This window comes from Periophthalmus magnuspinnatus, chromosome 9 (assembly GCF_009829125.3).
Source record: "Periophthalmus magnuspinnatus isolate fPerMag1 chromosome 9, fPerMag1.2.pri, whole genome shotgun sequence".
Classification (NCBI taxonomy): Eukaryota; Metazoa; Chordata; class Actinopteri; order Gobiiformes; family Gobiidae; genus Periophthalmus; species Periophthalmus magnuspinnatus.
The window spans coordinates 7,797,505-7,919,400 of record NC_047134.1 but is presented as its reverse complement, the minus strand read 5'-3'; the positions used below and the strand labels follow the sequence as shown (position 1 = coordinate 7,919,400).

General features: G+C 42.7%; 4 protein-coding genes across 5 annotated transcripts; 1 reads left to right on the top strand and 3 right to left on the bottom strand.

The window, feature by feature from the left end:
* Positions 1-1,067: 1,067 nt before the first annotated feature.
* Positions 1,068-7,875, bottom strand: spaw (southpaw). Its single transcript, XM_055224039.1, has 5 exons — positions 7,725-7,875; positions 5,669-5,827; positions 3,321-3,878; positions 2,320-2,549; positions 1,068-1,220 (listed from the first exon to the last, which is right to left on the bottom strand). Exons 1-5 carry the CDS (start codon positions 7,873-7,875, stop codon positions 1,068-1,070), a joined length of 1,251 nt encoding a protein of 416 aa, XP_055080014.1.
* A 1,694-nt stretch (positions 7,876-9,569) lies between these two features.
* LOC117376035 (deoxycytidine kinase 2-like) lies at positions 9,570-22,155 on the bottom strand. Of its 2 annotated transcripts, XM_055224466.1 has the most exons (8): positions 22,040-22,155; positions 21,732-21,880; positions 20,907-21,016; positions 15,424-15,614; positions 13,265-13,412; positions 12,814-12,929; positions 11,476-11,575; positions 9,576-9,828 (listed from the first exon to the last, which is right to left on the bottom strand). In XM_055224466.1, the coding sequence occupies exons 2-8, from the start codon at positions 21,808-21,810 to the stop codon at positions 9,784-9,786; spliced, it is 789 nt and encodes a 262-aa protein (XP_055080441.1). In that variant the 5' UTR covers positions 21,811-21,880; positions 22,040-22,155; the 3' UTR covers positions 9,576-9,783. The 2 variants fall into 2 exon arrangements, with proteins under 2 accessions (XP_033828332.1, XP_055080441.1); XM_033972441.2 differs by having other exon boundaries at positions 9,570-9,828; positions 21,732-22,155.
* Positions 22,156-22,858: 703 nt separating this feature from the next.
* tcn2 (transcobalamin II) lies at positions 22,859-71,863 on the bottom strand. Its single transcript, XM_055224465.1, has 10 exons — positions 71,860-71,863; positions 38,771-38,834; positions 37,733-37,919; positions 28,054-28,223; positions 25,844-26,002; positions 25,063-25,235; positions 24,644-24,818; positions 23,680-23,863; positions 23,493-23,611; positions 22,859-22,998 (listed from the first exon to the last, which is right to left on the bottom strand). The coding sequence occupies exons 2-10, from the start codon at positions 38,826-38,828 to the stop codon at positions 22,937-22,939; spliced, it is 1,287 nt and encodes a 428-aa protein (XP_055080440.1). The 5' UTR covers positions 38,829-38,834; positions 71,860-71,863; the 3' UTR covers positions 22,859-22,936.
* On the top strand, positions 39,394-52,538 carry ccdc117 (coiled-coil domain containing 117). Its single transcript, XM_033973009.2, is given in 7 exon segments — positions 39,394-39,600; positions 40,772-40,935; positions 42,060-42,107; positions 43,619-43,684; positions 43,686-43,850; positions 46,834-46,977; positions 52,022-52,538. Coding segments are annotated over 6 exon segments (810 nt in total). The 5' UTR covers positions 39,394-39,600; positions 40,772-40,792; the 3' UTR covers positions 52,266-52,538.
* Positions 71,864-121,896: the final 50,033 nt, after the last annotated feature.

Below are 121,896 nucleotides of genomic sequence, written 5' to 3'. Positions count from 1 at the left end.
GACTGTAGAGCTGCTAACAGTCCCAAAACTGAGTTGAGAGTGGCAGTTTCACCTCTGTCCTGTGCTCTATGAAGCATATGCTGAAACTATAAGCATATTGTGGTTTTGCAGTGAATGACCTTGATCCTTTGTAGGCTGCCTGATCTCAGCTTCTTGTCTGGTCTTGGATGTGGTGGTCTAAGAGGTTATGTTTACGACAGACTATTAGAAAAGGTGCACTTAAGGTTTGGGTTGGCTTCACAGTTTCTGTGCACGTTCTCTGTCTGGTTTCAGCTTATGAAAGTACTGATGATGATCTTGCTTCACTCTGGTTTTAGGTTAGATCAGACTAGAATATAGAATATATTGTGAGTAATATATTTTACAGTACTCTTACTTGAGTTATTCTTCCCAGTGTGAGTAGATCTAAAAGTGACAAAAACTTTGTCGACAATATGAAATGATTTGAACATTTGTGTTTACACCGCTCATTCAGATATGATTTAGTTATTCAAATTTTTGTGTCTGTCCTTCGATATGGCCAGAAGCTGTGGCTGTAGTGCATACTGACAAGACACTTGACGCACATGAGTGTGGTGTGTGTGTGAGCGGCTATCCTCACTTGCAAATTTAGCAGAAATGAATATACCCAATTTACTAACTGCACACACTTCTGATATGTGAATTTGTTGCAGTTCTTTCGATGTGCATTAGTTCATTATAATACAGACAAATACAATAACAGAAAATCCTTCAATAAAAAGTGTTTAATAAATTCTCAATATTGTATGTACAAAATAAACAACAAAATCATAAATAGGTAAAATATAAATCTCAGAAAGTACTATATAGAGGTTAGAAAGTACTGTCAGTAGTGAATGTGCATTATGTCAGCGGTAACCCACAGCGACTGTTAAGATGGTCAGTGACATCCACACACCTCGACCATCATGTCCTCATGATGCCGTGGTGCCAGGTCGTCACTGTCGTATCCATGGCAATCGTAAACATGGTCAGTGACAGCTGTGCTTCTCGACCACCATGTCCACGTGATGTTGCTGTTGTACCCATGACAATCGTAAACTTGATCAGTAACATCCACACTCCTCGACCACCATGTCTTCATGATGGTGCAGTGCCAGGTCGTCGCTGTCATAGTAAAGCATGGAGAGGGGAGAGAGACGAGTGGGCACACAGGAGGGGCAGCTCACTCGGCCAGGCTGATGGTGGTGCAACAGGCTCTGGAGAAAACAAAAGAAGATAATTAACTACTATGTTGACATCTGCTTTTATCCAAGTCCGCTAATAGTTAGAATAAATGTATTTCAAGGTATTTTTGACGGATACGTTTAATTCAATATTGTGGAATATTCCATGCAAAGCAACATGTTGGAGATCACCCAGTAGAAAAGTTATATGGTGCACCTTTAAATATAAAGTGCTGTCTGTCTGTTTATGCCATATTAACTTGACTTCATAATTCAGAAAGTTTTATTTCATAAAGTCACATACTAGAGGAATGGTGGTTAAACCAGGGGTGGGTAATTATTTTTTCTTGAGGTCAATCTTCATTTCGAAGTATGTGGTGGAGATTTGGACCAACACAATCAATAGTGTAACAGATGCTCATAAGCAAATAGCTGTAAAATATAACCTACTATAATCTATTACCAGGCGATGATGAGCAATATAAAAACACCTTGCAAGATTTCAGGTTAAAACAGGCCGAAGGCCCTGTCGCATCCGGGTGGTAGGACTTCTCTAAACTACAAAACATGTCTATTAAATTGCTTGGAATAGAGGTCTTGAGTGTTCACACCCTAGACCCCTCCCTCCTCCTCGCCTGGCCAATTTTTCTTGTTTTGTCTGATTTTTCCTGTTTGTTTTTGTGTGTAGGCAGCACGGTGGCTGAGTGGCAACACTCATGCCTCACAGCAAGAAGGTTTGGTTCGATCCCCGGGTTGCCCAGGCCTTTCTGTGTGGAGTTTTGTATGTCTGGATGGGTTTCCTCCGGGTACTCCGTTTTCCCCCATCAACCAAAACATGAACGCCCTTCGAGACAACTGTTGTTGTGATTTTGGGCGTTACAAAAATAAAATGAATTGAAAAATGAATTGAAAAGGTGCCAGATGCCAAAGTTGAAATATCGGAATTTTTGGTGAAATTCGCTGTGCATCAGCGTGTTTCTGCCATCAAATGCAAAAATGTCCAACTAGAAGTAGACACGGTTTTAATGCCATGGTCTGAATGCAGCTCAAATATTTATTTTTCAAATGCCTGAATAAAGCATAACAGCAGCATATAATATGTATAAGTACTTACAGTAGTGGAGCCCCTTACCTGCATGTAGGCGTGATTAGTCGGGCTAAAGGAATCATCCAGGGGGGTAGGACACTCCCCCTCACAGCGGTAGGCATTGTAACGTTTGGGATACACAATCCAAGCATCCCAGCCAATCAGGTCAAAGTCCACCCACATGTCCACGCGCCTGCACAGGGGCCGGGGCTCGCTCTCCTCTGGGGCCCCTACGGAGATGGCCCTGTCTGATGTCCTCAGCCTCTCTTTTACAGCTGAACACAACAAGACAGTGACAAGCTAAGGAAGTCTGAATCATTTTGTCCTCTTTTATCTGCCAATTGTTTCAACAATTTGAACAACTATTGTTGTTTAAACCACATTTATTACCACTACAGAAAATATGACTTTTCAAGTCACACCAGTGCCTGGAATAAACCAAATCCAAACCCTGTCTACACAAAGACAGCAAACATCTCCTAATACGGACTAAAGTACAGAATTGTTGAACTTGACATATATTTAAACGCAATCTACATTTAAAAAAAAAAATAAACTTGTGTAAATTACTAAAAAGGTAAAATGGAAAAAAAAGTTCACATACTATTCATGGGTTTCAGCCTCCTCCTAGATGCAACATTTTGATGACTTTTTTCCCATTCAAAAGATATATTTTGTTTTAAATTGTTAATCTCTATGGCAATGGTCCTAGATTCTCATCATTCTGAAATCCATGGATAGATAGGATATTTGACTTTAAAATTCTATTCTAAATTTAGACTGGGTAGGATTGTTATGACAACTTTAGTGTTTAAATTCCTCTAAACTATTTTCTTAATATAAGGTATTGTTTAAGTTATGAAATAGCATATTTCTGCACTTCTGTGTTTCATTTTACAGTACACTCCTATTGGTGTGAACCTAAACCTTTACATTTACAGGCAAATTTCTGATGAATAGCAAACATATCTTTATGAGAATTACCCCTTAAAATATCTATAGTATAATAGTAAATATATTAGTCATAAAAAGGTGAGCACTCATACTGTGATCTAGCCGGTTTCTCTTGTGCCTCCTGCCTCCCGGTCTCTCTGTCCTGGATCTCCCCACGTACTTGGAGTTCTGCACAGTCTGAATCAGGCTGTAGGTTGGCTGCCCCACTGACGGGATGCTCTGTCTGGAGAAGATTACCATGGTAACACGGTTTGTGGTCACATAGGACACCTTTCTCTGCCCAGGTTCACCGAGCACCAGCCTGCCCCCTGCGGCTCCACTCCCCTCTTCATAGTCTTCTGAGCTCTCCCAGGCCAGTGCTCCACCACGCCATTCCTGTAAGAAGCCCGACACATTGAACACTTTCCAGGAGGATGAGCTGTGGGCTGGAGCAGTGTCAAATGTCCCTAACATAATGCGTTGCTCTCTGCAGGAGGGTGAATGTTGAGAGCAGGAGGGTGTTCTGGAGTGGTACAGGTCGACAGTAGCCCTTGCAGAGGCGGAGAAGGCAGGGAGGCGCACGCGGAGCTCGGCTGACTGCATGTGCTCATTAGAGGATACAGAGGACAGGTCAAAGGTCATGGTCCAGCGGGCTCCGGCCTGATGGCAGACTGAGAGGAGGAGCAGAGGGTAAAGTGACGAGAGAACAAGAATGTCCACTGAATACAATGAAGATATTTGTAAAGCAAAAATGCCTTCTTATTGGATATCTGCACCAATACCGTAAAATATATGTAATAATAATAATCATCATAATATTATAATATTGGGCATACTGATGTAATAAGACAATTTATTGGCCATACCTGGCTGAACTTTTATTTATACAAAGCTGTTCTGTAGTTACTTGAAGTATAAATAACAGCTACATTTGGATCAGTTTTAATAAATACTATTTTCAGTCTCTGCACTGGTATTAGTTGATGTTGGGTATTGGCAGATACTTAAAGCTATACTATCTAAATCTATGTTGGAAATGAAAAAGCTAGATCTCTACAAATGGGAAAAAAAAAAATATATTAACATCTTAATAAAGCCTGAAGTGTAGAAATTATAAAATGTAACCAATGGTCAGATATTTAAAGCTATTTGTAGAATGCCCATAGGAAAACATGATTTTAATGTAATTTACAGGGCCTGTACCCAAATTTGTTCCCATGTAGGGTCAGAGAAGTCCTTATGGTTGGCCTGGGCAAATGTGTGCTGTGTGGAGTGGGAGGTGTGGACACAGGATGTGGATTGGCCCTTCCACCAGCAGCACAGGCGTCTGAGGGCCAATATATGGCCCCTCCACAACATAAAACACTGCAGGCCCTTTAAAGTCCAATCAGCATCTGACACTGGCTCTTATGAACAGGGCCCCTGATAGCAACACATACACAGCCAATCCGCACGGCTGCATTTCAACATACTAATGCACTTTTAGATATTTCACTATTGCAGGACATTAAATTTGTATCTTGGGCCAAAATATATTCCTGCGTTGTTTTTTTGGGTTTTTTTTGGGTTTTTTTTGTTTGTTTTTTTCCATCGTTCAAATTGTGAATAACAAAACTAAACTCAAAATTACTCCATTAGTAGATCGTTTTGTCTTTAGAATATATTAAAGGAAAGCACTCTAATCAAATCAAAATCATAGGACAGAACAAAGTTGAATCCATTATGAGCATTTGAGCTTTGAACATGACTTTGGGTTGACATTGGTCTAAAATGTCAATGCCAACAAAGCAATATGTAGAATTTACAATAAATCATTCTGGGTATTATCAAAATCCTCCAATAAGAAGAAACTACACTTGAGTCACTTTTAGGTCATTGGACAAAAAAAGATTACATTTTCACATGATAAATACATTTTATACAGCATTAGACCACATGAATTCACTTATTTTCATTTATAGTTTCAAAAATGCTGCAATGTATAATTCTGATATAATCATTCTGTATAGGGCTGCAATAGTAATCACAATCAAATCAAAATCTCAATTTGGATGGACGCAATTATCAAATCTGCAATCTACAAAGACTACAGCTTTTTTCCACAAACAACAAAATCTCCTCTTATTCTGCATAAAAGATGTTAACGATGTTTAAGTTTAGATCTGTACAAATATGTTCTGAAATGGGATTCTTGTATTAGTTTGTCAGTTCATATTCCAGACTTTTTGTCAGTTTTTCTGGATGCATTTAAAAAGATAATTTTGAACAGAATCACAATATTAAAACATGAATTGCAAATTTAATTGCAATGCTTATTAAAAAGATTGTAATTAGGTATTTTTTCAAATTTGTTCAGCCTTACTGTATACATAATGTTATATTTATTACCCCAAAAAATATGTTTTCAATTACAAGTACTTGTTAGTCATACATACTTGCAGAATACAACATTGACACTCACCTTTAGCTGTTAAACTGAGCACAGAGTTGGAGTTTGGTGCAGTCATCTCCAGCCGAGGGTCAGTAAAGAGGGATGAATCGGAAATTTTAAAGGCCCGGTAAAGCTGCATCATGTACAGCGGGTATTTGAACGTCTCATTCCTCTGACCACTCCCAAGCCCTGAGCACAGACTCAAAAGAACTACCAACATGGCAGAATATTCCATAGCTGCTGGTTTAAAGCGGTGTGTGTGTGTGTGTGCTTGCTCCAGAGGCTCAGAGCAGACTGACATAGAGAGGGCAGTGCAGGCAGGCTTTATAATGGCCAGCTGTTGACCTCCTAACCCCTGCCCTGTGATCTGTGGAGCAGACAGGAGCAGACAGGGGCAAAGTCATTGTCCCAGCCAGAGCTCACTACACATGGGACACTACAGCAGACATACCTGTAACCGCCTAGTCTCTCTCCACCCCAAATCCGATCAACAAAATAGGCTGCTGGCAGAAACTCAGAATAAGACTTAGATTTAATATGTAAATGAGCTTTGGAAAGAATGAACCCTGTAATGTTGATGATTCAGGCAAGCTGCTTATTTAGGACTGGACTAAACCAGATTTAAAATGGAACCGGAATATACCTAAACCTTGTTGACATTTCAGATATTTGTTTTATCTATTTTTCAAACAGAATTTAAACATGAGGGTGGATAGGCTGGCCTTTAGCAATAAGATGTGAGACATAAGACAGCAGCACTGGCGTGGTCCAGAATTTTTACTTCTTTTTTCAATCATTTGCACCAAAGTGCAAATGCATTGTGCAATGGAAGTTTGAGGAGCAGTGTCTCCTCCAACAGCAGTTGGTCTCAGGCACCTTTTATACTGTTCCACTAACTGTATAATCCATCCATTTTCTTCCGCTTATCCGGGGCCGGGTCACGGGGGCAGCAGTCTAAGCAGGGACTCTCAGACTTCCCTCACCGCAGACACGTCCTCAGCTCCTCCGGTGGGACCCCAAGGCGTTCCCAGGCCAGCCGAGAGACATAGTCCCTCCAGCGTGTCCTGGGTCTTCCCCGGGGCCTCCTCCCGGAGGGACATGCTCAGAACACCTCCCTAGGGAGGCGTCCAGGAGGCATCCTGAGCAGATGCCCGAGCCACCTCAACTGGTTCCTCTCGATGTGTAGGAACAGCGGCTCTACTCTGAGCTCCTCCCGTGTGACAGAGCTTCTCACTCTATCCCTAAGGGTGCGCCCGGCCACCCTACGGAGGAAACCCATTTCAGCCGCTTGTATCCGTGACCTTGTCGTTTCGGTCATTACCCAGAGCTCATGACCATAGGTGAGGGTAGGAACGTAGATTGACAGGTAAATCGAGAGCTTTGCCTTTCGACTCAGCTCCTTCTTTACCACAACGGGCCGATACAGCGACCGCATCACTGCAGAAGCTACACCGATCCGCCTGTCAATCTCACGCTCCATCGTTCCCTCACTCATGAACAAGACCCCGAGATAAACTCCTTGAACTCCTCCACTTGAGGCAGAGACTCACCACCCACCCGGAGAGGGCAAACAACCTTTTTCCGGTCGAGAACCATGGCCTCGGATTTGGAGGAGCTGATTCTCATCCCAGCCGCTTCACACTCGACTGCAAACCATCCAGTGCCTGCTGCAGGTCCTGGCTCAATGAAGCCATCAGGACAATATTATCTGCAAACAGTAGAGATGAAATCCTGTGGTTCCCATGAGTATAATGAACAGAACCGATGACAAAGGGCAGCCCTAGCGGAGTCCAACATGCACCGGGAACAGGTCTGACTTACTGCCGGCAATGCGAATACAGCTCCTGCTCTGGTCATACAGGGACCGGACAGCCCTTAGCAAAGAGCCCCGGACCCCATACTCCCAGAGCACCCCCCAAAAGACACAACAAGATTTGATGTACTCAGGACGGATCTCGTCCACCCGTGGAGCCTTGCTACTGAGGAGCTCGCCAACCACCTCATTGACTTTAGCTAGGGTGATGGACAGCCCCACGTCATTCCTTCGGGCTGGGCCTGGCCGGGCCCTGTGGGGAAAGGCACTCACTGCCGAGCACCCACACCAGGCCTGGCTCCAGGGTGGAGCCCGGTAATGCCAGTCCGGGTGACGTAACTGGCCTTGTTGGTTTCCTCTTCATGTAGGGCATCTGAACCGCTCTTAGGCCCGTCAGGCCCGTCTCCCAGGACCTGTTTGCCATGGGTGACCCTACCAGGGGCATGAAACCCCTGACAACATAACTCCCAGGATCATTCGGGTGCTCAAACCCCTCCACCACATTAAGGTGGCACAAATTTTATAAAAAAACAAAACAAATAACTGGATAAAATTTGTGTTATTTAAAAGAGGTGTTTAAAAATAACACTGGCTCTTTAAAACTTAAAAAAACAAATAAACCCATAAACTATTTATTTATTTAGTAGGACATGTATATTTACATTAAGCACAATGGCAGAGATGCTTGTACCAGATTCTAGCTTTACAGCTAGTTTACATCTGTAGTCCTCAGGGGAGGGGTCAACATTAAAATTACATATACATAATACCATTTAAAATGCAAACCTGTACATGTAGCAACTTAATCCAATTAAAATCCATACCCATATAATCGTATTCACACTCCCCCTTCTGTATCTAATAGTAAGCAGAACACAGCTAGTAAGACATACTTACATTCACATCATACAATCTACGGTTTATGCTCTTTGCTAAATGTGCATACATGTTTGGTTTTCTAATAACCATGCTTTCACCTTTGTGGTGAAGGCTGTGAGGCTGTTTAAGCTCAGTATCTCGGATGGGAGCTTATTCCATTGTTTAACAGCCCTATATGAGAAGGAGGATTGGGCAAAGGCGGTTTTACATTTAGGGATATTACACTGTCCTCTTGTGTTACCTCGGGTTGCTTTTAAAGCTGTATCTTTCGACCGCTGGATGAATTTTAAATCTAATTAACATAACACAAATATATACATAAACCCTAAAAACCAACACCGGAGGCAAGTTAAACATTTTTAAAATGCGAACACTGCAAATTACACCACACACACACTTAAAAACATTCTTAAAGTACTGCACTATAATATTGCACATATTCAATTTAATTCATTATTAGTTGTTAACTTTAAATTTGTCTTCTTTTCCCTCCACTATACATTGCTTCAATTAAAGTGCCACTGTGCCTCCACATCTAAAATTGGGTAAAAGGACAGACAAGTTAAACAAACATTTTAAAATCCTGTGTGCAATTTTTATTTTATTTTTATTTGTTAAAGTGCAAATAATGTTCTAAGTGCTGTGTCCTATTAAAGTGCAAAGTTTAAAGTGCATATAGTGAAGGGTGTAAAGTGGTGTTACTTTTGTAACAAATTGGCTATTTGTTACAAAGAGGGTATTACAGTTCTATGGGGTATTCATTGTTAAAGTATACCATAACCTGTACCGCTCCCCTTGCTATTACAACACAATCACCATGCTTGCCACTAACGATACTACCACATGTAACATATTTTTTGTATCCTGCTCCTTTATGTCACCCATGCTCCCACATGGCCATTTCTCATAGACTTGTGGGCTGAGCATTGCGTAGAATCTTACAGCTAACCACAGGGTTCAAACAGGGCCTGGGAGAAAGCTCTAGATTACTCAAACATTCATGGATGACATTGAACACCTCTTCAGGCATGTTTTTGATGAGGGAATAACATTATGCCATGGTACAAAGCTCCAATAGGTCGATTTTGCATAATACCCTTTCAGTAAATAATGTAAACTTATTGCAAACAGGTATATGACAGAAATATGTTGCAGATATTACTTTTTTAAAACTTTAAAAAAGAGGAAGCCATTTTGTAAAAAAAAATCTAAATTTATTTTTTAAAGGAATGTATCAAACTGCATAATTTACAAATGTAACTTGGTCTAACAGTGAGGTCAGTATTGATGGGTCTTCAGAGTACAGCTTTCACTGAACATTCAGTAAAGCATCTAAATAAATGTGTAGCATGTCACATGTGCATACACCAAGTAAAAGCAGTAACGTGTCAGACAGGTGTACAGTCTGAGGAGGAGCTTATTATACTTGTTCGGTATCTTCATCAGCTGTGTACTATGTGCTTGCCCCATCTTCTAAAGAGCTGAAGAACTCCTTCACCTGGACAAAGAAACACATCAAAATAATATTACAAAAAACACAAAATTGTTCTAATCATTTCAAGAGGAACCAAAACTTTAAAAAGTAACAGTACTGTTACACTGTTCAAGATATTATCCAAGTAGGAGTAAAAGGGTGCTGCTAGAAAAGTACTCTGAAAAGTATAATTCTTTTAAAAAGTTACTCAAGTAAATGTAACTGAGCAACTTCTGGCAATAATAGATTACTTAAAATTAGCTATGTAAAAATTTGAGATGTTTTGACTTGTTTAGCTAATGTACCTAGTTCATATATTTTCAAAAAATATGATAACTTTGTTCTACATTGAAAAACATCCAACCAGCCCAGAAATGTCTTATCAAATACATAAAATTATTTGGTCATTCTGTATATGTGTCATTAACTTGACATTGTCATTCATAAAGTTAGATTTCATAAAGCTGGAGTGAATACTAGAGCAGGGGTCACCAACACTGTGCCCGCGGGCACCATGTAGCCCTCAAGCCCCACGTGAGTCGCCCGCAGACCGGTTCTAAAAATAGCACAACTCACTAATGAGCTGCATCTAAAATTTAATTTTATTCTGTTGCTATTTTTATTTTTATTTTTTATCACCCTTGTGTGAATAGATTTAAAAATGACAATATCTTAAACATATGTTCATTATACGTGAAGTTTAGATAAGTTAAGGTGAACTTTGATCTATTCACTTCAAAGGTCAGTATTGCACGTGACAAAAAAAGAAACCTAAAAGAAACCTGCGCCTATCTCATCTGCGGAGCGACTGTGGTGACGGCAAAGCGGCACAATGTGGAGGGACACTTCACTACGTCTCACAAAGCTCCACACTAACTACCCACGGGGACGCACACTATGGGCAGAACAAGCCCAGAGATAAACGCAGCTTTTGGTAAACAACAGGCTTTCTTCACGACACCGGAGAAAAAGTCATGCAACGCAACCGAGATTTATTTAAAAATATGTACGCTTATTTTTCTTTAATATTACATAGTTGATACCTTTATGAAACATGGTGCAATGTATATTATTCATGTTTTGTTAAAAATGTTTGTCAAAGGATAGCGAAAATGGGACACTTTTCCTATGAGATGTAGTGATGTAAATGTCATCTGGAAATTTAACAATCACTAAGATTAGTAAAGTTAAAGTGCTGAATACTGATATCCATTTCCCTCCTTGCTCATTGTTGATAATTATTTTGAGAAATCATTAATGTGATCAGTGTCTTGCAATGTGATGAGTGTGTTCACATAGATATACACATTTATCATTATTAGTAATGTATAACTAAAGGCAAACTGAGAAAATGTGTTATTTCAGAAGAGCGTCTCAAACTGGTAGCCCTTCGTATGACTCAGTGCCCATAAAGTATCTCTCAGGTTAAAAAAGGTTGGTGACCCCTGTACTAGAGGAATAGTAAACTATTGGACAATATCAATGAAAGTCCAAAAATGTCACTGTGATTTGGTCACGGGGTCAATAACAGTGAATAATCGTAAACAGTTGTCAAATAGTGATGTTTCTTCTCACATGTCCACTAGACACTGATATTGTGACAACCCTAATTAAAGGTTAATTTAACCGCAGATGTGTCTTTGCAATTTTTGTGCTCCCATGGAGATGTACCTTAGAGATGTAGTCCTGTTGAACCTGCAGGTCAGTCTTGAACTCCACGCTGGCATCCAGCAACAGCACAGGGGCCCTGCGCAGAGGCTCAAAATGGACCCTGCAAACACGCACACAGACAAGGCAGAAGGACTGGCTATATCTCAGAGTGTTCAGGCTCCACTTAAAAATGAATTTTAAGCTTTCATTTAAAACTCACTCGAGAGTGCTGTCCCTGGCTCTTTTCCTGCTCTGTGCAGTACATACATGTGAATGAAGTCTACCAGTCAAAAGTTTGGACACACTTTTTCATTTATGTTTCTTCTTTATTTCCATGATTATTTACACTGTAGATTCTCACTTAAGGCATCAGAACTATGAACACATATGGACACATATGGAATGTAGCAAAACAAAAAAAGACAAGGCACAATTGTAAAGTGAAACCTATTTCAGATGACTTCATTAAGAAACTCGAGAAAAAGGCCAATGGTTTGCAGTGCTGTTGACAAAGCAAATTGTGGACACAAATTATCTAAGACTCCACACAATATCAAAAAATATATTAAGCTGAGCTATTTAACCTTTTTCCTTTACCATGTAATTCTATACATCTTGCACCATATATTTTAATGTCTTCCATATCTACCTAAATGTAGAAAGTAGTACTTAAAGAAAAAAAAAATTAGAGGGTGTGTCCAAAGTGGTGTGGCGATGAGTAGTGTATGAATTTTTCATTTGAACAGAAGAGGAGTGAGTCTGTCCTCTGGCTTTTTTTTTTTTTTTTTAACACATTTATATAATGCTTCATAACTTTGAATAACACTTTCATTAACATGTTTCTGAAGATTATTTAATGTTTAACATGTTTCTGAAGATTATTTAATGTTTTCTGTATAATTTGAGCTCTGCAATATTTGAGTGAAAGAGAATAAACTTACAGAATACATTGATAGTACATAATTGAGGGGGCAGGGGCTTCTACATGTATGTATGCGGAATGTTCAACAGTAACCATGGTGACACAATGCACACATTAGCAAACACTGCCAAAAAAGATTTTAAGAAAAAATACAAAATGGATTTAAAACACAATATGTTCATGAGCTTTTTAGGTGTTTGATTTTGAACAAAAAAGGTGAGAGGGACTAACAAAATCAGATCACCTGTTGCAGTTTTAATGAAGTCTGTGCTTTATGATCAGATTGTGTAAAACGCTCAAATTAATATCTAACTTGAGTAACAGAGCTTCAGACAGAGCAGAGCCTTCAGTTAGCATCACATCTCCCCCCAGGGATGCTGATGACATCAACTGCAAAGAATCAATAATAGCTAGGTATATAAAAGAAAGCTGCTTACTCTGTGCTCTTATCCAGCAGCCACCTCTCGTGCTGAGCGTGCAGTTTGTCCAGATAGTCTTGCTGTACAGCCTGCTCCTCTGGCCTGGCCCGGATCTTTAGACGCTCCATACACGTCTGAAACACACAAAATCATAAGGTTTGTTGATGTTGTTGTAATAATATAGGATTTACATCACTGACCTGATAACTAGTACTTAATGCCATGACACCAACCTAAAAATGTAGTGCATCAACTTTGTGCATCATGTTTCTTTTCCTTCCAATTACATTAACTGTAAAATTATAAATCAGATGTTACGTCCAGACAGCTTGAGTAGTGCTTTCCCCAATAATTTTTTTATGGGAGACATTTCCTTGAACGACTTGAGAAATATATTTTTAAAGTAACTTTTCTTGGCCCCACATATGCCCAAGCCTATCCATGAAACTGTATTGCCTATGGTTCAGACCTGTGGAGGGGCTTGTAGGTAGATGATGCCCTCTAGCGCCACCCTGTTGCCAAACTCCTGCACCAGCAGGGTGTGCCAGTCCTGGTAGATGGTCCATTCAGTGGAGTTGATAGAGCCCAGCTCAAAGGAGTTCAGAGCAAAAATGTACCTGCAAAATAGCCATGGGAATTCAAAAAGAACATCCCCTCCCATCCCTCTTCCTCTCTTCATTTTCTATAAGGGTTGAAAGATTTGGGAAACATATCTTATTTTTCTGACAAGCACTGTGATTGCAAATAATAAAGATAATAATAATAACAATGATAATAATAATAACAATAACAACAATAACAACAACAATAATAATAATAATAATAATAATAATAAGATTCTATTCAAATTTCAAACAAATATGCAATCACATTTCAAAACATGGTCGTACAAATCTAAACTATAGGGTTAGCAGTTTTTAGGCAGAATAAAACAGGAGATTTTGTTGATTGTGGAGGAAATTATGGTACTTTAAAAATGATAAATAGATATCATTAGGCCCGAGCCCATACAGGGCATAGGTCAGCGTCAACATTGAGTCAATGGTCGAATCAGTTGTAAAACTTTTTGGCCTAAAGCTACTCATTATGAACGAAACTAAATTGGCGCGATAGCGCCCCCTACAGAACATCTAATATATTTGTATGGAGGGCTGAAAATTTAGTTTTCCCAAATGTTATCAAATTTGACACAAAATCCATTGGGTCATCCCAATCAATAAAGTCAATCAGACCCATGTGTGTTTTTGCACCGTGTTGCCATGGCGATGCGCCAAAGTGCCAATGTTATCCTAATGGGAAACCTCCCAATTTTTCCTATTCATAGGAAAAATATTAGTTTCATGGAATAATGTGAAATTTGGCACCATGACCCTTCATGTCATCCTGATCAAAAAAGTCAGTCAGACCCATGTCATATTTTTCACTGTGTTGCCATGGCGATGCCCAAAAGAGCCCATGTTATCCTAATGGGAAAATTTCCAAATATTCGTACATTTCAAAGTCTTATAACGACTTATTCGCTACATTGAGGAATGTGAAATTTGGCACAGTGATTCTTCAGGTCGACCCCGTCATAAAAGTCCCAGGGGGCCAAGTTTGTATTTTGCACGGTGTTGCCATGGCGATGCCTGGAAAACCCATGTTTTTGCATTTTGTGCATCAGCATTTCCAATGTGTTTTGACTTGTTTGGTGCAGTCCAAAACCACAATAAAAAAGGGACAAGAGGCGCGTCAGCGCCACCCACAGGGAGCGCCGGGTCGGTTGAGTGCGAAGCACGGCCCGCGAGGGCCGTTCAATGCCGCTTGCGGCTTTAATTATTATCATTATTATTATTTAGAACCATAAGAGATGAGAGCAATATTCATAAATTATATAACAGACAACATCCTTGAATCTTTTGTTTAATAGCATGATTATGCAAAATAGACATCAACCATGTTATAATGGTGTTCCCTCATCACTAGCTTACTCAGAGTTGTATTTTGATTCATTCATGCAATCCTGTATTGTAGTGCATTTCTATCTACACCTTTTTCCATCCCAGTTCTGTATTTCACTATTAACAAAAAATATTACTCTAAAATGTCACCATTAAAAACAATTAAAATACATACATGAAAATACACTGCTTGTTGCAGTGATATGTCACTATGAAGAAGAGGAAGGGTTTCTCAGTTCTGTAGTTTTGAACAGGAAGTCAATGGTTTCTATTACTAAGTTGTTTATTATCAACATTGTGTTTTACAATGAACAAAACAAAAAAGAGCTACGTAGCTTATAGTTCAATACTACATCTTACTGTGCAGTAACTCCTAACTGTAAGGAGGGTTCGCATAGGGCCCTGCATAGAGATCCAGATTTCTCAGACATGCATGGATGACATCTAAAATTTCTTCAGGTACATTTGTGATGAGAAAACAACATTAAAACATGGTAGAAAGCCCTTACCTTAAACATTACTGTGTTCTGAGACTGCCTGGTAACTTTCTATAGTGCCACTTCATCCCATTAGGTAGGTTTAAAAAAGTTTCCAAAAAGGCATACTTTAAACAATGGGATAAATATTTCACCGTTGTAAACCACAGCCTCTGGAACATTGGCCTATCATCTGATGCACACTTTGGTACCTGTCACTGTAGATGGACCTCTCGTACAGCTGTACAGTACTTCCCTGTGTCTGGAGGAAGCGAGGGTTTGGGGGCTGCAGCTGTGTCCTCATGCGGCTCATGCACGAGTGGGTCTGGAATGTGTAGGACCAGCGCTGGGGGTTTGCATACATCATCTGCAGCAGGTTATTCACGGTACACTCAGAGCCCCTCTGCACAAAGAGGAGTAGAACACACTGACTACACCAGGGGTCGGGAACCTATGGCTCGCAAGCCAGACATGGCTCTTTTGATGACTGCATCAGCTCTCAGATAAATCTTAGCTTACATTTGTTAGCACAATAAGTAATGAATAAATTATACATAAATACAGAAGTAATCAAATCAAGTAATTCTCAAAAATAAACAATACTACGGTAAGAAAACCATTTGGCTGTCTTTATGCGCTGCCTCAACTAACACGTTCTCACAGCACGTGCTGTTTTCCCCTCATGCGCGCTATCGCTCTTAAAGTGACGTAACATATTTACATAAAACTTCAATAATGACAAGATATTTTCCAAAATCAACATTAATGCAATAAAACAAGTGTAGCTTATACATATAAATCAAAAATTAACATAAAACATCATTTATAAACATTAAAATATGAACACTCTGAATTTGCATGCATTACCAAACGTAAACCAAAACTTGGCTCCCACAGATGTTATTAAAAAAAATATTAACAATACATTCAGAGACTTCTTATACTCTAAAATTGTTGGTCTTGTTTAAAAATTCACACATTTAGTTGTATTCAGAGTTAAAAAATATTGTATGGCTCTCACGGAAATACATTTTAAAATATGTGACTTTTTTGGCTCTCTCGGATAAAAAGGTTCCCGACCCCTGGACTACACTAATGTGGAGAGATGAACACTTTGGTTTGGAATATGCTCAAGCTGGTCTAGCTGCTTTGACCAGTTTTCTCTCGCTACTTAATTTGTAATTTAGAAATGTACATTAAGTAATAGTGTTGTCACATTACTACAATTTCAAACTTAATTTTGATACTAAGGAATAGACTTGATACTCAATACTGATTCCAGTATCATGATAATTAAAAATACTCTTTATTTAGACAATGGAATGTGTTTTTCAGCATTAAATAATAGTCTAATCCAGGATGGTTCCATAGTCGTTTTAGTCTATATGGTCTTATACTTGTGCTGCTACAGCTCAAAGTCATTCTAAAGCGATTCAGAAAAGGTTCATTTCTGTCCTGTGAAAGTGACTTTTTTAGTATCGATACCTGCTAATGAGTATCTAGTTTGAGTACTAATTTTAGTATTGATTCATATCTGATTTCCGATACTTTTGACAACCTGATTAGGTTGGGGCACTATTGACAAAAATCTTTATTTACCGTAAATGATCCCAGTTATGTTATTAAGAGCATATGTCAACCTCTCAGTACTAAAACATACTCAAAAATGTCTTGGTTGAGGTTCTGTTCAACTTCAACATTGGACAACATTGGACATAAAGTTAAAGAAGAAATATTACTTCGTATTACTTCTCTGCTGTTTGCAGATGACGTTGTCCTGATGGCTTCTTCGAGCCAGGACCTGCAGCAGGCACTGGGGAGGTTTGCAGCCGAGTGTGAAGCGGCTGGGATGAGAATCAGCTACTCCAAATCCGAGGCCATGGTTCTCGACCGGAAAAAGGTGGTTTGCCCTCTCCGGGTCGGTGGTGAGTCTCTGCCTCAAGTGGAGGAGTTCAAGTATTTTTTATTTATTTAACCTTTATTTAACCAGGAAGAAGACTCATTGAGATTAAAAATCTCTTTTCCAAGAGCGTCCTGGCCAAGAGGCCACAGTTTTAGGTACAAAAAAACCATAAACATATACACACAATTTAAAAACACAGATCGGTCAAAATGCTTCAACAGGTTCAATTAAAACAATTACACACTAATGATTCTATACCCCTATTATTTAAGATATGTTTAAAAGAATCTAAGGAGACCAGCTCCTTTAATTTCAAGTCATTTTGTAATAGGTTCCAGGCCCAAGGAGCAGAAAACTGAAAAGCCTTTTTCTCAAACTCAGACCTAACCCTGGGAACAGACAATAAAAACAGATCCTGTGAGCGAAGGCTGTATGCACCAGCATCTCTCTGAACTATGTGCCTTTGCACGTACGAAGGAAGCTGACCAAGAATACATTTGTATATAAGTAGATACAAGTGTTTGAGTCTCCGAGTGAGTGTATAGCACACAGTGGTGCGTAAGCGCTTTGAGGCCAGTGATGGACCTCAGAGCTCCGTGGTAAGCTGAGTCCACAGCTCGCAGGCTCTGAGCTGAAGTGTTCATGTAGACCACATCACCATAGTCCAACACTGACATGAAAGTGACAGCCACAAGCCTTTTTCTGGCCTCAAAAGAAAGACAAGCCCGAATTCGAAAGAAAAATCCTAATTTCAGTCTCAGTTTCTTTGTTATTTGTTGTATGTGAAACGAGAATGAGAGTGAACTGTCGATACATATACCTAGATACTTATATCTGTCTACCAACTCAATTGGAGTACTTTCAGATGTGCAAATTTGAGGGAGATTTGGAGTAAGTGTTTTAGAAGTTGTGAAAAGCATAAACTTAGTTTTGTCTGAATTTACGGTGAGTTTTAGACTTAGGAGAGTGTTCTGAATGGTGTTAAAAGTGATCTGAAGTTGTTGAAGAGCTTGTAGTGGAGTGTATGATGTGCTATACATTACTGTGTCATCTGCATAGAAATGAAAATTTACGTTTCTAGTATTTTGACTTATATTGTTAATATATAGAATAAAGAGTAGTGGACCCAAAACAGATCCTTGTGGCACACCCTGTGTATATTGTGTATATCGGGTCTTGTTCACGAGTGAGGGAAGAATGGAGCGTGAGATTGACAGGCGGATCGGTGCAGCGTCTGCAGTGATGCGGTCGCTGTATCGGTCCGTTGTGGTAAAGAAGGAACTGAGCCCAAAGGCAAAACTCTCGATTTACCGGTCAATCTACGTTCCTACGCTCACCTATGGTCATGAGCTCTGGGTAATGACCGAAAGGACAAAGTCGCGGATACAAGCGGCTGAAATGGGTTTCCTCCGCAGGGTGGCCGGGAGGCCCCGGGGAAGACCCAGGACACGCTGGAGGGACTATGTCTCTCGGCTGGCCTGGGAACGCCTTGGGGTCCCACCGGAGGAGCTGGAGGACGTGTCCGGGGTGAGGGAAGTCTGGGAGTCCCTGCTTAGACTGCTGCCCCCGCGACCCGGCCCCGGATAAGCGGAAGAAAATGGATGGATGGGTGGATGGACTTACTTTTCCCCATGTTTTAGTTTTACTTACTTGCATGTCCAACTGAATCCCCAGTGCCTCATAAATAAATATAATGATTCTTCAGTGGAGGAAATAGCATATCAGACAGAGCAGCTAAATTATCTTACCGTAAATTTCGGACTACAGAGCGCACCTGAATATAAGCCGCACCAGCTAAATTTGAAGAGAAAATCTATTTTGTACATATATAAGCCGCACCTGAATATAAGCCGCAGGTTTTCATATTGTAACATGAGATATTTACACAGAAAGACGGTGCACCTACACGCTTTTTTTTTTAAACTGTGCCTGAAAATTGGCACCAACACGACATCAACACGGGATGAACACACCTGCAGGTTTAGAAAATAAAGCTGCACCAACACGGAAAATCTGCTTTTATTTTCTCTGAAAACTTTTGTCGTCTTTTTACATTGACCAAGTTGGATTCATTGATGTCGAGCTTACGTGCAGTGGCTCTATTTCAGGGGTCGGCAACCCGCGGCTCCGGAGCCGCATGCGCCTCTTTCAGCCTTATACTGCGGCTCTGTGTGGCTGAAGTGTATTTTATTTGTGTTAGCTCTTTTTTGTTGTAGTTTAAATTGGAAGATTATTATGATCTTAAAATAAAATTATATTTTCTTATTTTTTGTTGCTCAAAATAAGCGTCACACTCGCGGAACAATGTTCAAAACAAACACCGCTCACGTCTCACGTCACACAGACACAGACACAGCTCACAGTCCTGCGTAAAGAGCACTGATTTTCAGACGCTGTGCGCACAGGGGTCAGGAGCAACTTTCGCCCGTCCCTAATGACACACTAATAAGCTCGTCCGTAGATGTATCATGAAAATCCTGCTGGAAATCGCCACAGAAATCTATTTGATGTAGTGATAAGTTTATTATCTGCTCTTGTCTCCACGATGACGTTTCACATATAACACATCAGACACGACGCACAAAAGTAGAGCCACAAGCAAGTGAAAATGAGCCAAAACAAAACTCTTTGGAGAGCTTTTAACAAAGGGGAAAAGGACAACTGAGGAGCCAGAAGAGGAGACTACGACCTCCAAGAAAAAGAAAGCTAAATTTAACAGACAAAGCCTACTTAAAATCTGGGTTTGTCGCTGCAAGTGACTCTCACGCACAGTCCGCTCTGCGTAACATGCGGGAAAAGCAAATGAGGCAATGAAACCTTCAAAGCTGCTTTGGCACATGGAGAATAAGCACCTGGGATTAAACGATACGCTTTTAGAGTTTTTTTGTTGTTGTTTTTTTAAAGAAACTACGGAGCAGAGTAGACATAATCACATAATCAGCGCGATGCATGATGCAGCGGTTTGGTGAGTTGTATTTTTTTAATGCACTTAAGTTGTTTTTGCCATATTTATCTGCCACGTGTAGAAGGCTTGTCCGTGAAAATAAAACCTACATTATTCCGTTATATTATTATTATACACAGTGTTATCTTCATTTTAGATGTCAAAAAGTATTTGCGGCTCCCAGTGTTTTATTTTACGTGGAAAGTTGGTCCAAATGGCTCTTTGCGTGTTACAGGTTGCCGACCCCTGCTCTATTTCCTTCTTTATCTTAAAAACTGCATCATATCCATTTCATGATGCGCAAAATGATCGTTCAAAATCAAAACTAGTGAATTCTTCAGAGCAGAATCTTTCCCCACGTCTGTCTCACTTTTACGTTTACAGCTAGAGAGCGTTATCCAGTAAAAATTCCATAAATAAGCCGCACTGCTGTATAGGCCGCAGGGTTCAAAGCGTGGAAAAAAAGTAGCGGCTTATAATCCGAAATTTACGGTATATGATTTCTGGACATTGCATCTCCACAAACCTGACTCTTCGTTGGCCTGGAGGGACTCCTCCTGCCTGTTTCCATGGAAATGGCATAAAACGTACGTGTTTTGATGGAGAATGTTCTGATGTATGGTTTTAACTTTCTATTCCCATGGAACTATGCAGTTGACTTTCCTCATTCAAAAAGTTATATACTATCACTTTAAGATTATTTAAATGACATGTAAACCACACATTGAGGGGCTGTGCTCAGAAAAAAAATTACATGATTTTTCCTATTACAAGACATTTTAACAAAAACTGTAGCCAGAGACCCTAATCCTAAACCCAGTAGGGGCTTCTTAGAAGAATACACTTACCCCAGAAGCTCCACTCTGGATGTTCTGCCATTTAGCAACTGGCTCTGGCACCACCTCCCAGTCTGGACAGGCTGACTGCAGCAGGCGGGCAAAGGTGGACTTCCCAACAGCTGGACATTCATAAAAACAACAACACTTCATTACTTGTACCATTTAGTATCCTACTGTTACCCATATTGTTACCCATATTATGTTATAATTATTTATGGTGGGTACTAGTATGGGTTTGGGTGAAGGGCATGAAATGATTGAGATTTTAGAGTTATATAGAGTTATATAGTTAACACATATTGAAAAGTAAAAAAATAATAACAATAACAACATTCAAATAGAAGTAAGATCCATAAGGGAACGTTTTTTAATAATTAAAAGGTGGATACACAGTAAGTACTGCCGACTGATTTAAGTTTCAATCCTGGACTTGATGTGATAAGAAACAAACCATACAATGTGCAAATTCATAGGAATAAGAATTAAAAGAATATTCTAAGGCCATGTTTCTCAAACTGTGGCATGCAAGTTCCTTCAGGTGGCACTTGGATAGCTCTTCAGTTTGTGGATTTGTCTAAATTAGAGTTCATTTTTACTATGTAAAACACGCGCGCGCGCGCGCGCACACACACACACACACACACACACCCACACACACACCCCCACACACACCCACCCACCCCCCACACACACACTATGTATATATAACTTATAATATATAATGGGGGTAGAAGTATGTGGACTGTATAAGACAGCTGAATAGCCAATACCACCCCCCTACGTACCTGCATACGTACATTACAAATACAGAAGCCACAGTGACATGCCTCTTACCGATGTTGCCCTCTATAGACACTCTCTTGACGCGGGCTCTCCCCTTCTCACTGGCGAATGTCCCACTCGCACACGCCATGGTCCAGCTGTGGGGCTTGGGATTGTTTCGGGTCGTGTAGCGAAGTAGCGCAGCCGCATTCCCTCCAAGCCTGACAAGCGGCACGAAATTCGGGGGGTAGTTTAGTTTTAAGGCGCTATTCCTCCACATACCCCGGGTTTGATTGACTGGAGACTGGATGGTGGTGGCACGGCTAGGCTAACGAAGCTCAAACCGGTGTGGTGGTAATTTTATGAGTATAAAAGCTCACCTCACTCTTGGAAAAACTGTAAAGTATATTTAATTTGACACTAAATGACACATAGCAATTTGTAAACATGAGGAGCATGGCGAGGCTGGTATAGCGGAAGAGCGCTGGCTAGTGCTTCCGGTGCTGTGTCAGAATTTCATAATAACAGCCCTATTACGTTATTTTGTACAATAAATATCACTATATGATAAGCAATTTGTAGATTATCTTTATTTAATTTCCCTAATAATCACATTCACTTTCAAGTAGAAATACAAAGTAGTTGTTCAAGATTTACATTACTCAAATATGCCAAAAATAAGTAGGCTATTTGGGGAACCTACTACTTAACTGTAACTGCTGGGACATAACATCTGATTTATAATTTGAAGTTAATGCATTTTTTTTTTTTTTTTTCAGTCACCATGCCAGTTCCTTTCTCAAAATGGCAGAAAGAGTAGTGAACCAAGAATTTACCTGTTTAGAGGAACAGGCAATATATTATTGGTAAAATACCAATATGGGTGATCTTGCTTGCCCCAGTTTTTTTTATGCATAAATACTGGTGGGACCCATTTACCCCTGTATTACCCCCTCTGTCATGTTTTTTTCCATGTTAAAAAACTACCAAGTAGTACTTGGTAGTTTTTTAACATGGTAAATCTAACCGTGCGTAATAGCACATACAATAAACATATGTTTTGATTACATTTTTAATAAGTTTCATTAATTAAAATACATTTGCTTAAAAATAAATGTTGCACTTTCATTTAAAACATCATTTCCCTTTTGTCAAGTGTAAAAAAAAGTTTACAAAATCCTAAATCACATGTACATGCTTCTCTGGATCATGAGTGGGTAAAAGACAGCTGAAGCGTATGTGTTCCCTGTAGTCTTTGGTCCACAGCAAAACTGTGTTCAGTAGCTAGTGTTCTTAATGACAATGTTCTGAGGCATCTCAATCTTGTAATCCCTGATACCTAAAAGACAGAAGGCTGGGGTTAGTTGTAGAAATTAGTTCAACTTGAAACGAGATTATGCTTCTTTTTTAATGTAAAACACAATATTGGCCTAAATGTCTTAAAAACAGAAATAGGCCCACTGACTTCCTGTTTAAAATTGTAGAACTGATCCTTAATTGAAAAAAAAATAAAAATATATATGAGGAGATAATATATATGAGATATATCTATGAGGAGATAAGTAGTAGCAAAAAAAAAAAAAAAAAATTCTGGTCATCAAAGTTTCATTTGCACGACAATACAGGATTACTCAAATATGCATGAATCTATCGAAATTAATCTCCTGAATAAGTTTATGATCTGAGTTCAAAGCCATAAATTGATTTAGCATGTCTCCTTTAAAGATTCAGATAAACTGTATTGGGCCTCGTGTGTCTGACTAATGTGAAGTTAAAATAAAGGTGCACAGATATCTGTACTAGCAGTTTGTATGTACAAGAACTCCTACTGACCCTGTGTTAGCACGGAGTTCTCTGCTGACAGCTGCCAGTATCTGCGGTCACTCTGCCTTGCCTGTTCTCCATTCACTACACTGAGGAAGGGCCCCCACAGACTGGACTCTTTCTCAAACCTGCAGCAACATCACGCACACTTTAGCAAACAGAACTTCTATCAGCTGAATTCTACTGTTGAACTCACGTGAATCCAGCTGTGCTGTCGGTGGCCAGCAGCTCCAGTACCTGCAGCAGAGAGCTCCCCTGAGGCACGTTCACACTGTAGAGGCTCTTTGTCCCTTCTGAGGTGTGTACTGTCACCGACACAAAGACTTTGGGCTGGACCGGGGCCTCTACCACAGGCTCAGGGGGCTCCAGGACCAGGCTGTCTGCTCTCACACACACACACACACCCACGCACGCACGCACACCCACACACCCACATACACACACACACACACACACACACACACACACACACAGAGTTATGTTATGAGAGGATAAGCAGAGGGGTTAATACAGGGGTCCCGCTGTGATCCTTCAAAGCGCCAACTCACTTGGGTAATACTGGTCAGTGTGAGAGCAAGTACTAAATATGCATGTATGTTTTTGGATGATGGCAGTGTATCATAAAATCCACACCCAAAGCACTTTAAAATGCATTATTCAATCACTTTACACTCTGTGGTGGTGCAGCTACCTTTAGCCACAGCTCCTGGGGCAGACTGATGGAAGCAAGGCTGCCAATCTGTGCCATCGGCCTGTCTAACCACCACCAACACTCACACAGACACCATAGTTATAAAAAGCAAGGTGGGTGAAATGTCTTGTCAAAGAGCACAACAGTATGTACTGCAAGTGGTTTAAGGTGGTTTCTTGATTGTTTATTAAGGTAAACCCTTTGGTCTCAGTTGCCAGAGAGACTTTTGATAATACAATATAACAACCATTAGTAGTTGTCACATTCCTAATGCTCCCCCAGAGAGATTACGTGACAGTCCTGTGATGGTCTTCATAAAAAGCTTCGACCCTTCCAGGGCTCCAAATATTACATCATATATGACTCACTTCTCATTAGTGTACATATCATCCAATACAATATAAAAGGTAGGACTACATTTACAGGTTTTCTGAATATTAGAAGAGAATTTGTGGTGTGTGGTGTTTACCATCCTCAGCAAGACACTGCTTGGTCCTGGTGGAGATGTAGGAGCGCAGCTGCAGAGCAGGCAGGACCTGGGACAGGGCCATGGGGTTGTGGTACAGGCCGTTTCGGGCGTCTCTCCTCATGGCCTCCAGAGGCATGGAGCACTCAAACACCTGCTGACCCATTGCCAGTAAGGCCTGAGAAAGCAACTCAGTCAGTAATGTATAATAAACACAATATTATAACAACTGTTAGTAGAGAAGTGGACAATAGATAAAATTATCGATAATGCGAATGTGGTTGCCAACATATCTTCTACCTATCGTTGTCGGGGGGAAAAAAAACAACAACTAAGAAATTACATTTAAAATACATAAAAAAATTCTGTGTCACTGCATTCCAAATAAAAGAGTAACATTGCCACTATGTGATGAGGCTAACCTGGACTGCCAAGCCGGTGCTGTACTCATTGCCAATGTGGCCGTCGGGTCTGCGTGCTGCTAACAGCTTGTTCTGGATCTTGGTGAGGGCCGTGTTCAGCTCAATGGCCCTCAGGACGTGAGCCCTGGAGTCTTTGACACACTGAAGGGCCATCCCCGCCATGGCATATGAGTCTGAGGGACACAGGGGTGGGTCAGGACCTACTGTTTGTACTCCCAACTCAATGTATGCGCTCCTATAGATGTGGAGTCAATTTAAGGCTAAGCTATGCCCCAGGTAAGCACCTAAAAGGTAGCACTTTATTAAAGAAACACTATATAACTTTACTGGTCCTGGATCTGACACCTGCTTGCCTTCATGGAGATGTCATGGCTTTGCCTGGAATGTTCCACAATATAGTAAACTTATCTTTTTTGTATTTTTTCAATGTTGTGTTTTTACATGTTGCTTAAAAATACGTTGAAAAACAAATATTCTTACTGAAGTAGGGTCATCTCAGACCTGATCTATAAGTTGGCCTGGTGATATCACCTACTTGCCTCCATAGAAATTGATACATGTAATGCCATACTGTGGAACATTATAGGCAAACCATGAAGCAATAATATCTTCACTGAGAAATGTTCCATGGAGCACCTTAAATCTAATCAGACGAGATGAACAGGACTGAGGGTTGAACTTGTACATGTTTCCTGAATGCACAGAAGCTCTGCTGTACTCCCCTTGCAAATGTATTCACTGTGATTGAGATGTTTGAGAGAGTCCGCTCACTGAAACTCACCCACACACTCAGCCTCTCCATGCTTGAGGTGGTCCTGCTCCACAGCCTTCAGGAGCTTATGGAGGACATGGTGCTCCACCCTCACCCCGCCCACACATAGGCTCATCACACCCAGGGAGTACTGGTAGTAATTTGTGGAGGGACGGCTGTGCTGGCTCACTGTGGAAACACACTACAAAATTATCAGTGAAAAAAGTTTAAAGTAAGGAGCTAAAATGAATTGCCTGGAATACGTTTTGGAATAAGTTCACACATTTCAAATTTAGCCAAAAGTATTAATATTTGAGAGGAGTTTCAATTATGAACTGCCAAACTAATACAACATGTTTGTAAACTACAGGGTTAGCACAAAAAGGATTACTGAAACATGTATAAAGAAAACAGGATTCTGAGGATATGATGAGGAAACATTCGTCCAAAGATCAAAAGAGCCTATTTATCATTATGTGGGATACTTAAACTGCGCCCTCTGCTGGAAATAGTGGTGCTTTTAATACTTGTACTGATTTTTTTTAATGGTGTACAACTGGCATTCTGTTTTCTACTGATAGGGTACGATTTAAAAATACAAAGAAATCCCTATTCAAATTTTTGTCATCTTTTTTTTCTTTATAATTGTGGGGAAGCTGGCCCAAAGTGATCAAAATAGGAGGCAGACTCAAAAGAAGTCCCATTAGACAATATTTATTGTCCGTGTAGTGGTACTCCGTGAACCCAAAAATAATACATATTTCCAAAAATTGACAGTGCTCAACGAAAACTTAAAAAAACTAAGAAAGAAGGCCACAAGTACCCTGGCTACTCTGATGTTCCCCATCTGTCTAATTACCCCGGCTAAAATACTCTCCTGTACCAGAAGCTCCTCCCCCGATATACTCCATCTCTTCTCCAGGGGCAGCAGGTGTAACATGAGCAGTATTTTCCATATAAAACCATCTCTCGGGGCCCAAGTCCCTTTACTAAAAGTGTTTAACAAAATAAACTATAAACACTTATATCATTGAAACAAAAATACACAAGACATTAACGCAAAGAAATAAACAAACTTAAACCAGTTTTACCCTCCACATGGTCCGGCCCACGACCCCTCTCAAGCCTATAAAATGGCTGACATAAGGCACGCCCCCTCTTCGTTTGGACCATGTGGAGATGCAGGTAAGAGAAATTACTGTATTGAACTGAATAACTAAATAAAATATATATTTACTAACTAGTGTGTGGTGATTTAACTGATTGAAAACTAAACTAAACAAACCCGGGATATTTCTATTTAGTTTAGTATTGAAAAGTTATTGAAAATAAACAGAAATGTGCACAAACCAAATTATAATACTATTAAAAGGGACAAAGGCCCACTTTGTCACAATAATAATAATAATTAAAAAAAGACAATGAAATCTACATCCATATAGAATTGACAGATAACTCTTACCACAGTCATAAATGAATAAACACAAAAAGTGCTGTGACAGAAGGAGTGGTACAACCCATCTTTAGGAGTGTGTTAACCTGCAGTGAATGTATGAGAACATGCTCTGAGGTTCTGAGGCTCTTAGGGTAGGTGGGTACTGGGTCATTCACTCATACACTAGTCTGCGATTTTATAGTTTAAAAAAACAAAAATGGTACTAGCCTATAGTCTCAACTGAATCTGTGTTGCCAGTTCTTAACCTCCAGATAGAGGACACGTACAAGTTTTTTCTCATTCTCAGCATATGTACATGTGCCATGTCTCATGTGAAAAGCTCAAAATCTAAAATCGGATTTGCCTTGAACCTTGAACCAAAACACCAAATTATAAACAACTTGGCCATCATGTCCAATGTTTTTGTAACTAAGAATAAATCAGCATTACACTTGTTATCAGTAAAAGCTGTAGTTGATTTGAACATCGCATCTGGAGACAGAGTTAGGTTTAAAATTCAAAATCTTGTATTCAGTTTTAACATACTTTCCTAAGAATCCATCTTGTGTATGCTCCCAGTAATGTCTTTCAAATCAACTCAAGAATTGGAAAGATTGGACCAATCTCAAACACTTTCAGTGAGAGAGATCCCAGATTGATCATAAGCAGAACTCCACTCTGAGGGGTGCACACATGCATCTAGCTATTGCCCTGTTCATCTTTATGAGCAATCCAACAATTAGGCTTTGTGAGTTGCTAATGGCTGCTATTCAGATCTAATGATGTTTTCAGGTGTTGAGGGTACCTGTAATATCGTCCTTCTCTCTCTGCAAGGCGCTCTTGAGCTGGTTGAGCAGAGTATCTGTGTGACCTTTTACTGTGAAGGTGATGGTGCTCAGGTCATAGCAGGATGATCTGAGTGCTAAAGCGTACAAAGCCAGGAGACCAAGGGAGGAGGGGGGCTGGGATAGAGAGCTGAGGTACACACAGAAGACAAATGCATTTACATACAAATACATATACATTTAATAAGACAATGCCAATTATTACTAACTGTTAGGCTGGGTTTCACTTGACATCGCAACATTTTATAAACCCACAGTCTTAGTTAGTGTTAGCCAGCATGCCTTTAACTCTTTGTCATTGTTTTATTACTGCAAAAGTCAGCTGGTATTGCTATATGGAATTTTGATTTCTTCTGAAACATTAGACCTTAGATTAGGTTATGAAATCCTAATTCCATTACTCTTACATGAGTAAAAATTTTGGATAATAATAATAATTAAAACTGCAAGCAGTGATAAAGGCCCTTGCCACCCCTTGCGACCACGGGGTACACGCTACAGTGAACATCCTGCGTTTCGTTCTCGCTTACATCACCCCTCCCCCCAAAATCAGCGACTGAGTAATACTACTCCATTCATTCCAATGAGAGCATTTATGACATTGTCACGCCTGTACGGTTGGAAATAGAGGTATTTTTCATCCTTGTTGACCAAAACCCATGTATGTCAATGAGAAATGTCAGACGATGCCATGGCAACACCTTTAAAAATAGAGGTATGGTGTCATTGACTTTTTTGTTCAGTATTGGAATAGGGATGTCCATGCAAAATTTCAAATGTTTGTGATTGTTTGAGCTACGGGCCATTTAAAACTTCAAAAAACATATTTTTTCTTTGCAGGCTGGCCACACCCACATTTTATAACTTCCATAAATTCCAAAAGAGTTCCCTATAATCCCACATGGGTCTAGTAAATTGTGACCATTTTGCAAGTTTCTTGAATGAAAATCCACGACATAAAAAATCCAAATGTGAGAGTTAAAATTTGGAAAAAATGGGGTTCCGCCCACAATGTCCGACTTCCTGTAGGGTTTAGGGTGGGGTCATAATATAATTTTTTCACTTGTCTTGACATGTTCTATGTTTGTACCAAATTTCATTTGTCTACGATGAAAAAGGTCTCTCATTGCCGTAATGTATTTCAAATTTTGAGGTGGCGCTATTGAGTCATTTTGATACGTTAATTTTTTTTCCACATGAAAATACAACTTGTTTTGCCAATCTTGAATTTTAGGCCATAGTTTGATGAGTGTAGCACATCTATTTAGTCTAAAACAAAGTGCAGCACTCTGAACCCCATTCATTTCAATGACACATTTATTATGTTACCACGGTAACATAGTTGAAAATAGAGGTATGTTCTCGTTGGCTTTTTTGTTCCGTATGATGAGAGGAATATGTGTACCAAATTTCAATGGTCTATGACAAAGTAATAATTTTTCATCCCAGTTATCCAAAACCCATGTATTTCAATGGGAAATGTCAGACGTTGCCATGGCAACACCTTTGAAAATAGAGGTATGGTGTCATTGACTTTTTTGTTCAGTATAGCAATAGGGATGTCCATGCCAAATTTCAAATGTTTATGTCGAAGTAATTTTTTTGGTCCAATTCAAAAGTTCAAGGGGGCGCTGTGGAGCAATTTATTGTCTGACCTGTGTAAATTGTATATCTATGTGTTCAGATCAACAGTTTTAATAAAAAAGTATATTCATGCCGGAATGTAGGACACTAACTGTTTGAGTTACATGCAATTAAAAACTTTACAAAATGGCTTTTTTCTTTGCAGGCTGGCCACACCCACATTTTATAATTTAGAAAATTCCAAAAGAGTTTTGTATAATCCCACATGGGTGTAGTTCATTTTGACCAATTTTCATGTATCTGGAATGAAAATTCGAGGCGTAAAAAATTAAAAGGTGAGAGGTGAAATATTGGAAAAATGGGGTTCCGCCCACAATGGCCGACTTCCTGTAGGGTTTAGGGTGGGGTCATAATATAATTTTTTTCTTGTCTTGACATGTTCTATGTTTGTACCAAATTTCATTTGTCTACGATGAAAAAGGTCTCTCATTGCCGTAATGTATTTCAAATTTTGAGGTGGCGCTATTGAGTCATTTTGATACGTTAATTTTTTTCCACATGAAAATACAACTTGTTTTGCCAATCTTGAATTTTAGGCCATAGTTCGATGAGTGTAGCGCATCTATTTAGTCTACAACAAAGTGCAGTACTCTGAACCCCATTCATTTCAATGACACATTTATTATGTTACCACGGTAACATAGTTGAAAATAGAAGTATGTTCTCGTTGGCTTTTTTGTTCCGTATGATGAGAGGAATATGTGTACCAAATTTCAATGGTCTATGACAAAGTAATAATTTTTCATCCCAGTTATCCAAAACCCATGTATTTCAATGAGAAATGTCAGACGTTGCCATGGCAACACCTTTGAAAATAGAGGTATGGTGTCATTGACTTTTTTGTTCAGTATAGCAATAGGGATGTCCATGCCAAATTTCAAATGTTTGTGACAAAGTAATTTTTTTGTGTACCATTTAAAATTTCAAGGGGGCGCTGTGGAGCAATGTAATATTTGACATATGTAAATTGCATATCTATGAACTCAAAATAAGATTTTAAACAAAACATATATTAATGCCGGGAATTAGGACACTGCATGTTTTAGTTACGGGCCATTTAATACTTCAAAAAAATCTTTTTTCTTTGAAGGCTGGCCACACCCACATTTTATAACTTTCAAAAATTTAGGAGAGTGACCTATAATCCCACATGAGTCTAATTTATTTTGAACAATTCACAAGTTTCTTGAATGAAAATCCAATGTGCAAAAAATTCAAATGTGAGAGGTAAAATTTTGAAAAAATGGGGTTCCGCCCACAATGGCCGACTTCCTGTAGGGTTTAGGGTGGGGTCATAATATAATTTTTTACTTGTCTTGACATGTTTTATGTTTGTACCAAATTTCATTTTTCTACGATGAAAAGGGTCTGTCATTGCCGCAATGTATTTCAAATTTTGAGGTGGCGCTATTGAGTCATTTTGATACGTTAATTTTTTTGAACATCAAAATACAACATTTCTTGCCAATCTTGAATTTTAGGCCATAGTTTGATGAGTGTAGAGCATCTATTTAGTCTATAACAAAGTGCAGTACTCTGAACCCCATTCATTTCAATGACACATTTATTATGTTACCACGGTAACATAGTTGCAAATAGAGGTATGTTGTCATTGGCTTTTTTGTTCAGTTTGCCAAGCCAATTGTCCATGTCAAATTTCAAATGTTTACGTCAAAGTAATTTTTGTGGTACAATTAAAAAGTTCAAGGGGGCGCTGTGGAGCAAAAAAAATTCTGACATATGCAAATTGTATATCATTTCGTGCAGATCAAGATTTTAAACAAAATGTATATTAATGCCGGGAAATAGGACACTGCATCTGTGAGTTATGCACACTTTAACACTTCAAAATATTGCTTTTTAATTTGAAGGCTGGCCACACCCACATTTTATGATGTAGAAAAATCCAAGAGAGTTCCCTATAATCCCACATGAGTCTAGTTCATTTTCACCAATTTGCAAGTTTTTTTGAATGAAAATTCACGGCGCAAAAAATCCAAATGTGAGAGGTAAAATTTTGAAAAAATGGGGTTCCGCCCAAAATGGCCGACTTCCTGTAGGGTTTAGGGTGGGGTCATAATATAATTTTTTACTTGTCTTGACATGTTCTATGTTTGTACCAAATTTCATTTGTCTACGATGAAAAAGGTCTCTCATTGCCGCAATGTATTTCAAATTTTGAGGTGGCGGTATTGAGTCATTTTGATACGTTAATTTTTTTGAACATCAAAATAAAAACTTTTTTGCTAATCTTGAATTTTAGGCCATAGTTTGATGAGTGTAGAGCATCTATTTAGTCTACAACAAAGTCCAGTACTCTGAACCCCATTCATTTCAATGACACATTTATTATGTTACCACGGTAACATAGTTGCAAATAGAGGTATGTTCTCATTGGCTTTTTTTATCTGTATGATGAGAGGAATATGTGTACCAAATTTCAATGGTCTATGACAAAGTAATAATTTTTCATCCCAGTTATCCAAAACCCATGTATCTCAATGAGAAAAGTCAGACGTTGCCATGGCAACACCTTTGAAATTAGAGATATGTTCTTATTGTTTTTTTTTGTTCAGTTTGCCAAGCCAAATGTCCATGCCCAATTTCAAATGTTTACGTCAAAGTAATTTTTTTGGTACAATTCAAAAGTTCAAGGGGGCGCTGTGGAGCAAAAAAAATTCTGACATATGTAAATTGTATATAATTTCGTGTAGATCAAGATTTTAAACAAAATGTATATTAATGCCGGGAAATAGGACACTGCATGTGTGAGTTATGCACACTTTAACACTTCAAAATATTGCTTTTTTTTTGCAGGCTAGCCACACCCACATTTTATGATATAGAAAAATCCAAGACAGTTCCCTATAATCCCACATGGGTCTAGTTCATTTTCACCAATTTGCAAGTTTCTTGAATGAAAATCCAAGGCGCAAAAAATCCAAATGTGAGAGGTAAAATTTTGAAAAAATGGGGTTCCGCCCACAATGGCCGACTTCCTGTAGGGTTTAGGGTGTGGTCATAATATAATTTTTTACTTGTCTTGACATGTTCTATGTTTGTACCAATTTTCATTTGTCTACGATGAAAAAGGTCTCTCATTGACGTAATGCATTTTGATTTTTGAGGTGGCGCTATTGAGTCATTTTGAAAGAATAATTTTTTTGAACATCAAAATAATAAATTTTTCGCCAAACTTGAATTTTGGGTCCAATAAAATTGACTTTTCGTTAACGTTCAGGGGGTCAAAAGTGGCTTCAATCCGGCCACCAAAATAATAATAATAATAATGGAAACGCATTTTCCACCCATTATTTTTCTCCTAAACTGTAAAAGCTACAGTCATGTGACTTTCTCACATTGTGCCCCATCACAAATAAGGCCCCCGTGATTTTTTTCACACATCCACATCAAAGCGTTTGTCTTCTACGAATATTTGAAAATTAAATTTGAAGAGGGCGCTAGAGAGCCATTTTGTGAGAGAGTGCCTTGATTTGCATATCATTGCGTTCAGCTCACAAATGTGCATAAACGCTGTATTAGCGTTTTCCCAACAAAAAATGTGTGAAAGACAAATATTTTATTGAAATATTGCAAAAATTGCGATTTTGTTGAAAATTCACCCTGACCACACCCAAAGTCATAATCAAAATGTAATTGTTAATCTTTAATCACACATGGGTTTAGTTGGATTTGGCCAAATTTGAAGTGTTTGTGATGAAAACTGTGCGAGAAAATGTCCTGAATGCGAGGGTGTGCACTTTTGTCGTTCCCGGGTTTGATCCAATATGGCCGACTTCCTGTACATTTTAGGGCGGGGCCATAATATCATTTTTGTCATGTCCCGACATGTACTATTTTTTAATGTGAGTTTCAGATTTTTATGTTGACTTTTGTCCGAGTCGGGCTCCCATTGGTCCCATGAAAATCAAAGTTTGAGGTGGCGCTACCGAGTCGTCTTTCGTTATTTTTTCTCGGGGTCTTTTGTGACAATTAGAGCTCGTCGAGTTCTAATTTTTGACACCACTCACTGCCATGTCGGGGCGTGTTTACTACTTGATTTTTGCCATTTTCCATGCTCCGGACGCGGTTTTAATGAGTCCCTCGCCGGGACGGAGTCCCAGGCTCGGGCCTAATAATGGAAACGCATTTTCCACCCATTATTTTTCTCCTAAACCATAACAGCTACAGTCATGTGACTTTCTCACATCGTGCCCCATCACAAATAAAGCCCCTGTGAATTTTTTCACACGTCCACGACAAATCGATTGTCTTTTATGAATTTATGAAAATGAAATTTGAAGAGGGCGCTAGAGAGCCATTTTGTGAGAGAGTGCCTTGATTTGCATATCATTGCGTTCAGCTCACAAATGTGCATAAACGCTGTATTAGCACTTTCCCAACAAAAAATGTGTGAAAGAGAAATATTTATTTGAAATATTCCAAAATTTGCGATTTTGTTGAAAATTCACCCTGACCACACCCAAAGTCATAATCAAAATGTAATTGATAATCTTTAATCACACATGGGTTTAGTGGGATTTGGCCATATTTGAAGTGTTTGTGATTAAAACTGTGCAAGGTGATGCCCTGAATGTGAGAGTGTAAACTTTTGTCGTTCCAGGGTTTGATCCAATATGGCAGACTTCCTGTAGATTTTAGGGTGGGGCCATAATATCATTTTTGTCATGTCCCGACATGTACTATTTTTTGATGTGAGTTTCGGATTTTTACGTCGACTTTTTTCCGAGTCGGGCTCCCATTGGCCCCACGAAAATCAAAGTTTGAGGTGGCGCTACCGAGTCGTCTTTCGTTATTTTTTCTCGGGGTCTTTTGTGACAATTAGAGATCGTCGAGTTCTAAATTTTGACACCACTCACTGCCAGGTCGGGGCGTGTTTACTACTTGATTTTTGCCATTTTCCATGCTCCGGACGTGGTTTTAATGAGTCCCTCGCCGGGACGGAGTCCCAGGCTCAGGCCTAATAATACATTTTCTTCCGCTTATCCGGGACCGGGTCGTGGGGGCAGCAGTCTAAGCGGGGACTCCCTGATTTCCCTCACCCCAGACACGTCCTGCAGCTCCTCCCGGGGACCCAAGGCTTTCCCAGGCCAGCCGAGAGACATAGTCCCTCCAGCGTGTCCTGGGTCTTCTTCGGGGCTTCCTCCCGGTGGGACATGCCCAGAACACCTCCCTAGAGGAAGAGGCATCCTGAACAGATGCCGGGGCCACATCAACTGGTTCCTCTCGACGTGTAGGAGCAGCGGCTCTACTCCGAGCTCTTCCCATGTGACTGCTTGTATCAGTGATCTCGTCCATTCAGTCATTACCCAGATCTCATGACCACAGGTGAGAGTGGAATGTAGATTGACCGGTAAATGGAGAGCTTTGCCTTCCAGTTCAGCTCCTTCTTTACCACAGTGGACCAATACAGCTGCTGCATCACTACACCAATCCGCCTGTCAATCTCACGCTCCGTCCTTCCCTCACTCGTGAACAAGACCCCGAGATACTTGAACTTCAATCAATCAATCAATCAAACTTTCACTCAAGCGTTCCGCCCGCACTGTAATCGGTGTTGGTGAAGCACTGCCTCCCCCTCCTGAGACGTTGGACGGAATCTCTTTGAGGCCGTCCAATAGTCCTCCTCCATGGCCTGCCCAAACTCTTCCCAAACCCGAGTTTTATCCTCTGCGACTGCACAGGCCACGGCACGCTTGGCCCGCTGGTACTCGTCAGCTGATTCAGGAGTCCCACGAGCCAACAAGGCTAGATAGGACTCCTCCTTCAGCCTGAGGGCATCCCTTACTTCCGGTGTTCAACACCGGCTTCAGGGGTTGCCGCCGCGACAAGCACCGCAGACCTTATGACCACAACTACGAGCAGCCGCTCGACAATAGGTCGGAGATCAGATAACACAACAACAAAGTCGATCATCAACCTCCGACCTAGGGTGTCCTGGTGCCACGTGCACTGACGGGACAACCTTGTGCTCGAACATGGTGTTTGTTATGGACAAACTGTGACTAGCACAGAAGTCCAATAACAAAACACCGCTCAGGTTCAGATCAGGGAGGCCATTCTTCCAATCATGCCCCTCCAGGTGTCACTGTCATTACCCACATGGGCATTGAAGTCCCCCAGGAGAACAACGGAGTCCCCGGTTGGTGTACTAACTAGTACCCCTCCCAGGGACTCCAATAAGGCCAGGTACTCTGCACAGCTGTTTGGGCCGTAGGCCGACACAACAGTGAGAGACCTGTCCCCGACCCAGAGGCGCAGGGACGCTACCCTCTCGTTCACCGGGGTGAACTCCAACACGCGTCAGCTGAGCTGTGGGGCAATGAGCAAGCCCGGCTATATCTAGCCAGTAATGCTCAACCTCCCTAACAAGCTCAGGCTCCTTCCCCCCCAGTGAGGTAACATACCATGTCCCCAGAGCCAGTCTTCATGTCCGGAGATCTGGTCGTCGAGGCCCCTGCCTTCAACTGCCGCCTAGATCACACTCGCCCCTCACAGCTCCTCATGCAGGTGGTGGGTCCACAGGAGGATGGCCCCACCTCGCTGCTCGTTAACGAGCATCCACCCCAGGCCTGGCTCCAGGGTGGGGCCTCGGTAACGCCAATCCGGGAGACGTAACAGGCCTTGTTCTTACACTCCTGACCCCCATCCTTGAACCGCCACCTTAACGTGGTGGAGGGGTTTGAGCACTCAAATGATCCTGGGAGCTATGTTGTCGGAGGCTTTGTGCCCCTGGTAGGGTCTCCTATGGCAAACAGGTCCTGGGGGACGGGTCAGACTAAGAGTGGTTCAGAAGCCCCCCATGACGAGTGTAAGATAATAACATTATATAATAATAATAATAATAATAATAATAATAATAATAATAATAATAATAATAATAATAATAATAATAATAATAATAATAATAATAATAATAATAATAATAATAATAATAATAATAAAGTAGAAGTACATAGTAGTGGTCTAAGAAATTACTCAAGTAAGAGTAAAAAAGCATTTGGAAAAAACACTGTAAGAGTAACTTAAAGAGTAATAGTCAGGACAGCATCTGATTTATAATTTTAAATTAATGTAATTGGAAGGACTCATTAAATAATGCACAAAATGTGGTATTTTCAAAGGACAGGCACAAAAAGGAGACAAACAAAATCATATCTGAAGGAGTGGAGCAAGAAACACAAATATTCAAATCATTTCATATTGTTAGCATAAAGTTTTTGTCCCTTGTACACAGTGGGAAGAAGAACCAAAACTTTTACTCAAGTAAGAGCACTGTTACTTCAATACAAAAATCTTACTCACATAGGAGTAAAAGTATATTGCTAGAAAAGTACTCTGAAAATACTATTTCTTATTACCCATTACCCACCTGTGATGATTAATACTGAAAAACTACCACCTGCCATCCTACACTGCCTGGCCAAAAAAAAAGCGCATGTACTCTAATATTTTTGTTGGATTGCGTTTAGCTTTTATTACAGCACGCATTCGCTGTATGATTGTTTTAAGCTTGTGACAAGCTTCTGCAATTTCACAAGATTTATTTCCATCCAGTGTTCACCAAGATTTTGCATTGATGATGGTAGAGTCTGACTGCTGTGTAAGGCCTTTTCCAGCACATCCCAAAGATTCTCAATGGGGTTGATGTCTCATGCTCCCTGAAGCACTCTTTCACAATTTGAGCCCGATGAATCCTGACATTGTCATTTTGGAATATGCCTGTGCCATCAGGGAAGAAAAAATCCATTGATGGAATAACCTGGTCATTCAGTATATTCAGGTAGCCAGTTGACCTCATTCTTTGAGCACATAATGTTGCTGAACCTAGACCAGACCACCTGCAGCAACACCAACCTATTTGCTTAGTTAAATACAGGTGGTGACTTTTTTTTTTGGCCAGGCAGTGTATGTGAGAGAGGGACATATTCTCATTCTGGAGCGTGTAGCCCGCAAACGGGCATGACCACTGACCTCTGGATGTGAGCGTGCAGCAGACTGGTGAGACGGTGTAGGTGGGTGCTCTCTTGGGCCTGATTGTGCAGGTCCGACAGACGCAGGGCCAGGTGCACACTGGGGTTAGGCAGCCCCTCCTGAGTCTCCACTGAGCGCAGCAGAGCCTTATTCAGGGCCACCAGCAGCTCACTGTTCACCTGGGAGTCTACAGCAAAGAGAGTATAGTTTTTAGTTCACGTGTCAGAAATGCCACGTTCAGCGAGAAAGTTAAGTAACCTGAGCAGAGTTCAAAGTGCAAAGCAATCTGATGAGGAGAGTTTAGAATTCAATGTATACCCCAATGGCCTCATAAATGAGTCACCTCCACAGGCCTATTACAGTCATGTTACATAGTGCTTTAAGCTGCGTTCACACTTTCACACACACTACATCAAAACTGGACTAAACCCTGAGCTAAATCTGGACTCAACCTCGACAAAACCAGGACAAGAACCAGACCAAACAAAGTCAGCAATAATTTGCGCAAAAATATATTGTATATTACACAGTAATGTAACTTTCAGGAGGTTCATAAATTTACATGTTAGTTTGGGAAATCGCTTGATAATACTACCACTATCATGCCATTCGTGTCTTGTGGTAAAAGACAAACATGCAGTATTCAAGAGGAGGAGGTCACTGAGGTATTTCTGAAATATTCTGTGCTTTTTAAACATGAAAAATTTTCAGACTACTCAGACAGAATATCACATGTAATTTACTAGAGCTTAGGCCAAATTGATTACACAATCATCAAGATCCCCAAAAGAAATTGCTAAATAATAAATTCTACAGACACACAGTAATAAGAGTTGTATTACTTCTGTTAAAAGAAAAAAAAAAATACTACAGATGAAGCTTTAGTTACAAGATCAAATTATTTTAGACACTTTGCCAAAACATGCTATACATTTAAATAAATGGAAAGTCTGTGAACCCATGTGATCGGGTAACTATTTTGTCAATATTTGGCCATAAATCTTGTTTTTAATCAAAGAAAAGGCTTAGGTCACTTACTGCATGTCTCTTCACAGACCACAGCTGCCAGCACTGAGAGGATGAGCAAAGGAACCATTCTGGAAGCGATTCGGTATAACAATATATTATAGACCAGTTTTATTCCGAGTAATTTTAGTGAAAACTATACAGCTATCACAAACATCAGCACAGTAACACCAACAAAATAAACCAAGTATGTGAAAAGTGCTGCAGAACTAGGCGATATCCCTACCTGTTCACTGCTGAGTGCTCAGAGCGGAGTAAGGACACTATGCTCTCTTACGGTCACATGACACCTGTTATTTGAGATAACAAAGCTCCAAAAATGCCCAACTGTGGCTTTAAACGGCACAAGGGCACGTGATATTGTGAACAGGAAAAAAGTGTAGTCCCTTGCGGATTTCAAACGATTCTAATATAAAATAAATCAAATAAATTTTCAGTTATACTAGGCATTTTTTTTTTAGTTTTGGCTTTTAAATATTTCTATTGTGCCTAAAAGGGCGTAAAAATTAGAGATTTGCTTTAAATCCTTTGCTTTTGTATGACAAGAAATACATTACCCATGATGCAATCCGTCTACGTTGACTACGCACTTTCTAGAAGCTTGCGGAGTGTTTTGGCGTTGCGGGAAAGCCGAGCCGAGGCTAAGAGCTCCAGCGACCACGCATATGGGCTCATTTCCCGGCCTCTCTGTTTACCACCGGACAGCAACGGACCTGGGCTATTTTACTTAAACTTATAACGCTTTTGTGCACGAAAGGATCATATTTAAAACTGGCTAAACGTGCAGGGCTAGTCACTAAACATTACAGAAGACATCATCGACAGACAAGACAGCTGCACAGGTCTGGAGTTAAAGATCCACTATTTATAACTTTAATAATCTTGTCACTTATTGTTTATTATAATCAGAATGTTAGTAATAATATAACGCTATTTGTCAGGGATAAAGGAGCTTGCGTACTTTTATAGATAGAAACTTAAAATGGGGTAATTGCAAGGGCCTCCTCTGGATTATGTCAGTTTATTATTATACTGTATATTATACTGTTTTGCAGATCATTGGTTAAAACATTACAAATTTATAGCTGACACGCCCACCTTTTTAAACTTAATTTTGGACTATAAATTCAACAGGCAATATTTGAGGAAATTAGCTTACCAAGTTGAGGTTAACTTTGTTTTCTTCCCTGAAATGTGTTTCACGTGCTAAGTGCAAATATTAAAGGTGCACTGTGTAATTTTATTAGTGAAATGTCTGAAACTGGTTGTATCCAGATATTTAAAGCTTTGTTTCATAGTACATTAAACTTGTCTATCTCTCAATCGACGAGCAAATGGCACCAGCAGTCACAGCTCAGATCTGTGTACAGGATGCATGTTTTTCAACGTGTTTTTGAACAATAAAAACATCTGTAGTAGTTGCAAGATCGAATTTAATGTCTTGCAGTGGAACAGTTCTGGCTTGTTGTTTTTTTTGTTTTTTTTTTTGTTGTTTTTTTTTAGAAATTAGAAATTTATCGTGAAAAGGGTAGGGAATAAGCATTTGTGGGACGTTTTGTATAATCGTGATAATCGCTAACAAAAATAATGGCCATTATATCACCAGAATGTGCAGAAAAAAAGCACTTATTCATGATGATTTCATCTAGATTGTTGTTGTTTTTACGTGTAACAAAGTACAATCCTATAACAGTTTAAATATTAGACTTATTCTTAATACTAAAATTATAATTATCCATAAATGTTGTAAACTATCAGCAAAGTTAATAATCTCAATTATTTTGGCCTTGATAATCATGACATCAAATTTCAATATTGTCCCATGCCTAATCTCTACAAACATGTAACCCCCCATCAGAAAAGTTACATAGTGTCCCTTTACGACCCTGAGTAAGCTAAACAATTGATGCATGTCTGCATGCTGCCTATTGACCATTACACTGATCTTGAAGTATCTTTTCATTTACATTTTTAAAGTCCTTTGTCTTAGCCTTGTCTTATACTGTGTTGCAGACTGTAGTAGGCTGGTCTAGCATGCATCACCCAGCCTCTGTGTTTCAGCTGGGTCTGCTGCCCTCCATGTACCCCTTCTGTGTCCCCAGCAGCCCCCCTGAGTTCACCCTGGGAGCTCCAGTCACAGCCCCACGCCTGCACAAGCCAGCACACTTCTCCAACAGGTAAGATCCACAGCTTTTCATTTAGCTTCAATAAGCTTTCATTAGAATTTCATGATGTTGTAATTTCAGATTGAGGGCAGGGGCCTACAGAGCTCAACAGTCTCGCTCACAATTTTATATTTAATACAGATGAAATTAATATTGCTAAAATACTGATTTCTGTTGTAATATAGTGAGTCCTTGGGTTTAGTAGAAGTTTAGTAGTAGTAGAATGATCAGGATCAACTAGTGAATTAACCTTTTGGATATCTCAAGACAAAGTACTGTGTAATCAATAGGGAAAACTGCCTCCCATCCACAAGTATTTCATCATCACATACTAGAATCTTAAAACCACCAATTTAACTCTATGGGAGAATCACTGTTTTTGAAAGAAATAGCCAAACTTAAAATCCACTAATCTTAAACCTTATGAGATTAATGCTGCAAGTTTGAGGAGCCAATCCCAAACAAATGTTGATGTCTTAGAGGTGTACTGTGTAACATTTCTGGTGGAGGGATGTACTTTTGTCTACGGAGATGGGGTTTTTTGCATTTAATGTTCCACAGAATGGCATTAATGTTATTTGGCAGGTGATGCCATAAGGCAAAGTTACATGTCAAATTTGTGGAGAGACTTGTGTATCAGTGATTTTTATTTTATTTATTTTTTAGCAATTAAACCACCTGTAATTGAATACTTACAGGGTAGATATCTTTAATGATATACTGTGGGACATTCCAGAAAAAAAAAAACATCTCCATTGAGACAGACCCTCGACCAGAAAAGTTACATAGTGCACCTTTTGAAGTTCTTTCAACTGACAATAAGATTTTGGGTTGAATAATGGCACCACTCTCTGAAGCTGTTGTGAAAAATAATTTCACTTTTGTTTTTTTAAACTGACAGTGAAGAGGTTGAACTTTGTGCCAGTTTTTGTTTCATGTGGCTAGGCCCAGTAATTACAAAGATATAAACTATAAACCAGGTCACCAAATCTGTAATCTGACAACAAATTCCACCATAGAATTCATAATCTCAGACATAAAATTACATGCCTCTTTATAAATTATCTATATTGTTAATTTTTAGCCTTACTATTGACCTGCGCTTGGGGTGTAATGTCTTTTCCTCCCTCCTGCAGCTGGGAGACCAGGTGTCTCAGAAAGCACAGACGGAGAAGCGACAATGAGTAAGTGAAAAGTCACATTGTAATATTGTTTATCTTGTCTATTTGGTCATGTTAACAGACATATTAAAAATCAATTTACATGAAATTTTAATAATCTGACAACTCCAGAAATCCAATAATCTGATATGAGTAATCCAGTCGTTCACACCTGTGCAGGTTTTGACAAAAATCATGCAAAAAGGGCAAACTAATATGGCAAAGACAAAAATGAAAGAACACTCTAAAAGGCCTATATTATGTTATTTTGTGATTCATGTTTTGATGTTTCCTCATCACAAGCATACCTGGAGTTGTGTTTTGTTTCATTCACACATGTTTACACACAAATCCTGTTTATTTAGACTGAGTTCATCTCTCAAACGGAAAACACTCTATTCCACCTTGTGATATCATGTGGTAATACAGGAAGTGCTCCATTGTGTTTTTAAACTCCATACACCTTCACTAGAACCATTTGGATAATGTCAGCTCTGGAATTGCCAATCGCTACTGAACAAATGGTAAAAGATAGCTGTTAAATGGAAAACTACCACTACATGACATCACAAGGTGTGACAGACCATTTTGATCTTTGGAGATGTAGACAGACTAATAATCCACGCCTTTAAGATTGAAAGAATTATTTTAAAATGCATTGTTCTTTGTTCCAAATACAACAGTTAATCTAAAAATCTACCAGGTGTCACCAGGTGATATTGATGATCAGATTTCACTTGTGCATGTAAACCAAATAATTGGTTATCAGATTATTGTAGTTACTAGGGCTGCATGATATGAGAAAAAGAAGCAATATTCAATAACTGTTTTGCATTGTGATAGTGATATTGTTGTGACATTTTAACATACTTTTTGGCACAGTAAGTTCAGTTACATTAACAAAAATGTACCGGTACATGCCCTCATTTACCTTTCAAACTGGGACCAACCCAGTTCTAATGTAGGACTTAAACAGGAAAATCATGAATGCAATCTGCCTTTTTGTCCACTTTACTTGACATAAACAGGGCACTTTTGTAAAATGGAGAGATTTGTGTTGCAATATATATTTTTTCTTGATATATCAATTGCATCAGCCAATATTGCGATATAGATTCTGTTGTCTAACACATTGCATTCCCACTAGTATGTGACCAGCTTTTATCTATTAGGTTTTAGTGTTGTCACGATACTAAAATTTCAAACTATTTCAATACTATGGAATAGACTTGATATTCAATACAGATTCTGATGCCACTATGATAATAATAAACACTCTTTATTTAGACAATAGAACGTCATTTTCTACATTAAATCGTAGTACCATGTGGTCTTATATCTGTTCTGATACAGCTCAGGATCATTCTAAAGCTATTGAGGAAAGGTTTATTTCTGTCCTGTGAATGTGACTTTTTTAGTATCAATACTTGTTCAAATGAATATCTGAATGTCAATGCTCATGATTATTCAGACCAGTATCAATAAACCATTTTATCTCAACCTCCCTAATCTCAAATCTTCTTGTGCGTGTTCAGGGTGTGCACTGCCAAACGCAGGCGCCTCATGGAGATAGAGGGGGTGCTGCGCTCCTCATCCATCATTGCCGTGGGTCATGGGGAACAGCAGCTCCTCTGTTACTCCCTCGAGTGGCTCCGCTCTTCCCTGTCCCACTCCTCACACATCCCTCGCCCAGCCTGCACTAGGCCCTCACAGTTCCTGCATGGAGATGGAGGCTGCTCAGAGGAGACTGCAGGAGATAGAGGACCGGTATGTATAGTTTAGTTTGGATTTGTCTTGAGGATTGTTGATGGGAGATTAGATATATATATGAGAGAGAGAGAGAGAGAGAGAGAGAGAGAGAGAGAGAGAGAGAGAGAGAGAGAGAGAGAGAGAGAGAGAGAGAGAGAGAGAGAGAGAGAGAGAGAGAGAGAGAGAGAGAGAGAGAGAGAGAGAGAGAGAGAGAGAGAGAGAGAGAGAGAGAGAGAGAGAGAGAGAGAGAGAGAGAGAGAGAGAGAGAGAGAGAGAGAGAGAGAGAGAGAGAGAGAGAGAGAGAGAGAGAGAGAGAGAGAGAGAGAGAGAGAGAGAGAGAGAGTGAGAGAGTGAGAGAGTGAGAGAGTGAGAGAGTGAGAGAGTGAGAGAGTGAGTGAGTGAGTGAGTGAGTGAGTGAGTGAGTGTGTGAGTGTGTGAGTGAGTGAGTGTGTGAGTGTGACTGACCTGCTGACCATCCCACGTGAGCCATCCTCCAGTTTGACCCAAAGGCGGCAGGCTGGAAATGACCACGAGGCAAGCCCCGCACCCGATGGCTTGACGTCATTGTGGGCGACCTCCAACAACTTGGAGTCACCATAGAGGACGCAGAGCAGCTGGCCCTAGACAGCCAGCGTTGGAAAAAACTGGTTCACCTGGTCGGCTCAACGCATGGGGACGGGATGCCCCCCTCCCCTTTGCTGGAGCATTAGAAGAAGAACATAGATATATATATATATATAGATATATTATTATTATTATTATACCATCTGCTATACCACATGCAGTGGTATAGCAGATGGTGTTGTCTGCTCCAGGCCTGGGCAGGGTGCACTCACTGGCTGTGGTTACATGCACACTCAAATTCTGATTAATGTCAGCTCTTTGGAGCAGTAAAATCATCAGATTTCTTTCTGATCATAATCTCCCTGAATACTCACAACACATTTTGTGGTCATTTAAATACCGTATTTTCCAGACTATACATCTCTCTGGAGGATAAGTCGCACCAGAGAAAAAAATGCATAATAATGAAGAAAAAAACATAAGTCGCACTTATAATAATAACAATAAAAAAGAGAACAACAGGCTGAAAGCAGTACAGCACGCTGACGTAACACATAGAGAACGAAGTGAATATGTGTCTGGTATGTTAACGTAAGATATTAACAGTTAATCAGATAACTAAGCTAAAGTAACATGCCGGCTTGTCCACAAACACAAGAGACATGAGATTTCTTTTCACTGATGTTTACTGTGGTCTTACTTCTTCATCACACTTCACACTGTAGAACTAGCAAACACATAAAATATAACATAAGCTCTGGCTCATATTACATATACATACCAAATTGCATATATGAAATGTATTAAAGAAAAAGAATCAAATACATTTTCTTACAGATATTACAAACACACCAGCACCATCTATTGGTCAAACAAGGGAACTGTAAGATGTTTAATCAACCATTACATAACATGTATTTATTCAGCTGCATGAAGCATAGACAACAAACTGAATACATGTCTGGTATGTTAACGTAAGATATTAACAGTTAATCAGATAACTAAAGCTTTAAAAAACAAGCTAAAAAGTTTACTCTCAGTCTCACTCCAAATCACTAAATCCATAGAATTGTTCATCCTCGGTATCGCTTCTGCACTCCGTCAACTCAGGAAGTAGATGAAGTGCTGCTCCCACATCTGCGTGGCTGTGTTACTGGTACACAAGCCTAGAGGGCCCTCGCATTAGTCACATCTGAGTTTAAGTTGCACCCCCAGCCAAAATATGAAAAAAAAGTGCGACCTATAGTCCGGAAAATACGGTAATCTTAAAGCAGGGGGTATTTTACTTCTATGAGATATTAATTGCTAACACATAACATATTTAGATCACCGTATGACCTTATTGATTTGAAAATGCAATATTTGCTGAATATAATGTTTTAACATGTTTAATTGGTTTAATTTGTATTTTTGACACTCAATTTTTGAGTCTCCCCGCCCTTTACTCTCCACACTCTCTTCCTTCAGAGCGCTATCACATTACAATTTTACAATTGGCGTGCATTCTGCTAATGAAACTACTGCACATCACATCAGGTTTGTGAAATTGTAGTGCATTGTTTTTGTTTTGGAAAACTTCGCTGTACAAACGTTGGTGATTTAGGTTTGTGGGCTGAGATTTAGACAGGCTCATCTTGCTAACCGTAAGGAGCGATCGCTAGATTACTCAAACATACATGGATGGCATTTAAAACCTCTTCAGGCATGTTTTTGATGAGTGAACAACTTTATAACATGGTAGAGCTCAAACAATACATTTTGCATAATACTCATTTTTTAAATGTTCACAAATCAGATAATAATCAGATTATGGTGTGCATGTGAACAAGGCCTCTGTAGGCCACTATTGGAGGATAGACCAAATCAGAAAAGTAATAAAAACTGGGGTACCTGGATTTTTTTGTAAATGAGTCTTTTCCCTAAAAGTGTACATTGCAAAAGCAGCACTTTGTGATAAAATGAGGCCACTGCTTACTGTCTGCAGCTAATGAAGTATTTTTGTTTCTCATCTACTTGGACCTAAGCAGAGAAATCAGCGTTTTCATTGTCTGTTCTTCAGTGGTCCTCTCTGGTTTCACTTTGTTTTCTGAAAAAATTAGAGGAGGTTTGGTGGTCATTTGGACACTGTTGCAATCAAGATGTTTCAGCCCCTATCCAGAAGACATTTTCAATTTGATGGTAATGCCTTGTGGCACTAGGATCTGAAAATTCCAATTACAAATTCCAATGCATGTGGGTATTAATGATGTGCTAAGGGGCCAGACAGATTTAAATACTTTCGTCCTTCTACAGTGTGAAAATCGGGTACCCCAGCCAAATGTCATTTGCTGATTTTCTAAGGTGTAAATACCAGTGAGATGAGAGGATGTGGTACGCTATGTGCCATTTCCCCTGCTCAGTCCTGCTCAGACTTGGTCCACATGAGTGTGTGTTTCAGAATCACACTGGAGGACGACTCGGACTCGGAGCTGGAGGTAGAGGTCTGCCCCCGAAGGCCAGTGCTGGTACTGTCGGACAGTCTGAAGAAGGGTCTGCAGAGGGGACTGACCGACATCCTGCCCCACACTGTGGCTCAGTCTATGTATGTGCTCATGCCTCACCACTCACTCTGCTACAGTGAACTCACCGGGGAACAGGAATACATACACCAATATTAGTAGTAGTGTTTCATATATAAGGGTGTGTGTAGTTTAGCCTTTTTTAGTTCAGAAGTATTTCAGTCACCTTGGTAATCAATTTTAAAATATCTTTCTTTGGATTTGGTCCACAAATGTCACTATGTGAATTCCTTGAATAAGCGGTAGGGTTTAGATGACTCATCAACATTTGAGCTGACATAGACACAGACAGTTTGGGGCCAGCTTTTTTTTCATGTCGATAGGTCCAGTAATTAGAGATATTAAAGTTGCATTATGTAACTTTTCAGGAAGAGGGTCAGCCACCTGTTTATGGAGGTGTAATCATTTCTCTGGAATGGTCCACAGTATGGCGTTAAACTTGTCTATCTTGCATGTATTCATATATTGAGGTATTTATTGCTTATATGCCTAAAAAAAAGTAAGCCTTCTTATTGTGAGCACTGATGTGTCTCCACAGATCTAACCTTAAACTTGACCTAGAGGGCAAGTCAGTGTCTCTAGTCAGTGACTCACACGAGAGCTCTATTGTATCTGTACAATTTTGAGGAAAATCACAAAAAACAAGCAGTAAACACTAATGTATAGACAAGTAAGTGGTATCTAAAATTAGAATGAGCTCTAATTTTGAGTGAAGGCCCGAAAAAAAAAAGAAAGAAAGATGGCTCAATAGTGCCGCCTCAAAAATGTATTTACATTTCACCAATGGGAGCCTGGCTGAGAAAAATGGCATTGTAGGTAAATGAAACGTATCATTGACCTATTTTTGATGCTATTATGGCCCCACCCTAAATCCTACAGGAAGCCTGCCATATTGGATCAAACAAATTTCATTGACAAAATCACTCATCCTAATCTTTTGACATCTCCAACAGTTTTCATAAAAAACACTACAAACTTGACTAAAAGACACAAAACCCATGTGCAATAAAAGATTATCAATTCACTTTTAAATGGGTGTCATCATGGTAATTTTTCAACAAAATGTCAGTTTTTGGAAAAATTAGACAAATTCTATCTTTCATAAACATTGTCGAATTTGAATGGGCACAATGACATGGAATTTGGATCTTATCTTTTAATATGACTCAAGTGACCCCTTCAAATTTTATTTAAAATAATGTATAAAGCAAGGGTCACCAACCCTGTGCCCGCGGGCACCACGTGAGTCGCCCGCAGACCGGTTCTAAAAATAGCACAACTCGCTAATGAGCTGCATCTAAAATTTAATTTTATTCTGTTGCTATTTTTTTTATCACCCTTGCGTTTATATAGATTTAAAAATGACAATATCTTAAACATATGTTCATTATATGTGAAGTTTAGATAAGTTAAGGTGAACTTTGACCTACTCACTTCAAAGTTCAGTATTGTGCGCGTGACAAAACCAGTGCTCCGCTCGCGAGCGCTGTGAGGATGCGCTGAATGCAGTTTCTTACTCCAAAACATGGTCGAAAATAAAGAGATCACTTTCACGATTTACGACTGTGAAAGATGCCTCTCATCTGCGGAGCGACTGTGGTGACGGCAAAGCGGCACAATGTGGAGGGACACTTCACTACGTCTCACAAAACTCCACACTAACTACCCACGGGGAGAACAAGCCCAGAGCTAAACGCAGCTTTGGGTAAACAACAGGCTTTTTTCACAACACCGGTGAAAAAGTCACACAACGCAACCAAGATTTATTTTAAAATATGTACGCTTATTTTTCTTTAACATTACATAATTGATAACTTTATGAAACATGGTGCAATGTATATTATTTATGTTTTGTTAAAAAGGTTTGTCAATGGATAGTGAAAATGGGACACTTTTCCTATGAGATGTAGTGATGTAAGTGTCATCTGGAAATTTAACAATCACTAAGATTAGTAAAGTTAAAGTGCTGAATACTGATATCTGTTTCCCTCCTTGCTCATTGTTGATAATTATTTTGAGAAATCATTAATGTGATCAGTGTCTTGCAACATGGTCTGTGTGTTCACATAGATGATTATCATTTATCATTATTAATAATGTATAACTAAAGGCAAACTGAGAAAATTTGTTATTTCAGAAGAGCGTCTCAAACTGGTAGCCCTTCGTATGACTCAGTGCCCATAAAGTAGCTCTCAGGTTAAAAAAGGTTGGTGACCCCTGGTATAAAGGGTGCAGGGTGGGCTGAAAATGATTGTTGTATTCCAGTGAAATTGGGCATACACATTGTTTACCTGGCCCTGAGCAAAAAAGTCTATGGAGACCACACCCTATTTCTACATGAAGGTGGCCATTTTGAATAAATATGTACATGGAGATGTCCAAAATCTAGACCTCATACTTTAATGAACTATGGTTTTTATCTGACTCCAAATTGAGGCAGCAACATCAGGGCAGATCTGGGATCAAAAGTTGTTAAAAGAATTTGTATAAATCTCAGGGTGTGGTCATGTCGAGCTCTTAATGAAGCTGCCATTTTGAAAGTTTAAAAAAATCTTTCATACTTTCCAAACATTTCCAGATTCAAACTGCCCAATGTAGTGTTTGTGTATTTTAATGACCTGCACATAAAGATATGCAACTTAAACTTGCTTTAAATATAGCTCTCCAATGCTCCCCTGCAAAGTTGTGGTTCAGAATATTTTTGTTTGTGAAATTTGGTACGCACAGCCTTTATGTGACCCTGAGCAAAAAGTCTATGGGGACCACACCCTAACACTGATGTGAAGGCAGACATTTTGAATCTAATTACAAAGATGTCCAAAATCTAGCACACATACAGTGAGACAAATAAGTATTTGAACACCCTGTGATTTTGCAAGTTCTCCCGCTTAGAAATCATGGAGGGGTCTGAATTTTTCATCTTAGGTGCATGTCCACTGTGAGAGACATAATCTAAAAAACAAATCTGGAAATCAGTGTATGATTTTTTTTAATAATTTATTTGTATGTTACTACTGCAAATAAGTATTTGAACACCTGTCTATCAGCTAGAATTCTGACCCTCAAAGACCTGTTAGTCCACCTTTAAAAAGTCCACCTCCACTCCACTTATTTTCCTAAATTAGAAACACCTGTTTGAGGTCATTAGCTTCATAAAGATACCTGTCCACCCCATACAATCAGTAAGACTCCAACTACTAGCATGGTCAAGACCAAAGAACTGTCAAAATGCACAAGAGACAAAATTGTAGAGGCTGGAAAGGGCTACGGGGCAATTGCCAAGCTGCCAAGCAGCTTGGTGAAAAAAGATCCACTGTTGGAGCAATTATTAGAGAATGGAAGAAGCTAAACATGACTGTCAGTCTCCCTCGGACTGGGGCTCCATGCAAGATCTGGGGGTCATGGGGGTCTCAATGATCCTACGAAAGGTGAGGAATCAACCCAGAACTACACAGGAGGAGCTGGTCAATGACCTGAAAAGAGCTGGGACCACCGTTTCCAAGGTTGCCGTTAGTAATACACTAGTAGTTTAAAATCATGCATTGCACGGAAGGTTCCCCTGCTTAAACCAGCACATGTCCAGGCCCGTCTTAATTTTGCCAATGACCATTTGAAAGAGCCAGAGGAGTCATGGGAGAAAGTCATGTGGTCAAATGAGACAAAAATATGACTTTTTAATTCCACTCACTGTGTTTGGAAGAAGAGGAATGATGAGTACCATCCAAAGAACACTATCCCTACTGTGAAGCATGGAGGTCATGCTTTGGGGGTGTTTTTCTGCACATGGGACAGGATGACAGCACTGTATTAAGGAGAGGATGACCGGGGCCATGTATTGTGAGATTTTGGGGAACAACCTCCTTCCATCAGTTAGAGCATTGAAGATGGGTCGTGGGTGGGTATTTCAACATGACAATGACCTGAAGCACACAGCCAGGATAACCCAGGAGTGGCTCCGTAAGAAGCATATCAAGGTTCTGGAGTGGTCTAGCCGGTCCCCAGACCTAAACCCAATAGAAAATCTTTGGAGGGAGCTCAAACGCCATGTTTCTCAGTGACAGCCCAGAAACCTGACTGATTTAGAGAAGATCTGTGTGGAGGAGTGGGCCAAAATCCCTCCTGCAGTGTGTGCAAACCTGGTGAAAAACTACAGGAAACGTTTGACCTCTGTAATTGCAAACAAAGGCTACTGTACCAAATATTAACATTGATTTTCTGAGGAGTTCAAATACTTATTTGCAGCAGTAACATACAAATAAATTATTTAAAAAATCATACAATGTGATTTCCAGATTATTTCTTTAGGTTGTGTCTCTCATAGTGGACATGCACCTAAGATGAAATTTTCAGACCCCTCCATGATTTCAAAGTGGGAGAACTTGCAAAATCACAGGGTGTTCAAATACTTATTTGCCTCACTGTATCTTGGATAAAAGTTGCTGAAAGAATTTACATACGTCTCAGGATGTGGCCATGATGAACTCTTAACAAAGCAGCAATTTTAAAAGCATAAAAATTCCTGTAACGTTTGCAAACTTCATCAGATTCAGACAAACAATGCATTCTGAGCATCCTAATTTTACACTGCAATGAGCGCTTTTCACAACTTTCAGAGACTAGAGACAAGAGTTTTGCTGCTATGGTAATGCTAACAAACATTGGCACACTAACAGTGCACTTCCTGATTCTCATAGGATAAAACACTGTATAATTGGATGCAGACAGCATATACGCAATACATCTGTACTGGAGCTTAACAAATTTGGCTCAGCTAGAGATGAGTTTGTTTTTTTGGGTTTTTTTTCATCACCACTATGTCTGTGTAATCCCTCAGTCATCTAGGTATGATGCATAGTGAAAAGAAAAATTCAGTCTGCACCATACCAGAATTGAAGAAGCAGCTTGGATGAGCAGCTAATTCTCTGCACTCAAATTCAATCTTTCAACTGGGCAAAAAAAAAAAAAAAAAATTTTATTTTGTCACTACTAGTTTTCACCACTTGCGTTCTAGTAAGTCTCAGGGATAGACCTCGGAATTTATGATGGACTTTCTGGTGTCATTTCCAGGAGCCACTCATGCATGGAGCTGGTGTTGTGGCGGCCTCCAGAAGACCCCTTTAGCCACAGGTTAAAGGAGTCTCTCCAGAAGCAGCGCAGACAGCAGCAGAGTGGGCCCCGACAACTCCCCACACCCTGTCCCTCTCCAGTCCCTCACAGAGACCCCCACTCTCCACCGGCCCTGTACGGATGCCCTGCCCCCACACCTATGTCCAGCCAGGGGAGCCATGGGGAGGAGGCCATGGAGATGTGACCCACCAAAGTCACATTGACAAAGGGACTCAATCAGCTGCGCTAGGCTCTAAAGCTCGGACTTTACTGGAGGGACTTATGTATGTGTGTGAGAGGACTTCCTGTATGACGGGACAACGATATCTTTGTTTGTGGAGTCGTGCCTCTATCTGTGGTGAACTCTCAGAGCTCAGCCATTTGCTGCTCTAAAAGTTTATGTTGCACCTTGTTTTTTGGAAGGTTAGGTACATATAGGCCTGCAACTAATTTGTTTCTTCACTATGAGCAGTGACAGCTTTACTAACAATTATTATTATTATCACAATAACACATTTGATAGATGATATTCTATTTATATTGTTTAAATCCATGAAAAAGAAAGAAAGAAATATATATATTGCTATAGAGAATACCACAATAGACAATAATATTAATAAAACGTGGTTCAAGAAATCTAAAGCTAAATGTTCACACTTTAATTCAGTGTCTCACAAACTGGTATGTGAGAGCTTTCTGGTGGTACTAGACAGCTCTTCAGCTTGTGGTTTTGCCTAATTTAGTTATTTAGTTATTTCATCCACTTTTTTCTCCTCTGGATCTGTTCTTGTTTAGAACTACAGTGCAAATGATATAGTACACTTTTAGACCTGGTTTAGCCCTAGATTAGACCTGGAATAGTTCTAATATAGAGCTAGTTTAGATCTGGTGGGACTTGGAAAGCCAAATCTTTTCTTTGGTAGTACTTGTTGTGAAAGGTTTGAGAGCCATTGCTTTAGTTATATTGTTAGTCATAGTCAATTCAATTCAATTCATTTATTTTTGTAACGCCCAAAATCACAACAACAGTTGTCTCGAAGGGCGTTCATGTTTTGGTTGATGGGGGAAACCGGAGTACCCGGAGGAAACCCATCCAGACACGGGGAGAAACATGAAAAACTCCACACAGAAAGGCCTGGTGACCCGGGGATCGAACCAACCTTCTTGCTGTGAGACATGAGTGATGGCACTCAGTCACCGTGCCGCCAAGACACAAAAAACAAAACAACAGGAAGAATCAGACACAACAAGAAAATCAGACACAACAGGAAAAATCAGACACAACAGGAAAAATCAGACAACATAAGAAATCGGCCAGGAGACCAGACGAGGAGGAGGAGAGCCGGGCGAGGAGGAGGAGAGCCAGGCAAGGAGGAGGTCCAACTGTCATCGGGGCATCTGAAAGAGATACACTCCACAGGGGGAGTGGGACAGGACAACATGTGAATAGCATTGCTGATGAGAAAATAGGGCAAAGTAGAGGATAGTGCTCAGGTTGCCATACTTCCCCCAGCTAGTTACTCCTACTGCAGCTTATCTTATCCCGGGTTTTAATAACCCTAACTCCCTCACTAAGTAACCTGGTCATACGCTATACCGAAGAGGAAGGTTTTAAGCCTGGTCTTAAATACAGAGACTGTGGGGGCCTGTTTAACATCAGCAGGGAGTTGATTCCATAGCACAGGAGCTTGGTAACTGAATGCTCTCCCTCCCACTGTACTTTTGGACACTCTAGGAACCACTAATAGTCCTGCATTCTGAGAGCGGAGTGCTCTGTTTGGCTGGTACGGGACAATAGCATCTTGCAGATAGGATGGGGCCATACCGTTTAGGGCTTTGTATGTCAGGAGGAGGACTTTGAATTTGATTCTAAGCTCGACAGGAAGCCAGTGCAGATATTTTAGTACAGGACTGATGTGGTCTCTTCTTTTAGTTCCTGTTAGGACTCTGGCCGCTGCATTTTGGACCAACTGGAGGCTCCTTATAGTACTTTTGGGGCAGGCGGCAAGCAGGGAATTACAGTAATCAAGTCTGGAAGTAACAAATGCATGGATGAGTTTTTCAGCATCGTTTTTAGGTAAAATATTTCTAATTTTAGTTATATTTCGCAGGTGAAAGTATGCGGTTTTACAAGCTAGGTTTATATGGGCTGTGAATGAGAGATTTTGATCAAATAGGACTCCAAGATTTTTTACAGTAGGGCTAGAAGCTATATTCACATTGTCGAGTGAGAATATCTGGTCTGACAGAGAATCTCTTTGACCTTTGGGACCAACGACAATGACCTCTGTTTTTTCAGGATTTAAGAGCAGGTAATTCAAGGTCATCCAGGTTTTGATGTCCTTCACACAGGCACTGAGTTTATCTATTTGATCAGTCTGATTTGGTTTCATTGATAAGTACAGCTGAGTGTCATCAGCGTAGCAGTGAAAATTAATGCCATGTTTTCTGATAATGTTACCCAATGGCAACATATACAGAGTAAATAGGATTGGACCAAGCACAGATCCTTGTGGAACACCACAGGCTACTTTAGAACAGGGAGAGGTGCTCTGGTTTATACTAACAAACTGGTACCTATCTGATAGGTAGGATTTAAACCATTTGAGGGCGGTCCCTCTGATTCCAATGTCACATTCTAACCTCTGCAGTAGAATGTTGTGATCAATGGTGTCAAACGCTGCACTGAGGTCCAGTAGGACCAGGACTGAAGCCAGCCCGTTATCAGCAGCTAGTAGTAAATCATTTGTTACTTTAAGCAGTGCAGTCTCTGTGCTGTGGTGAGCTCTGAATCCAGATTGAAATTTTTCAAATATATTATTGTCCTGCAGGTGGCGGCAGAGCTGTTTCACCACAACTCGTTCTAGAATTTTTGAGAGGAAGGGAAGATTAGAGATAGGTCTATAGTTGACTAATTTAGTCAAGTTACTTATTTGAAATCTCTACATCTGATTGTATTTCTTACAACAGGGGTGCCCAAACTCTTTTCACTGAGGGCCATATCCTGAAAAATATTAGACATGGAGTGCCACAGACCAGTGGTCAATACAGTGGATAATTCAGATGGGTGTATTTAACATACTTTAAATAAGGCTTGAAATATTAATATTAGGTCTGTATGACAATGTGATGTGATGTTATTTAAGTTATGTTGGTAGGGTTAATCAAATTTGCAGTAAAAAGTACTGATTATGATCGATTGGGCCAGTTCAACTGAAGGCCTGAGGGCCAATAAAAAAAAAAATTGGTCTGAGTGTCACGTTTGGACACCCCTGTCTTACAAAGATAACAAAAACCCATGATGACACATGATGAATACCAAACCCCCAAAAGTGTTGTTACAGCTCTAATTCATCGACCATCTTAGTCATAAACCTTGGCACCAGGTAACGATTATTTGATTATTTAATTAGCTGATTCCAGTAACTGATTAGTGGTGATTAATTGTTCAACTTGTTGCGACCCTAGTGACATGTCACACTTTCTACTCTATCAGTGGTTGACTCTGCACTCTGAAACTTCATTAAAAACCAAGCAAGACCATACGGACAATAATGGCTCAGTTTTGTGTTGCACTTTCAAACTTCTCAAAGCGCTACAGGAGGACATTTGTCATTACCTATTTCTTTAGCCACAACTGTCCTGGGGTAGACTGATGAAAGTGTAGCTGCCAATTTGTGCCAAATATACATTTATAGGCAATCTGGGTGAAGTGTCTTGCCAATGGACACTGCAGCCACTGGGCCACCACTGCCCTATGCCTCTGTAAAATACATGAAGAAAGACAGATGCCCATTCATGCTATGTTCACTTTCTGCTGCCTATAATTAGTTTCCCCTGCTATAGTTATGCTGCAATAACTTGAATAATTTGACAATCATTCACCATTCAACGCGTCCAGTTACATTATCTCCTCCAATCTACTGCTCTCATATGAACAAAATTGTTTGGACTCGGTTTGAACAAGGCTCATACTCCCATTGTCCTCCTGCCCGCTGTCTAGTGTAAAGGGTTCATGTGTCTACGCCTTGTAAACCCACCTGCTTCTGGCTTGCCAAAGTCTTGTGTTGAAATATGCCATGATTTTGTATGTTGAATGTTTTGTACATTCATACATGCTGTTGTTACTGCAGCCACTGGAGAATAAACTGAGCTTTGTTCAATCTGTGGAGGTTGCTGTTTTTAATTGATAAATTTCAACAACACAATTTATTTAATTAAAATAGATTTAAAAGTACAATGTTAACATTGAAGAATTACGCATGTAAATAAAGACAGTACAAATTTAGTGGATTTAAATTTAGTTAGTTTGGGCATATGATTTATTAACGTTTAGTTTTAACAAAATCATTGACATATTTTGGATATTAAATAACGTACATTTATCAAAAATTATTAATTACTAAGAATTACTAACTAAAACTAATTCCAAGCCTATATAAAGTAATTTTTTATACTAATCTATTTACTATTTCTCAAATAATATCACTTTATAATAAAGGTGCAATGTGTAACTTTTCTGGGGTAAGGTCAGGTGTGCCACGTACTTGTTACTGCTTATCTGGAACATTCCACATTATGGCAATGAACGTAGCCCTCATTTATTAAATTCCAGGTGTTTATGTTGGTCAAAAATAACTTGAAAAACATGCATTCTTACTGTGAGTGGGGCCGCCTTTCCACAGATCTGACTTATAACTTGGCCGGGTGGCAGCACCTGGTTGTCATGAAGATGGATGATAGATGCCATATCATGCAAATTTTTAAGCAAAGCAATAACATCTTCATGGAGATAAGCAGGTGGTGGACACTCATGCAAGTTACATAGTGAACCTTTAAATTAGGGGGCAGGCTGAATTTGTAATTTTACTAAAACACAGTTATTTTATCATTTTAATTTTATTTAGGAGTTTACAAAAATAAAATCGGTTTCAAATTTTACTTCTTTCTAATTTTACAAGTTGGAAATCATGATATCATACCAGGGAGGCCTGATTACACAGATTATTATTTGACAAATAAAAATATAAGAAAACACCTTTATTTTGTTGAAATCATGTTTAAAATATAAGAATTTCTTGTGTGAATTGTGTTGAGTCATTGTTTTATGCTCTCATAAACTGGAGTTGTGGTGTTGGGGTTGTGTCAGTGTCACCATGAACTGATCCTTATCACAGTAGATCATCTACTGTGAATGCTTTTAGCTTCCATAATTCATTTATGGTTATGGTTAATGTCTTACAGCCCTTCTGCATGGCCATAATTGCGCAACTCACTGATCAGGATGAAATCTGCACTTTAAAGAGGACTACACTAGGACTACACCAGGACTACACCAGTAGTAACAAAAGACTAAACTAAAATAATCTCAGAATCATCTCTGCGGTACTGATTCTAGGACCTCAGGCTTTGATGGGCCAGCAGAGCAGGCAAATGACTGATAGATTACATTCACATTTTAGAATTTGATATGATCTCAGATGGAGGGCAGGGGTCTATATACAGCTGAAATCAGAAGTTTACATATACTACATAAAAAGACACATACGCTTTTTTCACTGTCCTAATTACAATTAAGACTACAAAAAATATTTCTATTTGCTAAATGCCAGAATAATGAGGATTTTTTTTTTTTTTGCCAATTTTTCATTACTTTCTTCAAAGTCAGAAGCTTATGTACATCACCATTAAAATGCATTTAAACAATTTGGGAAAACCCAGATGATGATGTCATGTATTTGGAAGCTTATGATAGGTTGATTGACAACACATGAGTTCATTACAGACACACCTCTGGATGTATTTGAAGGCACACCTGAAACACTACTTCTTTGTGGAACATGGGAAAGTCAAAATAAATCAGCCAAAACATCAGGAAGAGAATTCTGCTTATCCGTGGCTGGGTCGTGGGGACTGCAATCTAAGCGGGAACTCCCAGACTTCCTACACCCCAGACACGTCCTCCAGCTCCTCCGGTGGGACCCAAGGCTTTCCCAGGCCAGCCGAGAGACATAGTCCCCCAGCGTGTCCTGGGTCTTTCCCAGGGCCTCGTCCCGGTGGGACATGCCCAGAGCACCTCCCTAAGGGAAGCATCCAGGAGGCATCCTGAATAGATGCCTGAGCCCCCTCAGCTTGCTCCTCTCAACTTGTAGGAGCAACGGCTCTACTCCGAGCTCCTCGTGTGTAACCGAGCTCCTCACCCTATCTCTAAGGGAGCACCCAGCCACCCTGCGGAGGAAACCCATTTCGGCTGCTTGTACCCGCGATCTCGTCCTTTCGGTCATTACCCAGAGCTCATGACTATAGGTGAGGGTAGGAACGTAGATTGACCGGTAAATCAAGAGGTTTGCCTTTCGACTCAGCTCCTTCTTTATCACAACGGACCAATACAGCGTCTGCATAACTCCAGACGCTGCACCGATTTGCCTGTCAACCTCGCGCTCCATCCTTCCCTCACTCGTGAACAAGACCCTGAGATACTTGAACTCCTCCACTTGAGGCAGAGACTCTCCACCCACCCGAAAAGGGCAAGCCACCTTTTTCCAGTCGAGAACCATGGCCTCGGATTTGGAGGAGCTGATTCTCACCCCAGCCACTTCACACTCAGCTGCAAACCACCCCAGTACCTGCTGCAGGTCCTGACTTGATGAAGCCATTAGGACAACATCATCTGCAAACAGTCCTAAATTTATAAACCAAAAGGTCTAAACTTACCTGACACAAGCGTGGTTAAAGTTTTGTAACAGCTTCCCCTCCTTCCTTTTCAGGGTCCCATGTGTGCGACATTAGGTTATATACTGCATATATATTCACTCTTCAAAGTCTACAACATTATATTTGGCAAACCATGTGATACGTGACATTTTACATAAAGTAACAGAGCAGAATAAGAAAACTGACTTTATGACTGATACAATGAGGCTTTATTGGCATTAGCTAAACATTTTTGCTGATTTTCAGTCTCTTTGGCGCGAAAAATCACAGCAAATGTACAACCCCATTGCGCGTGCTAACGGGCTAAACCAATGTGTAACAACTGGAAGGGGTGATCAGTTTTTCATTTTCAGACTTATTTAATGACCTGTGAACTGTGTGGATACTATAAACATTCTAATAAGTAAATAGGTTTTACCATAATTCACTATTTGTCATAAAGTGTTAATTCGAGAGCAGAAGTTTTTCCTTGGGAGGCTGCCATAGTAGGAGGAGCTTTAGAGGATGGGGCAGAGGGGCCGTGGCGCTGAGGCTGCCCACTATGCGACATTTTCTGCAGAAGCCTTTGGCTCTGTACCAAACTGAACAAGACAAAAACAGTTATTTTAAGGAGAAATATTGTGATCTTAGATCTTAGAGAGAGAGATATGTATATAGATAGATTGATAGATATAGATAGATAGATATAGAGTTATATAGTTATTTTTCATTCGTATTGTTTTATAATATAAGGGTTTGCCAGTTCTAATTATATCTCTTAATTTATTTTTATATGCCGTATATCTTTGCACAGCATCTTTAGTTTTTAGCTTGATAAACAATTTATAAAGATTTTGTTTTTTGTTTTTTTTACAAGCATTCAATATTCCTTTGTTAAGCCAAGGGCTTTTGATGGTTTGACGTTCTTGCAATATTCTTTTTACAGTGTTTATTATACAGAGATAGAAATATGTTCAAGAAGTTGCCATACACTTGGTCTACATTTGTTTCTGTAAAGACTGAGATCCAGTCCTGGTCTTTTAAACTATTGTCAAAAGCATTAATGCTCTCTTCACTTCTTATACATTTATAAGTCACCTTCTTGTTCTCTTAGATTTTTTTTTTATTCACAGTCATAGAGAGTAAAGACAGGCAAGTGATCAGTGATGTTACATATTAACAAGCAACTAGTTGATTGGTTTTCCATATTAGTAAAGATATTGTCAATTATTGTTGCACTGTGTGACGCTATTCTGCTTGGTTTGGTTATTGCTGAATAGAGGGACAAACTGTACATTGTATCAGAGAAATCATCTATTGCTTTCTGTCTAGTTGGATTCGGAAGGTCAATGTTGAAGTCACCACAGATAAATAATAGCTTATGATTAACAGTAGAAAACAATTTCCATTCAGCAAAAGCTTCACAGTTTGAGGCAGGTGAACAATACACACAACTTACAACAATATTTTTCTTCTTGTCTGTGTAAGCCCTCAGTTGTCCAGGTCTGATCCATAGCAAAAGACGAAGTTTAAATCTCAAATCGTAGGAGTGAAGACGTTTCGCTGCTCATTCAAGTCACTTCGTCAGTTTGGGTCATAAGGCAGTGGCCACCAGCAATCTGACCAGAAGTGAAGAAGCGGCTTGGATGAGCAGCGAAATGATTCCGTAATAGCAATGATACTGAAAGGGCGAATGAATTGTTGCAGATACTCTTTGATAGAATTGAAATGACTATACATGCTCTTACTATTAAAATGTATTATTGACAGTTTCCCCTCAGAATTTATGTTATTAGGCCCGAGCCCCTACAGGGCGTAGGGCTTATTGCTTCCGCATTGATGAGTGCATGGGCAAACTTTTTAAAATTTGTACCAAAATTACTACGTGATGCTGCTAAACCACACGCATATCACTGTTTAAGAAAATACAATTGGAGAACAAAATAAGTACAGAGCACTGGTCATGTTCCGCTTGCAGTGAAAACGGGGGTCGGCAATATGGCATATTGAAAATAAGCTTTTAAAGATTACTCAAGCATACACGATTCACTCCAAATGCAACTTCACACAACTATATTTCATCATTTAAAGCTCTGAAAAATTTGATTATGCAGAATAGGTCTGCTTTAAAGGAGATGTCTTATGTTTCTTTAATCTGTTATTGTGCTTTCCTCCTATAGGGGTACACTTGTATTTTGAGTTACAATAATGCTCATCCCCTCCCCCGAACCGCCACCTTAACGTGGTGGAGGGGTTTGAGCACCCGAATGATCCTGGGAGCTATGTTGTCGGGGGCTTCATGCCCCTGGTAGGGTCACCCATGGCAAACAGGTCCTGGGAGACGGGTCTGACTAAGAGCGGTTCAGAAGCCCTACATGGAAAGAAAAAGATCAAGGCCAGTTACGTCGCCCGGACTGGCGTTACCGGGGCCCCACCCTGGAGCCAGGCCTGGGGTGGGTGCTCGGCAGCAAGCGCCTGGTGGCCGGGCCTTTCCCCACGGGGCCCGGTCGGGCCCAGCCCGAAGGAACGACGTGGGGCCGTCCTCCCGTGGACCCACCACCTGCGGGAGGAGCCATGCGGGGCGGGTGCGTAGAGATCCGGGCGGCAGTCGAAGGCGGGGACCTCGACGACCGGATCTCCGGACATGGAGACTAGCTCTGGGGACGTGGAACGTCACCTCGCTGGGGGGGAAGGAGCCTGAGCTTGTGCGGGAGGTTGAGCGTTACCGGCTAGATATAGTCGTCCTCACCTCCACGCACAGCTCGGGCTCTGGAACCCAACTTCTTGAGAGGGGTTGGACTCTCCATTTCTCTGGCGTTGCCCGCGGGGAGTGGCGGCGAGCTGGTGTGGGCTTGCTCATTGCCCCACAGCTCAGCCACTGCGTGTTGGGGTTCACTCCGGTGAACGAGAGGGTCCCGTCCCTGCGCCTTCGGGTCGGGGACAGGTCTCTCACTGTTGTGTCGGCCTACGGGCCAAACAGCAGTGCAGAGTACCCGGCCTTCTTGGAGTCCTGGGAGGGGTACTAGACAGTGCACCAACCGGGGACTCCGTTGTTCTCCTGGGGGACTTCAACGCCCATGTGGGTAATGACAGTGACACTTGGAGGGGCGTGATTGGGAGGAACGGCCTCCCCGATCTGAACCCGAGCGGTGTTTTGTTATTGGACTTCTGTGCTAGTCACAGCTTGTCCATAACAAGCACCATGTTCGAGCACAAGGGTGTCCATCGGTGCACGTGGCACCAGGACACTCTAGGTCGGAGGTCGATGATCGACTTTGTTGTCGTGTCATCTGACCTCCGACCGCGTGTCTTGGACACTCGGGTGAAGAGAGGGGCTGAGCTGTCAACTGATCACCACCTGGTGGTGAGCTGGATCCGCTGGCGGAGGAGGAAGCCGGACAGACCTGGCAGGCCCAAGCACATTGTGAGGGTCTGCTGGGAACGTCTGGCGGAGCCCTCTGTCAGGGGGGTCTTCAACTCCCACCTCCGGGAGAGCTTCTCCCTGATCCCGGGGGAGGTTGGAGACATGGACTCCGAGTGGGCCATGTTCTCCACCTCTATTGTCGATGCGGCTGCTCATAGCTGTGGTCGTAAGGTCTGTGGTGCTTGTCGCGGCGGCAATCCCCGAACCCGGTGGTGGACACCGGAAGTAAGGGATGCCGTCAAGCTGAAGAAGGAGTCCTATCGAGCCTTGTTGGCTCATGGGACTCCTGAGGCAGCTGATGAGTACCGGTGGGCCAAGCGTGCCGCGGCTCGGGCAGTCACAGAGGCAAAAACTCGGGGTTGGGAGGAGTTCGGGGAGGCCATGGAGAAGGACTATCGGACGGCCTCAAAGAGATTCTGGCAAACCGTCCGACGCCTCAGGAGGGGGAAGCAGTGCTTCACCAACACTGTTTACAGTGCGGGTGGAGAGCTGCTGACCTCGACTGGGGATGTTGTCGGGTGGTGGAAGGAATACTTTGAGGATCTCCTCAATCCCACTGTCACGTCTTCCGAGGAGGAAGCAGAAACTGGGGACCCAGAGGCGGACTCGTCCATCACCCTGGCTGAAGTTACTGAGGTGGTTGGCAAGCTCCTCGGTGGCAAGGCTCCGGGGGTGGACGAGATCCGTCCTGAGTACGTCAAGTCTCTGGATGTTGTGGGGCTGTCTTGGCTGACACGTCTCTGCAACATCGCGTGGCGGTCGGGGACAGTACCTGTGGAATGGCAAGACCGGGGTGGTGGTCCCTCTGTATAAGAAGGGGGACCGGAGGGTGTGTTCCAATTACAGGGGAATCACACTCCTCAGCCTTCCCGGTAAGGTCTATTCCAGGGTACTGGAGAGGAGAATCCGACCGATAGTCGAACCTCGGATTCAGGAGGAGCAGTGTGGTTTTCGTCCTGGTCGTGGAACACTGGACCAGCTCTATACTCTTCATCGGGTCCTCGAGGACTCATGGGAGTATGCCCAACCAGTCCACATGTGTTTTGTGGATCTGGAGAAGGCATTCGACCGTGTCCCTCGTGGTGTCCTTTGGGGGGTGCTCTGGGAGTATGGGGGTCCGGGGCTCTTTGCTAAGGGCTGTCCGGTCCCTGTATGACCGGAGCAGGAGCTGTGTTCGCATTGCCGGCAGTAAGTCAGACCTGTTCACGGTGCATGTTGGACTCCACCAGGGCTGCCCTTTGTCACCGGTTCTGTTCATTATATTTATGGACAGAATTTCTAGGCGCAGCCAGGGGCCGGAGGGGGCCTGGTTTGGGAACCACAGGATTTCATCTCTGCTGTTTGCAGATGATGTTGTCCTGATGGCTTCTTCGAGCCAGGACCTGCAGCTGGCACTGGGGCGGTTTGCAGCCGAGTGTGAAGCGGCTGGGATGAGAATCAGCTCCTCCAAATCCGAGGCCATGGTTCTCGACCGGAAAAAGGTGGTTTGCTCTCTCCGGGTGGGTGGTGAGTCTCTGCCCCAAGTGGAGGAGTTCAAGTATCTCGGGGTCTTGTTCACGAGTGAGGGAAGGATGGAGCGGGAGATTGACAGGCGGATCGGTGCAGCGTCTGCAGTGATGCGGTCGCTGTATCGGTCCGTTGTGGTAAAGAAGGAGCTGAGCCGGAAGGCGAAGCTCTCGATTTACCGGTCAATCTACGTTCCTACCCTCACCTATGGTCATGAGCTCTGGGTAATGACCGAAAGGACAAGATCGCGGATACAAGCGGCTGAAATGGGCTTCCTCCGCAGAGTGGCCGGGCGCACCCTTAGGGATAGGGTGAGGAGCTCGGTCACACGGGAGGAGCTCGGAGTAGAGCCGCTGCTCCTACACGTTGAGAGGAACCAGCTGAGGTGGCTCGGGCATCTGCTCAGGATGCCTCCTGGACGCCTCCCTAGGGAGGTGTTCTGGGCATGTCCCACCGAGAGGAGGCCCCGGGGAAGACCCAGGACACGCTGGAGGGACTATGTCTCTCGGCTGGCCTGGGAAAGCCTTGGGGTCCCACCGGAGGAGCTGGAGGACGTGTCCGGGGTTAGGGAAGTCTGGGAGTCCCTGCTTAGACTGCTGCCCCCGCGACCCGGCCCCGGATAAGCGGAAGAAAATGGATGGATGGATGGATAATGCTCATGTATGCAGAACAAACCTAATCATATTCCTCTGTAACTACAGCAGAGATGGAAGAGCTCCATCTGCCGGTGCAATGCAGAGTGAGGCATACCAATGTGGCAAAGACAAAATGAAAGAAAATGAAGATTGAAGGATATTATTTTTAATTTTATAATCATTTATAATCTTTTATAATCTAATTATCTGATTATGAGTTATCTGATCTTCCCTCAGAGGCCACATGTACATGGCCAGTAAAGACAGACCAAATATGAAACATCTCAAACATGTGAAAAGAAGCTTGTTCAAACTGGCTTCTTGATGGCCCGTGGCCAGTACATATGGGCCTTTCAGCACCTTCAGTGATTCCGTCTGGTTGGTGGCAAGATTGCGGCAGAGCGAGATGCCTCCGTACACCCCAGAGCCCAGCAGGGTCTGCAACTGGTATACGGAGGAGGCCGACTGTATCAGGTCTCCACGCCTCACAGCTGAAGCAGACTGCTTGGTCTCTGGAAAAAACGAGGGTTCCAGGACTCAGAGTGTAATGTAGGAAAATGAATACCCAATGAGTAGTTTGGTGAGGAGGGTAGACTTTAAAAACACAGAGGAGACCTGACCAAAGAGAACCATCTGATGACATCATGCTGTGGGACCATGCTTTTTGAGCTTTGCAGAGGGAGACGAGCTAAATATACAGGATACAGGAACAAAACACAGCAAGTATGTTATGATGAAGAAACATTGTGACTTTATTAAAAACATAACTCAACATCCAAATATTGGACCTGTTATGGCTTTCTTTAGCATAAATCTTTATTTGTATTATTATGGATCATTTTGACCTAACCTTCATAATACCATCTGTTATGTATGTTATGTTGTTATGTCTTTTCTGTGTGTCTAGCGGCCTCCAACCACTTCGATTAGACTAAACTGGCAAGATTGTTTTGGTGGTATAAATACTCTGTATTGTTTACATTTGTCAGCTGAGGGCGAGACGACACTGCTAGGGACACAGCTCTTTGACAATTGTGCACAGTTGATTCAATAAACCAGACCTTTGATTCAAGACAACTTCTCTGTTGATTTTTATATCTTTAAGACTTTTTGACCATTAGAAATTCCACAACAATTTGGCGTTGTCGGCATGCCCTTTCGTCCGGTTCTTTTTCTGCAACAGTGATCCAGCGGCTGGCCACCCGGGGAGGGCACTCCCTTCCTGCCTCATCTCTACCTTTGAGTGAGAGGGCTGCATCGCTCTCGCTGGAAAACGCCGGCGCTAAGGCCTCGAACCTGATCTACTAGAAGTTGTGGTGAGTTGTCTTGTTTCAAGGGGGCTGGGGGAAACTAAGATACTGAAACACTAATACTAACACTTTAAATTGAAAACCTTGCCACTACTTGCTGTGCCCTGGTGTGACCTCCACTCTGGTATCTAGCTGTTACTGTGAGCGCGCTGGCTGGGATTGAAGGCTCACCGTATTGGTTCAATTCTGTCATTCTGAAGGTAGAAGACGTCAGACGACATTTATTCTAATAAATTTAGTCCTTGATGCACCTCGCATGAATGAAGACTTGTCAATAGGAGGGTGGAGCAAAGCCTACCATATTCCTAAATTGTTTAATATAATAAAATTAAAGATCAAATTAAAGCCACAAGTGGCATCGAACGGTCCTCATGGGCTGCACTTCGCCCTCAGCAAACCCGGTGTTCCCTAAGGGTGGCGCTAACGAGCCACTTGTCTGTTTCATTGCGGCTATGGACTGTACTTGTCATTAAACAAAGTCAAAAGACAATGGAAGCGCCGATGCACAAAATAATACCAATACCAATTATATTGGTATTTGAGGCATCGCCATGGCAACACCATGCAGAATACAAAGTTGACCCCCAGACATTTTTAATGGGGACGACCTGAAGAATCACTGTGCCAAATTTCACGTTCTTCATTGAAGGTAATAAGTTGTTATAAGACTTTGAAATGTACGAAAATTAGGAAATTTTCCCATTAGGATAACATGGGCTCTTTCACGTATCGCCATGGCAACCCAGTGAAAAATATGACATGGTTCCATGGTATGACATGAAGAGTCATTGTGCCAATTTCATATGATTTTATATTTTATATTTTATTTCATAAAACTAATATGTTTCTCATGAATAGGAAATGTTGGGATCACTCCCATTAAGATAACAGGAGCAATTTAGTGCATCGCTATGGCAACATGGTGCAAAACACGTCATGGGTCTAATTGACTTTATTAATTGGCATGACCCAATGGAATTTTGTGTCAAATTCCGTAACATTTGGGAAAACTAAAATTTCAACCCTCCATAAAAATGTATTTGTTATTCTGTAGGGGGTGCTATCCCGTCAATATTGTTTCATAGACCAAGAGTAGGATTAGGCAAGAAAGTTTTACAACTGATTTGAATTTGAGCTAACTCGAAGAATTGAGCTGATAGCTATGGTGTTCTAAGCTCTGTGTGCCAATGGGAAATTGCATTGAATTCTGCCTAAATTCATACGAGTGCCCTCCACACACCAACTTAGTTATGAGTGACTTTGCTGCTGGATTCTACTCATTTTTTTACTTGAGAGGCACCTACAACGTATGAAACCACTGTTCTGATCACTTATATCAGAGTACTGTGAAGTTGGTATAAAAGAGCTGATCAAGTCCTGAAAACTGCAAATGGAGTAATGAAAAATTAAAACGCCTATAACTTTAGTTTGCAAGGTGATAGAACCAACCCCACTCCTTATTCCCTACTCGACTTATATGATTGTATTGTGATAGTTGATATAAAAGACCCTTTTTACTGAAAATACGTTAAAGATAAAAAAAAAACTTAAAAAAAACTGACTAACTTTAGTTTGAAAGGTTATAGAACCAAACTTTAAAATGTTTGTTGTATAGGTCCTCATTCCCTATTAGCAAAGCAAGAAATGGGTAGCTATGTCCTGTAGTTTTTTCATATTTCACTTTTTAAGTTCTGTGTGCCAATGGGAAATTGCATTGAATTATGCCGAGAGTCATATGAGTGCCCTCAACACACGAACCTAGTTATGAGTGTCCTTGCTGCTGGATTCTACTAATTTTTATATGAGAAGCATCCTCAATATGTGGAAGCATTTTTTCGATAACTTATATGATAGTATTATGAACCTGATATAAAAGAGCTAATCAGCTCCTGAAAATGCGAATGGAGCAATAAAAAATGAAAACACCTATAACTTTAGTTTACAAGGTGATAGAACCAAACTTTAAAATGTATGTTGTACAGGCCCTCATTCCCTTTTAGCACAGCAAGAGTTGGGCTACTATGTCCTGTAGTTTTTTCACAATTTCACTTTTTGAGTTCTGTGTGCCTATGGGAAATTGCATTGAATTCTACCTGAAGTCATGTGAGTGCCTTCAACAGACCAATCTAGTTATGAGTGACTTTGCTGCTGGATTCTATTCATTTTTACTTCAGAAGCACCTCCAATGTGTGAAAGCACTGTGCTGATCTCTCATATGATAGTATTGTGAAGCTGAAATAAAAGAGCTTTTCATCTGCTGAAAATGCGATAGTGGCCATAAAAAATGAAAACCCCTATGACTTTAGTTTGCAAGGTTATAAAATCAAACTTAAAATGTATGTTTTACAAGTCCTGTAAGCATGTTCCTTTAATCCGATCAGAAGAATCACTGGAGACCAGAGAGAATCACTCGAGTTTTATTGTTCCCCTATACATCCAATCTAATACAAGTCAGGCGTGATACTGTCCCTAGTACGTGCACGGAGATCTCAGGGGCAGTCCCGTTTTGATCTGAGTGCCTAACCCTGAACGCCACATTTAAACATAAATCATGAATATTCAGTAGCTGGGTATGGACATCTTCTTCTTCCTTCTGGCACTCTTCTACCCTTCAGGCACCCCGCTGGTGCAGCGTTATCTGTAACAGCTTAATCTGAGGACATGCTACACAATCTATCTATTGTCACAGTACGTTCTTTTCTATGCGATAGGGCAAGAATGGAGTGTGTTTGTGCAGTGTTGCAAGTCCTAAACCTCCTTTTAGTTTAATCTTTAATATTATGAGCAATGAGGTTTACGTCCTTCATTCCCCCTTTTGATCTATTTTTATAGATCACCATTTCTATGTTTTCTTACTCTGTATATGTTGCCATTGGGTAACATTATCAGAAAACATGGCATTAATTTTCACTGCTATGCTGATGACACTCAGCTGTACTTATCAATGAAACCAAATCAGTCTGAATCAAATAGATAAACCTCAGTGCCTGTGTGAAGGACATCAAAACCTGGATGACCTTGAATTACCTGCTCTAAATCCTGAAAAAAACAGAGGTCATTGTCGTTGGTCCCAAAGGTCAAAGAGATTCTCTGTCAGACCAGATAATCTCACTCGACAATGTGAGTATTGCTTCTAGCCCTATGGTAAAAAATCTTGGAGTCCTATTTGATCAAAATCTCTCATTCACAGCCCATATAAACCTAGCTTGTAAAACCGCATACTTTCACCTGCGAAATATAACTAAAATTAGAAATATTTTACCTAAAACGATGCTGAAAAACTCATCCATGCATTTGTTACTTCCAGACTTGATTACTGTAATTCTCTGCTCGCCGCCTGCCCCAAAAGTACTATAAGGAGCCTCCAGTTGGTCCAAAATGCAGCGGCCAGAGTCCTAACAGGAACTAAAAGAAGAGACCACATCAGTCCTGTACTAAAATATCTGCACTGGCTTCCTGTCGAGCTTAGAATCAAATTCAAAGTCCTCCTCCTGACATACAAAGCCCTAAACGGTATGGCCCCATCCTATCTGCAAGATGCTATTGTCCCGTACCAGCCAAACAGAGCACTCTGCTCTCAGAATGCAGGACTATTAGTGGTTCCTAGAGTGTCCAAAAGTACAGTGGGAGGGAGAGCATTCAGTTACCAAGCTCCTGTGCTATGGAATCAACTCCCTGCTGATGTTAAACAGGCCCCCACAGTCTCTGTATTTAAGACCAGGCTTAAAACCTTCCTCTTTTGTATAGCGTATGACCAGGTTACATAGTGAGGGAGTTAGGGACATTAAAACCCAGGATAAGATAGGCTGCAGTAGGAGATAACTAGCTGAGGGAAGTATGGCAACCTGAGCACTATCCTCTGCTTTGTCCTATTTTCTCATCAGCAATGCTATTCACATGTTGTCCCCTGTCCCACTCCCCATGTGGAGTGTATCTCTTTCAGATGCCCCGATGACAGCTGGACCCTCTCCTCCTCCCCGCCTGGCCCTCCTCCTTGCCTGGCTCTCCTCCTCCTCGCCTGGCTCTCTTCCTCCTCGCCTGGCTCTCCTCCTCCTCGCCTGGCTCTCCTCCTCCTCGCCCGGCTCTCCTCCTCCTCGTCTGGTCTTCCTCCTCCTCACCTGGCCGATTTTTCTTGTTTTGTCTGATTTTTCCTGTTGTTTTGTTTTTGTGTGTTGGCGGCACGGTGGCTGAGTGGCAACACTCATGCCTCACAGCAAGAGGGTATGGTTGGATCCCCGGGTCGCCAGGCCTTTCTGTGTGGAGTTTTTCATGTTTCTCCCCATGTCTGGATGGGTTTCCTCCGGGTACTCCGGTTTCCCCCATCAACCAAAACATGAACGCCCTTCGAGACAACTGTTGTTGTGATTTTGGACGTTACAAAAATACATGAATTGAATTGAACTGAATTAAAGTTCATATGGTGGGGCCAATACCGGTAATGTGGGTTTTACCTCCTCCTGTTTAAGCATTGTATATTGACCTTTTAGCTGACCACCTACAGTGCATTGAATGACACGTTCAATTAAAGATCTAATCAATGGAACACAACAACAACCACCAAAGATAAATAAAGCAATCACCATTACTAATGTGGTAGCCATTGACATTGCTACTTGTTTCCAAGAGCCAAACATTTTTGGAGAACCACTCGTCTAGGGGATTGTTAACACCTGAGTGAGAATGCATCGTGTCCGAGAACATTTGGAGTCCTTTAAGAGTTCTGGTTACGGAGCCATCCGGAGCAGTATTATTAGGAATAAATGTACAACACTGTTCCCCGAACAAAGAACATACCCCTCCCCGTTCGGCTAATAACATATCTAGGGCCATTCTATTTTGAAAGGTAGTTCTGGATACCGGGTCTAATTGTTCAGCCATAGCTGTGCCTATGGATGTGGTCAGATTGGTTAAATGCAACAAGTTGTAATGGAAATAATTTATACGATCTACATTTTTGTTAGGAGTGATAGGAAATATAGCACTAATGAATGGGAGATTTTCAAACCCTGTAGCAAGTTGATCGACTAGTTTATATTCATCTGGAACACCACGTGATACACCTATAGCATCTACATATGTTGGGTTAGGGCCTAGAGCAGTGGTCGGCAACGTCCGGCCCGCGGGAAAATGTTGGCCCTTTGCCAATTTATTTTGGCCCGCCAGAGGATTTTGGACTTTCTTCCGGCATTGATTCTTTAATACTGTCATGATCCGCTCCGTCTGCTCCACGTTTTTTCCTCCTGTCCTGCTCGTTCCCTCCCTCACCTGCCGAGCTGGGCTGAGCTCCTGGCTCCTCCTGCGCGCACCTGCAGCTCATCAGCGCGATCACCACCACCTGCTGTGTATAAGAGGAGGCAGGACCAGACACTCAGGGCGAGATCATCTGCGTTTCTACACCCTGTTCAGTGCCGGTTCATCTTCGTTTCAGCCTCATCCCGTTCGGTGCCGGATCGTATGTGCGTCTCCACCCAGCTTGCTGGACCGTCTCAGCTCCAGCGCTCCCAGCTCAGCTCCGACCCTGCTTCCACCCTGCTTCCCAGCCCTGGTACTGTCTGTTTTATCTCTGCATTCCGCGACCCCGGACCCTGGTTAGCACTCTGCGTCCTGCCCTGGTGCTGCCCGCATCGTCATCTCCGCTGCGCTCCACGTTCCGCTCCTGGATCCTGGCCCGTGCCTCACCTCCTGCTCACCGCCGGATCAACCCTCGAACTGCATCATTTGTCATTTCTTTAATAAATACTGTAAATATTCCCCGAGTCTGCATCCTTTGGTCCGCTACACCCACCGTTACGACAAATACCAAGTTATGTGGGCACTGCTACGGGCATTCCACTGCCCATGATGTGCACGTAACACAACATTAAAAGCAAACAATGAACTGGTGTGTACATACACCTTCACCAGTCAAAATCGTGGCTAACTGTTTTTGGACATCTGGTGAGGCAAGTGTGCAGACTGCGCGCAGCTCAAGGAATGTGTACCCGTTACGCTATAGCCTTCTTGCACTTCTGTGGTTAGTTATTCAAAATTCCCTATTTTATTAAAATAAATCACTTAATCACAAAACTGTCAAAATACTCAGTTTGAAGATTTCTTTTAACCGGGGTGGGGACTTGCTTTTTGTCCGCATGTCAGGTTTTATTGTTCCCGACCTTTGCTCATGTTTGACACAACATAAATCCAGTTAGCCATGTCAATTTTAAACATTTTTCATTTACGTTGTGATTTTATCACGATCCTTGCTGCACTTGGCATCATCCAAGTCCTACAGCTCTCCCACAGTCGTGCGTAAAGGTGCAGGTCATTACGGCACCAAATGCGGAGTAAGGAAGCCGTTAGTGCGGTATTACGCACGACTAAAAGCCTGTCGTAGTTTAACCTTCGAGGCAGAGCTAAATCGCAGCGATGGTCACAAGAAGACAGCGTGAGAAAAGAATTTTGATGGAGAGATTTGACGATAAGCAATAATTACGCAGCTTCCTGGTTCAAGTAACCGTCTTAGAAAGATTTTATCCTTGTTTAAATCCGCACATTTTAACCACAAAAGTATTAGTTTCAATTAATATCATGAGACAAAGACCTGAATAAATGAGGTAAAACCTTAAAGTGAAAAGTTTTTCATAGCTCTACCTGATACTGTGCGCCTTTAGTATCCATATTACCATGTTCAACAAAGGCATAATTCTTACCAAAACCATAATAAAAGGAGCAAAAGCTTTTGCCCGAGGATTTTTTAATTGGCTGTTTTAGGTGAGTTAAAATGCATGTAATTCATATTTATGTATTTATAAATATATGTAAGCCAATACCTTTACCATCTGGCCCGCCACCTGTGGGCGCTGAAAAAAATTGGCCCGAAGCCAAGCGAAGTTGCCGACCCCTGGCCTAGAGCATGATTTAAATCAGACATAGTGTACAATTTTCAGGACAGCTACTGGAGACACTGGTGAAATTACCCACTTTGGGAGTGTAAAAGATTTGTTTTTGGTTAGATTTTCAGGGGAAGATAGGGCCTAATTGTTTACATGATGAGGCCTTGAGGAGAGCTCCAATGCACATGATGTGTTTTCATAAATGCCCGGGACCAACTGCAGCTGTGGCCTTGCATCAAGGCAGACCATACAGTCTTCTCTTATACCTAAGGCAACATTTTGTGCGGATTGGAGCTAAATGTTAGATTGTAATTTAGTGCCAGTAGCTGAATAAACAAATTCTGCTGACGTAAATTGTGATGGGTCCAGAACTTGAATGTATTTAGTATTTTGGTCTAATCTACCAACAGAAATATAGGGACTAGTCTTGTTAGTTCTGATTGGATCTTGACATATAATTGCGTCGGCGTAATAATCACGGGATGGTCCGGGCACATATACATAAAATCTAAATATTGTGCATTCAGAAGCATTTGCTTGTTGTGTGAAATCTATTGTTACTACTAAATGGGTTGCGGTCCTGGTTAAAGTTAACATGTTTTTCCATTTACTAGCTAGTTCTGTGGAGGACCATGGAGTCCAGTCATTACCTGAGTATGCAGCTACGTTTCCCCATGAATTGTCAATTTGTCCGGGCATTACATACCAGTGATAAGAGCTAGGGTCTACCAAAGAAGCTAACTGAGTCCTCAAATGTTTAAATAAGTGGAATGGTATACGAAAAACTCTGGATTCTCCGGTGGGGGTACACATTTGAGGTAATGTCGCATGGCTGGTTTTGTTTGAACACTTCTGACCTGTTATTGAAATTAAGTTATCTGAGGTACTGGAGGCCCCACCTGCACATGCCCATAATGTTACACTAAAGCATAACACTGTTAATAATGAAATCCCCCTTTTGTGCGGGGTAGAACCCCGTCCAATAAAAAACATTGCGTGTGTAAGCGTGCGTGTACAAGACCATTTTCTGCGCAGTACTTTCAGATACACACGTGATGGAGCAGCAAGATCAGTATCTTCAACAGGAGCAACCTGAGAGGTGACCTGAACAGAAAGACTGGAGGCAAGAGCATGCAGCTGATCCCAATATGCTTTATAGGGAACAGGATGTGAGTTAGACACAGGTAAATAAGGTAACGCCGTGCTGCCAGGGCCAGGCGTCACCCTGCCAGTCAAAAGTTCATAAGGTGAATAACCCGTGGTTCTGTGAACAGATTGTCTAGTGCAGTGGTTCTTAACCTTGTTGGAGGTACTGAACCCTACCAGTTTCATATGCACATTCACCGAACCCTTCTTTATTGAAAAATAAAACATAATTTTTTTCAAATTCAAGCCATATGTGTGTTTTACTGGTGCACAAAATAAATCGTGCATTAACATCACTGTGTTCAAAGAATAAAACCAATACAATGCATGAACTCACAACACATTACATACATACCTTTTAACAAAGACATGACCTTTTTTAACACTACCACACTGAAATAATTTTAATTTTGTATTGTATTATGCATTCCAATAATAAACTTATTGTATTTATGCTATTTATTATTTTTAACATTTTAACACACACCCATCACCTAATTTCCATCAGGCTACAATAATAATGAATATTTACTGCAAATCAGTGTGACTTCTGCTGTTGCCTTTGAGAGACCAGTTCAGAAATGCAGGGCTTCCCCTTGGCAAGTGCCACTCTCATGTCATTTTCACAGCAAAGTGTTCCTTTTCTTCGTTTTTATGTCGTTTTATGTTTTTATGCCGTTCGAAGTGACAGTATTCAATGACCAATACATACTGAGAGGAATCTGTATCTGCTCACCCAGGTGCTCTATTACTGTACATTTATAAATCATATCAAAACACAATATATAATGTGTATTTGTAAATAAAATATATTCAAAACGAGTGGTATGGGTCAAAATAAATATATATTTACAAACCACACACTGCAAACAGTGAACAAACACACACTGGAAACTAAGAACACACTGTGCATGTGACAGTGTGACAGTCATTCTGTGACAGAGGTTGGAGGATCGAGTCCCACTCGAACCAACTTCTGTCATTGTGTCCTTAGTTTTGTCATTGTGTCCTTAGGCAAGACACTTCACCAAAGTGGTGTGTGAGTGAATGATTGGTAGTCGGAGGGGGGGTGCAGATTGGCATTAGCTAATGCTAATAATTACACATAATACACATTTGACCCACAATTAAGTCAATAGCAGAATAAACCACGCTTACCGATCAGGAGCAGCACCCAGTCCATCAGCACATAAGGTCCTCTGCTCCTGAGTCCGTCGTGAGATCTTCACTCGGTTCCACGAACCGCTCCGGGTCCGAGATGCCTCTAGTTTAACTTGTACAAACATCCACAGTGTCCCCGGTCGCGCACTTCCTTTGTTTTGTCCGTTTCGTCATGTTTAAAACGCAAAACTGTTGCAAAACAGATCCATATCTGTGATATCACGCCCAAGGGCGGGCCGTCGGAACGTTCAGGGGTTAAACACTTAGAATCATTAGCGAGTCTTCACTCCACATCGGCCACATCAGCAGAAACACTGGGAGCGGCACATGAGGACGCCTGTCAATGGCGTTGATAAGCTGCGCAGATACGTATGTGAATCACAAAACTGGCTGGAGCAGCTCGTCCCTGGTCACACTCACTGACTCACACTGAAAAATAGCGCAGAATGAATTGTTGTGTGTTTATTTTATTTGCGCAGCACAGATTTTCTGTGCGCGGAGACCGTGTCAGCAGTGCGCAATTGCGCACGCGCGCAGCTTGGAGGGAGCAGTGTTCGATGGGCACAGCAAAGGGTGCATTTGTCGAATTAGGACACGGCCAGCGTCTGGAGACGCTCGCAGTCCGCGAATCATATGAGTCAGGTGCGTGTCTTGACCTCCGCCGAACCCCTGGGACTGACTCACCGAACCCCTAGGGTTCGGTCGAACCCAGGTTAAGAACCACTGGTCTAGTGTGAAGAAGAGCAATAGGCAGGGCCTGAAGCCAATTGAGACCTGTGGTAGATATAATTTTAGCCAGAATAGATTTTAGGGTCCTGTTGGCCCGCTCGACCATCCCCTGTGATTGAGGATGGTACACAGCCCCAAATTTGTGAGTCAGACCAAACATTTTTTCAACCTTTTGGAGAGAAGCATTGTTAAAGTGTGTTAAACATATCCCGCGGCTTGTTTGGCAGCCAAATCAGCGGCATTATTTCCTTGAGCTGTAACAGAGTCAGATTTAGAATGGCCAGGACATTTGAGAATAGCCAATTCACAGGGCAACATCACAGCTTGAGCCAATCTTTGTACAACATCTAAATGCTTAACAGGTGAGCCTTTGGTAGTTTTGAAACCATTTCGTGTCCATGAGGCTAAATTGCAACACAGAACACTGACTACATAAGCTGAATTGCAATATATAGTTACCTGTTGTCCAGCAGCAGTCTCCAAGGCCAAACACATGGCTAGGAGCTCAGCACGTTGAGCAGAGGACTGTTCTGTTAAGAGTTCACTTACCAAAGTTTTGTACTCCCCTGACTCGGGAAAGTACTAGACTACTGCAGCCACAGCAGAGAGCAGACCATCAGTTTTTCTGAAGCAACAGCCATCAGAGAAACGAACACATCCAGTGTTGAGAGGCTTGACCTTTAAATCGGGTCTGGCCAAGCTAAGGGTCAGGACAGAGGCAGAACAGTCAGGGGGGGGTGCCTTCAGTGCCCCATGAGTCAGCAATATTATGTAGAGAAGTTTCCCAAACAAGATGAGGTTGTTCCAGAACCTTAAGTAGGCGCATCATCAATTCCTTCTGCAGCTGCTTGAGATTTGTGTCTATATTGTGGAATATAAACGTATGTTGTGATCATACTTAAATGTCACCTCTGGTGTTGTGGAGCAATGTCCTACGTCATGAGGGCCTTGTGACCAAACAGAGTCAGGGACCTTTTTTAGTTCAATGTCAGTCATTTCATGGTCTTCCATCTCACGTCCATGATCACGAGATATTGCACATCTTTCACACAGTCCTGTAACAGTGAGAAGAGAGTCAGGTGTTATTTGCAGCATTCTAAGACTGAGAAAATAAAACGTTTGCGTTCTCAGTGGGTTTCCAATCATCAACAGTCAATAGTCGCTTGACCATGGGACCTAAATCTTTGGCTTGGTGCCTGGGAGACAGAGCAAGAGACACATGTGGGACCACGTCAGGTGACCTGTACCACAACAACTGGCTGGGGGTGAGGTCACATGATGCGGCCACACCTTCTTGAGCTATGAATAATTTTGTGATGATAAAAGTCCAATCTGTTTGATAAATCTGAGCATCAAATTCTTCTCTATACACCAAATCACCTTCTCTGTCATAGAATAAAGTACAGTGGAGTGGATCAGTGGGCGGGTGGTAAGGAGCTAGTTGTTCCACCCAGGGCTTCCAGGTTTGCCACCAGGAAGTGAGAGAATTAGGGCAATGTAATCTAGTCCAATAAATGTCCGCAGCAGGTTCAGGTGGACTAGTTTCTCCCATCAGATATTGTCCATTGCCTCCTGAAACAAAACAGTTTTTAACATAGCCACCAGGAAAAGTCACTGTTAGTCCATCCTTTGTGCACAAAATTTTTGCATTCATTTTCATTAGTAAGTCTCTTCCCAACAATGAAACAGGTGTTTGTGGTGCCACAACAAAAGAATGGTACGCGGTTTGTTTTGCAAGTTCAGTTTTTAGGGGTTTAGTGAGCGGCAGATTTTGTGGTGTCCCAGCGAATCCCACCAGTGACACAGTTCTCTGTGAAACAAGAGAATGTGGTACAGGCTGATTTAGCGATGACATAGTGGCTCCAGTATCAACAAGCATGTTGACAACTCTATCTGCCACTTTGAGTTTTAGCATGGGGTCTGCCCCTGCCCCAGGCTGGGACTCACCTGGGCACCTCTAGTAGTAGCCTTCCTCATATTGGTCGCCAGCATCATCGTGTTGATAATACTGGCCTGCTCCTTGCTGCCATGGCACCGGACCTCTGTTTGGTGAGGGCCTGTAGCCTCGTCCTTGTCTGCGGCTGCCTCCAGCTCCTCCCCTTGGGCCTGGAACCTGGAAGTGACCTTGGATCGGGTTAGCAAAGTGTTGTGGACACTCTCTGTGCCAGTGTCCATTCTGGCCACAAATGAAACATGAGTCCTCACCAAAGCCGCGCCCCCTTCCACCTCTAGGTTTCCCAAAGCCCCTACGGCCACTTCTGAATCCACTCCCCTGTCCCCTGCCACCTTGGTAAACAACCATCTGTTTCTCATTTTTTTCAGCTTTCTTTTTATCTTTTTTGTTATTATCAGTGTCTCAAGCCTGTTTTAATTGCAATTTCAGTAATTGGCCAAATCAATCACTGTAAACCAGCTTATTATTATATATATATTTTTATTTTTCAGTTCATCTCCGTCTTTGTCTAATTTATCTCTGTGTAATTTTAATAAATGCACTACATGCAATTTAAAGCGGTCTTCGTCCCATATAGCCAATTCTGGGTTTCACAGGTCCAGGTAAGTCAGTCAGTATAGCGCCTTTAAAAATAGCACTAGTGCTGTCGCTTCTAAATGGGTGTCTGTTAGTCTTGTCAAGCCAGCCAGTCATGGCTTTTCTATACCACTCAGCAGGGTCCTGGTCAAAAGTCCATTTTGGAACACTCATGGCCGTAGTCTGTGGGTCTGGAAATACTTCACGTATCGCGTCAAAATAGTCTTTTGCGTGTGGTCCCAAGGCAGCCTCATCTCCCACCCCATCTGTGTCTGCAGTGCGTTCAATTGTTGCCAATTCGTGTCGTGAGCATGCTGCGGAGAGAAGAGCTCTTACATCGCCCATGGCAGCCTGTTGACCTGTCATTAGTTTCACAAACTCACACACCCAGAAGGAGCCTCCTTTAATCAGTGGCGGGAGCCTGCCACCCATCGCCTGTAAATCTCTGTATTGGAATGGTTCATAGCCACCCAGTTGGCCTTGTGCAGTTACTCTCAATGGATAGTTACCTAGATGCTTACTCTGTGTCTTACTCTGTAGTGTACTCCGTGTCCCAATGGGAGACCGTTTGGGGATGCAGCTCTTTCCTCCTCTCTTTCTTCCTTTTTGAGCTGCTTTATGTAATAATTTTGTCATTGCTGCACTTTCTGCCACTTCCTTGTCTATCTGTTGTTCCTCCTCGCTGTCCTCTGAGTCACTGCTTTTAGTATTCCTGTAATCATAAAGTTCAAAGGGTTTTATTGTGGTTTGGCTCTTCACACTATCTACATCGGATGAGACTATCTGCCCCCTTTGTTGTGCTTGCTCTCTTCGACTCTGATCCAGTGTTGCCTGTAACTCTGCATTGTCAATGTCTAATTCTGCCTTTTGTATTTCCAATGCCCTCACCTTGTCTTGGCTCACTTGTAATTCTCTTAATAAATGTTCAGTTCTAATTTTAGCTTCCTCTCTCTGTTTATCTTGCCCTGTGTTTTGTGCTATAGATATAGTTGGGCCATGAAGCGCTGCTGCTCCTATCCCCAAGGTCAGGTCTCATAGTGACCCATGTCTGCGTAACTCTTTCTCTTTCCTTCGTTTACCACACTCTGCTAATGTTACCAAGTCTTCCTCACTCTGCAACTCAGTTTTTATATTACCTGAAAATTTCATTACCGGGGCCATTACCTGTGTCTGGTCTGGATTCAAAGGAGGAGGAGGAGGCGGTGCGCTAGGAATTGCAGGATATACAGAATTTGTCTGTTTTAATTGGTCCTCCTCTCTCCAGTGCAGCTTTTTAGTCACTTGCTTTTGTGTGTCAGGTTTAGGCCTGGGTGTGGGCTTACTTACCTTGGTGAGCGCTAAGCATACCACAGCACAGCTATGCGCCACACGTCGTATCTCCTCGCATGCTTCCACTTAGTTAGTGCCTTTTATATACTTGCCCTTTGTCTCTCCTCTGTGGTCTGCCCCATCACGTACTGTGCTTCCTCCTCTCGTCCTACCCACAACTTACACATATTTTCCCAGCATGGATCTGTCCTCATGTCTTTGGGCATAGTTATCTGTGCGCAAATCCATTCTTTATTCAACCTTTCTTTTTCCTTTGGCCTTTTCCTTTTCTCTATGCCTGCCAGCACTTGCTCCTCCACTTTTTTTAACCATTCTCCATCCAGTGAGGCCTTGCCGCCCTCTAGTTGCGGACATCCACCAAACTCTTCACACTCCCTTGTAAACTCTTCCTCCATAGTTCTGTTTTTGTTCTTTTGCTTATTATTATATATATATTTTTATTTTTCTATTTTTTTATCATTTTTTTGTTTTATTATTTTTATTATATATATATATATATATATATATATATATATATATATATATATATATATATATATATATATATATATATATATATATATATATATATATATATATATATATATAACGTAGGGACACGCCTGCCCACTACACCAGTCCACGGTGGGTCACAGGAATTGAACCTGTCTTAGTATCAGGACTTGAACCTGAACTCGGCCGTTAACCTTTTCCGTGAGGGACTCTAACCCTTCACCAGGGACTCGAACCCTGTATTGCTATCAGGACTCGAACCTGAAGCTCGGCCGTTAACCTTTTTCTTTTTTTTTCTTTTTTTCTTTATTTATTTTATATATTTTTTAATTTATTTTATTTTATTTTTATTTTTTTATTTTTTTATTTTTTGTAAGGGACTTTAACCCTGTGATAATATTACACCTGTAATTCACCAGTTACCCCGTGGCCCTTCTGTCCCTAAAATGCTATTTTAATATGGTCAGTTTGCTAAATTTAACCACAGGCGGCACCAGACAGCACGGTGACTTCCTCAATTTACATGTAGTCAATATGGAAGTTTTGAAAGGTCTTCCTTACCTCTTTAGTTTGCCGCGGCGGGAAGTCACAATGCGTCCAGTCACCTTGGACCTATCCTCGAGGGTTGGTCTCCGTCCCCAGGGCCTCAAGATCGGATCACGTCAGGGATCACCAAATTGTAAGCATGTTCCTTTAATCCGATCAGAAGAATCACTGGAGACCACAGAGTAGAATCACTCGAGTTTTATTATTCCCTAGACATCCAATCTAATACATGTCAGGCATTATTGCTGTCCCTAGTACGTGCACGGAGATCTCAGGGGAAGTCCCGTTTTGATCTGAGTGCTTGACACTGAACGCCACATTTAAACATAAATCATGAATATTCAGTAGCCGGGCGTGGACATCTTCTTCTTCCTTTTGGCACTCCTCTACCCTCCAGGCGCCCTACTGGCACAGCGTTATCTGTAACAGATTGACCTGGGAGGACATGCTACACAATCTGTCTATTGTCACAGTATGTTCTTTTCTATGTGATAAGGCAAGGATGGAGTGCGTTTGTGCAGTGTTGCGTGAAAGTCCTAAACCTCCTTTTAGTCTAATCTTTGATATTATGAGCAATGACGTTTACGTCCTTCAACGAATCTCTCATTATAATTATATTATGATATAATCTAATAGTACAACAATATAACAATATTTTAGTATAATAATATCTTGTCCTAACAAGCCTCCAATCTGCAACTCTCTCACCCACTCGTTTGCACCCTTTAAAAACTCTCTCTCGCACTCTTTAAACACTGTCTTGCACAGTTTAAGAACTTTCCCATTACTTTACAAAACTTTCCTGTCCCTTCTCAAATACTTTCCTGTCACTTTACTATGTCTAATAAAAGTCCGTCAGTCCATGTTTCTTTTGTCATGGTACAATACTTTCCTTTTGTCTCTCTTTTGTGGTCTGCCCCATCACATACTGTGCTTTCTCCTCTCGTCCTATCCACAACTTACACATATTTGCCAGCATGGATCTGTCCTCATGTCTTTTGGCATAGTTACCTGGGCGTGAATCCATTCTTTATTCAAACTTTCTTGTTCCTTTGGCCTTTTCCTTTTCTCTATGCCTGACAGCACTTGCTCCTCCACTTTTTGCCACATATCTAACCATTCTCCATCCAGCTAGTCCTTGCCGCCCTCTAGTTGCGGACATCCACCAAACTCTTCACACTCTCCTGTAAACTCTTCATCCATAATTCTGTTTTTGTTCTTTTGCTTATTATTATTTTTTTTCCTTATTTTTTTGTTTTCATTTTTTTTTAATATATATATATTTTTTTCTTCTCGATTTCTTCTCGATTTCTTCTCGATTTACCGGTCAATCTACATTCCCACCCTCACGTAAGGTCATGAGCTCTGGGTAATGACTGAAAGGACAAGATCACGGATGCACGAAATGGGTCTCCTCCGTAGGGTAGCCAGGAGACCCTTAGAGATAGGGTGAGGAGCTTGGTCACATGGGAGGAGCTCAGAAAAGAGCTGCTGCTCCTACATGTCGAGAGGAACCAGTTGAGGTGGCTCGGGCAACTTTTCAGGATGACTCCTAGACACCTCCCTAGGGAAGTGTTCTGAGCATGTCCCACCGGGGAAGACCCGGGACACACTGGAGGGACTATGCCTCTCGGCTGGCCTGGGAATGCCTTGGGGTCCCACTGGAGGAGCTGGAGGACGTGACCGGGGTGAGGGAAGTCTGGGAGTCCCTGCTTAGACTGCTGCCCCTCTGACCCAGCCCCTGGATAAGCGAAAGAAAATGGATGGATGGAAGTTCTGTGTGCCTATGGGAAATTGCATTGAATTGAATTGAATTCCACCTGAAGTATGAGTGAGTTTGCCACTGGATTTTACTCATTTTTACTTGAAAAGCACCTCCAATGTGCCAAAGCATAGCAGCAAGTGTGGCCATTAAGGTGGAGGTTGTGGGTCACTCAAGCCCTGGTCAGCAAATGAATGTTACAGATGGCTGAAGGTTTACTCCCCATTCTCACCCTTGTAGAATCAACCAATTACATTACATGTGGTTAGTGTAAAGTAATTGGTTGATTACAGCCAATGAGCAGTGGAACATGCCATGCTTTTCCATAAACAGAAGGAGCATGCCGGGAACCAGGGATTACGTGTGTAATTCCTGCACATTTTCCGCATTGTTTTTTTGCAACAGTTTTGTGTTCTAAACTTTACGAAATGCACAAAACAGAGGACGTGATCAAGTACACTGTGGATGTTTGTATAAGTTTTGCTAGAGGCATTTAGTGGTTTATGGCAAAGAGTGAAGATTCCATGGTGGACTCAGGAGTACAGGACCTTATTTTTTGAGGGAGGTATTTGAGGTCATTGTCCATTTTAAAGACCCATTAGCGCCTAAGCTTTAACTTCCTGGCTAATGTCTTGAGATGTTGCTCCAGTATTTCCACATAATAGTCTTTCCTCGTGATTCCATCTATTTTCAAGAGCACCAGTCCCTACTGCAGCAAAACAACCCCACAACATGATGCTGCCATCCTCTATTTCTCACTGGGGATGGTGTTCTCAGGCTTGCAAGCTTCCCCTCTTTTCCTCCAGACGTAACAATGATCATTATGACTAAACAGTTCAAATTTTATTTCATCAGACTGCAGAACATGTCTCCAGAAATGAAGGTCTTTGTCCATGTGTGTATTTACAAACTGTAATCTCGCTTTTTTATGTTTTTGTTTTTTTTTTTTTTTTGGAATAAAGGCTTTTTCCTGGCAGTGTGGCCTTTCAGCTCATGTTGGTACAGTACTCGTTTCACTGTGGATAATGACACGCTCTTACCAGCTTCAGCAGCATCTTCACAAGGTCTTTTGCTGTTGATATGCACATTTCAGACCAAAGCACATTCAGCTCTGGGACACAGAACTCGTCTACTTCCTCAGTGGTGTGATTGCTGGACATTTCCATGGTGCTTATACTTGCGTATAATTGTTTGAACAGATGAATATGGCACCTTCTGACATCTGGAAATTGCACCCAAAGATGAACCAGACTTGTGCAAATCCGCAATTCTCTTCCTGATATCATGGCTGATTTATTTTGACTATCCCTCTGATGTTACAAAAAGAACCAGTATGTTTCAGGTGTGCCTTCAAGTACATCCATAGGTGCTCTAATTAACTCAAATGTTGTCAATTAACTTATCAGAAGCTTCCAAAGACATGACATCATTATGTGGGTTTTCCCAAATTGTTTTAAAGCATAGTAATCTTACTCTATGTAAACTTTTGACTTTGAAGAAAGTAATGAAAAATTGTTGTTAAAAATCTTCTCTCATGTTCCTGGCTTTTAGCAAATAGAAATAATTTAGTCAGTTCTAATTGACCCAAAACAGGAAAAGTAGTTTGGTTTCATGTCAGACAGTGCGAAAAAAAAAGGAAGCAATATGTGAGATAGCAGCTGGCAGCTGGCTAGCGTGAATCACATGACTGTCACAGAGAAAAGGGGCGGGGCTAAGCGTGAATCATACAAGAGCCAATAGAGTCACTTTACAAACAGACAATAAAAATACTGGATAAGAAGTCACTGAGACACCATCATTGCAATATTCTCACACAACACAACCTGTTAAGTTGGGAAAACCTCATTAAGTATTCAAACCTTTGTCTAATCTACAAAATTATTCATGGTCAGTCCTCTCCTCCACTCACCCAGTTCATCAGCACTAGAACCACCACACAATGTCTCACTCGAGGGGCAGCCTGTGGAGATTGTATAGTTACTTTGAGGAAAAGTGCGTTCAGTCAGAGCGCATTCTCAGTTACAGCTTCTCAGCAATGGAACTCAGTCCCCAGCAGCATTAGAGAGCTAACCTCGTACAGCTCATACAAAAAACACGTAAAGAACTGGCTAACCTCCCAGCAAACCTGTGATCATTAAGAGTTTTTACTATATACTGCATGTGTGAGCTTCTTCTGTCTGTCTTGTGTGTCCTGTGTTTCTTATTTCTGTGTGCTTGTTTTGTTTCAAAATGTATAATGTTCTTATTGCTTGAATTGTGTACTGTCTTGACTTAACTGTTTATAATTTTATTATTTTATAATTTTATAATTTTATAATCTTTACTATATTTTAGGATGATCAATTACCATCGGTCCAGGGACTACAGATGAAAAATAGCTGGCTAATTCTGGTGCATTTACAGAAATGTAAATTAATGTACATTGTCCCTGTTTAATAAACTACATAAATAAATAAATAAAAAATCACATTTATTTTATTTTACTTTATTTTATTTTATTTTATTTTATTTATTTGAAGGACAAAGTGCAGATACATTAAAAAGATGGCTGCACCAGATTTAGTAAAATGCTAATTTCCATCTGTAGTCCTTGATGTCACAAACATTAAAAAACTATTTACATATAAAAAGTGCAATACAAAAGACAATATACAAGTGTGCAAAATTTTCAATATATAGTGCAAACTACAAGTTATTAAAGTGCGAGACATATGCAACAGATATCATAATAAATACAGTATAGTCGCTATCAGATGATACCCACGAGGGTAGCATCTGATAGCTCTGTACGTTATTGGTATTATAAATATAAACAAGACAGTAATATGACACTAAGACAGTACAATAACACTCATGATTTGGTAATCTAGTGGCCATCAGATGGTACCCACGAGGGTAACATCTGATGGCCGAATACCCATCTGGTATATTTAGTGTGGGCAGGATTGATGGTCAAGAAGCCAGGTTTTGACAGCCCCTGAAAAGCTGTGATAATCTGCTATGTTCTTAAGATTTTCTGGAAGCCCGTTTCATTCTTTGATGGCTTTAAAAGAGAAGGCAGATTGAGAGAAAACAGACTTTCTTGTAGGAACATTGCAGTCACCCCTAGACACGGACCTTAACATTCTACTTGTTAGTTGAGAGCGAGGCTGTACATAGGTCTTTAGTGGGGGTGGGGCAACGTCATGCAAGATTTTATGTACCAGGCAAATATCAGAGTACCTGATCAAGTTGTCAAAGGTTAATATTTTAAATTTGTCCAATATGTAGCAATGATGGTAACGTCTGGGCTTTTTATCGAGGATTTTCAATGCCTGATTATGCAATGATTAGTACTGTTATTTTGGCTTGAGACCATGAGGAAATACAATACAAAATGTGAGATATAATCATAGCATTGAGATAAGAGTTTGCTGCTTCTAATGATAATGAGCTTCTAATGTGTTGGAAGTTAGCGATGTTGAATTTCAAGACATTACAAACCTTTTTAATATGTTTTTTTTTTTTTATTAAGGGTAGGGTCTAATATGATTCCCAAGTATTTAACTTCCTCAACATTTTTAATCATGCAACTATTCACATAACTATTTGGACATACACTTTGACTTTGTTTGAGAAGTACATTGTAACAGTTTTGTCAGTATTCAAAGTAAGGAAAGATTTGTTAAACCACTCTATTGCTTTTACCATTGCCACAGATAGCTTAGCTGCGACAGAATTTGCGTCGGGACCGTGTGTAAGGAATACTGTGTCGTCAGCGTACATCACGATTTCTACATCGTCACAAATAGAAGGTAGGTCGTTGATGTACAAGCTGAAGAGCAACGGCCCCAGAATGGACCCTTGGGGCACACCTGCTAAGCAAGTAGTAAATGGAGATGTTTTGTCATTTATCCTTACACACTGGTGACGATCTGCCAAGTACGACTGAAACCAACTGACAGTGTTTCTTGAGAGTTTGAAATTTTGCATTTTTGTCAACAGCACTGAATAGTTAACAGTGCCTTACGGAGATCCAAAAAAATAGCCCCAACCACCCCTTTTTTTTTACTTTTAAATGTGTTTTTGTAAATTTAGAAAGAATTTGAACAATAGCATTTTTAAGAGTGCTGCAAGCCTGCTCAGTGTCCTGACCATACACTAAATCAATTTGGACGGTGTTTTTTTTCATTGTCCAAGAGCTCCATGTCACGCTTTGGGATAATAGATATATATGATTTTTCTCAATTTTTGATTTTTATAATGAGATTTATTAAGCTTCCTTGAAGCCAGGGTTAAGTTATGATCCGACAAGCCAGTAATTAAATTATAAGTTTTATTTATACGATTTAATTTGTTAGTAAATATCAGATCTAGCAATGTTTTTGTGGAGCTGGTTGTTCTAGTTGGATTCTTCATCATTTGAGTTAGGTTAAATTGTTTGGTCCCTTAACTTAAGCACGCCTTATCGAACCAGTTCAAATTAAAATCACCCATTAAAATGGTCTCCTTATTGTTACAAAATTTAAGTACCTCTTTCAACCTAGCAAAAAATACCTCCTCCTCATTTGGTGGTCTGTATAGTGTGACGCCCACAGTGTGTGGTCACATAGTTTTTATTTAATGTAATCCTGTATATGAGTGTAAGTGGTGATTTTGTTTTGTTTTTGAAACGGACACTTGGAATTCTAATTCTCACCACTTGATGGCAGCACGTGCAGTGAGACAGTTTGGGAGAACGCTGGCTTCTGCTTCCTGTCAGTAGCAGTGAGCAGCAAGTCACAACAGCAAAGAAGTAACGTGTCTGTCTCACTGTTTTTATTTCAGGTTGGTACAGTCCCGCCCCAAGCACAAATTCTACTCATATGGAGCCCTAATAATATAACGCTTGTTGTAATATTTTCTAGTCTCAGCTAAACGTTTGCCACTGGTAGTATTTTGTTTATATGTGTGATTAGCTTTTCATGCTAAATCCCATGCTAGCGCTTAGCCTAGACCTTGCTAGTTCTCCGTTGGCTCGACACTCTATTGTATTTGGTCCCCCCTCGTCACATTGTCATTGTTTACATGCTAATGTTATTGACAGTTGTATTATTTTAACACAAAAACAGTTAAGAGTTTGATATTTAAAAAAAAGGTAAAAATATAAAATGATGTCATGATAATCTACCAGATATATGATGTTGCTCTGAATTAGAAATTAATACTAAAATTAAGGAAATTAGCCCTACCTATCAATGTTTTAATGAACAATGTACTTACACCTGTAAAATGTAATTTGAAATCTCAATGTGTGTATGTATAATAAAGTCAGTAGCAGTGAGCAGCAAGTCACGACAGCAAAGAAGTAACGTGTCTGTCTCACTGTTTTTATTTCAGTAACCTACTCTCCCATATAACTATTATTTTTAAAGTGTTAGCGGTGGTTGTCCCGGCCCAATACCTGCTACAGTTTCTTGGTGGCCCGTATGGGGAGAGTATTGGTCAACACTGATGAGCCCGGCAGTAACCAGAGGGATGAATCCAGATGCTGCCAGCTGCTGCTTACTGATGAAGATTCAACACTACTACACCTGTGGTGCTGAGTAAAGAGTACAGCTACAGTGTACAAGAACAATGCCTGTCAAGGGACAAAGACTGAATAAAGCCAACTTCAGTGTGGACCAGGTGAAAGGACAATGGAGACAGCTATGGCAGAAGGTGAGAGGAAAGATTTGGTGTGGAGCATCAAGAGAAGCCTGCTCACCCTCTCAGCTAATGAACTGTTTCAGCTTGCTAAGTCACTGGGGATCATGCCTGGAGTGGACGAGTCACGTCTTATGTCAGGGGACGAGGAGAGTTGTTTCCAGTACATCAGTGACGTTATGTGCAGTAAAGCTTTAATAGAATCTGAGGACCAGGGGATGTCACATCTACTACAGCTCAAAGATGTTATTGATCAAATCATACAAAGTCGTGGTTTGTTCACCAGTGTAGTTATGAATAGTCCAGATGCCCAATCCCCAGACACACAAGTTAAAGAGATTGTACAAAGCCAAGATAACTCTGAAAATGAGAAAACCGAGACCCAAAATATGACTGCAAATGACACAGAGATACAGGAGTTGCTTAACAGTTATGAAGAGCTAAGTAAAAAGGTAGCACAGTACATGCCTTCAGAAGCGGTTCCGTCTGCCACTCAGTCACCTGTAAAACCACCGTTAAGAATCCAGAATAACTCTGTTGAACTCCCCACGTATGAGAAAGTTGTGTCACTCAGAGATCTATCTTACCTGCATCGGAGAGAGTTCAAAATTCAAGGAGGTCAGATAGGGGATCAGGGGTCAGACATTAGTTACAATAACATTTGTCGTCAGATTGAAGAAGGGTTCAAAGAACAGTTCAGTGATGCTGAAATAGTCTGAGCTGTCTTGAGAGCCATCAAACCAGGTAATTTCAAGGACATGCTGATGAATAAAGATGAACTGAATGTAGAGAAATTAAAAGACTTTTTACATTCTCATCTTGGTGAACAGAACAACACTGAGCTTTTCCAAGAACTGATGTGTACTAAACAAAATGACACTGAGACACCCCAGCAGTTCCTATATCGAGTCATAGGTCTAAAGCAAAAGATTCTGCTTGCATCAAAACATATTGCTACCGATGTAAAATACAATGCTAGTACCGTTTAAGACGTGTTTCTCCACACGGTGTACCAGGGCTTAGGGCACAAACACGGTGACATTCGCAGAGAACTCAAACCATTACTAGCTGACCCTTCAGTCACTTATGAAGCTATACTCAAACATCTTAAGAAAGTAATGAGTGATGAGAGTGAAAGGCAGCATCAGTTAGGTCCCGTGTCATGCCCCAGAGGTACCAACGCGCACAGTGCAGTAACAGAAGTAAATGCTGCACAGGGCACTCCTGCAAAAGAAGACACGCATGGGAAGAAACAAACTGACAAAAGGACTGACATCATTCAACAGCTTGTTGACAAGGTTGAAAAATTAACAAGTATGGTTGAATATCTACAGTCACAAAAAGCAGAACAGACAAACCAGTACATAAAAGGTAGAGCAAGTTATCAGAAGCCGAAACGACATGGATGTGCCACATGTCTTGCTCAGGACCGCTCTGATTGTCCTCACTGTTTTTACTGTGGAGATGAGGGACATCGAGCAGTGGGCTGTCTCAAGAAGCCAGTACGCCAGGGAAACTGGAGCCGGTCACTGTCAAGGGACAAACAGTGATCGGGTCCCATCCTTTGTCCCAACCTGCCACAAGTAAAGACAAGGACCAACAAAAGGAAAAGCAAACACACACCAAACATGTCAATACAATGGCTACAGACTTACCTGATGTGAAGAGTGAAAAACTGACTAAGCTTATTGGGAAGAAGGCTCTTACCCAGTGTAATTTAAATGGTCTAGCAGTTAGTACCTTATTAGATACTGGGGCCCAAGTAAGCATTATTGATAAAGAGTGGAAAAATAAATATTTACCTGACACACCAGTTAGACATATCAGTGAGATTGTTAATGAGGATGATGATTTTAGACTGCATGCTGTGAATGGTGACATTCTACCATTTGAGGGTTGGGTAGCTATAACAGTCAATCTTATGGGCAATGTAGACCCCAGTTCGTCAATCTCAGTACCTTTCCTCATTAGTAGTTTTGCTCTGGAGAGACCCATATTAGGTTTCAATGTACTAGAGGAAGTGATCCAAAAGCAACCTGACAGGCTTATCCCAACACTTACCAGCCTACTTTGTAATGCCATGTCCATCCCATCTGAAAAAGCAGAGCTGCTTGTGAACTTTATTCAGACAGACAAACCCACTATTCAGAATGAAAGATTACGCACAGGCAAATGTGGCACCATTATACAAGCAGGTCAACTTGCTTGGATCAAGTGTAATGTGTCCCCCGAAATGAACCTGTCAGAGACTGTTTTTCTCTTTGAACCTGATGAAACTAATACATGTCTTGCAGAACTTGACATTGGTGAGGGTCTTGTGGAGGTGCAAAATGTAAAGAACCCCTATGTATTGGTACCAGTGGGCAACAACACTAAGCATGCAGTGACACTACAACGAAAAACTGCCCTTGGTAGTATTCAGAGTGTTGACAAGATAATGAACTTGGACTCATCTGAAGATCCTGAGCCCACAGTGACAGTCAGCAGCACCACCTGCACCCCTACCACTGACCCATTGCCATGGCAACCGCCTGTTGACTTAAGTCGCCTCACTCATGAGCAACAAGCAAAAGTTAACAAAATGCTATGTGAAGAATCAGCAGCTTTTGCACAGAACAGTACGGACATTGGATGTATACCGACCCTGCAGATGTCAATCAACCCAACGGATGATATCCCTGTCCAAAGAGCCTACTCATCAATACCAAAGCCACTTTTCAAAGAGGTCAAGGACTACATACAAGAGTTGTTGTTGAAAGGGTGGATAGTAAAATTGAGGTCCCCATATGCTGATCCAGTTGTATGTCAGAAAAAAAGATGGCAGCTTAAGATTATGTATTGACTATCAGCTTCTCAACAAAAAGACTGTTCCTGATAGATATCCACTGCCCAGAATACAAGCCCTGACAGACACACTTGGTGGTTATGCCTGGTTCAGCATCCTTGACCAGGAGAAGGCATACCACCAGGGTTTTGTTGCTGAGGGGTCCCGCCAGTTCACTGCTTTCATCACGCCCTGGGGCTTATATGAATGGGTCCGCATCCCCTTTGGACTGACTAACGCCCCTGCGGCATTCCAAAGGAGCATGGAAGAAATGCAGGGTCCTCTCAGAGATGAATGCTGCTTACCTTATCTGGATGATATATTGTGCTATGCAAAAACCTTTGATGAACATGTCGAGTGCCTTAGAAAGGTTCTTCGTGCCCTACAGCAGCATGGGGTAAAGTTGAGACCAGAGAAGTGTGAACTTTTCAAAAATGAAGTTAGGTATGCGGGCAAGATCGTGTCCGCTGAAGGAGTCAAAATAGACCCACGTGACCTGGAGGCTGTAAAAACACTGACTTCCAAGACACCAAAGACAATGGGAGATGTGAGGAAACTAACAGGATTTCTGGGGTACTACCGCTCTTACATCCAAGACTTTTCTAGAATAGCCAGACCTATCTATGAACTGCTCCAGACCAAGCCAGGCTCAACCCATAGTCCTACCTGTTACAAAAGCAGCAAACGCCCACAGTTACCCTCCAAAGAGACTGTTGTATGGACATTTGTACATCAAGAAGCTTTGGAACAGCTAGTCGCTCTTCTTACTAGTCCCCCTGTACTAGCATATCCTGACTTTAACTTACCTTTTACACTACACACAGACGCTTCAGACAAGGGGTTAGGAGCTGTGCTTTATCAGTATCAGAATGACAAGTTACGTGTCATAGGTTATGGCTCTAGGACTTTGACACAGGCTGAACGCAACTACCATTTACATAGTGGAAAATTAGAATTTCTCGCTTTGAAATGGGCTGTTTGTGAAAAATGTCGTGACTATTTGTACTATGCGCCCCATTTCACTATTTATACCGATAACAACCCACTGACATACGTCATAAGTACAGCAAAACTTAATGCAGTTGGTCATAGGTGGGTTGGGGAACTCTCTGACTAGATTTGACATAAGATACAGACCTGGAAAGACTAACATTGACGCAGACACACTCTCACGTCTAGCATTAGACATTGAAAAGTATGTTTCTGAGTGTACTGAGAATTTTTCAGATGAGGCGGTTCAAGCTACCTGGGACGGGACCCATGCAGCCAAGGAGAAAGACATTGCCTGGGTCGCCGCTCTCAACATACACACAGTGATCTGGTCAAAGCTCAACGAGAAGATCCAGCCATCAGTCACATCATTAAGCTTAAAGAGTCACAGATAAAACTGACAGATGAGGTACGTACGACTGTAACTGGAGCTGCGCACAAACTGTTACATCAATGGACTAAGCTTCACCTTGAAAATGACCACCTGTACAGGAAAAAAGAGAGAGAAAACAGCTAGTACTCCCTGCAAAATATAGAAATCTGGCTCTGCAGCAGCTACACAATAAAATGGGCCATGTTGGTACCGAACGAGTGCTCCATCTTGTCAGAGAAAGATTCTATTGGCCCTTTATGGCAAAAGAAGTTGAGACATATGTCACTCAGAAATGCCCCTGCATTATGTCCAAGAAACCTGTGACACATGTCCGAGCTCCTATGGGTAGCATAACCACCAGTTCCCCTTTAGAGCTTGTCTGTATTGACTATTTGCATTTAGAGGCCAGCCGCGGAGGTTATGAGTACATCCTAGTGGTAGTCGACCACTTCACTAGATTCGCCCAGGCCTATCCAACAAAGAACAAAAGTGGGCGCACAGCAGCTGAGCACATTTTTCAAGACTTCATTCCCCGGTTTGGATTACATCGCAATCTCCTGCTGTTAGTAAATGACTTACCTGTTGAGATCAACACCCACCCTGCACAACCCGGAAGTGACAAAAACACAAAAGAAAACAGACCAAAGAGAGGAAGGAATGTAGAGAAACAACTACAGCCACAGGCTACTTTAGAACAGGGAGAGGTGCTCTGGTTTATACTAACAAACTGGTACCTATCTGATAGATAGGATTTAAACCATTTGAGGGCGGTCCCTCTGATTCCAATGTCACATTCTAACCTCTGCAGTAGAATGTTGTGATCAATGGTGTCAAACGCTGCACTGAGGTCCAGTAGGACCAGGACTGAAGCCAGCCCGTTATCAGCAGCAAGTAGTAAGTCATTTGTTACTTTAAGCAGTGCAGTCTCTGTGCTGTGGTGAGCTCTGAATCCAGATTGAAAATTTTCAAATATAATATTGTCCTGCAGGTGGCGGCAGAGCTGTTTCACCACCACTCGTTCTAGAATTTTTGAGAGGAAGGGAAGATTAGAGATAGGTCTATAGTTGACTAATTCATCAGGATTTAGGTTAGGTTTTTTCAAAAGGGGTTTAATCACAGCATACTTAAAGGACTGAGGAACGTAGCCATTTTCTAACGACATATTTATTATGTTATGGATGGAATCTATTATTAGGGGGAGGGCTTCTTTGAGGAGTCTGATTGGAATAGGGTCGAGCATACAGGCTGATGGTTTTGACGACATGATGACTGAGGTAATCTCTACCTCATCAACAGGAGTAAATTTATCTAATATTATTAGAGGGTCCATGTGGGATATTGGCATTACAGACTGGATTTGCTCAGAGCTGATTTTTGGAGTAGCTTTGTTGATTTTGTCTCTAATGGTTGTAAAAGTGAAGTTGAATAGTGCTAAATGTGGACTGAGGACAATTTATATTTTGTTTTATGTCGGGAGCCATCTTTTCTTTTGTCAGGGAGCGTGTGACGCCCACAGTGTGTGGTCACATAGTTTTTATTTAATGTAATCTTGTATATGAGTGTAAGTGGTGATTTTGTTGTTTTTTTTTTTAAACGGGCACTTGGAATTCTAATTCTCACCACTTGATGGCAGCACGTGCAGTGAGACAGTTTGGGAGAATGCTGGCTTCTGCTTCCTGTCAGTAGCAGTGAGCAGCAAGTCACGACAGCAAAGAAGTAACGTGTCTGTCTCACTGTTTTTATTTCAGGTTGGTACAGTCCCGCCCCAAGCACAAATTCGACTCATATGGAGTCCTAATAATATAACGCTTGTTGTAATATATTCTAGTCTCAGCTAAACGTTTGCCACTGGTAGTATTTTGTTTATATGTGTGATTAGCTTTTCATGCTAAATCCCGCGCTAGCGCTTAGCCTAGACCTTGCTAGTTCTCCGTTGGCTCAACACTCTATTGTATTTGGTCCCCCCTCGTCACATTGTCATTGTTTACATGCTAATGTTATTGACAGTTGTATTATTTTAACACAAAAACAGTTAAGAGTTTGATATTAAAAAAAAGGTAAAAATATAAAATGATGTCATGATAATCTACCAGATTTATCATGTTAGAAATTAATACTAAAATTAAGGAAATTAGCCCTACCTATCAATGTTTTAATGAACAATGTACTTATACCTGTAAAATGTAATTTGAAATCTCAATGTGTGTATGTATAATAAAGTCGGTAGCAGTGAGCAGCAAGTCACGACAGCAAAGAAGTAACGTGTCTGTCTCACTGTTTTTATTTCAGTAACCCACTCTCCCCTACAACTATTATTTTTAAACTGTTAGTGGTGGTTGTCCCGGCCCAATACCTGCTACAATCACAACAATTTTAAATGACATTTCAGGTGATAAACACATTGTAACTCCCACACATTCCAAATCGTTATGGGGAAATTCAATCTGCTTACATTGAATATTGCTTTTAACATATAATAATATGCCTTCACCTTTTTTATGTGGTCTGTCTCTTCTAAATATATTGTAGTTTGGGATAGTGTAAGCACCAGCTGGAGTATTTTTACTCAACCATGTTTCTGAAAGGCCTATATAGTCAAGATTTGAGTCATGCAATCATTTTTCCACTTGTTCTATTTTGGAAGGTAAGCTTCTGATATAAATGTGGCCACCAAATATTCCACTTTGGCTTAGCTTCAGGATCCCAGAGGATTTTTGCATGATTAACAGTTTGTAGTAGTTTGGTTTGCTGTTGTTTATTTATTACCTTATTTGTTGCATGTTTCCATTGTGCACGTTTGAGTTTTGGCCCACAATCAGCCGCTGGTTGTTGTGTTAACTGCGGCGCTAACTTGAGGGGTACCTCCGCTGATGGTAGTAGCTCCGGGGTTAGCCCTCCGCCCTCCGCTGATGGCAGTAGCTCAGGGGTCAGCCCGCGGCCCTCCGCTGATGGTAGTAGCTCCCGGGTTAGCTTGCGGCCCTCTGCTGATGGTGGTAGCTCCGGGGTCAGCCCGCGGCGCTCTCCTGATGGTAGTAGCTCCGGGGTTAGCCCGCGGCCCTCCGCTGATGGTGGTAGCTCCGGGGTCAGCCCGCGGCCCTCCGCTGATGGTAGTAGCTCCGGGGTTAGCCTGCGGCCCTCCGCTGATGGTGGTAGCTCCGGGGTCAGCCCGCGGCGCTCCGCTGATGGTGGTTGCTCCAGGGTTAGCCCGCGACCCTCCGCTGATGGTAGTAGCTCCGGGGTTAGCCCGCGGCCCTCCGCTGATGGTAGTAGCTCCGGGGTTAGCCCGCTGCACGCCGCTGATGGTAGTAGTTCTGGGTCTAGCTCGAAGAGCCCCACTGTTAGAGGTGGTAGCTCTAATGCTAGCCCGCGGCTTGCCGATGATAGTAGCTCTGGCGCTATTTGCGTCAAAGCTAAAGCTAGCCCGTCTGGCCCGGCTGCTAACCCTTGTGGTCCTTGTGGTCCAGGATTCAATTCAACATCACCTGCCAGTAAAAGCATCACTACATAGTACATAAGTGTAGCCCGAAAATTCCATGGCCCGTTTTCCGTCGGACGTCTTTCTTGTACTCGTGGATGCCCCTTGTCCAAAAAGTTCGAGTACAGAAGGAGTTGACTGCGAGCTGCTGGGAAGTGGGCTCGTTCATTATCCGTGTGTAGCAACAGATAGCGATACAGGCAGGTGAGGGCACACACCGTTAGTAGCACAGAAAATGTCGCATCTCTTGGTTGATTAAAAACAGATCGCCCATAAAAACATTGGCTTGTCTTTAAACGAGCTATGGGTTTAAAAGTCTTTAGTTTAAAACGACAATAATCCGAGTACGACAATTGCGACTTTGCTGCAACTTTTGCTGCGGCGGCCATCTTGTCAGTTCAGCATGTGTCAACCCTTTTCTCTGACCTTCACAGAGAAAAGGGCTAAGCGTGAATCATACGGGAAAGGGGCAGGTCCTAGCGTGAATCACATGACTGTCACAGAGAAAAAGGATGGGGCTTATCATGAATCATATGAGAAAGGGGGCTATGCCTAGTGAATCACATGACTGTCACAGAGAAAAGGGGCGGGGCTAAGTGTGAATCACATGACTGTTACAGAGAAAAGGGGCGCGGCTAAGCATGAAATGATTCACACGAGAGCAAATACGGCCGAATGAGTGAATGTCATCAGAGACAAGAGGAGGGGCTTAGTGTAAATCACACAGCTGTCATATGAAGGGCAGGACATATGGGAAATGTCACACAGAAACAAGGTGGGGCTTAGTGTGAATCGCATGAGTGTGAAAAGGGGTGGGGGTTAGCGCAACTCAAATGAGTGTCATCAGGATGAATCACATGACTGTCACAGAGAAAGGGAGTGGCTTAGCGTGAAATCGCAGAGAAAAGGGGCAGAGCTTAGCATGAATCACACGACTGTCACAGAGAAAAAGGACAGGGCTTAACGTGAATTACACAACTGTCACAGAGAATAGGGATGGGCTTAACATGAACCATACCAGGCAGAATACAGAGCGCATGTAATATGTAAATGTCATCAGAAGGGGTGGGGCTGGAGGGGGGACTGTCACATGAAGGGCGGGACGAATGGAGTATGTCAATGCCGTAAATTGTACAGTAAACTTAAGTATTTTCCAATTTGGCATGGGATGAGGGAAGTATAAAGCTATTCTTGTTCTTTTTTTCAATAAAGAGAAAATAAAACATTTAAATAAAAGCTTTGATTACTTGATTAAAGCAAGAAAAATGAAAACGCTTACAAGTTTGGTTTGCAAGGTGATAAACTTGCAGTATGATGTACAGGTCCTCACTCCCTATTTGCACAGCAATAATTGTGCTCTCACTCTTTCTCACTTGAGAAGTAAAGGAAAATGTGTATCACCTTGCCAACCGAAGTTATAAGCATTGGCAGTCTTAAATGCAGTCTTAAACTGCCTTAAATGCATTTTCTGGGCCTGAAAAGCTCTTTTAGACCAGCTTTATAATCCTATCATATACATGAATGGAACATCCATCCATCCATTTTCTTCCGCTTATCCGGAGCCGGGTCGCGGGGGCAGCAGTCTAAGCAGGGACTCCCAAAATTCCCTCACCCCAGACACGTCCTCCAGCTCCTCCAGTGGGATCCCAAGGCGTTCCCAGGCCAGCCGAGAGACATAGTCCCTCCAGCTTGTCCTGGGTCTTCCCCGGGGCCTCCTCCCGGTGGGACATGCCCAGAACACCTCCCTAGGGAGGCGTCCAGGAGGCATCCTGAGCAGATGCCCGAGCCACCTCAGCTGGCTCCTCTCGACGTGTAGGAGCAGCGGCTCTACTCCGAGCTCCTCCCGTGTGACTGAGCTCCTCACCCTATCCCTAAGGGTGCACCCAGCCACTCTGCGGAGGAAACATTTCGGCCGCTTGTATCCGCGATCTTGTCCTTTCGGTCATTACCCAGAGCTCATGACCATAGGTGGTGAGGGTAGGAACATAGATTGACCGGAAAATCGAGAGCTTCACCTTCCAGCTCAGCTCCTTCTTCACCACAACGGACCGATACAGCGACCGCATCACTGCAGACGCTGCACCGATCCGCCTGTCAATCTCACGCTCCATCCTTCCCTCACTCGTGAACAAGACCCCGAGATACTTGAACTCCCCCACTTGAGGCAGAGACTCACCACCCACCCGGAGAGGGCAAACCACCTTTTTCCGGTCGAGAACTATGGCCTCGGATTTAGAGGAGCTGATTCTCATCCCAGCCACTTCACACTCAGCTGCAAACCGCCCCAGTGCCTGCTGCAGGTCCTGGCTCGATGAAGCCATCAGGACAACATCATCATCCGCAAACAGCAGAGATGAAATCCTGTGGTTCCTGAACCAGACCCCCTACAGCCCCTGGCTGCGCCTAGAAATTCTGTCCATAAATATAATGAACAGAACCAGTGACAAAGGGCAGCCCTGGTGGAGTCCAACATGCACCGGGAACAGGTCTGACTTACTGCCGGCAATGCGAACACAGCTCCGCTCATACAGGGACCGGACAGCCCTTAGCAAAGGGCCCCAGACCCCATACTCCCGGAGCACCCCCCAAAGGACACCACGAGGGACACGGTCGAATGCCTTCTCCAAATCCACAAAACACATGTGGACTGGTTGGGCAAACTCCCATGAACCCTCGAGGACCCAATGGAGAGTATAAAGCTGGTCCAGTGTTCCACGACCGGGACGAAAACCACACTGCTCCTCCTGAATCTGAGGTTCGACTATCGGTTGGATTCTCCTCTCCAGTGCCCTGGAGTAGACCTTACCGGGAAGGCTGAGGAGTGTGATTCCCCTGTAATTGGAACACACCCTCTGGTCCCCCTTCTTATACAGAGTGACCACCACCCCGGTCTGCCATTCCACAGGTACTGTCCCCGACCTCCACGTGATGTTGACGTGTCAGCTAAGACAGCCCCACAACATCCAGAGACTTGAGGTACTCAGGACGGATCTCGTCCACCCCCCGAGCCTTGCCACCGAGGAGCTTGCTAACCACCTCAGTGACTTCAGCCAGGGTGATGGACGAGTCCGCCTCCGGGTCCCCAGTCTCTGCTTCCTCCTCTTCGGAAGACATGACGGGGGGATTGAGGAGATCCTCAAAGTATTCCTTCCACCGCCCGACAACATCCCCAGTCGAGGTCAGCAGCTCTCCACCCGCACTGTAAACAGTGTTGGTGAAGCACTGCTTCCCCCTCCTGAGGCGTCTGACAGTTTGCCAGAATTTCTTTGAGGCCGTCCGATAGTCCTTCTCCACGGCCTCACCGAACTCCTCCCAACCCCGAGTTTTTGCCTCTGCAACCACACGAGTTGCGGCATGCTTGGCCCGCCTGTACTCATCGGCTGCCTCAGGAGTCCCATGAGCCAACAAGGCTCGATAGGACACCTTCTTCAGCTTGACGGCATCCCTACTTCCGGTGTCCACCACCGGGTTCGGGGATTGCCGCCGTGACAAGCACCACAGACCTTACGACGACAGCTACGAGCGGCCGCATTGACAATAGATGTGGAGAACATGGCCCACTCGGAGTCCATGTCTCCAGCCTCCCCCGATGAATGGAACAGTGCTTTCACATATTGAGGGTGTTTCTTAACTGAAAGTGAGTAGAATCCAGCACCAAGCTCACGCATTACTAGATTGGTTTATTCAGGGCAATGTTGTGACTTTAGGCACAATTCAATGCATTTTCCCATAGGCAAGTTTATTTGTATAGCAAAATTCCTACTCAAATTCAAGGTGCTTTACAGGATATTAAAGACAATGACATTATAATACAACCAATCAAAACATAAATAATCACCATAAAATGAATATTAAATGATATGAATGTCATATGAACAGCTAATCAGAACCAGATTTAAACATTGTCAAAGTAGGAGCCTGTCTCACATGTCTCACATCTTCAGGAAGACTGTTCCAGGTGTTAGCTGCATAATACTGAAATGCTGATTCCCCATGTTTAGTCCTGACTCTGGGCACCAGCAGGAGGCTGGTCCCTGAAGTCCTCAGAGTGCAAGATTGTTCATATAGCACTTACATGTTGGAGATTTACTTTTTTCCTAGGTCACAGAGAGACTTGCACACAAGCAGAGCTGCTTGAAAGTCTATTCTCTGATCAACAGGAGGCCAGTGCAGAGACTTGAGCACAGGACTTATGTGCTCGTACTTCCTAGTTCTACTCAGGACCCGTTCTGGATGTACTGCAACTGTCTCAATGCTTGCTTGGAGAGGCCAGTGATTAGACAGTTACAGTAGTCTAACTTACTTTTTCCTGTTGTTTGATTTTCCTGTTTGTTTTTGTATGTAGGCAGCACGGTGGCTGAGTGGCAACACTCATGCCTCACAGCAAGAAGGTTTGGTTCGATCCCCGAGTCGCCCAGGCCTTTCTGTGTGGAGTTTTGCATGTTTCTCCCCGTGTCTGGATGGGTTTCCTCCAGGTACTCCGGTTTCCCCCATTAACCAAAACATGAACGGGTGTCCCAGGCTTGACCCCTGGGGCACCCCACATGTCAAAGACATTTTATTTGAATCACATTTTCCAATTTCAACAATACTCCCTGTCTTTTACACATGGCTTGAACCAGTTTAGTGTAGTTCTAGAGATGCCCACTCAGTCCTGTAGTCTTTGTAAGGGGATCCCATGATCAACGGTGTCAGGCAGCACTCAGATCTAACAGGATCAAGACTAAGACTTTGCCCGCATCAGTGTTCAGGCGAATGTCATTTGTCACCTTGATAAGAGCAATCTCAGTTCTGTGGTGGGGTCTAAAACCTGACTGGAAATCATCAAAGGAGTTGTTCATTTGGAGAAAGTTAATAAGCTGTTTATAAACAACTTTTTCAAGGACAGTAGATTTGAGATGTGTTGGTAATTGTTCAGTTTTATGGCACTAAGACTGCTCTTCTTTAGGAGAGGCTTGATAACTTGGGAATGTTCCAAAGTTAAGTGACATGTTAACTATTGCAAGAGAGTGGTGATACAAACTATTGAGCACCAACTTTAGAAATCTAGTGGGTAACACGTCGAGGCAGCATGTCGATGAACTTAGACTGGTGACGATCTCTTGGGTTTTGTCAGTTACAGGTACAAAGTGAGTTAGCTTTAAGTGTCTAGGTAGCTGCAGGGCTGTTATTTGTGCTGTGGAATTGGTGGCATTTTTAATGAGCTGAACCTTGTCATCAAAGAATACTCCAAACTCATTGCAGTGAGATGTGGAAATTATCTATTCTTACAGCGGAGCAGCAGAGCTGGAGGGTTTGTTAATCAGTTTACAACTCTCGTATCTTACAAACAAGACATGAGAGTTGTTACTGCAAATCTCATAATGAACCTGGAGCTTTGATTTGCACCATTTTCACTCGAGTGCCCTGACCAAGTCATCATTCCTCCATGGCGCTTTCTGCTTGTATTTAACCTTCATCGGGGCAATGGTGTCCAGAACATTCGAAACACTTGAAGTCACAGAGTTCAACAAATCATCAACATTAAAACATGAGGCATTTTCAAAGTGTATCAATCAAACAGAAACAAATCAAACAAACAGAACAAATCAAGAAGATGCTACTCTTCACTCGACAAAGACACTATGAATTTAGAAAGATTATTGGCGTACCAAATGAAAAAAGAACAAGGTGATCGCTTGATTAAATGCATACGATCTTCCGAGAGAAACCTCAAATTTGACAGTCAATAAAAGTCAATAAAACATAACTTTCAAAACTTTTATGCGCAATTATATTCAACAGAAAATCCACCAGAAACTGAGATAACTAATTATCTGGAAAAAACATCTCTCCCTACTCTATCTGACCAAGATTTAAAAAAACAAAAAAAACAATTACATTCTCCATTTACAGCAGATGAAGTCCTGAAAACCATTTTGTTATTGCCTTCTGGAAAGTCACCAGGCATAGACGGATATACATTGAATTCTATAAAACTTTCTGGCCCGAATTAGTCCCTCTGATCATGCCTATGCCTATGTGAAAAAGGTATTCTCCCTCGATCAATGGACCCAGCAATTCTATCGCTTATTCACAAAGAAGGTAAAGATCCTTCTGAGTGCTCATCCTACTGCCCAATCTACTTATTACCAGTTGACTTTAAAATTATTTCAAAACTAATTGCAGGAAGATTACAAAAATATGTTCCACAGCTTATCAACTCTGATCAATCAGGTTTTACTAAAGCTAGATATGCATCTGACAATATCAGGAGACTTCTGAACATTATTGACCACTCAACCCTATCAAAAAAACAAGCATTAATTTTATCTTTAGATGCAGAAAAGGCGTTTGATGAAATCCTTTGGTTCCCGAACCAAACCCCCTCCGGCCCCTGGCTGCGCCTATAATCACTCTGAATTATTAATTTATTAATCACTCTGAAATAAGAGTGATTAATAAATTAATATTTGAATACTGGACAGAGAATTACAGTGTATGGCCAGAGAAGGCTTAAAGGTTTGGTATTATTTTATTACAGGTTTACATTTGAATGCCTTAGTTTTGCAATATATTGCAATGAATTTTTTCAGTATTATCCTGAAAGCACTTTATTGTTATTGTTTATTTTAATGAAGAAAATACTTGATGTTCAGTTGTCTGAAATTGTGTGACATTGATTTATTTGCACTATATATATATATATATATATATATATATATATATATATATATATATATATATATATATATATATATATATATATATATATATATATATATATATATATATATATATATTCACATCTGTTGTGTTTTTATTGTTTTAACATAGTAAGTAACGGTATATTTACTTTGCCTAGTAACCAGTTACTTTTCCCAAAAAGTTATTGAGTTGGTAACTTTGGGAGAAGTAACTTGTAACTATAACTAATTACATTTTTGAAGTAAGATGCCCAACACTGGTGTATTCAGGCCACTCATATGACTTTAGGCAGAATTTAATACGATTCCCCATAGGGACCCAGATCTTTTAAAAAAAAATAAATAAATAAGGGACACCCAACTTAAAAAGTCAAACTGTGAAAAATCTAAAGGCAATTTCAGGCTCTTTTTGGCCAACTTCATTATCCTATCATAAAAAAGAACAGAACAGGGCTTTTACACATTCAGGTGCTTCTCAAGTGAAAATGAGCTGAAACTGGCACCAAGCTAACTCATAACTAGATGCATGGTGTAGGTGTATTCAGGGAAAACATATAACTTTATGCAGAGTTAAATGCAATTTCCCATAGGGACAAAGATCTTAAAAAATTAAAAAAAATAAAATGAAAAAAATCCTCTCCCTGAACCACCACCTTAACATGGTGGAGGGGTTTGAGTGCCCGAATGATCCTGGGAGCTATGTTGTCAGGGGCTTCATGCCCCTGGTAGGGTCGCCCATGGCAAACAGGTCCAGGGGGACGGGTCAGACGAAGAGCGGTTCAGAAGCCCCTTATGAAGAGAGTTAAATCAAGGCAAGCTACGTCGCCCAGACCGGCGACTGTCAGAGGGGTCTTCAACTCACACCTCCGGGAGAACTTCTCCCTGATCCCGGGGGAGGTTGGAGACATGGACTCCGAGTGGGCCATGTTCTCCACCTCTATTGTCGATGCAGCTGCTCGTAGCAGTGGTCGTAAGGTCTGCGGTGCTTGTCGCGGCGGCAATCCCCGAACCCGGTGGTGGACACCGGAAGTAAGGGATGTCGTCAGGCTGAAGAAGGAGTCCTATCCAGCCTTGTTGGCTCATGGGACTCCTGAGGCAGCCGATGAGTACAGGCGGGCCAAGCGTGCCGCGGCTCGTGCGGTGGTAGAGGCAAAAACTCGGGGTTGGGAGGAGTTCGGGAAAGCCATGGAGGAGGACTATCGGACGGCCTCAAAGAAATTTTGGCAAACCGTCAGACGCCTCAGGAGGGGGAAGCAGTGCTTCACCAACACTGTTTACAGTGCGGGTGGAGAGCTGCTGACCTCGACTGGGGATGTTGTCAGGCGTTGGAAGGAATACTTTGAGGATCTCCTCAATCCCCCCGTCATATCTTCTGAGGAGAAAGCAGAGACTGGGGACCCGGAGGCGGACTCGTCCATCACCCTGGCTGAAGTCACCGAGGTGGTTAGCAAGCTCCTCGGTGGCAGGGCTCCGGGGGTGGACGAGATCCGCCCTGAGTACCTCAAGTCTCTGGATGTTGTGGGACTGTCTTGGCTGACACATCTCTGCAACATCGCGTGGCGGTCGGGGACAGTACCACTGGAGTGGCAGACCGGAGTGGTGGTCCCTCTGTATAAGAAGGGGGTCCAGAGGGTGTGTTCCAATTACAGGGGAATCACACTCCTCAGCCTTCCCGGTAAGGTCTACTCCAGGGTACTGGAGAAGAGAATTCGACCGATAGTCGAACCTCAGATTCAGGAGGAGCAGTGTGGTTTTCGTCCCGGTCGTGGAACACTGGACCAGCTCTATACTCTCCATCGGGTCTTCGAGGGTTCATGGGAGTATGCCCAACCAGTCCACATGTATTTTGTGGATTTGGAGAAGGCATTCGACCGTGTCCCTCGTGGTGTCCTTTGGGGGGTGCTCCGGGAGTATGGGGTCTGGGGCCCTTTGCTAAGGGCTGTCCGGTTCCTGTATGACCGGAGCAGGAGCTGTGTTCGCATTGCCGGCAGTAAGTCAGACCTGTTCCCGGTGCATGTTGGACTCCGCTAGGGCTGCCCTTTGTCACCGGTTCTGTTCATTATATTTATGGACAGAATTTCTAGGCGCAGCCAGGGGCTGGAGGGGGTCTGGTTCGGGAACCACAGGATTTCATCTCTGCTGTTTGCGGATGATGTTGTCCTGATGGCTTCATTGAGCCAGGATCTGCAGCAGGCACTGGATAAGCGGAAGAAAATGGATGGATGGATGGATGGATGAAAAAACACAAGACACATCGACACAATGGGGACCTGTACAACATACATTTTAAAGTTTGCAAAACTAAAGTTATAAATGTTTTCAATTGTGAATGTCTTAATGAGATAAAGGTTCAGTTCAACTCTGTCTGATCTAAAGTGTATGTCAGTCATAAATGTGAATGTGTCTGCAGTGCCCCTGTTTGATTAACTGTTTACTGGTTTTCTACTGTTGACTTGATTTTATTATTTAAGATGCCAAGGACAAATAAATATTTAGCATTACAGTTGTAGATGTGTTATTAAACTGCTATTTCACAATTTACATGTCTTCTGAGCTTTTACAGATGAAAATCTCATTATGAGCCACTGCCACTCAAATTAGGAATGCTGTGATGTCATCTGCATAACCTCTATACTTTACAAAGATGTGAGTCTTGTCATCGTTGAATCTCCTCTAGCTTAGATCAGGCATACCCAAAGCCCGGCCTGGGGGCCAATTGCGGCTCATGTACAAATTTCTACTGGCTCGCAGCCTCTGGAATAAAAATTATTATGTGTGGCCCGTCAGCACTGTTGACCAGTGTAAAATACACATGTACAAGCAATATTATATTTTACCAGAAGATGGCAACAGATCCGAGTCGTGCTGCGCTCTCGCTGACTTTTGTCGTTATCTGGATGAAGAGAGGTTTAAAGAAATTCAAACTTTTGCTAAGAAAATGCTGAGTTTGTTTGGTTTGACATATTTGTGTGAGAGGACATTCTCGGTTAGGAACTTTAACAAGGAACGTGTAAGGACAAGACTAACTGACTCTCACCTGTGTGACATTTTGTGCATCAAAACCACTGTCTTTGAGCCAGACCAGTCCAGATTTCAGTTTTACCCTTCACATTAGTGCAGGCAAGTTATTTGTTAGCCTTCTGCAGTGAATACATTCTAAAATCTCAGTAATTTTATTGTGATTATCAAAACCACAGTTTAAATGTTCACTTTTTCATATTTATAATCTGTGTATCATTCATTTGGTTTTGAAAGGTGAAAGCCATTTGCAATAAAATGTAAAAAATAATCAAATAGCTCTTTTGCATTTAATATTAATGGTTCAAAGAATGATCAGGCGGCCCCCACCCATTTTCATCTCACCAAATCTGGCCCTCTTTGACACCCATGGCTTAGATGGGAGTGCCTGACTGGGAGTGACTAGCCAATCAGAGACACGAAAATAGCACAAGGGGCTGAAAAACATTGTGGATGTGTGCAGGAAAGCTCTACACCAAACAAAACAAAAAAAGACAAATTATTCTATTCTTAAAATATTAGGGGAAGAATGAACACACATGCATCATTGATATAAATTGTCTGATTGGACGGTACTGCGTGATTCTGGCTCAAGATGCAGCTGGGGGAGTAGCAGGCAAAATGGTTTCCCTTTGTATAAAAAAATATAATGATAATATCAAATAGATATCATGCTTGCCTTGCCAGGTATTGGTTTTGGACCCTCTACCTAAAAACATAAATAATGTCCCTGGAAACTTGGTTTCTATTCTTATGATATTGTCAAATTGCTGCAGCAGAAGAGCAACTTTAATAACGTTACCTGAGGGAGAGACACCAGTTGACCCGTAATAGCTATCTATCAAAACCCTTTTACCTCCCAAGGTTGGACAACAACCAGCTAAGAAAAGTGTAAGAAAGTGTGAGGACTTACCTTACAAAGACGGAACTCTGCCGAGTCACTCTATCAACTACTGACACTTTACAAGTAACTAAAGTTGAGGAGATCGAGTACTGGGACAAAAATGAGATGCAGTCAGTAAATGTCTTTTTGGGTGTTTATTGCTCTCATGGACTACAACGCAGGACCGTCAATGTAACTTGTGACACGACATGAAAGCAATCTTACATCCTATGCCCAAGTGATAGTGTTTAAAGACAGGAACCATACATGAATTGCCAAGTTTGCTTGCCCAAGCGGCACCGATGCAAACCCACAATTCACCCCGCAGCCTGGATATAGGTGGCACAGAAGCTCCCTATTCCAGCTTTACACATGCTCGGACTGGCAGAACACTTAAGATCGAGAGTCATGCAATATCACCAGACAGAGATTAATGGCCTGCAGCCCTGGTCGAAGCAAAACAGAAGATATCAGTGAGTGAGAGAGTACGTATCGTCCCTCATCCAAAAAGATCTCCTGTGGCTCAAGGGCACAGCCTATACAGTTACAAGGGACTTCCCCAAATCAAGGGAGTTTTCAAATTTCAAATATGGTCATGGCCTGATCATAAAGTACCTCACTCAATTACAAATATGGTTTTAGGTACTTTCCAGTTTTCCAAATATGGTCAGTTCCTGTGCACTCAGTGAACCAAAAATCCTGAACATGTCTTGAACTTGGTTTGAACCTGATTTGAACTTTTGAATTTTTGAACTTTATGTAATTTATTTTAATTTAATTTGAACTTTAGTCAGCTCAATCAGAACGATATAGACCATAAATTAGTGGTATTGCAATCGTCTCCTTGTTATTACAAGCATAAGCAAAAAATAAAATATGAAATTAAAACAATCAAAATCATTAAAGATGACATCTATGAATATTTGATAAAATGCATGTATAACAATTAAATCAGTTAATTAAATCTTAGCAACTAAACCTTTACTCAATTAGATTCTATAAGCATCATTAAACTATAAAGGCAAAATTTAAGGTACAATAAGGTAAATTCATCAAAATAGCAAAATAAGTATTTATGATGATTAACTAGTTTTTCTTAGCAAGTTAACTAACTTAGCAATCTTATTCAATCATATTCAGCAAATCAACCTTGTATAGCTACTGCTTTAAAGGTACTTTAACTACTACAGCATCATAAGCAAAACAAATATAAAATGAAAGTAAAACTATCAAAATGACAGACATGAATTTACGTTTAGCAAATAAATCTACCTTCAATCAACTTTATGACATTTTAGCGACTTTAGGCATTATTAAACAGTATGACGTCACGTTCACACACCCTTTGGCGACCTCTGCTGGCAGGTAGCAGGATCCTTCAACAGATATACACTCACCTGAAGGATTATTATGAACACCATACTAATACGGTGTTTGACCCCCTTTCGCCTTCAGAACTGCCTTAATTCTACGTGGCATTGATTCAACAAGGTGCCGAAAGCATTCTTTAGAAATGTTGGCCCATATTGATAGGATAGCATCTTGCAGTTGATGGAGATTTGTGGGATGCACATCCAGGGCATGAAGCTCCCGTTCCACCACATCCCAAAGATGCTCTATTGGGTTGAGATCTGGTGACTGTGGGGGCCATTGTAGTACAGTGAACTCATTGTCATGTTCAAGAAACCAATTTGAAATGATTCGAGCTTTATGACATGGTGCATTATCCTGCTGGAAGTAGCCATCAGAGGATGGGTACATGGTGGTCATGAAGGGATGGACATGGTCAGAAACAATGTTCAGGTAGCCCGTGGCATTTAAACGATGCCCAATTGGCACTAAGGGACCTAAAGAGTGCCAAAAAAACATCCCCCACACCATTACACCACCACCACCAGCCTGCACAGTGGTAACAAGGCATGATGGATCCATGTTCTCATTCTGTATACGCCAAATTCTGACTCTACCATTTGAATGTCTCAACAGAAATTGAGACTCATCAGACCAGGCAACATTTTTCCAGTCTTCAACTGTCCAATTTTGGTGAGCTCGTGCAAATTGTAGCCTCTTTTTCCTATTTGTAGTGGAGATGAGTGGTACCCGGTGGGGTCTTCTGCTGTTGCATCCGCCTCAAGGTTGTGCGTGTTGTGGCTTCACAAATGTTTTGCTGCATTCCTCGGTTGTAACGAGTGGTTATTTCAGTCAACGTTGCTCTTCTATCAGCTTGAATCACTCGGCCCATTCTACTCTGACCTCTAGCATCAACAAGGCATTTTTGCCCACAGGACTGCCGCATACTGGATGTTTTTCCCTTTTCACACCATTCTTTGTAAACCCTAGAAATGGTTGTGCGTGAAAATCCCAGTAACTGAGCAGATTGTGAAATACTCAGACCGGCCCGTCTGGCACCAACAACCATGCCACGCTCAAAATTGCTTAAATCACCTTTCTTTCCCATTCTGACATTCAGTTTGGAGTTCAGGAGATTGTCTTGACCAGGACCACACCCCTAAATGCATTGAAGCAACTGCCATCTGATTGGTTGATTAGATAATTGCATTAAGGAGAAATTGAACAGATGTTCCAAATAATCCTTTAGGTGACTGTATATGTGTTCACCTGTGATCGTCCATACAGTGGGAGTCCTTGGGATTTTTTTTTTTTTTTTTTTTTTTTTTTTTTGCAGTATTATCATTATCTCATCAAAATTGATGTTTTCTTGTCAAAAATGTGTTTCTGATTATAAACAATTGGCAGGAGGGGTAGACTTTTAAGGTCCTACATTACACTATTTTGAGATATATGTCATAATGTTGTTTCCTCATAAAAAACATACCTGGAGTTCTGATTTGTTTTATTTGCACATGTTTAGCACACACAATCTGCATATTTAGTTTTATATTGAGTTTTTCTCTCAAACAGAAAACTCTCCACCTTGTGATGTCATGTTGTATTACCATAAATGCTGTGGTTTTTAAACTCCATACACCTTCACTAGAATTATTTGGCTAAATTCAGCCCTGGAATTGCCTATCTCTACTAAAAAAGTAAAAAAAAAAAAAAAAAAAAAAAAAAAAAGAAAGAAATAAAGAAAGAAAGAAAGAAAGAAAAGTACCTATTAACTTGAAAGTACCACAAAATGACATCACAAGGTGGAACAGAGCATTTTGAGCATTATAACATTATTATAAGTATTATTAAAAAGATATATGGATCAACACTTAAAGGAACTGTATGTAGCCTGTGCTCTTACTGTCTACGATCTACAATCATTTGCAACCAGTGCAAATACAAGTTTTTTCTCATTCAAATATAAGTACATGCCATGCCTCACGTGAAAACTCAGAACCTCAGAAAGCTCAGAATTCACTCAATGAGCTGCAGATGCTGCAGTAGTATTGATTAATTCGCAGGTTACTGATTTATGTACTGCTTAGGTACTGCTTTTACGTATAAACTAACTGGGTTTCAGCATTGAAACTGGTAACCCAAACAAAAGCACTTTCTTGTGCTCAGTTCGCTCTTATGTCGTCTTCAGCCTTCTACAAGGAGTTAAGGTAGTGAGGGTGTAATTAGGAGCGAGTTTAGAGCCTCAACCAATGTCTCACATGTCTCTTTCAAAGGGTGTTGCCCGCGGCCATATCACTCCGTATCTGCATAAAGCTGACTTCAGTTCAACTCTGCTAGACTCAGTTTGTTTGCATCATGCCGCTCTCTTCTAATTTCCTTCTCCTGCTCCAGGCTGCATAGGAAATTAATATGAGCTGGTATCTCAAATCGCTCACATCGCTCTTGGTGTAAGCACAGTGTAAAACTAGCTTTGAATGTTTCTGTAATGCCCAGTGTGTCCAGAAGGTGGAGACATTAGACTTCTCATCCTGGGCACGTTGAGTTCATGTCCACATGAAACAAAACTGGCAAGAAAATTTAACACCTGTCTGTCAGCACAAACTCAGCAGCCATTTATTTAGAGCAGTTTTGTTCTTCATGTTGGTAGGGCAATTTACAACTTAATTTATACAAAAAAGTACATTACAAAGTACATAAAACAAACAAACAAACAATGGCAATGACATTATATTTCTAAATAAATAAATACTTATCTTGTCTCCCCTACAGTGTTTTTCTGCTCATTATATTTTGAATTTACATATATTGAAAGTTTTTGCTGAGAGCTAATTCCAAATCTATTTAAGGAAGATAAAAACAAAATGAGACAAAATGTTTAGTTTTATTTCACAAAGGGAACGCGAAGCGCTCATGTCCCCCAAATACACACCTGGCATTGAGCTCTATCCAGGCACCCATGTCGCAGGCCATCTTTATTACTGCTAAAATGAATGGCAGTCAATGGGAGGTCAATGGGCGACCCCGACACCATGGCGAATGACGGTCGGGTGCAATTTTCAAATGTCAAAATTTGCTCGCATTTGCACATCCAAAGTCCAATTGGGCCCAAAATCGAATCTGTTATAAAACTTTCTTGTCTACACCTATTCATTGTTAAAGAAACAAAATTGGCATAATAGCACCCCTTACAGAATAACAACACATTTGTATGGAGGTCCGAAAATTTTGTTTCCTCAAATGTTACGAAACTTGAAACAAAATTCCATTTGGTCATCCCAATCCATAAAGTCAATCAGACACATGTTTTTTTTTTTTTGTTTGTTTCGTTTTTTTGTACCGTGTTGCCAAGGCAGTATGCCATAGTGCCATGTTATGTTAATGGGAGTGATCCCAAAATTTCCCGTTCATGAGAAAAATATTAGTATCATGGAATTATGTCAAATTTGGCACAATGACTATTCATGTCATTCCGATCAAAACTGTCAATGTGCGAAAGAGCTCATGTTATCCTTATGGGAACATTCCCAAAGTCTTATAACTACTTCATTGAAGAAGGAAGGCACAGTGACTCTTTCAGGTTGTTCCCGTCAAAAAAGTCTGTGTCGGTGTTGCCATGGCGATGCCTAAAAAAAGACATATTATTCCATTTTAGTCCATCAGTTCTTCCAATGTCTTTTGACTTTGTTTAGTGACAAGTACAGCTCAAAGACGTAATAACACTGACACAAATGGCACATTATCACCACCCTCAGGGAGTGCCGGGTCGGCCGAGTGCGAAGAGCGGCCCGCAAGGGCCATTTGATGCGGCTTTTTTTTTTTTTTTCCATTTGTACCAAAATGACTACACAATGCTGTTGAAAATAAAATTGGAGAACAAAGTGTCATGATGCCTGCATTGACTGTCTCCCCGTGTGCTCTCCCCCTCCCCTACCTGTCTGAATCCGGAGCTGGGCGGAGTTCCTACTCCTCCCGTGCGCACCTGGAGCGCATTAGCACAATCATCACCACCTGCTGTCGAGTATATGAGGGCTCGGCAGATGACACTCTGAGCCAGACCGTTCGCGTGTAAACATGAATGTTCCAGCTCAAGTTGGATCCCGTTACCTGCCTACTCGTGTCTTACTGGATTTTGCTGTTTCCCAGATTCCTGCTCCCTCACTCGCTCCTGCCCCTGCGCTCCAGCTCCAGTACAGTCCACCCACGTCTTCACCTCCTGTCCTGTCCTGGTCTCCGGCCTGCTTCTCGTCTCCTGCCCTGGTCCTCGCTCTCTGGATTACTCCTGCCCGGTTCCCCGTGGTCTCGTCTCCAGTCCTGTCTCGCTCCGGCCCTGGCTGTCTCCGTGTCTGCTCCGGACTACCCCCGCCTGGCTTGCTCTGTTCCTGAGTCCGATCCTGTCCTCGTCTGGTCCTGGTGTTCTCCGTTTCTGCTCAACACTCCGCACGCCTGGTTCGCCTCCCGTGTGTTTAATGAACTATTGACACATATTATTTCACAAACTGTTAATAAACACTGTAAAATTGCCCCGAGTCTGCATTCCTTGGTCCGCTCCTGTACCTGTCGTTACGACAGAACGGTCTGGCCTAAACATGGACCAAGCGGACTCGGGCCCAGACCAGTCACTACGACAAGCGTGTTCCCACCAGGGTGTGATTATTGGACAACATGAACAATCCATCCGGACCTTGTTGGATTTTAATCAGACTTTAACTCAACAAGTGGCCCAGCTTACCAATCAAGTTGCCGAGCTGCTCGCTGCCCCATCTGCTGCGTCCGGAGCGCCGCCGCGCCCTCCGGAGTCAAGAGGCACGGACCCGGAGCCATATTCAGGTCAGCCCAGCCTCTGCCGGGGGTTTTTGTTCCAATGCATGTTCCTGTTCCAGCAGTGCCCCACTTGTTTTAATTCAGAGGCCTCCAAGATCCGTTACATTTGTGGATTACTCCGGGGAAGGGCTCTCCAGTGGGCAGAGGCACAATTGGCAAACACACCAATAGACAATATGAACTTTAATGACTTTATTTCCGCCTTCAAACTGGTTTTTGATCGCCCGCACTATCAGGCCAATGCTGTGTCCCGGCTGCTGAGTCTTGACCAGGTGGCGGACTACACCATCGAGTTCTGGATGCACACCGCGGAAGTGGACTGGACGGATAGTGCCCTTCGTGCCGCCTTTTTACGGGGGCTTAATGGGCACCTAAAGGACGAATTGGTGTCTCACGACGAACCCCCTGACTTACACGCCCCAACTGGCTGCGGGCACGTCAGAGAGAGAGAGTCCAGCCACCGACCCAACTGGAGCCGCGCGCCACCCCGCCTCTCCCCAAGGAAAGGCGGGGTGCAAGTGGACCAGACGCTCCTATCGGCCGAGGAACGTCGACGGAGGCACCGCTTGGCTGGAGCATGCCTCTATTGCGACGAGCACGGACATTTCGTGGCCACCTGCCCTGCTCGGCCAAAAGGGGGCACCGACCAGTAGCACTGGGAGTACTGGTGGGTGGTGCCGGCATCCCAGAGAACAATTATAGACTGAGGCTCAACGCCAACCTGTGTGTTTGTTCAGAGACTTTACCTGTTTTAGCGCTCGTGGATTCCGGAGCTGAAAGGGATTTTATTGATGCCCAATTAGCGGAGCAGCTCGGCGTCAAACTAGAGTCCTTGGAACGCCCCCTTAGCGCCCAAGCTCTTAATGGACGTTTCCTGGCCCACGTTATGCACATTACGGAGCCTGTCACGGTGGTCTTGTCCGGCAACCACCGTGAAACTCGATGTTTCCATGTACTTTCCTCCTCTGCCTCCCCTTTGGTTGTGGGCTACCCCTGGCTTCGCACGCATAAGTCTTTGATTGGGACCGGGGTAGAGTTTCTGGATGGAGCCCCAAGTGCCACACCCAGTGTCTTCGGTCCGCCATGTCCCCCGCAGGAAGGGCCGGTTCCACCCCCGGTTCCTCTTTGGACGTCCCGAACCTGTCTGCAGTCCCAGCTGAGTATCATGACCTCGGGGAGGTCTTTAACAAGGACAGAGCACTTTCCCTACCCCCGCACCGCCCTTATGACTGCACTATCGACCTCCTGCTGGGTGCTCCCTTACCCTCCAGTTTTTTTGTATAACCTGTCCAAGCCCAAGCGAGAGTCTATGGAAGACTACATCCGTGATTCCCTGGCTGCCGGCATCGTCCGCCCGTCTTTGTCTCCGGTGGGTGCAGGGTTCTTTTTCGTAGCCAAGAAAGACAAGTCCTTGCGCTCTTGCATTGATTACCGGGGCCTGAACAACATCACGGTAAAAAATAAATACCCGTTACCTCTACTTGACTCCACCTTCACTGTTCTCCATGGGGCCACCATTTTCTCTAAGCTTGACCTACGGAATGCTTACCACTTGGTGCGCATAAGGGAGGGGGATGAGTGGAAGATGGCTTTTAAGACCCCCCTTGGCCACTTCGAATACTTGGTCATGCCCTTTGGCCTTACCAACGCCCCGGCAGTATTCCAGGCTCTTATAAATGATGTGCTGCGTGACTTTCTAAACCGCTTTGTCTTTGTGTATTTAGATGACATCTTGTCATGATGCCTGTTTTTTCCTGTCCTCCTGTGCTCTCTCCCCCTCCCTTACCTGTCTGCCCGGAGCTGGGCGGGGTTCCTGACTCCTCCCGCACACACCTGGAGTGCATCAGCGCAATTACCGTCACCTGCTGCCGAGTATATGAGGGCTCGGCAGAATACACTCGGAGCCAGACCGTCCGCGTGTAAACGTGAATGCTCCAGCTCAGTTTTGCATCTTTGTTGCCCGTCTGCATGCTCTTATTGGATTTTTTGCCACCTTCCAGATTCCTGTTCTCGCTCGTTCCTGCTCCTGCCTCTGCGCTCCGGCTCCGGTACAGTCATCCCTCCGTCTTGCAACCTGTCCTGTCTTGGTCTCCGGCTTGCTGCTTGCCTCCTGCCTTGGGTCCTGCTCTCTGGACTACGCCGGCCCTGCCTGTCCTGGTCTCGTCTCGCTCCTGTCTTCACTCCGGTCCTGGCTTTCCTGTCCCCAACCTGCACTACGCCCGCCTGGCCTGCCTCCCGCTCCCTGGTTCCTCGTGTGTTTGAATGAACTGTTAAAGACTAAAATTCACTATTCTGTAAATAAACACTGTCAACTTGCCCTGAGTCTGCACTCCTTGGTCCGCACCCGCACAAGCCGTTACGGCAGAATGGTCTGGCCAGCATGGACCAAGTAGACTCGGGCCCGGACCAGATGCTCCAGCAAGCGCGCTCCCACCATGAGGTGGTGTTAGGACAACACGAACAATCTTTTTGGACTCTGTTGGATCTTAACCAGACGTTATCTCAACAAGTGGCGCAGCTCAACCACCAAGTAGCCGCGCTTCTCGTTGCCCTGCCTGCTGCAGCTGGGGTGCCGCCACGTCCTCCGGAGCCGGGAGGCACGGACCCGGAGCCATATTCAGGTCAGCCTCACCTCTGTCAGGGATTCCTGTTCCAGTGCGAGTTCATGTTTCAGCAGTGTCCCACTCGCTTTAACTCTGAGGCCGCTAAGATTCGCTATATGTGTGGATTACTTCGGGGAAGGGCTCTCCAGTGGGCTGAGGCACGGCTAATGAACACACCTGCGGACAATTTGGATGTTAATGAGTTCATCTCCACTTTCAAGCTGGTGTTCGACCACCCGCACTACCAGGTCAGTAGTCAGTAGGCTTCCCGCCTACTGACTCTCAACCAGGGCTCCAGGACGGTAGCGGATTATACTATTGATTTCTGGACGCAAGCGGCTGAGGTGGAATGGACGGACAGCGCGCTGTGGGCCGTTTTCGTGCGGGGTCTGAACGAGCATCTGAAAGACGAACTGGTGTCTCGTGACGAACCCTCTGACCTATGGTCCCTCATCACCCTCACTAACCGGATCGACAACCGGCTACTACGGGCGCGTCGGAGAGAGAGACGCCGATCACCAGTCCCGCCGGAGCTATGCGCTGCCCTGCCGCCTCCGGAGGAGCCCATGCAGGTCGACCGGACCCTAGTTTCGGCCGAGGAGCATCAGCGGAGGCGTCGCCTGGCCGGAGCCTGCCTCTACTGTGGCGAGCGCGAGCATTTTGTAGCCACTTGTCCGGCTCGGCCAAAAGGGGGCGCCCACCAGTAGCGCTGGGAGTACTGGTGGGTGAGTCTCACATCCCGGATACAAATAATAGACTGTGGCTCAGTGCCAACCTGTGTGTACGTTCAGAGACTTTACCTGTTTCAGCCCTTGTTGATTCCGGGACCGAGAAGGACTTTATCGACGCCCAAGTCGCGGAGCAGCTCAGCGTACGACTGGAACCCCTCGAACGCCCCCTAAATGCCCAGGGACTCAATGGACATGGAGTTTTGGGGTGGAGTCCCGAGTGCCACGCCAAGTGTCTCCAGTGTGCCTTACCTCCCGCCGGGGGGTCCGATCCCATCATCGGCCCGTCCCAGGATGTTCCCAATCTGTCTTCGGTTCCGGCGGAGTATCACGACCTCGGGGAAGTTTTTAGCAAAAGTAAGGCGCTTTCCTTACCTCCGCACCGCCCGTATGACTGTGCCATAGACCTCCTGCCGGGTGCCCCATTACCGTCTAGTCGACTGTATAACCTGTCGAGACCTGAACGAGAGTCCATGGAGGAGTATATCCGTGGATCCCTGGCCGCTGGGATTATCCGTCCTTCTACTTCCCCGGTGGGGGCAGGCTTCTTCTTCATGGCCAAAAAGGATAAGTGGGGGCCGTGCTGTCTCAGAGATTTGAACCCCACAATCGCCTCTGCCCCTGCACCTTCTTCTCCCGTCGGTTGTCCTCGGCCGAGGCCAACTATGACGTGGGGGACCGGGAACTCCTGGCCGTCAAACTCGCCCTGGAGGAGTGGCGCCATTGGCTGGAGGGAGCGGAGCAGCCATTCGTAGTTTGGACAGACCATAAGAACTTGGAATATCTCCAGTCCGCCAAGCGACTCAACTCCCGTCAGGCTCGTTGGTACCTGTTCTTCAGCCGCTTCAATTTCCTCCTGACCTACTGTCCCGGATCTCGGAACATTAAACCGGACGCCCTTTCCCGTCAGTTCACTCTGGAGGACAGCCCGGGCCCCGCAGACACGATCATTTCCCCTCATGTGTTGTCCGCCGCGGTCCACTGGGAGATCGAGGACACCATCCGAGAGGCCCAGACCAATGATCCAGACCCAGGTAACGGCCCACCTGGTAAATTGTTTGTCCCCGATTCTGTTCAATCCCAGGTGCTCCAGTGGGTCCACGCCTCCAGGTTCGCCTGCCATCCCGGTGCGAATCGCTTTCTCTCCCTGCTCAAGATGACACCTTCTGGTGGCCCACTATGGACACGGACACCCGGGCCTTTGTCTCAGCCTGCCAGGTATGTGCTTGGGCCAAGGCCTCCCATTCACCCCCTTCTGGTCTCTTGTATCCCCTCACAGTTCCTCGGCGGCATTGGTCCCATATCACAGTGGACTTTTGACGGGACTACCTCTCTCCCAGGGGAACACGGTAATCCTCACAGTGATAGACCGCTTCTCCAAGGCCGCCCACTTTATAGCCCTGCCCAAGCTCCCAACTGCCAGGGAGACCGCCGACCAGCTCACTAACCATGTCTTCCGCCTACACGGCATTCCGGTGGATATCGTTTCTGACAGAGGAACTCAATTCACGTCCCAGGTGTGGCGGGCCTTCTGCGACGTTTTGGGAGCCACCGGCAGTCTTACGTCCGGCTTTCACCCGCAGTCAAATGGGCAGACGGAGCGGGCCAACCAGGACCTAGATTCAGCACTACGATGCACAGTCTCCGCTAATCCCACAACCTGGAGTTCTCACCTATCCTGGATAGAATACGCTCATAATTCCCTTGTGAGCTCGGCCACCGGGATGTCTCCTTTTCAAGCATCCCTGGGATACCAGCCTCCGCTCTTCCCCACGGAGGAGAAAGGCCTTGCCATCCCATCCGTCCAGCATCACCTCCAGCCCTGCCGCCGGGTCTGGAGCAAGACCAGGGCGGCCCTCCTCGCACCAAGGCAGCGGCTGATTGCCACCCGCGTCCCTGGTGCCCACATACCAGCCTGGCCAAATGGTTTGGCTCTCTTCCAAGACCATCCCGCTGAAGACTGACTCCCGCAAGTTGTTCCCCCGCTTCCTGGGGCCATTTAAAAATGATAAAAGTCATAATCCGTCCGTGGTGCATCTCCAGTTGCCCCCGTCTCTCCAGATCCATCCAACCTTCCACGTCTCCCAGATCAAACCAGTCCGGACCAATGAACTGTCAGCGACCGTCCGCGTGTAAACGTGAATGCTCCAGCTCAGTTTTGCATCTTTGTTGCCCGTCTGCATGCTCTTATTGGATTTTTTGCCACCTTTCAGATTTCTGTCCTCACTCGTTCCTGCTCCTGCCTCTGTGCTCCGGCTCCGGTACAGTCATCCCTCCGTCTTGCCACCTGTCCTGTCTTGGTCTCCGGCTTGCTGCTTGCCTCCTGCCGTGGGTCCCACTCTCTGGACTACGCCTGCCCTACCTATCCCGGTCTCGTCTCGCTCCTGTCTTCACTCCGGTCCTGGCTTTCCCGTCCCCGACCTGCACTCCGCCCGCCTGGCCTGCCTCCCGCTCCCTGGTTCCTCGTGTGTGTTTGAATGAACTGTTAAAGACTAAAATTCACTATTAAAAAATAAACACTGTCAATTTGCCCTGAGTCTGCACTCCTTGGTCCGCACCCGCACAAGCCGTTACGACACATCTTGATCTTTTCTCGGTCCCTCCAGGAACACCGCCTCCATGTACGCCAGGTCCTCCAGCGCCTCCCGGAGAACAAGCTGTTTGCTAAGGCTGAAAAGTTTTCTGGGGTTCATAGTGGGGCGGGGCCAGGTGAAGGCAGACCCGGAGAAGGTCCAGGCAGTCGCAGAGTGGCCAGTTCCTTCCAATCGCAAACAGCTCCAGAGATTCATCAGCTTCGCCAACTTCTACAGACGGTTCATACGGGATTTTAGCCGGGTAATATCACCACTCACTAAACTGACCTCTCCAGTTCTCCTGGTCACCTGAGGCGCACTCGGCCTTCAACCGGCTTAAGAAAATGTTTACGTCCGCCCCCATCCTTCGCCAGCCCGACCCTTCGCACCAATTCGTGGTGGAGGTAGACGCGTCCGACACGGAGTGGGGGCCGTGCTGTCCCAAAGATTTGACCCCCATAACCGCCTCTGCCCCTGCGCCTTCTTCTCACGTCGGTTGTCCCCGGCCGAGGCCAACTATGATGTGGGGGACCGAGAACTCCTCGCCGTGAAGCTTGCCCTGGAGGAGTGGCGCCACTGGCTACAAACAACCGTTTGTGGTGTGGACGGACCACAAAAATTTGGAATATATACAGTCCACCACATGGCTCAACTCACGTCAGGCACGCTGGTCCCTGTTTTTCAGCCGTTTCAACTTCATTCTCACCTACCGTCCCGGATCACGGAATGTCAAGCCTGACACCTTTCCCGCCAGTTCACCCTGGAGGACGGCCCCTCTCCAACCGAAACCATCATCCTTCCTTTCTGTGTGGTGGCGGCGGTGCGTTGGGAGATCGAGGACATGGTCCGGGAGGCCCAGGCTCACGATCCAGACCCAGGTAACGGCCCACCTGGTAAACATTTTGTCCCTGACTCTTTCCGTTCCCAGGTGCTTGAGTGGGTCCATAAGTCCAAGTTTGCCTGCCATCCCGGTATGAGTCGAACTCTCTCCCTGCTGAAGCGACACTTCTGGTGGCCTACTATGGACACAGACACCTGGGCCTACGTGTTGGCCTGCCAGGTATGTGCACGGGCTAAATCCTCCCACTCACCGCCCTCTGGGCTCTTGTCTCACCTCGCTGTCCCTAGGCGGCCTTGGTCCCACATAGCGGTGGACTTCGTGACCAGACTCCCGCTTTCTCAAGGAAACACAGTGATCCTTACCGTGGTGGACCGCTTTTCCAAGGCCGCCCACTTTATTGCCCTGCCTAAACTCCCGACGGCCAAGGAGACTGCTGACCAGCTTACCGCTCAGGTTTTCCGTCTCCATGGCATTGTGTCTGATAGGGGGACCCAGTTCACCTCCCAAGTGTAGCACGCCTTTTGTGAGGGGTTGGGCGCTACTGTCAGTCTCACACCCGGCTTCCACCCGCAGTCCAACGGGCAGACGGAGCGGACCAACCGGGACCTCGAATCGGCTCTCCGATGTGTGGTCTCCGCTAATCCTGCAGCCTGCAGGTCTTACCTGCCCTGGATAGAGTATTCCCACAACTCCCTAGTGAGCTCGGCCACCGGCATGTCTCCCTTTCAAGCCTCGCTCGGATACCAGCCCCCGCTCTTCCCCACAGAGGAAGAGGACCTCGCGGTTCTGTCCGTCTAGCGCCACCTCCAGCGCTGCCGCAGGGTCTGGAGGAAAACCAGGGCTGCCCTTCTTCGGGCGGGGTCGCGCACCAAAGCGGCAGCGGATCGCCACCGTACCCCGGCCCCGGCATACCTTCCCGGCCAGGAAGTGTGGCTGTCATCAAAGAACATCCTGTTAAAGACACGGGCCTTTTAAAATTAAGAAGGTCATAAACCCGGCCGCGGTGCAGCTCCAATTACCCCCGTCTCCGGATCCACCCGACATTCCACGTTTCCCAAGTTAAGCCTGTCCGGACCAGCGCATCAGCACAATCATCACCACCTGCTGTCAAGTATATGAGGGCTCGGCAGATGACACTCGGAGCCAGACCGTCCACGTGTAAAAGTGAATGTTCCAGCTCAAGTTTGTATCCCGTTACCTGCCTACTCGTGTCTTACTGGATTTTGCTGTTTCCCAGATTCCTGCTCCTTCGCTCGCTCCTGCTCCTGACACTGCACTCCAGCTCCGGTACAGTCCACCCCTCATCTTCGCCTCCTGCCCTGGTCCTCGCTCTCTGGATTACTCCTGCCCGGTTCCCCCTGGTCTCGTCTCCGTTCCTGTCTCGCTCTGGCCCTGGCTGTCTCCGTGTTTGCTCCAGGCTACCCCTGCCTGGCTTGCTCTGTTCCTGAGTCCGATCCTGTCCTCTTCTGGTCCTAATGTTCCCCGTTTCTGCTCAACACTCCGCACGCCTGGTTCGCCTCCCGTGTGTTTAATGAACTATTGACTCATATTATTTCACAAACTGTTAATAAACACTGTAAAATCGCCCTGAGTCTGCATTCCTTGGTCCGCTCCTGCACCTGCCGTTATGACACAAAGTAACTACAGAGCACTTGGCATGTACCGTGGCGGTGAAATTGAGGGCTGGTCAGCAAAATGGTTTCTTGAAAATAAGTGATCAAGACATGTACGTATAATTTAATATATGTTTAAAGGGCACATATTATGTTATTTTCCAATCTATGCTATAATCTTGTTTCCTAAACAAAAACTTGGAGTTGTGTTTTGTTTCCTTCACATGTTTAACACACAAACCCTGAATATTTAGGTTTTCCCTCAAACTGAAAACACTCAGTTCCATCTTTCCATCTTGTGATGACATGTACAGTGTTCCACTGTGTTTTTAAACTCCATACACCTTTACTAGATTCATCTAGATAATTTCAGCCCTGGAATTGCTGATCTCTACTGAACAAAAGATAAAAGGTAGCTGTTAACTTGAAAACTACAGCTTTATCACATTCCAAGGTGGAACAGAGCATTTTCAGCTTTGGAGATGTAAACAGACTAATAATGAAAAGGTTAGTCAATTTAATTTGTGTGAATGACACAAAACACAACTCCAGGTATGTTTTTGAGGAGCTAACAGCATTATAACACAGCTTAAAGTTTACAACAGTCAATTCTGTATAATATAGGGCCGTTAAAAATGTGTTTGTTTGTTTTTGTTGTTTTGGGGTTTTTTTTAATATAGGCCTACACAAATTTTGTCTACACGTTTGTGCCTCAAAAACACATAAATCACATAAACCTGATAACGTTTGGTGAGGTCGTCTTCTGAACAGTATTTGCCATGTTTATGTTTTGTCATATTTTTCATGTTGACAATAGCCACACCACATTAGTCATTTCAATACATCCTGCATCCCACTGTTACCAGCAAAGGGCAATGTTCCTAATCCAAGCGTTCAAAAGCAGTGTTACAGTGTAACAACAATTTAGTCATAACTTCACCATGATTATGATTATGCCACCATGATTAGAGCATATTCCTGGCTGCTACAAAGGTGGCGGGTTGTGCTCATGTCTTCTCCTGTTCTCTCCTGTGCCTGTCACTCAGATTGATGCATGCTCTTCTTTATAGTGCTGCTATCGAGTGCGTGCAGCTCGTCACTGGTGCATAAAATGAACAGTGTGTTATTGGCCCATGGATCGCTCTCCCTTTCTCATTTGTTTGTGTTTATCCTGCTGTATAAAGAAACATTCAGCCTGCCTATTACCGGCTATCCTTGTTCACCCCATCAATGCACACTAATCTCGCCTCTGCTAATTA

What these genes read in the sequence shown, in the direction of transcription:
- spaw (XM_055224039.1), bottom strand. Translation starts at nt 7,875, where the DNA reads ATGGCAAACAGGTCCTGGGAGACGGGCCTGACGGGCCTAAGAGCGGTT. An exon ending in CCTGGTGTGGGTGCTCGGCA is followed by an intron (nt 5,828 to 7,724) that starts GTGAGTGCCTTT and finishes GTCTGTGCTCAG; the next exon opens with GGCTTGGGAGTGGTCAGAGG. An exon ending in GCTCAGTTTAACAGCTAAAG is followed by an intron (nt 3,879 to 5,668) that starts GTGAGTGTCAAT and finishes TCCTCCTCTCAG; the next exon opens with TCTGCCATCAGGCCGGAGCC.
- LOC117376035 (XM_033972441.2), bottom strand. Translation starts at nt 21,939, where the DNA reads ATGTGGAGGAATAGCGCCTTAAAACTAAACTACCCCCCGAATTTCGTG. An exon ending in GTCTATAGAGGGCAACATCG is followed by an intron (nt 21,017 to 21,731) that starts GTAAGAGGCATG and finishes ATGAATGTCCAG; the next exon opens with CTGTTGGGAAGTCCACCTTT. An exon ending in TCCAGAGTGGAGCTTCTGGG is followed by an intron (nt 15,615 to 20,906) that starts GTAAGTGTATTC and finishes CTCTTTGTGCAG; the next exon opens with AGGGGCTCTGAGTGTACCGT.
- tcn2 (XM_055224465.1), bottom strand. Translation starts at nt 38,828, where the DNA reads ATGGTTCCTTTGCTCATCCTCTCAGTGCTGGCAGCTGTGGTCTGTGAA. An exon ending in CTGCACGCTCACATCCAGAG is followed by an intron (nt 28,224 to 37,732) that starts GTCAGTGGTCAT and finishes TGTGTACCTCAG; the next exon opens with CTCTCTATCCCAGCCCCCCT. An exon ending in TGGAGAGGCTGAGTGTGTGG is followed by an intron (nt 25,236 to 25,843) that starts GTGAGTTTCAGT and finishes TGTGTCCCTCAG; the next exon opens with ACTCATATGCCATGGCGGGG.